Raw genomic sequence first — 144,179 nt, 5'->3', positions numbered from 1 at the left:
TCAGTTCTGTCTAATAGAACTTTTTGTCATGATGGGAATTTTCAACATCTATGTTGTTCAATTAGATAGCCACTAGGCACGTGTGTCTAATTAAATTAGTTAAAATTAAATAAAAGAAATAACTTCAGTTCCTCACTTGCACCAGCTACTTTTCCAGTACTCAAAACCCCAGGTAGCTAGTGGCTATGGTATTGGACAACACAGATTAGAACATTTCCATCACTGCAGAAAGTTCTATTGGACAGTGCTGCCCTAACTCATCAAAAACACTTTTAAAATATTCAGAAGCAGAGGTCCTACCATTGTTTATTATAAATGTTTTTCCATATTAAAATATTTCTTCACCAAGTATACATGTATTCACACACATGCACACACATTCTAAATTCTAAGAACATATTTGAAAATCACTTTTTATTTCACAAAGAGCTTTCCCATTCATGATATTACTTTATCTCCACAAGAATTTATGATCAGACAAGATTAATGTGTATTGGGTGATGTGCCTTGCAAAACAGATAATAGTATCTCATTTTACACTTGAGAAAACTAAGCCCCAGAAAGGTTAAGTGATTTGTCTATGTTGGAGAGCCAGAAGTTGGAGAGGTCAAGATTTAAGCAAAGGTTTTCCAACTCCAAATCCACGTCTCAGTTTCATAAGTCACAAATTCATACCATTCATTCATTTACTTATTTGTCAACATTTGTTAAGTACCTACTCCAAACCAGCCATTGTGCAGATTCTGGAATACCAAAATTAGTAAGACATGTTCCTATTTTAAAGGCACTCACAGTATAGCAGACAAGACTAATAAGTGAAACTAGCCGTTACAATCCCCAGTGACCTGAGCAACAGCAGAGGAAGACGGAGATGCTATAGGAACACAAAGAGAAGCTCCTTGGCTGCCGTAGTCAAGGGAGGAGGAGGAAATCAAAAGAAACTCTGGAGGAAACATCTAAGCTCAGGATGGAAGGAAGAGCAGGTGTTGGCTAGGGGAAGAGTGAAGAGTCCTGGAAAACAAAACAATACATTCCAGGGACTAGAAGCAGGAGCATGCAGGACAAATTCATCAAACTTGCAGGACAAAGTCAGATTTTTCTCATATGCTCTGATTTAATTTCTTTCCTTCATTCCCTCCAGTCTTCTCTTTCAGTTCCTAGTGTGTTTAATTCTTTTTCCTGATTCCTCCCAAATGCAATGGCTTTTCCCACTGTCTCCAGTTGCCTGACTCATGACCCCTCTATTATCTCTGCTGCCTTCACTCTTTTTAACCCTCGAGTTCTCAGTGTTGGCATAGCCTTCTGGCACTTTCTTTCCCATAATCTTTGCCAGCTTATCCAAAAAGCCTTTCCCAACAAATATACACACAAATATTTGTGCATGTGCATGATCATACTCCCCAGAGGGAATACATAGTGTGCTGCATGTTCTTGTAGATGTTGTTAGCTCAGTCAGCTATTATTTATTGAGTGCCCACTGTGTCCCAGGTACTCACTGTTCCATGCACAAAACAGCCTTCTTGGAGTATACTTTCCAATTGGGGAGCACACAATAAAGGAAGAAATAAATATAGAAAGTGAAAGGTTACAGATATCCATACACATCAGTACATAAATGAGATACCATACATGATTCTCTAAGTTGCTCTTTTTCATTCTACTATATATCAAGGGTACATTTACTCTTTAATACAGATCAATCTTTGTGATCTCTTTTGATCTCCAAGACGACCTTGAGCAGCCTGCAGAGGCAGCCTTTTCCTCCCTTTATTGTGCTTCTTTCTTGCAGAAGCTCAGTTCAGTTCAGTTCAGTTCAGTCGCTCAGTCGTGTCTGACTCTTTGCAACCCCATGAATCGCAGCACGCCGGGCCTCCCTGTCCATCACCAACTCCGGAGTCTACCCAAACCCATGTCCATCGAGTCAGTGATGCCATCCAGCCATCTCATCCTCCGTCGTCCCCTTCTCCTCCTACCCCCAATCCTTCCCAACATCGGATCTTTTCCAATGAGTCAACTCTTTGCATGAGGTGACCAAAGTATTGGAGTTTCAACTTCAACATTAGTCCTTCCAATGAACACCCAGGACTGATCTGCTTTAGGATGGACTGGTTGGATCTCCTAGCAGTCCAAGGGACTCTCAAGAGTCTTCTCCAACACCACAGTTCAAAACCATCAATTCTTCGGCGCTCAACTTTCTTCACAGTACAACTCTCACATCCATACATGATTACTGGAAAAAACATAGCCTTGACTAGACGGACTTTTGTTGGCAAAGTAATGTCTCTGCTTTTTAATATGCTATCTAGGTTGGTCATAAACTTCCTTCCAAGGAGTAAGCATCTTTTAATTTCATGGCTGCAATCACCATCAGCAGTGATTTTGGAGCAAAAAAAAAAATAAAGTCGACACTGTTTCCACTGTTTCCCCATCTATTTCCCATGAGGTGATGGGACCAGATGCTGTGATCTTAGTTTTCTGAATGTTGAGCTTTAAGCCAACTTTTTCACTCTCCTCTTTCACTTTCATCAAGAAGCTTTTTAGTCCTTCTTCACTTTCTGCCATAAGGGTGGTGTCATCTGCATATCTGAGGTTATTGATATTTCTCCCGGAAATCTTGATTCCAGCTTGTGCTTTTTCCATCCTAGCGTTTCTCATAATGTACTCTGCATATAAGTTAAATAAGCAGGGTGACAATATACAGCCTTGACGTACTCCTTTTCCTATTTGGAACCAGTCTGTTGTTCCATGTCCAGTTCTAACTGTTGCTTTCTGACCTGCATACAGGTTTCTCAAGAGGCAGATCAGGTGGTCTGGTATTCCCATCTCTTCCAGAATTTTCCACAGTTTATTGTGATCCACACAGTCAAAGGCTTTGGCATAGTCAATAAAGCAGAAATAGATGTTTTTCTGGAGCTCTCTTGCTTTTTCGATGATCCAGTGGATATTGGCAATTTGATCTCTGGTTCCTCTGCCTTTTCTAAAACCAGCTTGAACACCTGCAAGTTCATGGTTCACACATTGCTGAAGGCTGGCTTGGAGAATATTAAGCATTACTAGCGTGTGAGATGAGTGCAATTGTGTGGTAGTTTGAGCATTCTTTGGCATTGCCTTTCTTTGGGATTGGAATGAAAACTGACCTTTTCCAGTCCTGTGGCCACTGCTGAGTTTTCCAAATTTGTTGGCATATTGAGTGCAGCACTTTCACAGCATCATCTTTTAGGATTTGAAAGAGCTCAACTGGAATTCCATCACCTCCACTAGCTTTGTTTTTAGTGGTGCTTCCTAAGGCCCATTTGACTTCACATTCCAGGATGTCTGGCTCTAGGTGAGTGATCACACCATCATGATTTCCTGGGTCGTGAAGATCTTTTTTGTACAGTTCTTCTGTGTATTCTTGCTACCTCTTCTAAGTGCTATATAGGATTCCATGAATATTCTATAAATTCTATAGTCTGTGAATATACCACATTCTGTTCATCTGTTCTGTGGCTGATAGACATTTTGGCTGTTTCCAGCCTTTGCTACTGTAAATAATGCTGCATACATGTTTTTTTGTGGACATAGGATAAGATGAAATTATTGCTCCCAATACTTCATTCCCCACCAATAGGATAATACTACCACATCTTTGCCATGTAATCTTGCAGCATCTACCCCTCTGAACAGAGTATAATTCCCCCCCATTAATGTTGGACTTGGCCATATGAGTTATTTTGACCAATGGATTGTCAGCAAAAGTAATGGTATGAGAGATTCAAGATGAGGTCCTAAGTAACATGGGAAATGTGTACTCATCCCTCTTGAGGTTAGGCCATCTGCCATTAGAATACACCCAAGGTACCTTCTGGTCTGTAAAAGAGAAGACATGTGGAGCAGATCTGAACCCTATATATAGCCTCTGACAATAAATCCTGCTAATCTCAGCTGAGTCCAGCACTGGCCCCACCAATTATAGAGTTATGAGTGAGAAAACTATGTATTACCTGTTGTTAGCAACCGACTTTGGGGAATGGTTTTTATGCAACATTATTTCAGCAATAACTGACTAACACATCTTACTCTCTTCCCAATCCTTTATCCAAATTACCATTATATATCCCTACAGCATATACAACTTATCTGATATGCGACATGATTTCATAAGTACTCTATTCAATTATTCTTTACTTCCCTCTGTGTGGTAACTTCCATGATGAACATGAAAGTCCAAGGGACCGTCTTTTATAGTAGAATCATTAAGTATAGTTCCTAGTATGTGATAAGCACTCAGAGATGTTTCTTAAAATATTTTTGGTACATATAGTTTTTTCCTGGCACCAAGAAAATCATTTCCAATCAACATTGAGTATTATTTTATGGACAAAATGAATTCTCACTTTTTATTTTCTCTTCTCTACCTACTTTTGCTTCTATTTTCCATTACAATTTTTTTCTTTTTAAAATTTATGTATTTTTAATTAAATGGTAATTGCTTTACAGTATTGTGTTGGTTTCTGACAAATATCAACATGAATGAGCCATGGGTATACTCATGTCCCCTCCTTCTTGAACCTCCCTCTCACCTTTGTTCCCATCCCACCTCTATAACTTTAATCATCTCTTTTATATCCATTTTCTCTGGAGCCTCACAATAACCCAGTTTTATTCTCAATTAATAGATCATGATGAGAAAAGAAGTGACCTTCTCAAGGTCACACAGCTAGGAGGGAGAGAAGACCTCTTAGGTCTGACCATAGGCCCAGTATATTACCCAGCAAGAAGTGCCCTTGGTTATTTCTCACCTGAGTGTTTATGTGTGTTTTGGCTTTTCTGCTCTCCCAGGCAGTCCATCAGTCATTGGGGTCACAAATTTTTGCTTTGCCTGTTTTCTTTCTAATAAACTCTGATTTTGTTTCTGTATTACTGGGCAGCCAACATTATGAATCTTCTCCTATGTGACAGCAAAGGCTGATGCTGGTGTGTTTTCTGTTTTGCATACCTTTGCTTTAAACACACAGTTTTTTTCTTATATAGAATCTGGTGCTACTTCTGCTTTTCTTACTTTCAGATGTTTGTTTTCAATATGAAATAGTTTGTAAGGCTTATCTAGTTGACCAAATTATTCTATTTACCATAGCCTCTATAAACCATTTTTAATAACCTCTTCTACTCATCCATCAACTTCTTCTTTATGAGTACAGCTCTCCTTTAACATTTCTTTGCATTTAATATTCTTGGGTATGTTTTTACCAATAAAAAATTTGCCTTTTCCTTTCCCCTTCCCCTGACACTTCCTTTTCAAAGATTAATGTTCATAACATTTTGTGTCCCTGTGTATGAATTATTTCAAAAAATAGAAAACACCCCTCCATTCTGGGTATGTTACCTTTTGGTTACTTGTCTGAGAATTCAAGGGATTTACAACTCTTGAAAAAAGTTTAAATTGACAAAACTCTGGGTCGGTAGAGTGAGGATGATGAAGTCACTTTCCTCCTTCAATTAAACCTCTCTTTAGAATGAAATAAAAATTATATGTTGAATGCTAAGAGGGAAAGAAGTCAGTAAGATGGCAAAATATGGTAAAAAGCACTCGTTGGGACATTTCAAAATTTGTGTTATCAGAGGAGGAATAAACAGAAAAGGTAAATGTTTAATTTGGTAATATTTAAAGCAACGATATTAATTCCTACTGACCTATCTGGAGCTTTTATTCATGTATCCATTCAACATTTATTGATATTTTACTATGCATCAACAATTATCAAAATACCTAGCCTATAAGTTGGAATTCAATAAATATCCAATGCCCTGGATTGAATTCTTATGCAATGAGAATAGGGATAAATACTATAATGAAGATAGTATGGTCTCTTGAGCTTACAGTCTGGAGGATTAAGAAGAGGCTTAATATTCATCAGAGAATGTATTAGATACTGGAAAGTTTTAACTAATCTCCCATTTAATCCTAATAGCTCATACTCTAAGGATAAGAAAAGTAGAGACTAAAGTCACTTAGGGGTACACTGGGAGAAGTAGCAGTAAATTGAATCACCAATGACCTAAATAAATAGAAATTTGTTTTTCTCACATAACAGATAGGCAGGTGAATTTCTGGATACAATAGGTAAAAATATCAAGATTGACATTTCTATGGCTCTTTTGTTTTTTCTTTTCTTCCTTTAGTTTCATGGTTACAAGACACTTGTTGTATCTCTGCATATCAATCCATATTCAAGACATAAAAAGAAGAATGGTGCTATATATTTTGACAAGGAGAAAAATAGTGCTATATATTTCTGTCCTTTTTAATAGTAGAGATAAATCAGATTTAACATCATATTGTTTCCTATGTATTATTTCATTTAACTGTCTTCTCACTGGAATACATTTTTTTTTTTTATAAATTTATTTATTTTAGTTGGGGGCTAATTACTTTACAATATTGTAATAGTTTTTGCCATACATTGACATGAATCAGCCATGGGTTTACATGTGTTCCCCTTCCTGGACCCCCCACCCACCTCCCTCCCCATCCCATCCCTCTGGGTCATCCCATTGCCCCGGCCCTGAGCCCTTGTCTCATGCGTCGAACATGGAATGGTGTTCTGTTTCACATACGATAATATACATGTTTCAATGCTATTCTCCCAGAACGTCCCACCCTCACCTTCTCCCTCAGAGTCCATAAAATTGTTCCATGCATCTGTGTCTCTTATTCTGTCTCGCATATAGGGTTATCGTTACCATCTTTCAAATTCCATATATATGCATTAGTATACTGTATTGTTGTTTTTCTTTCTGGCTTACTTCACTCTGTATAATGGGCTCCAGTTTCATCCATCTCAGTAGAACCGATTCAAATGGAATACATTTTTTAAAAGTTCTTTTGGTAAGGACCTATGGTAGTAAAATTTCTGAGTCCTTATTGTCTGAAAATTTACTTATTTAATGTGCATACCTGAATTACAATTGAGCTAGGTATAAAAATAAGTTCAAAATTATTTTTCCATCATGGTTTTGAAGATATTTCTCCATTGTCTACTTGATTTAAATATTGCTAAGTAGAAGTCTGGTGTCACTCAAATTATCATTCCATTGTAGCTAATCTGCCTTTTGCAGCTGCTCTGTTGTTGTTCAGTCACTCAGTTGTGTCCTACTCTTTGTGACTCCATGGACTACAGCACGCCAAGCTTTCCTCTCCTTTACTATCTCCTAGAGTTTGTAATTGCTATCATTTTTATAATTCTTATTTTTATTGAAGTATAGTTGATCTACAATGTTTCAGGTGTACAGCAAAGTGATTCATTTATACATATGCACATATTTTTTTCAGACTATTTTCCATCAGAGGTTATTACAAGACTTTGAATATAGTTCCCTGTGCTATAGGTCCTTATTATTTATCTATTTTATACATAGTAGTTTGTGTCTGCTAATCCCAAAGTTTTAATTTGTCCCTCCCCTACTTGCTTTCCCCTTTGGTAACCATAAGTTTGTTTTCTATAACTTTTTTTGTTCTTGTTTTATAAATAAGTTCATTTATATCATATTTTAGATTCCATATATAAGTCATATCATATTCTATTTGTCTTTCTCTAACTTACTTCACTTGGTATGATATTTCTAGGTCCATCCATGTTGCTACAAATGACCTTATTTCACTATTTTTTTGTGGCTGAGGAATACTCCATATATATGTATTATGTATACACACACCACATCTTCTTAATTTAGCCATCTGTCAAACATCTAAGTTGTTTTCATGTCTTGGCTACCATAAATAGTGCTTCTATGAACATTAGGGTTCATGTATCTTTTCTCCAGATACATGCCCAGGAGTGGGATTACTGGATGATATAGTAGTTCTGTTTCCAGTTTTTTAAGAAAACTCCATATTGTTTTCCATAATGGCTTCACCAATCTACATTCCCATAAATAGGAGTGTTTATTTTTCTCCAGTATTTGTTATTTATAGACATTTTAATGATGGCCATTATGACCACTGTGAGTTGCTACCTGATTGTAGTTTTGATTTGTATTTCACTAATTAATTGTTATTTTTAAAATTTTCTGTTTTTTCTTAATGTTCTGAAGTTTTATACAAAGTCTCTAAGTATAGGTTATTTTTATTTATCCTGTTCTGCACTGGTGGTCTCTATAAATCTGAAAACTATGACCATCTCAGGTATTGGACATTTTCAGATACTGCCTGTCTTCCATTCTCATTTTCTCTTCCTGAAACTCTTATCACAATGCTTAGATTTATTCATCTATTTTCATTTTTTCTTTACTTTTTCCCATACTTTTATCAAAGAGTAAGTAAAGACATTCAGTTTAGTTAAAAACAAAGATGAAATTTACTTGAATAAGAGGAAGATAAAACATATACAGATGATTACCAGGGGGAAAAGAGTGATACAGTGTTTATAAAAGAAAAAATAAACCCAGTTTGAGGTAATGTTAATCTTATTTTTATGTCCTTGGTAGATGTTTGGCTAAAATTGTGTGCCCTGGAGCATATTAACATTGTGGTCAGGGAGACAGCTCAAGTTATATGGATTTTCCACAAAATATTGTGATCTCACCCATGGAATGTTTGTGGGATGCTCATCTCTGGGCAGTGGCTGCTGCTGTCCTTCTGATGGCTTCTCCACCTCAGTAAACCTGAGACTACACATTTCCCTCACTATTATTCTTTACTTTTTATCTCTTGTTCTTTTTGTATAACACTCTGGAATATTCCTCAGCTCAACGTTTTGGCTCACTGATTCACCCTTCAACTGGCTCAATGTGCTATTTAAACCATAAATCAAGGATTCTTTTCTCAATAGCTTTAAGTAGATAATTAGACACTCGTGTGACTGACCAGTTGTTGTTTGCTATCATGTAGGAGCTCAGCCTGGGCATAATCAGGGGATTTGGCTTCTCATCATGTGGGCCTCAACAATGGGGTGTAGGGGAGTAGCTCAGTTCCAAAGGCTAGTATCCTGAGAGATCCAGGGGGAAGCTGTATTACTTTTCATGATTTACCTTTGGCCATGGAAGTACCGTAACCACTTCTGCCATAGCTACAACCCTGCCTAAACTTAAGGGATGAGAACACAGATTCCATTCCTCAATGAGAACTATGTCCAAGTCATATTATAAGAAGGGAATCTGGAATGGGAGTTGTGATGGCAAATTCAGTTCAGTCACTCAGTCATGTCTGACTCTTTGTGACCCCATGGACTGCAGCACGCCAGGCTTCCCTGTTCATCACAAACTTCCGGAGCTTGCTCAAACTTATATCCATCGAGTTGGTCATACCATCCAACCATCTCATCCTGTTTTGCCCCCTTCTCCTCTTGCCTTCAATCTTTCCCAGCATAAGGTCTTTCCAATGAGTCAGTTCTTTGCATCAGGTGGCCAAAGTATTGGAGTTTCAGCTTCAGCATCAGTCCTTCCAATGAATATTCAAGACTAATTTCCTTTAGAATTGACTGGTTGGATCTTCTTACAGTCCAAGGGACTCTCAAGAGTCTTCTCCAACACCACAGTTCAAAAGCATCAATTCTTCGGTGTTCAGCTTTATTTATAGTCCAACTCTCACATCCATATATGACTACTGGAAAAACCATAGGTTTGACTAGACAGAACTTTGTTGGCAAAGTAATGTCTATGCTTTTTAATATGCTGTCTAGGTTGGTCATAGCTTTTCTTCCAAGGAGCAAGCGTCTTAATTTCCTGGCTGCAGTCACCATCTGCAGTGATTTTGGGCCCCCCCAAAATGAAGTCTCTCACTGTTTCCATTGTTTCCCCATCTAATTGCCATGAGGTGATGGGACCAGATGCCGTGATCTTAGTTTTCTGAATGTTGAGTTTTAAGCCAACTTTTTCACTCTCCTCTTTCACTTTCATCAACAAGCTTTTTAGTTCTTTGTTGTTTTCTGCCATAAGGGTGGTGTCATCTGCATATCTGAGATAATTGATATTTCTCCTGGCAAATTACGAAAAAACAATCTGTCACATTGTCTTTCCTTTTTGATGGTGACCTTGTTGAGTTACTGGTCAGTTTTGTTGTGGGTCACTTATACAGTCTGTCTTCTCTTAGTGGGGCAGTCTCATGACAATGGTGGATTCAGACTTACAGAGATGACGCTACAAGAGCCCAGAGACCACCTGAGCCCTTAGCAGCAGTATGGTGGCCTCAGCTTACTGCTCTGGTTCCTGTTCTGCTTTTTCTATCAAGGACTCCCCATTTTAAGTGCACAGACAGTCCCTTTGTTGTTTTATAGCTTGGCTGTGTATTTCCTATCATTTTGGTGATTTGGTGTATGAGGGGAAGATTTTAGCATTTCCTCAACCCATTATACTGAACATAATTTCCTCAGCCGGAATTTTTATTGTCCACATTTTACAGTTAAAGAATGTGAGGCTCAGAAAGGTTAAGTGACTTGCCTAAGCTTGAGCGGTTGAAACGAGTCTGACTCCAAAGTTACTATGCTCTACCTCACTTCACTTAAAAGTTCTTGTTCATGTCCAAAATATTACTGTAGATAAAGGAGACAGATTTCATCAACCATACATATAAATCTGTCCAACTCTCTTGTAATCAGACCTCATATATGAAGTATTTTAGTGTATCAGTAGGAATGGCTTATGAAACTTTGATAGCTTGAATCCAGCAGCTTCTTATCCCATGATTTCAAAAGATATCTCACCATTTTTGATAACAAATTCTTTACCAGGAAAAAATATATATGATTTTATAACTCATAATGGGCACATATTAGGTAGCAGAATCATACTTTCAGTATAATATTTTATAATAAATCTAAAATTGTGAGCTTAAAACAGAGCAATTAATTTCTTAACACTTCTTTTAATAATATTTCTAGTGACTCATAGAAACTGACTTCCTTCCCTCAAGCCTGTGAGTATATATCAACTCAGAATAACAAACCAGAAACAACCCCCAAGGCATTGAGCGGTCATGTTGTTGTTGTTGTTTAGTCTCTGGGTCATGTCTGACTCTTGTGCCCATGGACTGTAGCCATCCAGGTTCCTCTGTCCATGGGATTTCCCAGGCAAGAATACTAGAGTGGGTTGCTATTTTTTTCTCCAGGGGATCTTCCCAACCCAGAGATCAAATCTGTGTCTTCTGCATTGGCAGGTGGGTTCTTTACCACTGAGCCACCTGGGAAGCCCAGAGAGCTGCCTAGAAATAATCATCATAGCTGTTTTAGTATTATTGTCTTGGAAAAAGACATTTTGTTTAAATATAAATTATATATCAGTTTGCACTTGGACTCTTCAATGGGCTCTTCCCTTTCTCATTCTCTGGGTCATTTCTATTTCATTTTCTTGTCCCTTCTCACCATTTTTCAACTCAACATGAAAGTCTTGACTAAGCTCTCAATATGCTACATGTGGGAGCAGTGGTTCCCATATGTGGAACAGTATAACTACCAACAAAGGACAAGAAAAGTATCACACACAAAAATGTAAAGCCATGGGACTAACATGAGAGTTGATAGCTGTTTATTTTGCCAAGTATATTAAAGCAAAGAAAAAGAGAAGAAAGGCTACTATCTACTATCATTTCCAAAACAAAGACACACATACTTTTAAAGATTAAGAAAAATATAATCTCACACTTCAGATTTTCTTTTTTTCTTTTCCATTACTGTTTATCATGCGTTTGTGCTTAGTCATTTCAGTCGTCTGACTCTTTGTGACCCTACAGACTATAGCCCACCAGGCTCCTCTGTCAATGGGATTCTCTAGCAAGAATGCTCGAGTGGGTTGCCATGCCCTCCTGCAGGGGGTCTTCCTGACCCAGGGATCAAATCTGAGTCTCGTGTCTCCTGCATTGCAGGCGGATTTTTTACCACTGAGCTACCAGGGAAGCCCGTATTGTTTATCATAGGATATTGAATACAGTTCCCTGTCCTATACAATAGGATTTTGCTGTTTATTTATTCTATATTTAAGAGTTTGCATCTGCTAATCACAAGCTCGTAATCCAATCCTCCTGCTTGGCAACCACAAGTCTGTTCCTTGTATCTGTGAGCCTGCTTCTGTTTTGTACATAAGTTCCTTTGTGTCATATTTTAGATTCCACCTATTTCTCCTGGCAATCTTGATTCCTGCTTGTGCTTTATCCAACCCGGCATTTAGCATGATGTACTCTGCATATAAGTTAAATAAACAAGGTGACAATATACAGCCTTGACATACTCCTTTCCTAATTTGGAACCAGTCTGTTATTCCATGTCTGGTTCTAACTGTTGCTTCTTGACCTGCATACAGGTTTCTCAGAAGGCAGGTAAGGTGGTCTGGTATTCCAATCTCTTTAAGAGTTTTCCACAGTTTGTTGTGATCCACACAGGCAAAGGCTTTAGAATAGTAGATGAAACAGAAGAAGGTGTTTTTCTGGAACTTTCTTGCTTTTTCTATGATCTAACAGATGCTGGCAACTTGATCTCTGGTTCTTCCATCTTTTCTAAATCCAGCTTGCACACCTGGAAGTTCTCAGTTCACATACTGTTGAGGCATAGCTTGGAGGATTTTGAGCACAACCTTGCTAGCATGTGAAATGAATGCAATTGTGCAGTAGTTTGAACACTTTTTGGCATTGCCTTTCTTTGGGATTGGAATGAAAACTGACCTTTTCCAGTCCTGTGGCCACTGCTAAGTATAACCTAAATCAAATCCCTTATGATTATACAATGGAAGTGACAAATAGACTCAAGGGGTTAAATCTGATAGACAGAATCCCTGAGGAACTATAGATGGAGGCACACAACATTGTACAGGAGGCAGTGACCAAAACCATCCCCAAGAAAAAAGGACAAGGTAAAACCCTAGAAAAACAACCAAATTAAGTGGAGATAGGCAACCTTCCAGAAAAAGAATTCAGAATAATGATAGTGAAGATGATCCAGGATCTCAAAGAATGGAAGCAAAGATTGAGAAGATGCAAGAAATGTTTACCAAAGACCTAGAAGAACTAAAAAACAAACAAACAGATGAACAATATACTATGTACATACTAAGTCGCTTCAGTCATGTCTGACTCTGTGTGACCCTATGGTTCTGCAGCCTGCCAGGATCCACTGTCCATAGGGATTCTCCAGGCAAGAATACTAGAGTGGGTTGCTACGTCCTCCTCCAAGGGATCTTCCTGTCTCATAGATTGAACCCACATCTCTTCTGTCTCATGCATTGACATGTGGGTTCTTTACCACTAGCACCACCTGGGAAGCTAGAAGGAAACAATAGCAGAATAACTGAGGCAGAAGAATGGATAAGTGACCTGGAAGATAGAATGGTGAAAATCACTTTCTCACAACAAAATATAGAAAAAAGAATGAAAAAAAATGAAGACAGCCTAAGAGACCTCTGGAACAACATTAAACACACCAACATTCACATTATAGGAGTCTCAGAAGGAGAAGAGAAAGGATCTGAGAAAATATTTGAAGAAATAATAGCTGAAAACTTCTCTAACATGGAAAAGGAAATAGTCAACCAAGTTCAGGAAACACAAGAGTCCCAGGCAGGAAAAACCCAAGCAGGAACACACCAAGACACATAGTAATCAAAATGACAAAAATTAAAGACAGAGATAAAACCTTAAAAGCAACAAGGGAAAAATGACAATACACACGGGAACTCCCATCAGTCTATTAGCTAATTTTTCAACAGAAACTCTACAATCCAGAAAGGAATGGCATGATATATTTAAAGTGATGAAAGGGAAGAACCTACAACCAGGAATACTGTACCCAGCAAGAGTATCTTTCAGATTTGATGGAGAAATCAAAAACTTTCCAGACAAGCAAACATGAAGAGAATTTAGCACCATGAAACCAGCTTTACAACAAATATAAATGAAATTCTCTAGGCAGAAAACACAAGAGAAGGAAAAGACCTACACAAAATAAATCCAAAACAATTAAGAAAATGGTAGTAGGATCATACATAATTACCTTAACTGTAAATGGATTAAATGCACCAACCAAAAGATATGGACTGGCTGGGGGGTGAGAACATGTGCTTGTAGGCACTTCCGCTTACCAGATCACTCTACTTAACACCCCAAATTGTGTGTAATTATTTTACATTGTTAAGTTAATCATGTTTCCATTATTGCTTGTAACTTGAATTATCTTTTTTTCTTATCTGGCTATTGATTGTGAAAACTGATAAACAGCTTTTACTCTTGTGGAAAAAAAACTAAACGCGCTATATTTCAGGGCCATTCTTGCCTTCTGTTATGGCCCACACTCTGTGGCATGTGTTTCTTCCAAGGCCTCTTACTTTCTGAAATGGCTCACAATCTGTGGAGAGTGTTTCTCTCTAAATAAATCCACCTCTTACTATCAAAAAAAACAAAAAGAAAGTCTAGAGGAATAACTTCAGAGAGGGATGATTTATGAGATCAGTACCATCATTAGACCCAGGGTCTTCCCATCATACCATTCTCCATTTTCCCTGTGGGTTTCACCCCCAGGTTGACACCACAAAGGCTGTGGCCCTCCAGCCATCATGCTCAGACACATGTCAGAGAGGTAAGGAAGTTCATGTCTTCCTGTATTTCTCTCACAGGAAGGAAAGTGTCCTCAGAAGCCTCCTGGAAAAATTTCCCTCAAGTTTCATTGGCTTAAATATACACACATACCCACTCCTGGACCAATAATGAGCAGAGATTAAAATTAGACTAAAACAGATTAGGTGTCCTCTTGGAGCTGGAAGTGGAGTCAACTTCCCCTGGGTATTTGATTGCAAGGGAAGGGGTGGCTGCCTAGGGGAAAAATCAGGGTTCTGCTATGGAGAAGCAAGGAATAAGCATCAGGCAAGCAAAATAACAGTGCCTCCCATATCCTATTAAATAAATTTGTGGTTCATTAACCTGCATTTGAAAAACAAGAGTAAATAAATATGTGAGATACTATTATTTATTTATCTCCAAGAAAATAGATTTATGGATTCTGTGTTAAAATATTTTCACCTAGAAGTTCCAATAATATTCAACCAAATGTGGTTTCAACAACTGTAGTTTCCCTTGTGGCTCAGCTGGTAAAGAATCTGCCTGCAATGCAGGAGACCTGGGTTTGATCCCTGGGTTGGGAAGATCTCCTGGAGAAGGGAAAGGCTACTCACTCCAGTATTCTGACCTGGAGAATTCCATGGACTGTATAGTCCATGGGGTTGCAAAGAGTTGGACATGACTGAGCAACTTTCACTTCGCTTCACTTTTCTCATATAACAGAAATATCTTAAGTAGATCATTCCAGGCTTGGTTCAGGGGCTCACCACTGTGAGGACTCTGGATCAACTTTTCACTGATTTTCTTGACTTTTTCCTCATTGTCACAAGGTGGCTGCTGATGCTTCACATGCCTCATCTCCACAGGACAACAGAAAGGAAAAGAAAAGAGGTGAAGGGAGGAAATGGGAGGGGAGGAGGAAGACAGGGAGTGAAGGTTTTTCTCTTTAAAGGATTCTCTAAGTCTGAGGTTTCTGACTACAAACCCTGAGGCAAAGATTTATGTGCAAGTAGTTGGTTAGGGAATGTGATTCTCTCATAAAGAATGGGAGTTTAGGATATGAGCAGTGAAACAGAAATGAAGGGGAAGACAAGGCAGGATGACTACTGATGTGGCCACCACTGCGGGACATGTGCTCAAACTACTGGGACTTTCTGAGGAGGCTTATGAAATGCATCCTCATAAATGTCCATACAGGAGATGAAAGAGAAAAGGTGACCTCTGACCTCCCAGTGGTTGAGGTTTGCCTAATAGGCATTAAGTCACCCCACACCTCCAGATTATGCTGCAGAGAACAAGCTTCTTGTGGACTTTGAAGGTTATGGCATCAGAGAAGCCCCAGAACAGGAAATGAGAAGCACAGTGCCTGGGCCCAGGTGAGGTACCATCAAATCGCACCTGCACAGTCAGGCACTGGCTGGCACAAGGCTGGTCTCCTCAGCAGAAAGGCTGAGGGGATTTTTAAGTGATGCACCAGAGGTGTCCAATGCAGTTTCTCTTTTCAGTAGGGAGGAAAATCATTCAGAAGTTCTAAGCAGACACTCACTATGTGATATCTCATGGTCTCATTGTCCACAACTGGGTGTCATGCTCACCCATAAATGCATAGAAGGTTATGAGTGTATGCATTCTTAGCCTCTAGAAGAAAAGGTTGGCTTTGCCAGCAAGACACAAGAGGGTGGGATATGTATTTCTTGATTAGTGTAATGTATTCTCATGAATGCATTGAAATTCTGTGCTCAAGGAAAATAGAAAAGAGGAACACATTAGGGAAAAAAAAGGAAAGAGAGAAAGCTGCCAAGATGATATACCAGAAACCATTGACTGTGCCCCCAGCATCCCTTTTCCTTAGTAACAGAACATGTGGGATAGGACATGTATGCCCAAAACAAAGCCTGCAGTTCCCAGCTCCCTTAACATCCAGGATGGTGATGTGACTCAGGTTTGGACAACAAAACAGAACAGATGTAATGTGTGTAACTTCAGGGTGAGTCAAAAGGTTTTTTTGGAGCCATGGAGAGGAAAAGAAATAATGGAGAAATAACACTTTGTTCTGCTCCTATTTTGTTCCAAGCTGGGTCTGCTGCTTAGATGATATTTTATTTTTGATCCTCAAGTCAACCAGTAGAGAAGGCATTAGTATCTCTTGTATAGTTTAGGAAGAAGAAGCTTAGTACATTTGAAATTTACTGACACAGAATGAGTCATGTAGAAGCAACAAGGTTATTTCCCCCAGTAACTGCCCCTGTGTTTCAGTAGGTTTCCCTCTCCCTTCCTCTCTCAAAGGAGCCTGGAGGGGCTTTTCCCTCCCCAACCACTGCCATAGTGTGAGAGTCACCCACTTGGGGACCAACTACAAAGACCAAATGCCTCCTACCAAAAGATAGAGGATAGGGTGCTTATTTGCTGGAGGAGATTGTTCTACAACCGGACACAAAGTCAGACCCAGTGGGAGAAAGGTGCGGAGGAGGAAGAGTGGGTCAAGTGAGAAGTGTGGACAGGAAAGGGAAATTCACTCTGTCTGAGCAGGGATTGGTGGGTCTGCATCTCGAGACCCAGGGAGCTGGGAACAAGCTGAATCCTGCTCAGTGTCACCTACCCAAGGACACTGCCAGGTCCTTCATGACCCCACTGATCTACTGTCTACATAAAACCCACCATGTACTAGTCCCAACACCTTGGGGTGGCAGATGGCCAGGAGAAGAAAGGCTCTCCCCTAACCAAAGGGGACCAGGAAAAACCAACTGGTATTTCCCTATGAGCCAGGAGAGCAGTGGACACCTACCTGTGTTATGAAAGGTATCCAGCACCCTGGTGTGACATGTGGAGCATTAAGTTTGGTTTTAAAATAGAAATCTGGTAATTATGTGGATGAGATAAGTAAAGAAAAGTTCCCATCAGTTCAGGACCTTCTAGAACTAATGCCAAAAAAAAAAGATATCCTTTTCATCATAGGGGACTGGAATGCAAAAGTAGGAGGTCAAGAGAAACCTGGAGTAACAGGCAAGTTTGGCCTTGGAGTACAAAATGAAGCAAGGCAAAAGCTAACAAGTTTTGATAAGAGAACCCACTGGTCATAGCAAACACCCTGTTCCAACAGCAAAAGAGACGACTCTACACATGGACATCACCAGATAGTCAATACCAAAATCAGATTGATTATATTCTTTGCACCTCAAGAGGGAGAAGCTCTATACCATCAACAAAAACAAGACCAGGAGCTGACTGTGGCTCAGATCATGAACTCTTTATTGCAAAATTCAGACTTAAATTGAAGAAAATAGGGAAAACCACTAGGCCATTCAGGTATGACCTAAATCAAATCATTTGCGATTGCACAGTGGAGGTGACAAATAGATTCAAGGGATTAGATCTGGTAGACAGAGTGCCTGAAGAACTATGGACGGAGGTTTGTAACATTGTACAGGAGGCGGTGATCAACACCATATCCAAGAAAAAGAAATGCAAAATGGCAAAATGGTCATCTGAGGAGGCCTTACAAACAGCTGAGAAAAGAGAAGTGAAAAGCAAAGGAGAAAAGGAAAGATATTCCCATCCGAATGCAGAGTTCCAAAGAATAGCAAGGAGAGATAAGAAAGCCTTCCTCAGTGATCAATGCAAAGAAACAGAGGAAAATAGTAGAATGAGAAAGACTAGAGATCTCTTCAAGAAAATTAGAGATACCAAGGGAACATTTCATGCAAAAATGGGCACAATAAAGGCCAGAAACAGTATGGACCTAACAGAAGCAGAAGATATTAACAAGAGGTGGCAAGAATCTACAGAACTGTACAAAAAAAGATCTTCATGACCCAGATAACCATGATGATGTGATCACTCACCTACAGCCAGACATCCTGGAATGTGAAGTTAAGTAGGCCTTAGGAAGCATCACTAGGAATACAGCTAGTGGAAATGATGGAATTCCAGTTGAGCTATTTCAAATCCTAAAAGATGATGTTGTGAAAGTGCTGCACTCAATATGCCAACAAATTTGGAAAACTCAACAGTGGCTACAGGACTGGAAAATGTCAGTTTTCATTCCAATCCCAAAGAAAAACAATGCCAAAGAATATTCAAACTACCACACAATTGCACTCATCTCACACGCTAGCAAAGTAATGCTCAAAATTCTCCAAGCTAGGCTTCAACAGTACATGAACCATGAACTTCCAGATGTTCAAGCTGGATTTAGAAAAGGCAAAGGAACCAGAGATCAAATTGCCAACATCCACTGGATCATAGAAAAAGCAAGAGAATTCCACAAAAACATCTACTTCTGCTTCATCTACTACGCTAAAGCCTTGACTGTGTGGATCACAACAAACTGTGGAAAATTCTTAAAGAGATGGGAATACCAGACCACCTTACCTGTCAGTTCAGGCACAGAGTGACAAAAGCTTAAGATAGGAGAGGGAAAGGAGGCAGTAAGATCCCCTGGATGGGGAAATGGCCACTAAGAAGAAAGACTAAAATGGCCAGTAAGAAGAAAGACTCGGGACTTCCCTGGTGGTCCAGTGGTTAAGAATCCATCAATGCAGGGGATGTGGGTTCAACCCCTGGTCAGGGAAATAAGGTCCTACATAGAAAGTGAAAGAAAACAAAGTGAAGTCTCTTAGTCGTGTCCAACCCTGCAACCACATGAACTGTAGCCTACGAGGCTCCTCCGTCCATGGAATTTTCCAGGCAAGAGTACTGGACTGGGTTGCCATTTCCTTCCCCCGGGGATCTTCCCGACCCAGGGATTGAAACCAGGTCTCCCGCATTGCAGGGAGATGCTTTTTGAGCCACCAGGGAAGCCCAAGATCCTACATACCATGGAGCAACTAAGCCCAGAAGCTGCAACTACTGAGCCTGCTCACCACAACAAAAGATCCTGCATGAGTCAATGAAGACCATATGTGTCACAAATAAATAAATAAATATTTTAACAACAACAAAAAGAGAAAGACTAGACAAGGGTTGATGGGTAGCAGCATATGAAAGAAAAGAGAAAAGGAAGAGTTGGTAAGAGCCTCAATATTCCCACCCTTGGTGAATCATGCTACCACAGCCTGAAAGAAAGAAGGAAGAGGCTGAACAGTCAGCATGGAAGGAAAGATAATTTCTGTTTTGGACAGAAGGAAAAAGAGGCAATGTACAGACACCCTCATGGAAATGCCCACTAAGCATAGAGACAGGGTTAGAAGTTGGGGAAAAGGTCAGAGGAGAAGACAGATCTGAGTCTATTCCACAGACATCTGTTGCACTACTAGGTGTAGGTGTGCTCAGCAGCTAAGTCGTGTCCAATTTGCAACCCTATGGACTGCAGCCAGCCAGACTCCACTGTGCATGGGATTTTCCAGGCAAGAATACTGGAGTGAGTGGCCATTTCCTCTCCAGAGGATCTTTCCAAACCAGGGATCGAACCCAAGTCTCCTGCATCTCTTGCATTGACAGGTGGATTCTTTACCACTGATCCACCTGGCAAGCCCCTGAGCTATTAGGTCTAAGACCCTAAATTGTCCTTGGTACTAGGTTAACCAGACTCTTCTTGGCTGGAAGCTCATCTGAATTCAGGTAACAGGTTTTCAATATACAGCTGGCTTGTCGCAGAGAGAAAGTGAAAAGGGAGGAATCAAAAGGCTGAAGTCAGAGCTTGTGGCGCAGGTAAGTTTAAAGGATGGAGAGCAGCACCAACTGCTGCAAATGGTCAAGGGAAAACAGGGTTGAGTGAAGGTCATGCATTTGCCAGGATGAGGCTCTGGCCACCTTTTCTAGTTCCTTTTCGATAATTTGCAGGAGCAGAAAACAGAAAGCAGAGTGTTAAGAAGGAGAGGTGCAGTGAAGACACAGAGTCAAAGGCATAGGTTTTCCACTCTAGTTATCTAAAGCAGCACCTACTGTTCCAAGATCATTATAGGAAGAAATTCAGCATGGTTCACTTCAATTTCTCCTGGAGTTCCAAACCAAAGAAGATTTTGAAAAGGCAAAGAGGGACTCTAGGATGGTGCATTGAAAGAGCAGTAGAGTTGGCTTTGTCTTTTGCCCAAGAACAAGGGAGCCCATCTCTAGGCTGAAAGAATGACATCTTTGAAGAAGACATGTTAATATAAAGGACCCAGGCTTTATGGCAAGAGGAAAACAGGGAAATGATGCATTGGTGGAAGGAACTTTGAAGAAAAGGAAAGCATCTCTCCCTCTGAGACTTGAAGAAAAGGAAAAGATGAGAAAGAAACAGCCTAGTTTGGACATGGAGAGATGCTGAGAGACCTCACAGGTGAAATGGCTAGAGTTTGATGGATCTTTAGTGCAGCCTCATTGAAGGAAGTGTAATCAGAATGACAGATGAACAGAGGGACTGCTGGGCAGCCACAGGCAGCTGCACCAGGACTGGCAAAATCAGCACAATTATAGGACTCAGGATAGGAGCTGAGGGGCTACAATGTGTGTTAGGGAGGAGGTCTAGACCCCCAGTCATATTAGGGCTAACACATTTCCCAGCAGCCATAAAGGAGAGCAGTACCTACTGTTCCGAGATCATTACAGGGAAAAACTCAGTCCAGCTCATTCCTATTCCTCCCCAATTGCAAAACTGAGGGGTTATTTATACAGCAAGCAGATGCCAACCCATATAAATTGGTCAGTAAAACTAATCACAATTTTACTACATTAAAGTATGTGAAAATAGAGTGTGTAGCTGAACAGAAAATCCATAAAAAGAAGACTCAGATGTGCATACTAAAAGAGCTTCAGTTCCCACACATAAAAGCTTAGCAGTAGTTGTGTAAATTCAGCTAAGTCCAATTTTAAACAAAACCTGAGATGGTAAAGATGAGGGGCTTTGCTCTTACATAGGCAGCTTTTGACTGCACCAACAGAAAACCTAACCAGAAAGGACTTCAACGATAAAGGAAATGAATTCTCTCACACAACAAAAAGTTTCAAAGTTGTTTCTGTCAACTCAGTAGCTCTATGAAGTCATCAAGGAACCGAATTCTCCCCCTTTCATCACTCCTCATCTTCATCTTATTGATGCATTCTCTTCATTTAATTCTCCCTCATGATCTCAGTAAAATAGTGACATGAAGACAATGAGATCTCAAAACAGGAAAACTGGGATCACTTTCCCCTGGGCAACTCTTGTGAAGAGCAAGGAAAACTTACCCCAGAATCCCACACCACAGAAGACTCCTGCTGATTGGCCAAACGTGTATCACATGACCACTCTTCAACCAACCGCTGACAAGCAGATGGTGAGCCTATTATTAGTTTAATCAAGCAACCCCTAGGCACTGGATATTGAAAAAAATCAAGGTTATATTAACAAGAAAGAACAGGGGAAATGACTCTGGACTGGGCAATCAGCATTATCTGTCCTAGATGTGTTTGCAAGTCAGGGAATCACAATATGACATTCACACATGAGAAGGAAGTTCTGTGCCAGTCAATGGGACTACAAAAAACTTCAAGGTATCTGACCTACTTACCCAGCTCAAGTCTGGTTTCACATATTCAATAAACATTTCCTATGCTTAGACATCTTTAAACAAGTATTTCAGCAAGGCAGTCTGGTAGAGTAGGATTAGACAGACCTATGTACCAATCCTGGCCCCATGACTTGAATGTACATAAGGGACCTTGCCACACTATTCGAAGGTGGGTTCTTTTTCTTTTAATCTTGTATCTATTGTGGAGATTAATAAACAGAGAATCTCGATGTGTAGTAAGCAGTATGAAATACAAGGATTGAGATTATCTTCTAAATTATAATCCAAGGATTATAAATGGACTGCCCTGATTTATAGTAAAGACTAATCATTGCTAAAATTATCCTATGCAATTTAACTCGTGAACATAGGTTGATAAGGGAATCAATCCACGCTAGCATAGTAAGTACAAACCTAAAATATTTTTAGCAAAGAACTGCTGCAAGATATATTTGGTTAAAACCATAATACAGAGAAAAATAAGTCTCCATCAGCAGACTAGACATTCTGCTTTCAGATAAAAGTAAGAATTTATTGGGAATTTATTGAAATAAATGGTGCATTAGCAGAGACATGCAAATGCTTATTCAGAATAAATAAGGACAGTAAATAAGCACAATATAACTTCCAATTTCTTCCCATCTCCAACATTTCTATAACACTCTCATACTGAACTTCACAAAGTCTCACTTTTAAAAGAATGTGTTTTATTGAAGTATAGTTTATTCACAATATTGTGTTAATTTCTTCTGTACAGCAAAGTGTTTCAGTTATACATATTATATACATTGTTTTTCATATTCTTTTCCTTTGTGGCTTATCACAGGATATTGAATATAGTTCCCTGTTCTATACAGTAGGACTTTGTTGTTTATCCGTTCTATATATAATAGTTTGCATCTGCTAATCCCAAACTCCCAGTCCATCCCTACATCACCCCCTTCTTCCCCTTGGCAACCACAAGTCTGTTCTCTGTGTCTGTGAGTCTGTTTCATAGATATGTTCATTTGTGTCATATTTTAGATTCCACATAAAACTGACATCATATGGTGTTTGTGGTTCTATAAAGTCTCACTTTTAAGCCCTTACTCCTCATCTGCAACATGTACTGTTTTGCTTGCTCATCTGATAGCTTGCCAGCCCTCATTCTGGCATCCAATGACGTCAAAATCTGATCCATTTTACCTATTCACAGTTTGTACTGAGAACTTCATCTCATCTTTATACTGGTTGCAATGCACACATCTTTCCACCTGACTGCTGCCTTCCTCCCCTCAGCCTATATGATCTTCCTACCCTTTCATGAGAGTTGGACCATAAAGAAGGCTGAGCACTGAAGAGTTGATGCTTTCAAAGTGTGGTGCTAGAAAAGACTCTTGGGAGTGCCTTGGACAGCAGGGAGAACAAATCAGTCAATCCTAAAGGAAATCAACCCTGAATATTCTTTGGAAGGACTGATACTGAAGCTGATGCTCCAATACTTTAGCCACCTGATTGGAAGAACTGACTCATTGGAAAAGACCCTGAAGCTGGAAAAGATTGAGGGCAGGAGGAGAAGGGGGTGTCTGAGGATGAGATGGTTGGATGGCATCACCAACTCAATGAACATGAGTTTGAGCAAGCCCTGAGAGATGGTGAAGGACAGGGAAGCCTAGTGCACTGCACTGCATGGGGTCCCAAAGAGTGGGACATGACTTAGTGATGGAATGACAACTCTTTCATGAAGGAAGAGGGTCAGGGTTTCTGCTCAGGGAGCCTTCTGTGGAGATCTGGCCCTCAAGGATCCACACAGTCCTCCTCTGCCTTGTACCATGCTAAGGTTCAACTCAAGTTCATAGTGGGTCATCCTGAGGGGAGCTGGGACAGCAAGATGAGAGCTCTTGAATCAGACAACATCTGAGTTCAAATCTTGGATCTGCTGTTTACCAGCTCTGTGACTTCGGGCAAGTTCTGTCTAACTTTTTAAAGGACCTCAGTTTCCTCATCTTCAAAATGGGGATAATGTCAGGTTTCTCTGCCTGGTTTTATTGACTATTGAATAAATTAATGTATGTAAAGGGTTTTTGCATAGTACCTGGAACATGATATGAGTAAAGAAGAATATAATAATTATTGGCTGCTTCCTGCTGTAATTGTCTGCTCACAAAACACTTTCTGAGTCTATGTCTTGCCTCACTGGTTTGACTTAAATCCCTATGGATAATGACCACCAGGAAAAACGGATCTCCTCCTCTGCCGAACTCTTCCATCAGGTCCTTTGGCCCCTCACCACGTGGGAGGAGGTTTTGTGTCAACTGAAATTTCCTTTCTGCTACTAACTCACACTAGAATCAAAGATGCCAATTCTGGGACTTCTCTGATAGTACAGTAGATAGGAGTCCATCTGCCAAGGCAAGGGACTCATGTTCGATCCCAGAGCCCGCCCGGCCACAACTACTGAGCCAGTGTGCCTAGAGCCTGTGCTCCACAACAAGAGAAGCCACCATGAGAAGCCTGAGCACTGAACCTAGAGAGTAGCCTCTGCTCAGTGTAACTAGAGAAAGCCTGTGCGCAGCAATGAAGATCCAGTGCAGACAAATCAATAAATAAAAACAAAGCCAGGCCTGTCCTGGAGAGAGGTGTTCCCTTATATGTTTTGAGGGAAAGTTCCAATAAGAGTAGAGAAACGTGCTTGCAGAGGGCAGTACTGCCACAAGGGTGCATGAGGGCACCCGCCTCTGGAAGGCAGTGGAGAAAGAATGCCAAGAGGTAAGATGGGGGTGAGGTGGGGGGTGGAGGAGTGGGAGTCCATGGGGAAGAGGAACTATTCCAGCCTGGAGCCCTGGGACTTAAAGAGACCCATGCTGAAGACCGCCATTGTCCTGCCATGTCTTCAATCTGATGAAAACAGAAATATATTAGGAGAGTGAAGGAGAGGAATTTACCTATCAAGGAATCACTTAACAGTTTGCACATTTTGTTTAGAAATATGGAGATGCAAAGTGAGTCTGGAAGAATGGAGAAAGATTATCTCTGGAGAGAGGCTCTCTGGGGAACTGTAGGAAGAGTTTCATGGGACAAGAGACTTACCAGGCTTTTGTACTTCCTAACTTTTGAAACCACATGAATGTACTATTTTGGTAAAGTAAAATTTAAATAATAAAAAAAGGAAAAGATCAAATTGATCAGCATATTCTGAGTCAATGCTCCTCGTGAACTGGTTGCTAATGGACTTTTCACTTAGAGATATTTTCACATTTTATTTAAATATGGACATCAGGATCAGGACTAGTTAAAGAGCAGACCGAGTGAAGTGATATCATTTCAGAGGTGCCTCAAGTGGCTCCATCAGCATCAACACTCCCTCCAGTTTCCCCATCACAGTCACACCTATCCGGGTCCCCTCCTCTTCTAAAATCCTGCTCCAGAAAAGCCAAGTGCTGTTCACGGCCACCACTCAGTGTTTGTGGCTCCAGAGACAAAATCCAGTTCTGGGAGGTCCCAGAACTCCCCTTACTGCTCCCTACTAAATCAACCGTTCCTTCAAATCCTGAGCACACACATATTTGTATAATAAATTTCCACTGAGGCTTAAATATAATCTAGCTCCTCAAGTCCTTTATTGGCACCTTGATAATTAATGAGTGTTTCAGCTCACAGAAGCTGTTAGAAGTTAATAAGACACGGTTTGGGAAGGAGAATGATGAGGGTCAGAACAATGTTAACAAAACTGGAAGCAGGGGGAACTTCCCTGATAGTTCACTGGTTAAGAATTCACCTTGCAATGCAATGCATGGGTTCAATCCCTGGTTGAGGAACTAAGATCCCACATGCCATTGAGCAGCTAAGCCCATACAACTACTGAAGCCCATGAGCTGCAACTAAGATCTAATGCAGCCAAATAAATAAATAAAAATTTTAAAAAAAGTTAAAAGTGCAAGAGCCAACTTCATCAGGGCCAACTATACACTGACAGAGGGAAGTGGTAGAATTTAAAACAAAATGAGGTTCTCGGCACAGTTAAGACCAGAGCTAGCTGTGATTCTGTCCAGAAGAAACAGAATCAGTGACAGTAACTTAGAGCTATGGTATTTTACTGCCTACAAAGCTCTTCCCACTCTATTGTCCAGTTAGAGCACGTGAGAGCGTCGGGGGGTGTGTAATTTCCTTGGTCCTGTCTTGCCGCAGCAAAGATTTGAAATGGCAGACCAGTGTTACAGCTCTGTTTTCAGCTCAGTTTTATTCGGCAAGCAAAGAAAAGTACACTCTGGAGGCATGAGGGCGGGCTGATCCCAAAGGAGAAGCCTCAATTAGTCTTGGCTTCCTCCTTTTATCGGAGAAGGCAATGGCACCCCACTCCAGTACTCTTGCCTGGAGAATCCCGTGGACGGAGGAGCATGGTAGGCTACAGTCCATGGGGTCGCTGAGAGTCGGACACGACTGAGCGACTTCACTTTCACTTTTCCCTTTCATGCACTGGAGAAGGAAATGGCAACCCACTCCAGTATTCTTGCCTGGAGAATCCCAGGGATGGCGGAGCCTGGTGTGCTGCCGTCTATGGGGTCGCACAGGGTCAGGGTCGGACACGACTGAAGCGACTTAGCAGTAGCAGCCTCCTTTTATTCATTTGTCTCCTCCCGCGCTGAGCCTGCCCTATGCAAATTGGGCTAGCCAAGAAGTGGGTGTGTTTGTTTCACCTGAATCTCTCACTCTGGTCCACGGGTTTTCTTTTGTTCGATTTCCAAGGCTTTCCCCTTTCTTTGCCTTTAAGCCACCGCCATTTTGGACTCTTTTTTTCTACTCTCAACTACCTAACAAGAGGAAGCCTCTGGGACAGTCCCTGTGATTGCTTCTTTTGATATTCACACATGGTATAGTTGTCTCCCACAGTGGACCAAGCCTCTGTCTTGGTGCTTCTCAGATCATTTGCACAAAGGAATCAAGCTACCATCCATGCTGTGAGCTGTCTTTAGGGAAAGGCTCATGTGATGAGAAACTGAGGCCTGCCAACAGCCATACAAATGAGCCTGGAAGCAGATCCAACTCAGTTGAGCGTTCAGGTGACTGCAGCTCTCACAACATCTTGATCATACTCTCATGTAAGACTTTGGGTCAGAGCCACCGAACTAAGCTACTCCTGAATTTGCTACCCTCAGAAAGGAGATGAGATAATAAAAGTTTGCTGTTTTAAGCCACTAACTTTTGGAGTAATTTGTTACACTGAAGCCAAGAGAAGTCAAGTGATTTGCCCAAGTTCTCATAGTAATTAGAAGCGCTAGGTCTCAAATTCCATTTTTAGAGCTCTTTTTATACAACCATCAACTCGCTCCACAAGTATTTCAATGACTTTATTATTAAATAAAATATTAAGTGTTGCTGGTCTTCAGAACATGTAAAAATGATGCTTTAAAGAAACAAAAGGTACATGAAAATAAACGTGCTTAATGTAGTTCCTTCTGCAACTGCCTAGTGCCGTAGTATTCCCTGCTATTTATGTTGGGAACAGAGGCAGGTACCATAAAAAGAGGAAGTGTTATTCTGATCCCTGATTGGGGCTTGTTGCCAGAGTTTGGTCTTATCCTCTGCAGTGTATAATTTGTGATAAAATTGGCAAGAGAATGTATGCTCCAATAACTTGGCCAATTGCATTAGGCAAATACAGAGCCTTAAAGAGTATTATTTATGATAAGAGCTGACCAAGGATTTTTACATTAAAAGAATGGGATTCAGGAAGCCCTAATGCATGCGAAACACCTGAACACAATAAAACCCAAAGGAGAAGCAAACAATGTTGGCATTCTTTTGGCTTTTATTCTTAGAAACAAAATGTGTCTTTCTTGTTCTTTGTAGTCACTGGGATTTTTTTTTTTTTTTTAATCCTAAGAAACCTCACTTGCTTATATACTCCTATATTTCTCAGGCTCGGAGATTCAAGATATGTGGACTCAGTGTCTCCAGAAAGGGTCAATTCAGAGTCCTGAGGCTCTCCATGGGAAAAGAGAAGAACTTTACTTGGTGGGAAGTAGAAGAGTAAGTCAGGGAACCCGTCAGGCCAATAACATTTACAGAATGTCAGTGGACATGTTTTCTGAATCATGAATGACTGTGACCATCCCTTGGTTTATTCTTTGGCTTCCAGTGGGGAAAGGAGAGAGAAAAGGAGTCCAAAGTAATCAGCAAGGTGGCATTGTTCTTTAAGAGATGGTCAAGCGGCCGACTCCAGGGCCAAGAAAGGTCTGTCCATTTATGAAATTTCAGGACCATAATTGGAGGTGCGATTCTTCCATAAGCAGAGTGTCAGATAAAGAATAATTTTTGTGTGTGGTTGCTGGAATTGTTTTAAATCATTCTGATGGCTCTCATTCCAATGACTTCCCAGTACACTTAAAATAAAACCCAAACTCCTTATGGAATCTACAAGGGCCTGGGTGGTCTGGATTCTGCCAACATCATACAGCCTTTTCCCTATACTCACCGCAGAATCATGGCCAGGTTTCAGCCATATTGGCTCCTTAAATCCTTCCGGTACCCTCAGTTAAGTCTCTCTCCCAGGCAGTGGTATTTCCTGCTTCTCCTACTTTACTTGCCCCCTTCCCTCATAAGTCTTGTTCCTTCCTTCAGATCTCTGGGCACCCAGTGTAAAGGAGACCACCCTTCTTCCCTCGGACCCTGTCTCATCACCCTGATTCACTAGTGGCCACTTATCACTATTTGTTTAATGATAAAATAATATATTTTTTAATGAAATCAACTCCATATTTGTTTAATGATAAAATAATATAATCTGACTATTTATTGGGCATAGTCACATGCCAAGCACTGTTCTAAGGATTTTCCTCATAGTAACTCAATTAATCCTGAGAACAATTTGTTATACCCATTACAGTGAAGAAACCAGGACACAGACAGGTTAAGTACTTTGCCTGAAGTGATACAACCAGTTGGTGGTGGAGAAAACCACTCCGGGATTTGTTTCTTGATTTAAGTCTGTTCTCCCATTAGGCTGTAAGCACCAGGGGAGAAGGGCATTTGCAGGTTTTGTTCACTGCTGTATCCCAGAACGCAGCATAGTGCCTGACACATAGTAGGTCGTTCTTTAATGAATGAATAAGATTTCACAGACCTACCCCTACTCCCAACCCTTGCTCTTTCTGGGAGGTGTGTGCAGATGATATACAATCCTTTATTAACTTTCATCAAGTCGGTGAATCAAGTGATATCTGCTTCCAACAGACTCCAGGTACTCAAATTAAGGCAGTTCGAAGTATCAAAAAATCTCCTTACCTGGGCACCCTTGGAGTTTGAGATAGAAGTGTCCTCCGCCCATCCGAGCATGCTCTGCCAAACCGGGGTCAAACTGGCTGTTGCAGGCTCTGCAGGCGTCAGTCCTGAGACTCGGTTTTGTTTGGTTTCAAAACGTTTCTTGGTGGAAGCCACGCCCTCCTTGCCATCTTGGCTTGAGGGACGCTTAGAGTTTTCCAGAATTTCAAGACCTATGGGGGCTGGGCTGGGTTCTGAAGAGAAGACCCTAGAGCAGTAACCAAGAAATGTTTTAATAAGGTCCTTTCGGGCACTCTCTGAGAGATGGGATTTATGTCTCTGAATTTGAAAATACACAGAAAACGGGGCGGGGGGTAGGGAAAAGCGGGGGAGAGGGCGCAAATATTTTGTAAAATTTGTAATAAGAAAAAGTAAAAGCTTATGATTTAAATAAAAAGTGATTTATTTCCCAAGATTGACTTTTTCATCTGCAGTCGACTCTGGGGAGTGGGGCAGATTAGCGTTCCGGTAGCTGAACACTTAGAGCGTGCCTTGCGCTCACACTCCCTGCAGCAAGCTAGAGCCGGGGCTACGCAAAGGCTCCCCAAAACCTGCACCTGGAGCTTCCCTCAGTCCCTTTTGGGAATCCCAGAGGGGCCGCAGTGAGCCGACAGGGCCGGGGATCCCCCAACACCTTGGCGGTCCAGACGCGGGGACTCTGCTGGCCTCTTTGAAAACCTGCCGGGCGAGAGTCGTGTGACAAGTTCTCCTCTTCTCTTTCACTCCCCGAACCATCTTCTCCAAGCCAGAGTCTGTACATCGTCCTCTCGGCATTGGGCTGTCGCTCAGTCCAGGAGGCCTAGGAGAGGAAAACTTCTGTTTACTGGAGAGGAGGGGGTGAGGGCTAGCAGGCCTGCAGAACACTGAGGCCAAGCAGGTGGGTCTAGGCCTCGGAGTCGTGACTTTGGTGCTAGGTCTACTAGGCTGCATCTGGAGTCCTGTCCCCTCAGCACCAAGGCACGGAGAGGCCTGTTAGAAAAGTTTAAGGCTGAGCAGAAAGAAATTCTCCAGTGACTTCTTTGCGTTGGGCTGTGTGTGCACCCTGGACACTCAAAGATGAGTAACAAGAAGCCACCACCTTTGAGAAACTCGAAGTCTGATGGACTACACGGGCTGTGACAGGGCTCCATATGAGGCTGAGAAAGAGGGCATGAGATGGAGAAGGTGTGAGAGGGAAAACATAGAAAGGGGTTTTAGCCCAGGTTGGGAATCAAGGAAGGCTCCCTGGAGGAGGTGAAACCTTGAAATAGACCCGAGATAAGCAAAGGAGTTAGGCAAAAAACGAGATGGAACGCTCCCTAGAAAGGCACAGAGCCAAAGCTAGGAAGGCTGTTTTTGAACCTTGCTGGGGGGCCAGGGGAGAGGGGACAGGGCAAGAAGTGGATTGGGTTTTGACTGCTGAGGGCTCTCCTTCCTTTCACTCGAACGACGACGATTCTCAGAGCGAATCCGTGTTGCTCTGTGATCCAGACAACAGGCTTAGGCTGGCACGCGGCGTGCCTTGAGTAACTGCGCTGCGCAAAGACGCGCGTACTGAGGATGTGCGCGTGGATTCTCTAGGCAAAGGCGCAAGCAGAAAAGGCACCTCCCGGGGAAGTCTTCAGCCCTGGAGTGGCGTTCGACCTTCTGCCCGAGCTCCAGACTGCGGATAAAGCAGGAGGCGCGTTTAGGTGACCTCTGTCCCAAGACCTGTTCTGGTGGTGACCAAAATTGCTGGTTCTCCCAGGGGTCACCTCTCCAGGACGTCTAACCCGGGATCTAAGCCTAGCAGGGAGGCAGAGCTCAGAGGGACAAAGCAGCCAAGAGGGTAAAGGCATAGGCTGAGACAGCATCAGGCCAGGCCCACGGATCTGGGGAGCTCTTGCTCCAGGCCCAACGCTAAGAAGTCTTTAATAAACAGGTGGCCAACCAGCACTGTGCAAGGAGTGTACCACGCAGCGTTGTCCGCCTAGGAGACGCCGCGATGCCGAGTGGGGATCGTGTGCTCCTCGATCCTGAGTTCCCTAGCAGCGCGAAGTTCAAGTCTCAAGGCCAAGATGAGTAGCAGGATGCTGTCTCCTGCCAGAGTCAGTGCAGCGTGACCCAGACAGTCTGGGGCTTCGAATTCTGGGTAGTCAGTGGCGCCCTGCCCACAAATTGCCAGTCTGTCAGTGCACCCCCTTTGTAATAATCCGCTGCAGACTCTTGGATTTCGAGCTGAGCTCTGAGCTCAAGATGCTTAAAGAGTAACGCGGACAAGAGGAGGGGGTGGACATATGAGGACTGAAGGAGAGGGCGTGCCTGCCCCGAGTTGCCTCGGCGCAAAAGGACTGAGTTGGCCTGGAGGCTGGAAAGAGAGAAAAGATTTACCACGCGGTGGCAGATCCCCCCCTTAAGCAGTTTTCAAGGTGTTGGTTTGCATTAACAGAAACCTCTAGGTGTGGTTTTGGTGTCCCCTGAGTGTTTCGGAGTGAGATTTGGAGGGAACCGCTGGACTCGGTACCTCTCTGCAGATGGGAACGTTTCTGTTATCGTTTCTGTTATTCCTTTGCCAGACCTTCGAGATCGTCCAGTGGGACTCAAATGGCCTGGCCCCTGGACCTCGGATCCCTGGCGGACTCTGAGCACAGCGGTCAGTCCGCAGGCTGGTGCAATCTGAGTTGGAGTTGTCTGTCACTCCTGGAAGCCCTCCAGGAACTGGGCTGGAAAGGACTTCTACTTGCTGGTACCTCAAGCTCAATGAAACCTCTTGAAGAGAAAACAGGGGTAGAGGGCAGGGTGAACGCCAGGGCTGGGGCTGAGAGAAGTGTGAGGAATGTGCACCTGCTCGCGAGCCCACGCGGAGGTGGCGCTCCAGGCGCGAGGTATACGCTCAGAGAAGCCAGGTCTCAAGCCAGAGCCTACGTGATTCAAGAGCAGGCTTGAGAATCAGTACTCCAGTCCAGTTTATTCGTATGGCAGGTTTCGGTGGCTACAGTAGTCTAGTCGAGGGTCCCGCGTTTGGCTTAAGCATTATCTAATCCTCAGACGTGGTGCCACGTGCGGTGGGGGAAAAAAAAAAGCAAGGTTTCAAATTCTGCACACTAGCCATCACCGCTTCCCACTGGAGTCACTTTTGGCAAATCGCGTAGCTTTCCCAAACTCAGTTTCCTAGTCTGTAAAATGGGCATAGCGTCCATCTCTCCGAAGAGCGCGCCGAGGATGAAAAGCACCCTCATCTTTCTAATCGCAGAAGGAGAAGCAAAGCCTTCCCCTCAAACTTGACAAACTACAATTCTAAAGAAAGAACCTCTCTCTCCCTGCCTCCTCGTTCTCTGCTTACCTCCCCCACCCCCAACCGGCCTAAGTCCGCGGAGCCGCGCGCCTTTCTGCTCGGTCCTCCCGAGAGAGGCTAGTGCAAAAGCCAATAAGCCTGGAACACACGCAGGTCCTGCTGGGCCTGGGACAATGGTTTCCATTTAATAAATATTTCCCCCAAGGGCATTTCAAATCGGGCAGGCAATTATTCAAAGGAAACAGGCGCACAGTTTGGCTCCGCGGGTTATTTCGTCCTCTTTACCCGAAGAATGCTCATCTGACGCAAGAAACGAGTCTCCCTTTTCCCTGGATGGGAAGAGGCGCCCCGGGACAGACCGACCCTGGGTGTAGATACAGCCTGAGACTCCGCTCTAGGGTCTCTGCTGAAACAGCAGGGGGGAAAACCACTCGCCCGCCGCGCCGGCCGACCTTCAGATTGCAGTTTCCCCAGGTTTGGACAGATGTGGAGGGAAAGTTGGAGGTTTAAATACACTAAACAATAATAACATAAATAGGAATCGTGATGGAAATCCCATCCCTCGCCCCCTCCACAAAAGTGAAGAGCGGATCGCGGTGCTGCTCTTCGAGGCTCACCAACCAGGGTTTGAAAACTGCGCCGCCGGAGGCAAGGCCATCGGGCATCGGTTTGGAACGCACGGCTGAGCTCACCCGGGCGCCGAATCCCGGGGCAGGGTGGAGGCGGAGCCGCACCGGCGTCCCGTGAGAACGCCGCCAAAGGACCGCCCAGGGCACGGCACGAAAAGTTTATTTCGCTTTTTAACCTGAGTTTGATACATTCTTTTTCGCTTCCAAGGATCTTTGACGGGGCAGGGGCGAGGGGAGTGCTGTCTTTGCATTTCGTGGCGAGGCTGTCCTATTTATCAACACGCGCTCTCAGCTTGCTCCCTCTGCTGTCCCCTCCCCGGGTCTTTGTATTCGAAGACCTGTTTCTCCTTTGCACAACAGGGAAAGGAAATGGGCACGAAGAGTTTTATTTGTTGACACTGCCAGAAACAAGGTGGAATCCAAATCCGGCGTCCGGAGTCGGCCGCGGGGTTCTCTGGCTCTCTGGGTCTCTCGCTCACACCTCTCCCCGCCCCCAGCAGTCACGCTCCCTTTTTCCTAGGCGGGCGCGCTAGCAGGTGCGCCCCCTCGCCTTCTCTGCTGCTGATTGGCGCCCAGGTTGGGGAGTCGCCGCCCCGCGCTTATGTCAGAGTGCGTGCCGTCCGGGCCCACCTCGCCTTTGAACTTCGCCGCTTTTGGCTCGCGTTCACCAGCTTCCCCGCATTCTCAGCCAGGTGCTGCGCTAGGCGAGGCAGCTCCGGGAAAGCCACGGGCGGGGGGGAGGGAAGCCACGGCCGTAGACACAGGAGAGAAGAGGACCCGAGAAGGCGAAGGTGGAGAGGGGGAGAAGGAGGAGCTTCCTGCCCTCCCCGGCAAATTACCTGCCCACTTAATCCCAGAGACTCCTGTACTTGGGCCCCAGCCTCTGGCACCGACAGCCCCCCAGCTGGCCACCCTCTCCTCCCCCCACTCTTCCTGCCCCCGCTCGCCCCCCGGGGCCCGCCTGGGTGCCGAAACTGGCATGATCAGCTGAACTTTGCGGGGTTAGCGCTTCTCTCTGGCTTCCCCTCTGCGGTGCGGAGGCGAGGGGAGCGCAGAGCCCCGGCTCAGGACGGACAGACAGGCAGACCGACCACCGCGTCCAGGCTCGCCTGCCGAGCCGTTGCACTCCCCACCCCAACCCGCCTAGCCTCCGGGACCATGTCCAAACCTTCAGACCACATCAAGCGACCCATGAACGCCTTCATGGTATGGTCCCGAGGCCAGCGGCGCAAGATGGCCCAGGAAAACCCCAAGATGCACAACTCAGAGATCAGCAAACGCCTAGGCGCCGAGTGGAAGCTTCTGTCCGAGGCAGAGAAGCGGCCGTACATCGATGAGGCCAAGAGGCTACGCGCCCAGCATATGAAGGAGCACCCTGACTACAAGTACCGACCGCGGCGCAAGCCCAAGAACCTGCTGAAGAAGGACAGGTATGTCTTCCCCCTGCCCTACCTGGGCGACACGGACCCGCTCAAGGCGGCCGGCCTGCCCGTGGGGGCCTCCGACGGCCTCCTGAGCGCGCCCGAGAAAGCCCGGGCCTTCTTGCCACCCGCTTCGGCGCCCTACTCCCTGCTGGACCCCGCGCAGTTTAGCTCGAGCGCCATCCAGAAGATGGGTGAAGTGCCCCACACCTTGGCCACCGGCGCGCTGCCCTACGCGTCCACCCTGGGCTACCAGAACGGCGCTTTCGGCAGCCTCAGCTGCCCCAGCCAGCACACGCACACGCACCCGTCCCCCACCAACCCGGGCTACGTGGTGCCCTGTAACTGTACCGCCTGGTCTGCCTCCACCCTGCAGCCCCCCGTCGCCTACATCCTCTTCCCGGGCATGACCAAGACTGGCATAGATCCCTATTCGTCAGCCCACGCCACGGCCATGTAACCTCCATCCTGGCCTGCCAGACCTGGAGGGCGGCCTGGAAGCAGGGTCTGCACCCTGTCCTCTGCGCCTAGCCGGGGCCTGCATATGCCCCCTACCCTACCCCAGACGCTGCCTCTCTCTCTTGCACGGGAATGGTAGGGGCGTCCCCCCGGACCCAAGGCGCAGACAGGTGCCAGAAACTTGTGAACGGTTATGACAGCTATACAGCTGCCCCTACCGCGACAGTCCCAAAACGAACCTCCGACTGTGCCCTCTTTGGACAAAAAAAAAAAGTAGGCAGTTTTGCTTTATTTATGGCCCCTTCTCTTTCCTCTGATGGGCTTTGGACTCCAGAACTCCCAGATCCTGGTATTATATCTAGAATATGCATATTTTTTTCTTTTGCACCCTGAAGAAATAGCTGTCTCTTGTGTTTTTCCATCAGACACAACTAGGTGACATTTGCTCTTCATGTGTGGGGGGAAAGGCTTAAAAGTTTAAAACCACAGAAAGGAAAACATTTCTATTTAAAATCATGCTATGATAGTGTTTGCTTCTTTAAAAGGTAAAACAAAAGGACCCACATGGTTATTTACTTTGTATAAAGCAGTGCTCCTAGAGACCTAAGTTTACTTTTAGACAGAATGTCAGGTTATAAAGTCAGGAAGTAGAAAGTGAACAAAAATTAAAAAAAAAAATAAAAACATCCTCAATGGTCATAAATGTTTTGACAATGTCTTGGAAATGTACCTAGAAGGATTTCACCTCCTTACTCTGTTCATTTGTTGAACAAAGATGTTTTGAATAAAGACAATCTGTCATTGCAAAAAGTAATCTTTGCTGTGCCTAAAATCTGAAGTGGAGAGGCAAGGTCTTCGGGGAGCTGGGTGGCTAGGAGGCGGAGTGTACACAGAGGGACTCCAGCAGTGGCACTGGCAGCTGGCCTGTGTGGGCTGAGCCTGGTGGCCCTTGGGTAGGGTGCCTAGGGGCCCAGTGTCTAGGGTTTGTCCCTATCGTGCCCTCTGGATCCACTTTTTGCCTTTAGAGGCTGGACAAAGTTATCCGCTCCTGGGACTTCACTCCTTCCTTGCATTTTTCACAAAGTGGTCAGACCACTTGGAAGAGCAAATGAACTAAGACAAAGGCTGACCCAGACTTCTGAAATTTGAGTGCATTTTCTTCTTTTAAACCAACTCCAAAGGAATGGAGAGAAGCACCGAGTCTATAAGGAACCAGTTGCCCACAGAGCGCCATGTCCTGTGGTGGATGTTTAAGTTTAATGCCAGGGAAAGAGAAGTGGGATGTTTGTTTTTGTTTTTAATAAGTTGCCTGAAAGCGCTGTTGCTAGGTCTTCTGGTCAATACTGGTTTTTATGTTAAAATATAAAAGTCTAAGAAACATTGAAAAATGTGTGGTAATTTCCCACTCTTGACTGTGGGAGACTTTTTGCTAAGACCCTGCAGATGTAAAGGGAAAAGGCAGGTGATAGTGACACAGCTCCCACAAGGAATTTTTTTAAACATCATAAAAATTAAATAACTCATAGCCCTTTGTATTTATTAAGGAAGGAAAATGGCCTTTTTCTTACCCCTGGTGAGTGAATGTTAGTTTGAAGATTGCTCTGGTTTTCATAGGGAGAAAGGACCGTCTGATTCCTTCCAGAACAACTCTTTGGAACTTGTTCTCAAAATCGAAGGGTGTCCCCCTAATCCTTGTCTCCCCCCAGTCTCATCCCCACAGCCGAGCTCACCGGTATTTTTGAGGTCGGTTGCTTTTCTCGCTGGCTTTGGTAAGGTGCGGGGTCGAAGGGGGGTGGGGCGAAGAGGGGGAGAGGGGGACAGCCTAGCGGCTGGTCTGCTTTCTGCTGCTGTTGAGGGATTTGTGCCCTGCCTCGGTTGTTTCCAAAGAGTCGGTGGCTGCAAGTGCACTGAAACGTTGTCAACAGACCCCAAAGCCGAAAACCACGGATTAGCATATTGTCCTCAAAACAATTAGAAGTGTTTGAGGTGTTATTTGGAGCCTATTCATCTGAACCCCTTTGTCAAAGGGGGATTTTCATTATTAAAAAAAAAAAAGTTAGCAGTTGTCCATCTGGCTGAGCTGAATAGCAAAGTGATCCGTGTTGTATATGCTTTTCTCATTAAGAGCTCTTTTGAGACCGATGTTAGAATTAAATGGTATAACACAATTAACATACACGGGCGCTGAATAGGAGGGGACGCCTATAAATAATAGATAGATAAATAAATGAGCGATCAGGAGAAGGTAAACAAAGGCGGACTGGGGGACCGGGAGGGGGGGCGAGGGGGAGGCCGGGCGGGCTGCGCCACGCTTACTTAGCATCACAAAACCCTCTTACAAATCGAGACAATTAGGAAGTGACTTGCCTCTGGTGGCCGTCCGGTCTGGGGGCTCCGGGCGCTTAGGGAAAGCCCCTCCTCCCGCCCCCTAGGAAGCCCTGGAGGCCCAGGGCGGAGGCTTCGCGGTTTCGCTGTGATATAACCTCAACTGACAGTCCTGTCAACCGCTCTGATCTCCCTCATAGCTCAGTGTCCCTTAACATCTTCTAAGATGGAGCTTACAGGGGTCTGGGTGTCTCCCCGCAGAGCCCGGTGCATCAGCACCCTGGGTCCACAGAGAAACCCAGGCCGAGGAGGAACCCGGCGCACCGCCCCGCCGGCCGGCCCAGCCGACTTCCAGACGGGGTTAGGCTGGGAAGGGGCACCAGGTGGCTCCGAGTGTGGAAGGCTTCAGACGGCGGCAGTTGGAAAACTGAAAACCGGGTTCCCGACTGAGCCAGCCCTGGGGACTTGGAAGGGAGCTCCAGGAAACTGGGGTGAGCCGTGGCTCCGAGGCGCCAGTGCGCCGGCGGCTGGGTCGCCGAGGCTTCTTTCCAGCCAGCAGGGAGCAGGGGTCCCAGCGCAGGTCCTGGGACCTAAAGCCGCAGACCTAGCCCCGGCCGTTTCTGCCCATCACACCTCCTCTGCATCCCGGGCTGTTGGATATACACAGCTGTCTGCGCTCCTGGGCCCTGGCCCCAGCAGGGACCTGCCTGAGCTCGGCCTCCCGCGCCCCGCGGGCCGCCGAGCCTCCACCGAGATGCGCGGCCGGGACTCGCCCCAACAAATCGCCCAAATCCTCCCCGTCAAGCCGATGACGGGGCGATTACTGACTTTGAAGTCAGACGCAGACAAAAAGAAATCCCCTGGGGGTGGCGGAGTGGGGGTGGGGGAGTAGTCCCTGTCAAACCTGTTTGCTCACAACTGTCTCTTTCTTTCAAGAAAATCATTAAAGCAAACCTGTAGGGAGAGCAGTGCCCCGCCCGCCGGAGTCGAGGAGAGCCGCTTCTCCCGAGCGCGCGACGCGCAAAGAGCCACCAGGCGTTCTTTCGGCCAGACTGCTTGGTCGAGAGAATGAGCGCTCCCTCAGCGCGCCGGGCGCTGGAGACTCTGCAGGAGGCCACTCCATCGACCCCTGTGCGCCCGCCACCCGGGCCTCCTTCGGGCAGGCTCTGCAGGGCAGACCAGGGCCTCCCGCCTGCGGGTGCGATTGCTTCCAGGGAACAACCACAACAAAAAATGACCCAATAGAAGCTGTGCTTGCCCCTGCCTTTCCTCTACTGGGCTTTTTCTAGGAGCGCGGAAACCTGGCCAACAGGCCGCTCCGGAAGGCAGCGGGCGGCGCTGGCGCGGCAGAGACAGAGATGTTTGGCTGTTAGGTTTTCTTTCTTAAACCTTGGCAGCCGTTTGGCTCAAGGACACACTGGCCACATTCTCCTGGGAGATGCAGGATGGTTGGATCCCCTCCGCCCCTGGCTTCTCCTGGAGACCCTCAGCAGCTTTTCTTGTCCTTCCCCAGTTTTGGATCCTACTCCAAACACCTTTGATACCCTTCCAGTTTCTTATTTAAATCTCCTTAGAACTGCTAACTTCATTGATGGGAAAGATCTGCTACTTAAGAGTAAGACGTACTGAGGTGGTAGTGGCTGAGTTCTGAGACCCCTTAACATTTGCATTTTAAAACAGAATCTAGATAACCTCCAGGAATCTCTCCAGTCATCCAAAAAGGGGTGATATTTCAGACAGGGGAGGGCCTAGAGGACTTTCATTACATCACATCATCCAGAGAATCCTCTCTAGCGCGGGCAGCTTCTTTGGAGAGATCCCAGACTGCCAAGGCCCGGGAAACTTGGAGAGCGGTGGTGGCTCCAGGACTGCGCGGGAGGACTCGTTTTTGTTGTTTTTTTTTCCGGCTCCTCCCCAGCTCAGGCCTTGCCACCATTGTTCAAGCGGACAATGAATTTCAAGTCATTTGAATTTGAATATCCGGTAACTCACAAGATTCCTGTTAAGAACTCTAATCTCTTTACTGGGCTCACTGTACCTGTGTATAAGTATTAAAAGAGGAAGACAGAGGGAGAAGGGGCCCATTAGATTCGGGTTCAGGAGACGCTGGGGCCGGTGCTTCCCGCCTCCGCCGAGGGGCGCGCGCCCCTAAGGCGGTGGCCCTGCCCTGGCCTCGGAGACCTCGCAGACCCAGGAGCACTACTTGGGCTGATTTCTTTCTTGGCGCTATGGGATGAGACTTGTCCTGGAGCCAGAAACGCTAGCGCAGGGCCGCTGCAGAGTAATGAAGAAACAACGTTAAGTTGGGGGAGGGTGTGGGCCGCTAGAAATCCTGGGGGGTCCACACCAAACCCCAGACTTGCGGTCGCCTTGCCTGAATCTCGGCTCTGTGCGCGCCTGGTGGTGTCCGCCGTGGCACTGGGAGGGGACTGAAGGAGAAAAGAGGGAGCTTCGACACCCCCTTCTCGTCCAGCCCTCTGACCTGCGTCCAGCTGAGCGTCACTCGTGAACTCCTCGCCTGTCCCTGGGGCCTGGGTGTGACTTATGCTCTCGGAAAGCGGGAAGAGCCCCAGGCCCGGGACATTCTTGGGCAGTCTCCCTAGATTCTCCGCCCTCTTTGCTCGCATCTGTTCTCTGGGCATCCTCTCTGATCCCCCAAAGGCCCCAAGAGTTTGGTACAAGTTGGAAAAGGGAGCAAGTGCCTAGGCCGGATAGATACCGAAAGGAGTCCACGAGCTTCCTCTTTGCTGCCAAGTGGAGGAGTTGCGCTACTCTGGCAGCCGGTGGCCGTTTCCAAACTTTTACACTCTTGGGCTGGGAGGAGTAGCAGTGCATTCGGGATCCCCGCCTTCGAGACAGGCAGTGAAGGGACTTCGGAAAACCCTGTCGTCCTGCCGGTTTCCACTCCGCCTGGAACTGGGAGGAGAACCCACGGACGCTTGCGGGAAGATCCACCGCACTTGAGTGCGGGTCCTCCTTGCACCTCCAGGCCTCGGCGCCGCCCGCCGCTCCCTGCCTCTCCTGGGTGTTTCAGGGTCCGGCCGCACCTCGGAGCCCGCAGGCTCTGTGGGCGCTAATAGGCGGTAAGAAGGAGGGGAGGTGGGTGTGAGGCGCGTGCCGGGTGCCGCGGAAGAGCTGGCGCGGCGCACCCTCCTAGCTGGCGGAGGGCGGAGATCCCGGAGTCCCGAGTGCAGCTTAGCTGCTCCCGACTTCCCGCAGCCGGGCCAAGCCCCCGCGGGCTCTCCGGGCGCCCCGCCCGGGGACCGAGGGAGGTGGGAGAGGCGAGGGAGGGAGCTGGCGGCCGAGGCACACGCCTCCAGTCCGCTTTAGCCCGGCACCCCCCGTGGCGCGGCGAGTCAATGGGATTTGCACACTCGAGGTGTAACAGCATTACTGCATTAATTACCATTTCCATTTCACGTCCAGATTGTTTACTTATCTGCGGGAAACATATGTCGGGAGAAGTTCACATTCCGGATTCTGCTCCGCTGCCCAAGGTGCAATTCCAGGGAGGCGGCGAGGGGGAGGGGAGGGCTTCAGATTTTTTATTACACCCTCTAGCCTTATCTGCCGCTGTAAATTATGAGGATCCTCCATTGAGCGGCATATGGAGATTATATACTTTTTTGAATATCGTTTCCCAAAGCCTGCAGATTTTCACTTTGAAATGAAACAATCCTCCGCCGGCTCCCCCGGGGCCTGGAGACTGCTGCGCTCCTCTGCGCGACCCTTTTTGCTGGGCCAGGCTTGCACCCATGTCCCCAGCGCCGCGGCCAGCGCCTAGTGGAGCCCTGTTTCCAGAATCTGAAATAATTTCTCTAGGAAAACCCATTCGTACGAGGTGTTCGAGAACCCACGCGGCGCTCTGCTCTGTTTTCTGCACCTCAGCCCCTGACTTCTGCGTAGTTTGCAGTTTTTTCATTTTGGATACCCGGGTAGACGCGAGCCCATTTCTGCCCTCTTCCTACGCTGGGCGGCTCCAACCCCGAGGCGAGGGTCGAGGTGTCCACGCCCGCCCACTGCCGCCTCCCTTGCGCTCGAGCATTTCAAAGGTCCCCCAGAGCTTTGGTCTTGGGACAACCCCGGCTTGAGACCGCTTCTTGTGAACCCCGAACGGAAATCCTGCGTGGAAGGCAACTGCTTTCCAATCCCGGAAGAAGCAGGACGGACCAGAGCAGCGCAACCGAATCCCATCTTTCTTATCTCCCTGAGACTCCTTTCAGGCTGAGATCAGAGAGGGAGGGAAAAGGAAGAGAGAATCGTTGTTCTTCTTCTTTTTTTTAATTTAATATACCAAGCCACCCGTTCAGGTCATTTATATGCTTAATTTAGTGATAAAAGTCAGTAAGCACAATCACAGGATTCTCCCCTCTTTCAGTTTCTTTTGACCACATTTTTTTTTCACAGTAATTGGAAAACCAGTAAAACAAATACGCCCCTGATTTCCACCCCTTTCCTTGTTCAATGCTTTGCCTGCAATGCAATTATAAGAAATGTGCTTTTGTAATTTGTTTGCTTTTTCTTTAGAACGTAAGAGGGAAAATATACCTTTTATGCGATTATTTTTTATCTTGTTTGGGTTCGATTTGCAGGATTACACACACCCCGTTTATAGACATCCACTCTCAAAAACAAAATCAGAAATTACCTTGATTTTTATGATTCTAAATATCCCTTGGGAAGCCTATTGTGATATTGTAGCAGAAACAATTAAATGGACCAAAGCAATCCAATTAAGGGAGAGAAAAAATAAGCCGGTAGAATGTGGAAATAAACAGATTCTTTTCCACTAAGTATTGTTTTGGGATTTCTAATTTTTTCTTTGAGACTTCTAAGAAAATTGTGAGGTGTCACTTCTCCCTTCTGGGTCTATCTGTAATTGAATCTAGGTCACTATTCTAGAGCAAGAAAAGTCTGCTTCCCACTTTCCTACATCAGGCTGAAATTTGGGGAGGGACAAGGGTCTCGCAATTTCATTTAAAATGTAATGGTGGATGAACTGATAAGCAAATAGGGAAAAAGGAGTCTGCTTAAAAGAGAAAAAAAAGGGGGCATGGTTTTAATATGCTCCAGATGGGGGGAAAATGATTTACATGAGAGTTTATTTCCTCTTTGCTGATATGAAAGAATTACAGATACAAAACCCACTGATCTATAGAATAAAAAAAGAAAAGAAATGTTATTTTCCTGTAAAGGTGTCAGTTCATTTATATTCATTTAACCATCCATCCATCAATTCACTTTCTCACTCCTTGCACATTCTCTCTGGCTCTGTTAAATCTTCCCCCATAAATACACTTTGCTAGAATATGCAATGAAGTTTTCTTTCTTTAAAATAATGTGAGAGTGAGATAAAATAGGTAAAGATAGGTAAAGAGGGAAGCTTTTGTTATTGTTTTCAAATATCCCTGACAATTTAACATTATGATTTTAGGGCAAAATTTTAACCAGTCACCTTTCATTCTTGCTGCAGTTTGAGCCCGAAAGATTATATGCAGAGGATATGTGATTATTTTTTCATAAAATATTCATGCAGTAGAAAGACGTTTACCAGTTGAAAACCTTTGTGTAACATAGAAATGTACCAAAGGATGAATTCTTATGTAGAGTCAGATGTTGGGTCAATAATGCATTGCTTTATTAAAAGAGTTGTTATGGACATGAGCAAGTTCACATTTCCCTGAAGATTTCCTGGTTGGTTAAGTTATGAGCAGCACAGAATCTTCTGTGTTGAGGGTTGCAAGGTCTAAATACCTGTGTAGCAAAATTTGCATGTATCAAGAAAGAAATGAGAGGTGCTGTCATTTGGGGGTTTCCAAGGGGAGACAATTACTTAAGAATAGGTATTACTTTTCTTGAAATAAAAGATGATGATAGATACTTTTCACCCAAATAAAGGGGTAGTATAGTATCACTTCCGGTTTCAAGTCACCCAAATGGATGATTGGAGACCTAAGCAAGGACAAGATCAACTGTCAACATCTGATGATGGTTTTCACAGTTAAGAAAAACAGTAAATGCATTCCCATAGGAGAAGTTTCTCTACCCTGAAGTCTAATTCTTTCATTCTCCCCTCCCCTTTCTCATTCTGCCTCCTCCTGCTTATGTTTAGTTTTCCTTTTTAAAATGTGACCACTGCTGTCAGATCAGAAATTTCCTTCATAGGTCTTCATAAATTATCAGCATCATTTTTCATCATGCCGGTTTCTTCCCAGTCTCACATCCTTCTGCTATGGTAATACATTTACTTTCCCATCTAATTTTTAATCAAACAAACTGAATATGAGGCAAAAGGAATAACAGCTTGGCCAGAAGTTGAGATATCTCATGTGTGTTTCTTACCACAAACTCCATAGATTCACTTGAAGTGAGTGCTTATAAGTTAGCTGGATGAGATGACATCTTTAAGGCATTTAAAATGTTCTCTTTATCACTGTCTTTTACATCCTGGGTTTTCTGGACTGTTTGCAATAGTTATACCTAATAAGAAGGATCGATTTGCTTTGAATTCTCTTTGAGAAGGAAATAGACAAGAAAAAAAACTGAAGTCATCTGTAGCTGAACTTTGTCCAAATACACTCTTGGTTTACAATAAGCCATTTATATATGTATATAAATAAGCTACACTCTGAGTTAAAATGAGCACAAACAAGGTGTAAATACAAACAATTCACTATCTGCTGTTGTGACAGCTCTAGCTGTCTCTTGGGTTCAAATCCCCCTTGTTACCACTGGCTTGGTAAAACTCAAAGTGTATTACACAACTCACTGTAGCAGCCTTCACATCTAATTTGTTAGGTGGAGAGGATTGTCATCAGATGGAGGTCAATCTGCTGTCATATTAACAACCTTCACTCCCTTTGCAGATGGTCGAAGTTGCTCCAACAACTTAAAATGTGTTTTAAACAGTAATAAAATGTGTTTCTTGAAGACACGTTTTATAGTAAACAGGTAAAATGAGTGATCATGGCAGTAGGTTTGGATTTTTTATTTTAGGAAATTTCATCAGCAAATCTGAAACCACGTCTGTCATTAGTTCTCTCTATGTCCTAGTCCCATCCTTCTGCAGGTGGTCTCTTCTGGAGTTCTCCTGGCACACTAAGACTGCTGGCCCATTTGGGGGCTGCCTCTTGCTCTCCCATACCAACTCTCAGAGAACATCCTACAGGGGCATTTTATTCTTACCTTCTTTTTTTTTTTCTTCTTTTAACGGGAACAAAAATTTGGTTATCTCCACTGTCCACCTTTGTGCGATGTGATGGGCTTCTGAGTCATCAAACCCACTGAAAGAAGGAGCCCTCATCCCCTTAGGAGACAATCTGGAGGAAAACAGGTAAATTGGTTCAAGACAAACTGATACCAAAAAGAAAATTACCATTATAATTTCACTCTTCTTAGTTGGGGAGGGCTCAAAGGGATAAAGTTTGGAAAAAAGGGATAGGATAAAGTTTGGGAAAAAAAAAAAAAATCTTTGGATTGACACCAAAAGGGATTTGTATTAATTTCTGTCTTTTGGTCATCCTCTGGATATCCAAGCTGCATTCTTTAGTTAATAAGGTGGGGAAAGGCCTTGATCCATGAATGCACTTGTCAATCCCTATGGTTCAATTTCCTTACTTTCCTGAATGGGCAGCTAGACCCAGGGCAACCCAGAGCTCTTAAGTGACAGTTCCACAAAACTATCAGTAAAACAGGGTGGGAATGGAAAGATGGAGGGAGTGCCATACGACTGCCAATGAATCATCAAATTCCTACTAATGGGGTTCTGGGCACCTACTGATGGTATCATAGAGAAGGAAATTGCAGCCCACTCCAGTACTCTTGCCTGAAAAATCCAAGGACAGAGGAGCCTAGTGGGCTGTAGTCCATGGAGTTGTGAAAGAATCAGACATGACTTAGTGACTAAACAGCAAACAACAACAAACCGATGGTATCAATTCACTCTTACATTCTTTCCCTCAATGATGGCCAGAAGCATCAAAAGTTCTGACTGTCTTCCCAGAAGAAATCCCTGGTACTGAAAGACACAAACCAGGAGAATGATCAGACAAGCCTGGAAGACTCCCAGAGCCCACTGGGCAGCTGTTGCTCTGCATGGACACCAAAGTCTGAGCACCAAGCCTCTGATGGTTCATTTACCGAATTCCCTGGCTTAGATGCAGAAAAAGAAGTCACAAAACTTGTGTTTTACTCCAAGGGGCATTGACTGTGCCTGGATTGGTGGGTAGAACAGTCCACTGGATTCAAATGGGTAAGATTTTTATCTCTTGAAATCAGTGATTTAAAGGAAAGCCAGCATCGTCGACTGTTTAGGTACCATCACAGGTAGAGAATTAAAAGATATTATTTTTTTCTCTTCCAGTAAAATGTGTTTTAGAGATATGTTTTGATTGATTATATTTCTTTCCAGGACTCTGAAGATCTGTCTTCATCTTCCCTGGGGAGAGGTACTCTGCAATAAGGGAGAACCACAGTGGTTTATTAGATAGGTGTTAACTGTGCACTCTGCGCAAAGAAGCACGTGAGGTGCCTTAGATATTCCATGTTGTTAAATTCTTCCTAGAGCACTGGGAGGTAAGTACTGCTATAACCCCTGCTTCTCACAGGAGAAAACTGAGGCTCAGAGACATTCACAACTCACCCAAGGGCTTACGGCCCTCACAATAGAATAGTTACACCAGTGCTCACTGTCTCTTCACTACCACTATCTATAAAATCAAGGACTCACTGGAGATGGGTAAAAGAAGGGGCCAAGAACCCACAGAATTCATACCTGGGATGAAACCAAGGAAGAGGGAAAATGTAGAGTTTCGGGGTAAGGTGAAGGAGCTGCAAAGTTTTCGCTCTCTCAGGTGGATAAGGAGATGCAGAATTGAAATGGATCCACATCTCCTGCCACTATGGATGGAGTCCTCTCACTAGCTGGGCCACACACTGCTTCAGCCTTCTTGGCCCGAGTTTCACTATCTAATTCTAAGTTTTGCTGACACACACATAGCCAGGGACCGGGACATCACCAAGCTAATCACGAATCATCACAGAGCAGGCTGCTCTGTTAGCTCAGTGGTAAAGAATCCGCCTGCCAATGCAGGAGACATGAGTTCGATTCCAGGGTTGGGAAGATCCCCTGGAGAAGAAAATGGCAACACTCCCGTATTCTTGCCTGGAGAATCCCATGGACAGAGGAGCCTGGCAGTCCATGGGGCTGCAAAGAGTTGGACATGACTTCCAAGACTGAACAAGAGCAAGGCATAGACACAAATTCCCTGAAGAACAGACAGTTGAGTCCTAGGCCCTTCCAGATGCTCCATTTCATGATGTTAATGAAATGGAGGTAGAGCAGAGGCGGGCCAAGGCAACAATTAAAGAGGAAGCTGCCTGTGCCAGGGAGCTTAGCAATCGAAGCTATAGTGTGTAGGCAAGGGGAAGAAGAAATGTTTCCCCCAGTTCTGTTTTGCAGTCACCTGCTTCTAATCAGGTTTAGTTAGAAGCTGCTACCCTTCTCCTGCCCCTGAATTCCTCAGCCAGATTCTTGAAATCTGCCCAGCCTGTGTCTTTGCCTTAAGGTGGGAACACTGACTTTTGCTTGTTCATCCTGTATTGAGTGCTTGCATATCAATCATGGTATACCAAGGATTTTGCATTTCCTTGCTAAGAATAGTTTGCATTTGTCATGTCTTTGTAGGAAGATCAAAGCATGGCATAAACAAAAAGTTACTTATCACAATATTTATGTTTAAGGCAATTTGGGGACATTCCAAAGCCTCTTAGTTGCCCAGTCCCTGCTTTGGTGTGATGTTACAGAACTGCTTGGAAACAGGCTCATTGACTCCTTCCTTTTCTAGCTTTAGAATCGCATCCCTGATCAGCATACAGATGATTCCTAAGTCACATAAAAGAAATGAATGTATGAAGTCAAAGAAGGGAGTCCATTAGAGCTGAGGAGGAGAAACCTATGGGCAAGATGTGATAATTTTATGAACATTTAAAAGGAGATTTGAAATGCTATTGGCCTTACCAAGACTTTTATTTGTGAAGTGCTCTGGGTGACATGATCACTTGTGCAAATTACAATTTGAGACCGAAGGACCTCAAACCAGCGACTGGGTGCGTGGGGCAGGTTTCTCAGTAACATTGATGGGAATCCCTTCCAACGTTGAATGGAAGCTAGGAGGGTAGAGCAGAGGGGGACCAACACAGCAATTAAAAGAGGAAGCTGCCTGCTGGTCCTGGTCTGTGCTTTGATAAGGGGCAGAAGGTGAAGGCTGGCTTCTTTCTAGTATCATCCTTCACAATTTTGGTCATATCCATCTGCAATTTTAGTAACCTCATATATTTTTCTTTCACTTAACTCATTCTTTCATTTTACTCTCATCCTATACAATAATTACATGAATCATGAAGTTTTTTGTGGCAGGGTGTTTTTTTTTTTTAAGATTAATTGTAATTAAAAATACCCCCTGTAAAACAATCATGCTATCTCAAGACAGCATGGGCAAACTTGGAGAAACACTGTTCTAAAGTGTTCACTTCATCACGGAGGGAAATGAAAGATCAGAGGGGTAAAGTACTTTCTCCAAAGTCACACAGCCTGACAATAGGGAAGGGCAGTCTATAGCCCAGGTCTTTTGGACCTTGGCCCAGCACACTTTCCTTCTGTTTCTCTCATTTTTCTCAGAGGCTAAAAGAAAGCATTAGACAGTTAGCACTTTCTTTTGGGGGAGGAGGGTATGAAGATTCTCCCGGTTCTCTTATAAATTTTAAGCTCTGTCTTGGTAGTACATGTGTGCTCAGTCACTTCAGTCATGTCTGATTCTTTGCAACCCTATGGACTGTAGCCTGCCAGGCTCCTTTGTCCATGGGATTTTCCAGGCAAGAATACTGGAGTGGGTTGCCATGCCTTCTTCCAGGAGACCTTCCTGACCCAAAGATAGAACCTAAGTCTCCTGCGTCTCCTGCTTTGCAGGTGGATTCTCTACCACTGAGCCATCAGGGAAATCCTTCTTGGTAGTACTAAACCTTATTTCCTTATTCCGAATGTCTTCAGCCTACTGATTATATTGTATAAAACATAACACAGGGGCTTCCCTGGTGGTCCAGTGGTTAAGAATCCGCCTGCCAGTGCAAGGGACATGAGTTCTATCCATGGTCCGGGAAGACCCCACATGCTGCAAAGCAACAAAGCCCCTGTCTAAAACAAGAGAAGCCATGACAACAGGAAGCCCAAGCACCACAACTACTGAGCCTGTGCTGTAGAGTCCTTGCTCCATAACAAAGGAAGCCACGGCAACAGAAAGCCCAAGCACCACAGCAAGAGAGTAGCCCTCACTCGCCACAACTAGAGAAAGCCCTCGAGCAGCAACGAAGACCCAGCGCAAGACAAAAAAATAAATATAAATAAATAAATCTTAACAACATCAAAAAGCCTAACACATTTCCCTGGGAATTGAGGGAAAGGTGAGAGCAGTCTATGGGAAGGAGGGATCTGAATGGGCTTTGAGAGCCAGGAGCTGCCCTAGGAAGGTCAGTTGGACAGGAGATGGTGGGAAGGAAGAGGGAAGGCCACTAACCACAAGCAGTCCGCTGGTGGCAGCCACCAATGTCTCTGTGCCACAGACAGACCCAGCGAGCTGGGAAGTACAGTCTCCTCCGTCATCAGCTGGGGTCCCATGGCTGTGTACCATCCCACCCAACATCCCCCAGGTACTTGTTTTCACTTGGATCACCTGGTGGCCCAAGGGGACTGAATTCTTCATCTGTGCCCTTGCAGTGTCTGTGGCTGTTTTCAAAATGAGGTGGCCCTTTTTTAAAATAACATTTTTTTTTAAAAAAAAATTATAACTTGGGCTCTTTACTTTCATTTTATTTTATTTTTCTGGCATACTGCATGGCTTGTGGGAACTTAGTTCCCCAACCAGAAATTGAACCTGGGCCGTAGTCAGCAGTGAGAGTGTGGAGTCCTAACCACTGGACTTCCAGAGAATTCCCGAGGTGGCCTTGTATTTGTCACTCCCAGCACAGATTTCTAAGCAGCCTTCAGTGAGAGTTAAAAAAAGAAGAAGAAAAAACCCAGGGATGCCGTTTAGCGCCATAAAAAAAATAAAGAGTTCCCAACAAATCGAGTATTTTGTCACAGACCAATAGTGGTTTTCTTTGTTTGTTAAAGGGTCTGAAGTCTTCTCACAAACTACTTTTTTCCTTTGGTCACAGCTCTCACTCTTGCACTAATGAAATCAATCCTGAATATTCATTAGAAGGACTGATGCTGAAGCTGAAGCTCCAATACTTGGCCACATGATGTGAAGAGCCGACTCATTAGATAAGACCCTGATGCTGGGAAAGATTGAGGGCAGGAGGAGAGGGGGTGACAAAGGACGAGATGGTTGGATGACATTACTGACTCAATGGACATGAGTTTGAGCAAGCTCTGGGAAATGGTGAAGGATAGGGAAACCTGGCATGCTGCAGTCCATGGGGTCTCAAATAGTCAGACATGACTGAGCGGCTGAACGCCAACACAACTTTCACACAGAACTACTCTGTATCTTACACCTCCTGCGGGCTCAGCTGCAGTAAGGAATGTGTGTAACTCTTCCCAGCTTACCTGCCTTCCCCTGCAGTCAATTCCCAACACCTTGTCTGTAGCTATTATCTCTGTCTCTCTCTCTCTCTTTTTTTTTGTATTATCTCTATTTTACAGAAGAAACTGGAGCTTTGAGAAGTTAAATGACTTTGCCTGCGGCCACAAAGACACTAGGAAGAGGCCCTGAAAACTCAGCTCTTTTCCCTCCCACCTTGGGTCCCGGCTCTCACCCCGTCAGCCATCTTGACCTGCATCTGTTGTGTCTCTATCCTTTCTTGAGGCAACACACACTTTCTCCAGAGTCCTTGGGGCCTTCATCAGTCAGTCACTTCTGAATCGATAACTAACTCCTTAGGACTCTTCTGCCTTAGGTTTGTTTTGTCTTTTGTGTCTTTTTCAGGCATCAGATTATCGTTTTGGTTGATCATTCGAATGTGGAGTGAGATCCTCAAGTCTTGAATTCTGTGGACCTTCCCTGATGGTTCAGTGATTAAGACTTCATGCTCCCAACACAGGGGTTACAGGTTTGATCCCTGGTTGGGGAACTAAGATCCCGAGTGTTGCACAGACACAGCCAAAAAATAGACTTAAATCCTAGCTCTGCTGCTTGCTAGCTGTATGACTTTCTGGGCCTCACTTTACTTATCTGCGTAATGGACATAGAAACAGTTCTAATGTCATGAGAGTGTTTTGAGGGTTGAAAGACAATATGGTTGTAAAGAACTTATTAGTATGAAGCCACACATTTAATAAGTATTAGCTATTTTTTGGATTTACTACATATTCTCTTTCACTTAAAAGACATTATTTTTTCCATGTATTTTTTATGATGATGAGAATATCAGCTTAGTATCTGTTCTGTCCATCTCTTCAGAGTGGTGTCATACTTTTTCTTCAAATGACTCAAAGAGAATCTCCAGCCTTTTTCCATTTCCCATGTAGCTACAGTTTGCCCATCGTTATATAGGTTATTTCTTTTCTTCATAGCACAATTGAGGGTAGACACACAGTTCAGGATGTTTTCATGGACAAATCTTTTTTGTTCTCTTCTTGTTATATTGAAAAGAAAAAAAAAAATCTCTCCTGTTACAGAAACACTGGGCTTGTTGGTAGTCAGGAGCTGGAAAGGTCAGGGGGATATCAAGCAGTTTTTCAGCTCCCGAGTCAGAGAACACATCCCTCTCCCATTCTTAGTTCCAGCATCTCCTTGCCTTCTGTCCTCATCCTAGTCCTCTTAGGTAACTGCATCCCCGAAGGGCCCGCTGCTCCTTCTGTTCTCTCTGAGGTGCTTCCCAGAGCAGCTCCCCTGGTAACCTGATTCCTCTTTCCCCACTGAAGTCAGTCTCCCAGTCCCTCTCCCTCTTTCTCCTACCCTGGCTTGCCCCTCTGCCTTTCCTTCTACACCTTTAACCATCCAACATAGTCATGGAGTGCTAGTCACATTCAAGCACTTTTGGGCATGAAGGAATCAGAGGGGGACAAGGCCAACCCTTGGAGGCTACTGTCTTCCCTTTAGTGATGGGAGTGAGTGTAATCTCTGCTCTGAAATTACTTGTACTTTTATTTATTTTTTTTTTAGCTCTGTCTACTTACTACTTGCTTACTACTTACTTTTTTGCTACTTACTACCTCTATAACTAGTGACTACTTACTATACCTCTCAGGGTGGGTTCATTCATCAGTGAAAGGAGGGATTAAAATAGCAATCCCAGTGCCTGGCCACAGATGTGTTATCAGGATTAAATGAGACAACCTGCAAGGTGCCCAGGCTGGTGCCTGACACATATTCAATGCCCAGGAAATGTCATGACTCTCATGTATTATTATTGAACTCTATCTACATTGCAGAAACCAATGGGGTGTACCACTTTATTAATCCAGATTTTTTCTACTCTTTTTTCCTTTCCCACAATATTTAAGTAGAAAAGCTACTTAAAAATGTATATATATATATATATATATATATATATATATAAAATTTTAGCCTGCACAGTTCAGCATGCAGAATCTTAGTTGCCCAGCCAGGGGTTGAATCCATGCCCCCTTGCAGTGGAAGTGCAGGGTCTTAATCACTGGACTGCCAGAGAAGTTCCAAGCTCTGTATATTTTTAAGTCAATTATCTAGTCATTATTTCTGTACACTCTAGATTCATTTGATAATCTCTCCAAGTTTCTGCGGTGTTATGTTATGTCATGTTTTGTTCAGTTGTGTCTGACTCTTTGCAGTCCCAAAGACTGTAACCCGCCAGGCTTCTCTGTCCATGGAATTCTCCAGGCAAGAATACTGGAGTAGGTAGTCATTCCCTTCTCCAGGGGATCTTCCCAACCCAGGGATTGAACCCGGGTCTCCTGCACTGTAGGCAGATTCCTTACCACCTGAGCCACCAGGGAAGCCATGTTGCTGTACAAACCCAGTGAAATACCAGAATAATAAACAGGAGAGGGGTGGGTCCACATTCTCAGGGTCAACAGATGTTTCAACCCGGATTGTTGGGGGGGGAAGAGTATATAAGAAATGACTGAATTCTAAAGCCATGGTCTATGTGTACTTAGGGTCCTAGAAGTTCAGAACTGAGAGAAATCTCTGAGAGCTTTGAAATCACCCTCACATTTTTGTATAAAAAAAAAAGTCAAGGACCAGGGAGGAAGGCCAAGGTCCCATGGTCAAGGTCACACACAGAGGTCATGGCAGAGCAAGGACTTTTGATATTTCCCCTTATGTGAGTTCCCCTTCATTATGTGGCCAGGATAATAGATGAAAAAATGAAAATTTAGTCCGTTGCTTGTATATGGAGGAATGGCCCAGGGGGTTCTGTGGACAAGCAGATGTAACCCCTTATGATCATGAGTAGTCTTGCTACTGACTGCTCAGACTACTAACTACTAGGACTTCCCTGGTGGTCCAGTGGTTAAGATTCTGCACTCTCAATGCAGGGGACCTGGGTTTGACCCCTGGTCAGAGAACTAGATCCCATGTGCTGTAACTACAACCCAACACAGCCCCCCAAAATAAAAAATACTGACTCCCTGCCTCTTGGACTGCTTTGTGCCAGGCACTGTGTGCATCTCTCATTTCATCCTCACTCCACTCTTGAGGGTAAATGTTATTCTGACCTGAGCACACTGATGCTCAAGGAGGCTAAACATGCCCATGGTCCTAGTGGACCCAGGTTGGTACTAAAATCTGCGCATCTTCAAAGAACTTGTTGTTTTCCCCTGTGTCATGCAGATACTTTGTGCTCAGAACAGAGTCCTTGAGAAAGTGACAGAGAGGTCAAGTGTGTGAAGGAAGAGTTCCAGAGGGAGAGGACAAAGAGGATCTGGAGAACCCATTCAAAAAGCTCTCCTGGAAGAAGTAAGTCTGTAAAGAATTGAATGAACGAACACGTGCTGGAGGGAGGGAGGTAACAATAACAAGACATGTCTTGTCTATCAGTGGGTTTTCTTATATTCTATTTTTTGTGTCAAATAATAATCATCAAGTTTGCTGTCTTTATTTATAAGTTTTAAGACCATAAAATAAGGCAAGACTGGCTTTTTCTCTCAGCATAATTTCTTTTATTTATATGATATTCTCAAACAGACAAAAGTATAGTTGCTAAGAGTCAAGGGTGGGAGGAGAAGATGTGGATGACAAAGTGGCATGGGACATTTTTGCCTGGAGGACTGTTCTGTGTCCTGAGGGTAGAAGTGGTCACACCTGCTTATACACTGTTAATATGCATAGAGGTGTACCTCCAAAAAAGCAATTGTACTGTATTTTCCAACTGATGAAAAAGCAAAATGTTATAAAATAAGGCACAGAAACTCACTGATGAGCACTTAGGTTCCGTTCACTAGGAACAAAGGGATCTAGTTAAATTAGCCCACCCTTTGGTCTGACATTCAAGGCCCCTCAGTGTCCAGTCCAGTGCCCAGCTGACAGCTGACCTCCCTACAGTTCCAGCTGAGGGCCAGGGGCCAGTTCCATCCAAGTGCAGCCATCAGCTCTTCCATGGCCCCATTCTTCCATCTGAGACTGGAGGAACCGGCAGAAGGGGTGAGGGAGGATCATTTTCAGGCAGGAAATGCACCTCTTGCTCACAATGTATAGTTTTTACAAGAAGCCCTTGTCACCACAGAGTATGCATGACATTTCCCCTAAACCTATTCTCTTCTGAAATTAAACACAGGTAAAGAGATTCTCTAAAACAGGATGCGACTCTAAAGTAGCATTAAACCCTCATGCAACTATATAATAGCCACTGATACCATTTACTGAGTGCCTCCTCAGGGAATCAGGAATTTTCTCTGCATTGTCTGATTTATTCCTCACCATCAGCCTTCAAGGGAAGAGAACCATTGCTCACACAAGGTCACAAGGCTGGGCCCTGGCAGACCTGGGCTTTTCATCTTGGTCTCTGCCCCCAGGAGCTGGTGTGCTTGCTCTGAGTTCCAATGGGGCTACCCCAGTCCTACCTTGCAGTCAGCCCTGGCCCACCCCTCCTCTTGCCCCTCCTCCTCGGTTCCCACCACTGGCAACCCCACTTCCCACTCTGCCTTGCTAGTCTCTCCCTACCCTCAATCTGTCCCTACTCTCACGCCTCCCTTTAAGAGATTTGTCCTTACTTTGAATCCATCTGTTCCCAGCTCTCCATCCTTCCCTGTTGTGCTCTGAGAACCAGTAGCTTGGAAACAGGGAAGAAACACACCAAGTTGGAAGAAGATGAGTGCGTAGTACTTACTCCATGTGGTTCTCCACACTTGTCTTTACAGACCTTGTTATAAAGAGTGGGCAAGATTTATAGGCTGTTGACTGGGAATCAGAAACTATTATTCTGTCTCTCTTTCTTTATACATAGATATGAATGTTGGAGAGAACCACAGCCTTATCTCATCCAAGCTCTAGGGACTGCAGAAAATCTTGTCGGGGGACCTAGGAATCTAGTGGTGTAGATACTTGGTACATAAAGTGGGTGCATCTGCATCAACAGGGATCTTGTTAGCAATGCAGATTCTCAGGCCCCTGCCCAGACTTGCTGAACCAGAAACTCTGAAGGTAGAGCCCAGCAATCTGGGTTTCAACAAGGCCTCAAGCTGATTCTGCAGTAACATGTTTTTGAGATCTACAGATGGAAACTAGTGCTTCTAACACCTTTATGTGCATAAAAATTACCTGAATATAGGGTTGCCAGATTTAGCAAATATTTTTTATTTTATAGGTACATTTATGAGACATACTTATACTAAAGAAAAAAACAAAAACTTTTCCTTGTTTATCTGAGATGGAAATGTAATTGCCTATCTTGTATTTTATCTGGCAGTTGTGCCTGAGGATCTGTTCCAAGTCCAGCTTCTGATTCAGTGGTTCTGAGGTGAAACCTGAGATTTGGCATTTCTAACAAACTCCCGGGTGAGGCCAGAGCTGCCAAACCATGCTGACAGCAAGGACCTAGAGCTACTTGTTAAATGCAGATTCCTGGACCTTCCCCCAGCTTAACTGATTCAGAACATCCAAGGAAGACATTGATTTGGACTATTGTGATGGAGAGGCCTTGTGTTCTGAGTCACAAACATTCCATCTACAAACTTTGGGGGAGTCGTTCTGTAAGTTCAGGTCTTAACCTTTACATGTAACTCCATACATACAATAGTTAGTGGAGGTGAGCCAAGAATGGGGGGCTCTGCTGAAAGACAGGAGAGGAAGGGAGGCTTGCAGAGGTAAATGGAGAACTCACCAAGGGAGTGGAAGACCCAGGAAACTGGAGATCTGGTGCATCTGTAATGGAGGGAGCAAAACTCAGGGCTTCTGGCCTCCCAGGCTTACCAGAAACAATCAGATCTTATCAAAGTGGACCATACTTGTGGGTACATTTATTGAACCCTTTTGCATTAAGAACTCTATTTGTTTTGTTCAGTCACTCGTGTCTGACTCTGCGACCCCATGGAGAGCAGCACGCCAGGCTTCCCTGTCCTTCACTACCTCCCAGAGTTTGCTCAAACTCATATCCATTGAGTCAATGATGCCATTCAACCATCTCATCCTCTGTCACCCCCTTCTCCTCCTGCCCTCAATCTTTCCCAGCACCAGGGTCTTTTCCAATAAGTTGCTTCTTTGCAACAAGTAGCCAAAGAATTGGAGCTTCAGCTTCAGCATATGAACTCTATGGATTTTATCTTATTTCAGTTTATTCTCAAACAATGTTTAAAGTTTGAAATTCTTCCTCTCATTTAGTAGATGAAGAGCCCAAGGGAGCTAGCCCAAGATCATACAGCTGTTAGGTCCTAGAGTCAGGATTGGAATACAGGTCTGTGCCCAGAGTGCTCTCCACTGCACGTGTCACTCCGGATTCTTATATTCATGGAAGGTGCTGAAGCACAGTGGTGGCTCCAGGAGCAACTAGCCACTGCCCTCCACAACTGCAGCCACAGGCCCTTTTCTCATGGCATCTGCCTTCAGTCCCCTCCCAGCTGGGCCTCTCCACACCATCAGATGACACCCCAGAGCATCACCCACACAAACCCAGCCTGCTTCGTGACTCATCCACTGGCTTGTTTCTCCCCAGGAGCATGGCCTGCATGGTGGAAGCTTCTCGAGAGCCCTGACCCCTCCACTTCATTAGACCCATTAGCCTCTTCTTCTTGCTGTTGTGGGATTAGTCATATATTTATTCTTGATGCTCTTTTGTTTCCTTTGATCTTCCAGAACAGCCTCTTCAATTTAAGTTTCTACCTGGACATGATGAAATTCCAGGCGTGTTCTCAACTCCATCCCAGGTTTCAAAGTGTATTAGTTTGAAGAATTTCTCTCCACCCAAGGAAATGATATTGGTCTGAGCCAGGCTGAAAGAGTCAGAGGTCTCAGTCTCACCACCATGGATGAGACATCAGAATTTCAAACTCATAATCTTATTGATTCCTCGTCCTTTTGATCTTTCTGTACTTGTCATGAGAGTTGAGTTTGTGTAATGTGGAGGGGTGGCTGATTGGCTCCGGTTTGATTATGACCTATTTGTGTCATTTAATTAATAAGAGGAGCAGCCAACTGACAGACCACTTAAGGACATCCTGGCAACTCTTGCTATTCCAAAGCCCAGGCAATCATTTGGGTTTTAGAAAAGTGACTGAATCAGATCATCAGCTTGGGATTCATCTTGTTTTGCCTTTAAGCAAGCTCTAGCTGTCCTCTGTAGAGTCCACCAGTGAACAGAATAACCAAGAAACACGTGGCTCTTTTCAAGGACAGGAAAGGGAAAGAAAAGTCCTATTTCTCCAGTATTTAGGTTGTACCAGGCACTTAACTCATTTAATCCTCTCAATAGCTTTAGGTTGTACATCTTTAGTTAGTTCAGTTCAGTTGCTTAGTCGTGTCCAACTATTTGAGACCCCACAGGCTGCAGCATGCCAGGCTTTCCTGTCCATCACCAACTCCTGGAGCTTACTCAAACTCATGTCCATCGAGTTGGTTATGCCATCCAACCAGCTCATCCTCTGTCATCCCCTTCTCCTCCCGCCTTCAATCTTTCACAGCATCAGGCTCTTTTCCAATTAGTCAGTTCTTCTCATCAGGTAGCCAAAGTATTGAAATTTCAGCTTCAATATCAGTCCTTCTAATGAATATTCAGGACTGATTTCCTTTAGGATGGACTAGTTGGATCTCCTAGCAGTCCAAGGGACTCTCAAGAGTCTTCTCCAACACCACAGTTCAAAAGTATCAATTCTTTGGCACTCAGCTTTCTTTATAGTCCAACTCTCACATCCATACATGACTACTGGAAAAACCATAGCTTTGACTTGATGGACCTTTGTTGGCAAAGTAATGTCTCTGCTTTTAATATGCTGTCTAGGTTGGTCATAGCTTTTCTTCTTAAGAGCAAGTGTCTTAATTTCATGGCTGCAGTCACCATCTGCAGTGATTTTGGGCCCCCCCAAAATGAAGTCTCTCACTGTTTCCATTGTTTCCCCATCTAATTGCCATGAGGTGATGGGACCAGATGCTGTGATCTTAGTTTTCTGAATGTTGAGTTTTAAGCCAACTTTTTCACTCTCCTCTTTCACTTTCATCAAGAGGCTCTTTAGTTCTTCTTCGCTTTCTGCCATAAGAGTGGTGTCATCTGCGTATCTGAGGTTATTGATATTTCTCCCGGCAATCTTGATTCCAATTTGTGCTTCATCCAGCCCAGCGTTTCTCATGATGTACTCTGCATACAGATTAAATAAGCAGAGTGACAATATACAGCCTTGATGTACTCCTTTCTTGATTTGGAACCAGTCTGTTGTTCCATGTCCAGTTCTAACTGTTGCTTCTTGACCTGCATTCAGATTTCTCAGGAGGCAGGTCAGATGATCTAGTATTCCCATCTCTTGAAGAATTTTCCAGAGTTTGCTGTGATCCACACAGTCAAAGGCTTTGGCCTAGCCAATAAAGCAGAAGTAGATGTTTTTCTGGAACTCTCTTGCTTTTTCGATGATCCAGCGGATGTTGGCAATTTGATCTCTGTTTCCTCCACCTTCTCTAAAACCAGCTTGAACATCTGGAAGTTCATGGTTCACATACTGTTGAAGCCTGACTTGGAGAATTTTGAGCATTACTTTGCTTGTGTGTGAGATGAGTGCAATTGTGTGGTAGTTTAAACTTTCTGTGGCTTTGCCTTTCTTTGGGATTGGAACGAAAACTGACCTTTTCCAGTCCTGTGGCCACTGCTGAGTTCTCCAAATTTTCTGGCATATTGAGTGCAGCACTTTCACAGCATCACCTTTTAGGATTTGAAACAGCTCAACTGGAATTCCATCACCTCCACTAGCTTGGTTTATAGTGATGATTCCTAAGGCCCACTTGACTTCACATTCCAGGATGTCTGGCTCTAGGTGAGTGATCATACCATCGTGATTATCTGGGTCATTAAGAGCTTTCTTGTATAGTTCTTTGTATTCTTGCCACCTCTTCTTAATATCTTCTGCTTCTGTTAGATCCATACCATTTCTGTCCTTTATTGTGCCCATCTGTGCATGAAATGTTCCCTTGGTATCTCTAATTTTTTTGAAGAGATCTCTAGTCTTCCCCATTCTATTGTTTTCCTCTATTTCTTTGCATTGATCACTGAGGAAGGCTTTCTTATCTCTCCTTGCTATTCTTTGGAACTCTGCATTCTAATGGGTATATCTTTCCTTTTCTCCTTTGCCTTTCACGTCTTTTCTTTTCTCAGCTATTTGTAAGGCCTCCTCGGACAACTATTTTGCTGTTTTGCATTTCTTTTTCTTGGGGATGGTCTTGATCACTGCCTCCTGTACAGTGTTACGAACCTCCGTCCATAGTTCTCCAGACACTGTCTATCAGATCTAATCCCTTGAATCTATTTGTCACTTCCACTGTATAATCGTAAGGGATTTGATTTAGGTCATACCTGAATGTTCTAGTGATTTTCCCTATTTTCTTCAATTTAAGTCTGAATTTGGCAATAAGGAGTTCATGATCTGAGCCACAGTCAGCTCCCGGTCTTGTTTTTGCTGACTGTATAGAGCTTCTCCATCTTTGGCCTACTAGCAAAAGATAGTAGATCTTACTATCCCCATTTTATAGATTACAGAATCTAGCCCCAGAGGTTAAGAAACATGCTCCAATTTCAAACAGCCAGAAAATGACAAGCCTGGGATAAGAACTCAAGTCTGTCTGATTTCAAAATCATTGTGTTTTCATGCTGAGTAGATTGGAGAACTTCTTCATTTAGCCCAAAAAGTAAGAAAACTTGTTTTTTTGAATCATTTCTGTGTTTTTTAATGAGTAGAATATGTGTTATTTAAAGTACTGAGGCTCTTACTCGACCGGATATCAATACTCACCAAATGCTCTGCTAGTCAGCGGGAAATACAGGAAATGTATCAGGAAGTGTGGATCAGTGGAATAATACAGGGTTCTGAGAAATAGCCCAAGATATCATTGGGGGAAGTGATAGACTATTTGATAAATCATATGGGGGCCACTGACTTTTCAGATTAGATATAAAGTTAAGTTCTTATCTCATACTCTACATAAAAACTAACTCCAAGCAGCATATATATTTAAAAAGTAAAGCAAGAAAAAATATATAGGAGAATATCTTTGTAATCTTAAGGTAAGGAAAACACAAAAAATAGAAATAATAATGGGAAATATTGATAAATGGGGCTGCCATACATTTTAAATTTTTTGTAGAACTTTTTTTGTAGGCTCCACTTAAAAAGTTGAAAGATGAGAAGCAGGCTGAGAGAAGATAATGACAAGACATGTAACAGTCCATATTAGTACTGAGAATGTTTTTAAAAGCACAAATCAATACCTCTAAAACAGACATCTTAGTAAATAAATGAGCAAAGATTATAGAGCAAGAATTTCACAAAAGAGAAATGCATACCCCTTACCACCCAGAATAAACAAACAAATGAAAAGATGTCCAACTTCACAGGGAAATAACAAAAATAATACACTTGTATATGCGAGACAGAATAAGAGACACAGATGCATGGAACAATTTTATGGACTCTGAGGGAGAAGGTGAGGGTGGGACGTTCTGGGAGAATGGCATTGAGACATGTGTATTGTCGTATGTGAAACAGAGCACCATTCCATGTTCGATGCATGTGACAAGGGCTCAGGGCCGGGGCAATGGGATGATCCAGAAGGATGGGATGGGGAGGGAGGTGGGTGGGGGGTCCGGGAAGGGGAACACATATAAACCCATGGCTGATTCATGTCAATGTATGGCAAAAACTATTACAATATTGTAAAGTAATTAGCCCCCAACTAAAATAAATAAATTTATAAAAAATAAAAATAAAAAAAAAATAAAGTAATATTTCATAATTTATTAACTATAAGTGAGAAAATGAGCCAGTAGAAACTGTCACCTACTACTGGTATTTGTTTAAATTTGTATGGCAATTATGGGATGTATTTGGGTAATTTCAGATTAAACTGGACAGTGAGCATGGCCACTCAGAAACCCACTTTGAGACAATTTCCTGGAGCATGTTTCAGGCAGATAGATGCAGGATCAGCTCCATGGGCATGTGTAGTCCCACAGTGCTCTGTCCTTGGGAGGGCCCTGTGCTTGGTTTCATGTTCTGCTTTCACCATCTTGAAATTCTTGACAGTTTTGAACTTGCGGTTTTAACTGAAGTTCTGTGGGATGCTGGAGTGTGTTCTGAGCAGAGGAGGTGGGTGTAATATACATGCTTCCCTGTTTCTTACTAGCATTCAGGTTGTCCCCTGAGCACAGCATTCTAGTGGAACTATGATGTGGGAAAGTTTAGCGGGGCCCAGAGTGAGAATAAGGTTAAGCATATGATGTCAACAACAGAGTAATCATGAAGCTGGCATCCCCAAGAGGCCACAGTTCCCTTGAACCAGAACTTGCTTCAAATGCAGAAAGAAGACCTCACCAACCAGGGACCTCTGTCTTAGCCTTTCTCACTCACATTACTTCCCTGTATCAACCAACAACTTACCCTGAAAATGATGACACAGAAGGAAAGGGAAAGACAGAACACCTCAATTCCTTTTGCTCTCATTGCTTCCTTACTCATCAATAAGTCAAAGGCAGAGTGTGGGTAGAAGGTGCTGGAGTCATAAAAAAAATGAAAACACTTCTATTAATTTTATGCAGCGTTTCTACTTTTTCTGGTACAAATGATACATACCTATACAGGAGCTGCAAGATAAAAGTTGTAGGGTTTCAGTGATTCCCTATAAGTGTAAAATATGCTTACATTTGCATTTAAAACTGGCATTGCATAATATACTATATACCACTGAAAGGTAAAATTCTTGATAATAATCTACATTTCTCATCTTTATTAGAGCAGTATTAGGATGGCAAATTTAAAAAGTGTGTTACAAGTTGAGAGAAAGAGAGATCATGGAAGAAAAGAAAAGTTTTTATATTTAGTTCCTCTAACAGCACTTTCCCCCTATGTTTTCAGTAGCAGACAGGGGCCAGTCCTACAGCTCCATTTTGCACTAGCCAGCCCTGTGTAGTTGCACATGGGAACATGAACAGGCATGTCCATTTAAGCAAAATTGTACAGGTGAAAAAATGGAAACAATTCAAAGTCCAGGAATAAATAATGGGATAGATTATGGCATAGTCAATAGGATGGAATAAATACATTGACCAAATCTGTGGGTACATAGTGAAGATAAAAAACAAGGCTAAAAAAAGAAAAAGAAATGCTAATATATAAGTATACCATAAACTTTAAATAACAAAGTTATTTAAAATATTTTTTAAAGGCTGAGAAAAAATAAAACTGGAGGGCATTACACAAGTATGCAATTATGCATCTATTTAATTGTATAAAATACCCACAAAATTGATTACCTATGGATACATCTTTATGTATATATAGAAACATTGACCAGGCACACACCAAGTTCATGATAGTGACTTTATTTAGGAAGAGAGAGAGAGAAAGAATGGGGTCAGGAAGAGGATGATGAAAGAGTTTATTTTAAATCTTTTATTTCTTAAAAAAACAAAAGTTTATTACATTGAATGCTGCATACATGGGTTTGATATGCTGTTCTCAGTGATTTCCATATTTGTTTAATTTTTAAAAAATCTTCCTAAGTTCAGTTAGATAGACCAGCTATGTCTCCTACCATCAGTTCAGTTCAGTTCAGTTCAGTTCAGTCACTCAGTTGTGTCCGACTCTTTGTGACCCCATGAACCACTGCAAGCCAGGCCTCTCTGTCCATCACCAACTCCCTGAGTCTACCCAAACCCATGTCCATCGAGTCAGTGATGCCATCCAGCCATCTCATCCTCTGTCGTCCCCTTCTCCTCCTGCCCTCAATCTTTCCCAGCATCAGAGTCTTTTCAAATGAGTCAGCTCTTCGCATCAGGTGGCCAAAGTATTGGAGTTTCAACTTCAACATCAGTCCTTCCAGTGAACACCCAGGACTGATCTCCTTTAGGATGGACTGGTTGGATCTCCTTGCTGTCCAAGGGACTCTCAAGAGTCTTCTCTAACACCACAGTTCAAAAGCATCAATTCTTTGGCTCTCAGTTTTCTTTATAGTCCAACTCGCACATCCATACAACACCACTGGAAAAACCATAGCCTTGACTAGACGGACCTTTGGTGGCAAAGTAATGTCTCTGCTTTTAATATGCTGTCTAGATTGGTCATAACTTTCCTTCCAAGGGGTAAGCGTCTTTTAATTTCATGACTGCAATCACCATCTCCTACCATCCCTTCATGCCAAAAGCAATCTCCAAAGAAGAAAAAGAAAATACAGTGAGACCACAGAGCCACCCCTGCCCCCTTGTGTGTTTCTTTTAACAAGATGCTAAAACATGGTTCTATCTATTTGGCAACATGGAAGACATGGCAGTGAGGCCTGGAGTAAATCTCTTCAGGGTTTGTGAGCAGAAGTTGTGCACAGACCATTAGCGAATCATCTGGTTGGCAAAGGAAGACACATTATGCATCTGATTTCCAGAGTGATGCTGGTTTTTTTCTCTCTTGAGTCAAGCTCTTTTTTTTTTTTTAATGTACATGACTTTTACATACTGCATTTGCTACTAAGAAGTCAGACCCTTTGGAATCATCCATTGCCGTCTGGAGGATGGTCACATTCTTGGCCTTGGACCAGACCAGAACGCAGTGGTGATAACATGATGCACACAGCCTCTCAGCCTCTGCTCCCATATGGAGCTGGAACAGTTCTTTAAGCTCTGAAGGCTTGAGTTCCAATTCATTCACTGTAGGCATAATATAAGATGGAAATTACTTTGGTTGCAGAGGCATGATGTAGTCCATTCATGTAGAAAACCATTGCAATAAAGTGAAAAGAAAGTTAATTTAGGAAAGTGATGCTTGGTTTGGGTTTTGTTTTAAATGTCCTTCCTTTCCAGACATTGACTTCATTGCTGGCAACTTAGTTGCTGTTTGAAGTCTGGCCCTCTGGAAACAACATGGTACTGACAACGGACCCTGGAAGGTGATCTGTTCAAGTTCAGCCCAACATTCTTCTGTCTTGCGGCCCCATCTCTCACCTCCATTGCACCCCTTCATCCACTCTCCCATGAGCAAATCACACACAGGTGAGTAACAGGGGCCTTCCATGTCACTTTTAATTGACATAGCACTTAGTTCACAGCCTGCACCTCTACTATTTTTTCTACTGAAACCTCAAAACTTGACTTCAAAAGATGAAACGTGGCCAGCATCTAAAGGACAATTCAGAATGGCAGTGTCTCTTACATAGAAAGTGGAAAGAAAAATAAAATATTCTACAAAAAATTAGATGGCATTTAAAATTATTTTCACTAATTCACCAGTAAGCCCCTTTTCATCCAAGTTGGTTACCAAAATGGAATTAACCCTTTCCAGATAATTTATGATACCTACCCTAACTTACACTGGAAATAATTCACAAAACAGTGAAGGTTTTTCTCCCTGACATCTGTAGACAGCCACAATGGACTCGAACTGACTCCCACTAACTGTTCATTAAGGGTGCAGGGGGTGTGGCCAACAGCAGAACCATGAGTAAATAAATTTGTGGGAGTCTTTTGTGTTTCAAGGTGAAAAACATACTGAAAGGGACCTGCTGAATCAGGGGACCTTCTGAGTCAGGGGATCTTCTGTCTTGTGCTTTGACGCTGATGGCCATGAGGTTGGGATCCTGGAACTTTATCAGTTTATATTATACTGTACCTGCACAAAAATCAATATACAATTAGCTATCGATTAATTTAGACTCCTGAAGAGAACAGACAACAAAAAATCTTTCCCAGAGAACTTTCAACCCTATCCACAAATCAGTAATATTAATCTTTGGAATATGTGGTGTGATTTTTATTTCTACCAATTTGTCTCCCTAACTGAGTATGATTTAGACTTCTCTGACTATTTGTTTGCAGTTGGTGTAGATAGTGAGAGGAGAGAGATGGGCAGATGGTTTGAGGAGAGTGGTCAGTTGTGGAGAAATCAAATTTCACACTATATAATCCCCACCAAAGGTTGAGAATCTGCAGACTGGATGCTGATTTGTAATAAGAAAAAAGTTGTTCCTTTGTCTGTTTATAACATCTTTTCTTCCACTAAATCAGATCTGTGTCCTGTAAGGGGAGAAAATGAAGGGTGGGAAGCAGTTGTGATTTGTTTCCATTTTGCAGATTGCACTCAGCAATACAGGAGAGTTCTCCTAGACCATGAGAGTCCATGAGACCACATGGCCTATTGCTTGGAAGCTGAGTCCAGTGCCACAAACATCCTAACACCATGCTCCTTCTGCAGCAAAGCAAAAGTCTACTGACTGAGCACACAGCTGCTGATGACAGGACTCGCTCTAGAGACGCAGGAGCACTAAATGTTTGCTGCCCCTGTGAACACACTGGGTACTGTTTGGAGAGAAGCCCCATTGCTCCAGTTGGAATAGCCCTGGCCTTGTAGAACAGGGACCATGCTCCTTGTCCTATTTCAAATCATTGCTATTCCCAACACCTCCTGAAATTAGCATTTTTAAATATTACTAAATAGTGTTTATATTTACTTTAATATTGCTTAAAACTTCATCTAGTAGTTAGGTATACCTTAATCTAATTACTATCTTACGTAGTGTTTGACGTTTAATTTTTTCCAGTTTTTCAGAATTACAGACAATGCTTTTTTCATACTGAAGAAAAAAAGAAAAAGAGTCTCTTGGACAGCACGGAGATGAAACCAGTCAATCTTAAAGGAAATCAGTACTGAATATTCATTGGAAGGACTGATGCTGAAGCTGAAGCTCCAATACTTTGACCAACTGATGCAAAGAGACAGCTCATTGGAAAAGACTCTGATGCAGGGAAAGATTGAGGGCAGAAGGAGAAGGGGGTGAATGAGGATGAGATGGTTGGATGGTATTACTAACTCGATGGACATGAGTTTGAGCAAGCTCTAGGAGATGGTGAAGAACAGGGAAGCCTGGTGTGCTGCAGTTCGTGGGATTGCAAAGAGTTGGACATGACTTAGCAACTAAACAACAACAGATAATTCTACAAAGAATATTTTTGCTTATGGCTTTTTTTTCTATTGAATTATATTTTCAGAATTCTTCTCATATGTGTTATTACTAGGTTAAAGTCTAGAATCACTTTAAGTTCCTTTGCATTTTGCTTTCTGAAAAGGATATTCCAATGTACACTGCCAGTAATGAGTACAGTCATTTTAAATTTTGACTACCTTTATATAATACATTTATTAAAAAGTGCTTTTCTTATTTTTCATTTTGATCTTCTCAAAGTTCTAGCCCTAGACTTCAGGGCTACACCATAATACTATTTGAACTAACTAACCCTCTGCTGTTCTCATGTGGATTCAAACCCTTGGCAAAGGAAGACAGTGCTGGTTTTCTCCACTGACCTATCCCACTTATGCAAATGGACCTCAAATTCTCCCTTCCTAAGATAAAAGGATATTATCTTCTTCTGGAAAATAGAATCAGTATGGTCTGATTTGGGCTTCCCTGTTAGCTCAGACTGTAAAGAATCTGTCTGCAGTGCGGGAGATCCAGGTTTGATCCCTGGGTTGGGAAGGCCCCCTGGAGAAGAGGATGGGTACACACTCCAGTATTCTTGCCTGGAGAATTCCATGGACAGAGGAGGCTGGTGGGCTACAGGGCATGGGGTCGCAGAGTCAGACATGACTAAGCAACTAACACTTTATTCATGGTCTGATTTCGGGTTACTGAAAATGATCTTCCTGTTAACAAGTCCTTATGCTCTAGTGGTACCCAAGAGTAGGAAGGCTGGAAGAGAATAAAGGAGGGATTCAAAGGCAACAAGGACAGTCTGACCTTTTAAAATAAATTTCCAATATAGTGGAGTGAGAGGTGGGAGGGAGGATCAGGAGGGAGGGGACATGCATGTACCTATGGCTGATTCATGTTGATGTATGGCAGAAACCAACTGTAGAGCAGTTATCCTCCAACTATAAATAAATAAATTTAATTAAAAAATAAATTTCCAGTATAACACAGAAGCATATGCACATACTTGCATACACACCCCTGAGCCTTCCAAATGTTGAAACATTACCTCCAGATGGGTTTGCCCTGAAATTTTTTTCTTAGGAAAAAGCCCTGATGCCAGTTTGTTTTCTTGGCAGATGATAAAAGGAGAAGCCATGAGAAAACTTAATTTGAAATCAAAAGAGCCAGTAAGTTTCACTAGCCTCTTTCTGAAAAAGTAACCAGCACTTACATGTATAAAATTATTACAGTATGTAGTACTGCTATAAACACAGTTCTTGAACTGGAAGCGGACCCGAATTTTCACTCCCTAAGCTTTCTACATTCCCTGTGCAGCCCTCTTCTCTCTTTTGCTCCGTGTTCCTTGGGTTTTCACCAGCATCCACAATGTTCCCTTGCTTTGGGCTCTGCAGCAGTTACCCTACCGGTTAATGAGATTGCATTAACGTCCCAGGGCAATGGTGCCATCTTGTGAACACTTGGAATGCTGCAGTTTCATCCCAAAGTAAAGTTGCATTTTCCCAACTACAGGCACAAATGAGACTTTGTCTTTTTACTGCTTTTAGGTCTAGGCTGAGAGGGGTCCCATATGGCTGAAGATGTCAAGAGGGGAAGGGATAGACAATCTATAATGTCTGTTGATCGTGTCTCTTGAGATCTTGAATAAACCTTGGGAACTTGTATGAGAGTTGTTGCAATACTATTTACAAGATGCACCATTAATTTATTAGATCTGATCGAAAAGCTTTTCCCATAGCACAGTAATATGGCAACATTGTACTACAAGTGAGTTGGCATGCTGTGTGACTTGATTTACTCTTGTAAAATAATTACTTTACTGGACATATGGTCTTCAATCAGAATCAATTCTGTGATTTAATTTTTTTAAATATGAGAAATATTTTCATTTCAGAAACTCACCAACTTTGTGACCCTTGTGAAATTGTATGTTTCAGTTGAAATATAAGACACAGGACTTTAATAATGATTTTTAAAACCCTAAAAGTATTCGGAGAAATGTTTGAGTCAGCACAGAATTTATATAATTTATCAAATATGTTAATAATAAAATTTTTGTGATAAAACTATTTCCTTAAAGAAAGCATAAACTTTCCCTTTGATGAACCTCTTTCTTGTACAGTTTAACTAAAGGCCAGAATGCCTGCAAGTATCCTTTGGAAAGAAGAAACTGGTATTCTTCTAAGCTACTCCTAAAAAAGGTATTTGTTCAACTGAAATGTGTTGTCCGCCCAGTGTTGTTACTATCAGAAAATAATCTCTGATTCTGTCTTCTTGGTGCAGATTTTCCATCAGTAAAATTCAATTTTGAAATGCAAATAAACTCTTCTTTATACAAGCTTGTAAAAATGGCAAAACAGCCCACAAGAAAAGTAATTGTTACATAATTAGGTATCTAAACAGGAAGGCTATCCTGATGTTTTAATTTTGCTTTATTGCAATGATGTATACTGAATAATAAGGCAGGATGGGACAAGGTGATAAATTAGGGGAGAAAATAGCTAATAGCACCAAATGGGGCTGCCCCTGGACCCAGAGCCTGGCAGAAAACAGAATTGACTTCCAGGGAATCACCATGGGGCCTAAGGAAAATAAACACAACTTTACTCAGAAAGCCCTCTTTACTCACTGGTTAAATTATTAATAAATAACCAGAATCCAACAAAGTGTCATTGCAAGCCAGAATTGCTTTTGGAAGAAAAATGTGAAAATGAGGATTTATGAAGAAAATCCTGCGGTCAATACAAATTCAGTCCAATTCCTTCAACCTTCTTCATTTTTCTTACAGAACTCTACTTCTTGTTAATGTTTGTAATAAGCATCCTGTGGCACTGTCGATTCCCAAATCATCAAAGAAAGATCAAGTTACAGATCTTCCTCAACTTACGATAGGGTTATGTCCTGATAAACCCATTGTAAGTTGAAGATATTATAAGTGGAAAATGCATGTAATACACCTAACCTAGCAAACTTCATAGCCTTGCCTACCTTAAAATGCCCAGAACACTTACATCAGCCTACAGCTGGGCAAAATCCTCTAACACAAAGCCTCCTTTATAATAAAGTGTGGATTATCACATATAATTTATTGAATTCTATACTGAAAATGAAAGAATGGCAGTAAGGGTACAAAATGGTTGTACTAGTTGTTCACCCTCACAATCACATGGCCGACTGGGACCTGTAGCTGTGATCGTACGGCATATCACTAGCCCTGAAAAAGAGTAAAATTCAAAATCTGAATCACAATCTCTACTGAATGTGTTTTTCTTTCACACCATCATAAAGTTGATAAACGGTAAGTTGAATCATTGTAAGTCAGGGGCCCTCTGTAATGTTTCACGATGCTACTTACTAGACAACAGAGTGGGCTCACGTGTTACAGAAGGATTGATAAAGGTGGAAATTACAAGGGTTATGTGATCCACCTCAATGAATCAGAAATTTCAATTAACAGAACCCTGGTTCTGATAATATTCCATTATGATAATGGTGGAAAAGAAAAAGAGGAGGAAAGGAAGAGAAGAAGGAGGAAGAAGAGAAGGAATTTGAACTTTTCAGCAGCTAATAAGGAACACACTTTTCTTTGGTTCTTTCAAGGTACCCAGCTTGGGGCTAACTATGTAAAAGGTATGCATCAGATACACTTGTTTGGGTAAATTTCTCCTCTCAATACCTGGGGTGGAGGGAATGAATGGAATTTACTCCCTAAAAATGAAGTCTCTTGAGTCAGAAATCAAGCAAGCTTTCAAAGAAAATATGTGCTTATATCAACAAGATATAGGCATCAGCTTGAGGGTTTCCTACTAGTCAAAGTTGGGGCAATTTACACATCACAAGCATGATAACTGTAAATTGAATATATGAAAACCTATCAGTCTACAATGATACTTCAAAGAAAAAAGGCCAAAAGAAGTGCTTTGTCACCATCCTTGAAGACTATTATATCAATTTCTTAATTGTAAAATTTGTAATTAATGGGAAAGAATTAGGTATTATCTTGCCTTTCAAGTGCAATCTGTATTCTAGCATAGCCATCCCAGCTGATGAAAGAACATTTTACTTTATAGTAAAGTCTTAGCTAATAATAGATGGACTTACAGAATTAGAAAATCACTACTTTGCAATCCCTATTAAGAGAAATGATTCTGGCATGGACCATTAAAAGATGCTAAAATCTGAAGGGAGTAGATGTGGATGTTAATTCACCTCATAGATTAAAGGGGGGAAGCATCAGTTTACACAGGAGGGGTCAGTGCTCTACGTGGGCATCAGTGGTGGGCAGCCAGAGAGCATGCACCTTCTTGCCCGAAGTATTTATGTTTAGTATAATCAAGCCTTTAGTTCTAACTTCGAGTTTACAAGAAGATAGAAGATAGTGTCTACAGGAGCAAGTAAAACAGTATTACAAGGGATCAAAAGTCCATAAGGTAGTACATTCTAAAGAACAGCTGGTCTGGTCTCAGCAAATTACTGTTAAGGAAAACAAAAGGGAAGGAGGTTGCTCTAATGTGTGGTCCTTGATTAGGATCTGATTTGAAAAAAACATTTTGGGAACAGTTGGGGAATTTTTCACACAGACTAGGTATTACATGATGTTAAGGTATTATTGTCAATTTTGTTAGCTGTGAAAGCAGAATTGTGGTGATGTAGGAAAATATTCCCAAATTTCATCACTGGAAACAGCTATTGTTAATGCAGATGAATTTCATTTCAGGCATTATTTAGTGAGGAAGAGAGAAAGAGTATGAGAAATACTTCTATAAAGATAAAAATAATGGCACCATATACACATTACTATATATGAAATAGATAACCAACAAAGACCCACTATATAGTATAGGAAACTATACTCATAATTTTGTAATAATCCATAGAGGAAAGGAATCTGAAAAAGAATATATACATATGTATTTGAATCACTTTGCTGCACACTTGAAACAAACACAATATTGTGAATTAATCATACTTCAATTAAAAATGCAAGAAATCATTGGTATATACTAATTTTAAGAAAAAATATTACATTGAAATTTAATTGAATTTCAAGAAAAAAGAGAAACCAAAATGAAACTGAGGAAATGCCTAAACTTTAGCTAAATGCTTCTTCACTATAAGAGATTTCCTGAAATACAGCCCTAGGATTAAGAACAAAAGTTAAGAAGAAATTTTGTTTGTTTTTTAAGTAAATTATGGTGAATCCACACACTTAATGGTTTATCATAGAATTGTTGAAATAATGCTGTCAAATATTATTTAAAGACAAATACTTGCCATAAATGCTTTTGCATTTCCTATCATTTTTTTTGTATTATTTTATCTTTTAAATTTATTTTTATTGAAGTATAGTTGCTAAACAACATCATGCAAGTTACAGGCATACAATACAGTGATTCACAATTTTTAAAGGTTATACTCCATGAATATTTATTATAAAATATTGGCTATACAGTATTCACCGTGTTGTACAATATATCCTTGTAGCTTCAGTTCAGATCAGTTCAGTCGCTCAATTGTGTCCAACTCTTTGCGACCCCATGGACTGCAGCACACCAGGCCTCCCTGTCCATCAACAACTCCTTGAGTTTACTCAAACTCATGTCCATTGAGTCGGTGATGCCATCCAATCATCTCATCCTCTGTTGTCCCCTTTTCCTCCCGCCTTCAATGTTTATACCTAATATTTTGTACCTCTTACTCCCTTACCTCTATATTGCCCCTCCCTTCTTCCCTCTCTTCACTGGTAACCACTAGTTTGTTCTCTATATCTGTGATTTAGTTCTTTATTTTAAGAATATTAATTTTTTTTTATATGGAACCATAAAAGACCCAGAATTGCCAGAGCAATCCAGTGGAAAAAGAACAAGGCAGGAGGCATAACCCTTCCAGACATCAGACAACACTACAAAGCTACACTAATCAAAACAGCATGATACTGGCACAAAAATGAGACATAGGAATCAATGCGACAGAATAAAGGTAAACATCATTCCTGTCATTGTGGAACTAGTATATCTTCCTAAAGAGACCTGAACATTGATTGTTTTTATCAGACTAAATTAGACTATTTCAAAGTACAATATTTCCCATAATAAGAGAGAAGGGAAGTAGCTATTGATTGTCTCAACTTGAGGTATATATATAAATTTAAATTAAATTAAAATAAACAAAAATTTTTAAAAATATATAAATTTTTAGTTCTTTATTTAGTTCACCTCTTGATTGGCTGGCTTTTATCAAGACATTTTTACAAAGCTCATGAATGCCTCAAAACACTTACAGTTAAAGCAAAAGAGAGTGGAAAATTATGTATTTCTAATTAGAAAAAAAATTCACAGGATTTCATGCTAGAGAGCATTTGTACAGTTGCACAGAAAGGAATTTCTTTTCAGCTTGACCACAAAGGATGCAGGAACTCAGAGCAAATGGTTTTAAGAGCCCCAGGGCAAGGATTTCCAGGAGTGACATTTGACCTTGATCAGTACTAGCCCTAAGGCTTGAGAGATCAAAAGCATCTAAGCCTCAACTTCCCCATCTGGAAAATGTAAACATTATCTATTTGTTGTTGTTGTTGTTCAGTCACTAAGTTGAGTCCAAGTTTTTGTGACCCCTTTGTCCTCCGCTATTTCCCAGAGTTTGCTCAAATTCATATATATTGAGTTGGTGATGCTATGTAATCATCTTATCCTCTGCTGCTCCCTTCTCCTTTTGCCTTCAATCTTGCCCAGCATAAGGGTCTTTTCCAGTGAGTCAGCTCTCTGCATCAGGTGTCCAAAGTATTCAAGCTTCAGCTTCAGCAACAGTCCTTCTAATGAATATTCAGGGTTGATTTCCTTTAGGATTGACTGGTTTGATCTCCCTGCAGTCCAAGGAAATCTGAAGAGTTTTCTCCAACATCACAGTCTGAAAGCCTCATTTCTTTGGCACTCATCCTTCTTTATGGTCCAACTCTCATATCTGTACATGACTACTGGAAAAACCATAGCTCTGACTATATAGACTTCTGTCTGCAAAGTGGTGTCTCTGCTTACTCATGTGTGTCAGTCACTCCAGTCATGTCTGACTCTGTGCAACCCCATGAACTGTGGCCTGCCAGGCTCCTCTGTCCATGGGATTCTCCAGGCAAAAGAATCCCATGGATAGAGGTAGGTATGCTTACTCATACCTATCTTAAGAAGCAACTGAAAGAGTTAAAGGAGAAAAATCTGTATAAAATGCCAGGACAGTGCCTAACATACAGTTAACTATAAACACTAGATTATATGACATTCACTGGCACATAGCTCAGTAAGTGCTAGTTATCATTCATAATTGAGATTCCTAGGAGGGTAACTTTGATGTTTTCTGATGACGTTAGAAGGAAGTCAAATTAGAGGTGAGGGGTTATTATGCGTTGCCTTCAAGATTTCTAAGGCAAAGTTGGCCAGAGTTCTAGAGTTTTTAATGCACCATGGGCAGACACCAAGATGAAGTTAAAGCATTTGAAGAATTCACTTGAAAAGTCTCATTCAAGTCTTAAAGAACAATATATCAAGCCAAGTTGTGACTGATACTAAGTAGTATGATTAAGCATTAGTACCTAATCATAACTTGAGATTTCCATTTTTTCAAGTCTTACGGTAATGGGCTTCTGAACCACATTTCGATGCTTCTCTATTCTTATAAAATAAAACTAAGAAATGTGATTAAATTGTTAAATAACTATATTTCTTGGAATATAGTCTATCTTTGGGAGATTAAGTAACAAAATAGTTTCCTTTTGAGGTTTTCAGTCTGGCTACCAATTAGCAAAGTGAACATTGCTCAGAATTATCTCATGGTCCAAGGTTGTTGTCTTGTGGCATCAACATTTATTGAACCACCTGACTTCTTCCAAAGCATTTGAGAAACTACATTAAGAGAGAAACAACACTGGTATAGACATGGCTATTTTTTCTTACTATAATAAGCTTCACTCTCAGTGAATCTCTTCCTTTATTCTTTCTTTCCACAAATATTTATTGAGCACCTGCTATGTGTCAGGCACTGATGAATATGATGTTGAACAAAACACATGTGGTTCTTCAATTCATGTAGAGTTGTAGTTTATTATTCAAGACAATATGCAGATTAATGTAAAATTACAACTGCAATAAATGGTTTGAAGAAAAGGTACCTGGTATTTTGAGAGCTGGTAAAAGGGTGATGGAGTTTTGAAAGAGGAGCCAGGGAAGGCATCCTTGAGGAAGTGACATTTTTAGCTCAGGTTTAAAAGAGAAGAGTATGCTATTGAGGGAGGTGGGGTATGTGGGGACAGAATCTTAAACAAAGGGAATAGTAAGAGTCGAGTCCCTGTAGCATGAGAAATTATATCAATACTGGGAAGTGAAGGAAGACAAGAAGGGTTAGTGAATAAGGTGCTGGAGAAGGTGTGGTTTGAAACAAGGCTGGCGAGGTAGGCAAGAGGCATACCTCAGATGGCAGTGCAAGGAGAAACATCAGAGGATTTTAAGCAGGGGCTTGATCTAGCTCGATTAAATTTGCACCTCAATAAGTTCACTTGAAGTAGGGGGAATAAGAAAGGTAAGAAACAGTGGCAGCTTGGGGTATGGTAGTAGTGATAGAGACGGAGAAAATTGGTTAGATTCAAGAGATATTTAGGAGATAAATTGATGAGTCAGTAACATAATGATGAGTTAGTTAAGGAGGGTGAGCAAAAGGGAGCCATAAGAAAGGGAACCAGAGATCTCCTAGGCTCCTGGTTGTGAGATTGGATGGATGGTGTTGAAACCTCTCACTAGAAAAGGGAACAGGGGAAAAGGAAAAGGCTTAGGGGAAGGAGTGAGAAATCAAGATTGAGTTTAGATAAGAGGTTTCAAGCCCTTTTAAATATCCAAAAACACATCCAGAACATAATTCAGTTCAGTTCAGTCGCTCAGTCATGTCCGACTCTCTGCGACCCCATGAATTGCAGCACGCCAGGCCTCTCTGTCCATCACCAACTCCCGGAGTCCACCCAAACCCATGTCCATCGAGTCGGTGATGCCATCCAACCATCTCATCCTCTGTCGTCCCCTTCTCCTCCCGCCCCCAATCCTTCCCAGCATTAGGGTCTTTTCCAATGAGTCAACCCTTCGCATGAGGTGGCCAAAGTATTGGAGTTTCAGCTTCAACATCAGACCTTCCAATGAACACCCAGGATTGATCTCTTTTAGGATGGATTGATTGGATCTCCTTGCAGTCCAAGGGACTCTCAAGAGTCTTCTCCAACACCACAGTTCAAAAGCATCAATTCTTCGGCGCTCAGCTTTCTTCACCGTCCAAATCTCACATCCATACATGACCACTGGAAAAACCATAGCCTTGACTAGATGGACTTTTGTTGGCAAAGTAATGTCTCTGCTTTTAAATATGCTATCTAGGTTGGCCATAACCTTCCTTCCAAGGAGTAAGCGTCTTTTAATTTCATGGCTGCAATCACCATCAGCAGTGATTTTGGAGCCCCCAAAAATAAAGTCTGACACTGTTTCCACTGCTTCCCCATCTATTTCCCATAAAGTGATGGGACCAGATGCCATGATCTTAGTTTTCTGAACGTTGAGCTTTAAGCCAACTTTTTCACTCTCCTCTTTCACCTTCATCAAGAGGCTCTTTAGTTCTTCTTCACTTTCTGCCATAAGGGTGGTGTCGTCCGCATATCTGAGGTTATTAATATTTCTCCTGGCAATCTTGATTCCACCTTGTGTTTCTTCCAGCCCAGCGTTTCTCATGATGTACTCTTCATACAAGTTAAATAAGCAGGGTGACAATATACAGCCTTGACATACTCCTTTTCCTATCTGGAACCAGTCTGTTGTTCCATGTCCAGTTCTAACTGTTGCTTCCTGACCTGCATACAGGTTTCTCAAGAGACAGGTCAGATGGTCTGGTATTCCCATCTCTTTCAGAATTTTCCACAGTTTATTGTGATCCACACAGTCAAAGGCTTTGGCATAGTCAATAAAGCAGAAATAGATGTTTTTCTGGAACTCTCTTGCTTTTTCGATGATCCAGCGGATGTTTGCAATTTGATCTCTGGTTCCTCTGCCTTTTCTAAAACCAGCTTGAACATCTGGAAGTTCACGGTTCATGTATTGCTGAAGCCTGGCTTGGAGAATTTTGAGCATTACTTTACTAGCATGTGAGATGAGTGCAATTGTGTGGTAGTTTGAGCATTCTTTGGCATTGCCTTTCTTTGGGATTGGAACGAAGACTGACCTCTTCCAGTCCTGTGGCCACTGCTGAGTTTTCCATATTTGCTGGCATATCGAGTGCAGCACTTTCACAGCATCACCTTTGAGGATTTGAAATAGCTCAACTGGAATTTCATCACCTCCACTAGCTTTGTTCGTAGTGATGCTTTCTAAGGCCCACTTGACTTCACATTCCAGGATGTCTGGCTCTAGGTGAGTGATCACACCATCATGATTATCTGGGTCATGAAGATCTTTTTTGTACAGTTCTTCTGTGTATTCTTGCCACGTCTTCTTAATATCTTCTACTTCTGTTAGGTCCATACCATTTCTGTCCTTTATCGAGCCTATCTTTGCATGAAATGTTCCCTTGGTGTCTCTAATTTTCTTGAAGTGATCTCTAGTCTTTCCCATTCTGTTGTTTTCCTCTATTTCTTTGCATTGATCGCTGAGAAAGGCTTTCTTATCTCTCCTTGCTATTCTTTGGAACTCTGCATTCAGATGGGAATATCTTTCCTTTTTCTCCTTTGCTTTTCGCTTCTCTTCTCTTCCCAGCTATCTGTAAGGCCTCCTCAGACAGCCATTTTGCCTTTTTGCATTTCTTTTCCATGGGGATTTTCTTGATCCCTGTCTCCTGTACAATGTCACGAACCTCTATCCATAGTTCATCAGGCACTGTCTATCAGGTCTAGTCCCTTAAATCTATTTGTCACTTCCACTGTATACTCATAAGGGATTTGCTCTAGGTCATACCTGAATGGTCTAGTGGTTTTCCCTACTTTCTTCAATTTAAGTCTGAATTTGGCAACAAGGAGTTCATGATCTGAGCCACAGTCCGCTCCCGGTCTTGTTTTTGCTGACTGTATAGAGCTTCTCCATCTTTGGCCAGAACATAGTAGGCTCTCAAAAAATATTCACTGATTTAACCAAGGAGACAACAGTAAAAAGGAAGATGAATGCATGAGCCTGGATCCCAAAGAATGGGTGTGGCTGGTGAGATATAAGTATATGATTTGATGCCTTCTAGGTAGTTATTGAAGGTGTGAATGTAGAAGAAAGTTTAGAATGATATACAATAGGAAGAAAAGAGCACTGAGGACTTAATGGAATTCCAAATTTTATTGTTTGGACAAGAGATGAAATCCGCCAAGTGGACAGAAAAGGAATGGACATTTGGATGAAAGCAAGAGAGTGAGGTGTGATGGAGACCAGGTGAAAGATGTGTTTCAAGAAAGGAAATCAATACATATTAGCACTTGAGAAAATGGGTGATTAATGAGTTTAATGAAGAAATTGTTTGCAAAGGAGTAAGCAATGTTAAGGTACCAACAAGGGATACCGAAGCAGCCCAGGGCCAGCAACAGGTTGGTCTAACCTATGGGTCAGAGAGAACGGGGGTTACCTGAACCCAGAAGAACTGTGGCTGTCAGAGGGTTCTGCCCAACAACTGCTCAACTGGAGCTTGGTGGAGGAAAAGGCAGGGGAAGAAATACCCTGACCTTTCTCTCCTCTCTGCATCTAATCTCCCGCCTGGACTTTCAGTGGCCAAACCTGTTAGTTAGAAGGTACTGGAGCCTGTTGCTGTAATGCTTAGAAGTCAGCACCCTGGGGTAGGGTGAAAAGATGAAGCGCAGATCTGAAGTGGCAAATAGAAAAAGTCTAAGAAGGAAGCAGGGAGAGGATGTTGCTGACAGGGCAAATAAGATGAGGGCTGAAACACATCCCCTGGGAGATGGAGGTCCTAGGTGATCCCCAAGGGAGAAGTGGTGGAGAGATGCTGGGCCAGTCAGAATGGAGTGGGCAGAGGTGTGAATGGCAGGTGAGGAAATGAAGGCATTTTATCACTTTTGGCTGAGAATGGGGAAGAGAAGAAGGGAGAAATGGAGAGGGGGTAATATGTGAATGAGAGAAACAGTGAGGATCATATTTCAAAGAGGGCCATTGATGTGCTCCCTGCCACTTCCACCTGCTCTCTGCTCAGTGAATATCCCCTCATGCCCTGAGGGACTTTCCCTTTCCCCCTTCAACCCAGTTAGACAAGAATCATATATTGCCTTGGGACAAGAGTTCACTCCGAAACCAGATAGACAATGGCGGCAAATTATGGCTCTTAAGTTCAAAAATTACTTGTCAGTGTGTAAGATAGGAAGGCCCAGAGGCATCCTTGAAGAACCAGTTTCTCCTCCCCACCTCCTCCTGTGGCTGAAATAAAAGACTCTCTGAGCTGCTTTACCCACACTCAGCCTTCGCACCTTGGGCTGTGTCTGACAGGCCCTTCTTTAGTTTGGAAGAAAAGCTATGACAAATCTAAGCAGCATATCAAAAAGCAGAGAGATCACTTTGCCCACAAAGGTCTGTCTAGTCAAAGCTATGGTTTTTCCAGTAGTAAAGTATGGATGTGACAGTTGGACTATAAAGAAAGCTGAGTGCCGAAGAATTGATGCTTTTGAACTGTGGTGCTGGAGAAGACTCTTGAGAGTCCCTTGGACTGCAAGGAGATCAAACCAGTCAATCCTAAAGGAAATCAACCCTGAATATTCATTGGAAGGACTGATGCTGAAACTGAAGCTCCAATACTTTGGCCACGTGATGTGAAGAACTGACTCATTGGAAAAGACCCTGATGGTGGGAAAGATTGAAGGCAGGAGGAGAAGGGAATTACAGAAGATGAGATGATTGGATGGCATCACCAACCCTATGGACGTGAGTTTGAGCAATCTCTGGGAGTTGGTGATGGGCAGGGAAGCCTGGCATGCTGCAGTCCATGGGGTTGCAAAGAGTCAGACATGACTGAACTGAACTGAACTGAGCCTTCAGTTTGGAGAAATAAGATTACAGAGGACTCATACCCAGGTGGCGCTAGTGGTAAAGAATCCGCCTGCCCATGCAAGAGATGTGAGAGACGCTGTTTCGATCCCGGTTGGGAAGATCCCGAGGAGTAGGAAATGGCAACCCACTTCAGTATTCTTGCTTGGAAAATTCCATAGACAGAGGAGCCTGACAGGCTACAGTCCATGGGTCTGCAAAGAGTTGAACATGACTGAGTGACTGAGCACACAGCACATACATGCCTTATGCCAAGGTAAGACTCTTAGGCTAGTCCCCTATGCCATCCTGGTGCAGAAGCTATGCAGTGGAAGGATTTCAATCATCCCAGGAAACATCACCCTACCTGGTTATAATAATGACATTAGACTAGCTGGACCCCTGCTAAGTGGATTTTAGAAGTAGTAAGAACCCTAAATTCTTCAGTATCTTTGATTATCTATGTGGTCCTCAGGACCAACTGTAGAAACAAGGACTATGGAAACTATGCTCTTAATTGTTTCTATTATGCGCTATGAATTGTTTCTCCTCCTTCAATCCCCATGACTATCATATATGAGGATTATTGCTAGTGACTAATATTTTAGGTTTCAGGAGGGAGTATGAACAAATTGATGTCACTCAACAATAATATGGTACCTGATGAGACTTTGAGTGGTTCCTGCGTGAGACACATGAACTTTTCACCTAAAGGAAGGCTAAGAGTGATGCTGTGGGTCAAAATGGTGGGTTGTATAAAATATCTTCTATTTATTCTTCCAGATCTATTATTGTCCTTCCTCCACTCTTGTGGGAGACTGAATAATGTCCCCCAGAGATATCCAGTTCACCATTTCTGAAACCCATGAATGCCTTATTTGGCAAAAGGAGCTTTGCTGATGCAATGAAGTTAAGGATTTTGAGATGGGAAGATCCCAGTGGACCCTAAATGCAATTTAAACGTCTTTGTACAAAGGAGATAGAAGGCATAGGACACAGAAGAGAAGAAGGCCAAAGGAAACAAGCACAGTCAGAGGGAAAAGATGTATATCACTGGTTTTGAAGATGAACTAAGAGTCCATGAGCCAAGGAATACAGCTCTTGACTCTGGAAAAAGCAAACAAACTGATTATCTTGTAGGGCCTCTGGAAGGAGTGGATCTCTCAGTTCAGTCAGTCAGTTCAGTCTCTCAGTTGTGTCCGACTCCTTGCAACCCCATGGACTGGGGTCAGTACTTGTGACCCCATGGACTGGAAGCAGCACACCACGCTTTCCTGTCCAATACCAACTCCCGGAGCTTTCTCAAACTCTTGTCCATTGAGTTAGTGATGTCATCATGTCCATCAAGTTGACTCATGTCCATTGAGTTGACTCATGTCCGTCGAGTCAATGAGGGGGTAGGGAGGAGGTTCTTCAAGGATGCCTCTGATTAGTGGATCTCTGCTAACACCTTAATTTTAGCCCTGTAAGACTCATTTTTAACTTCCCACAAAACTACAAGAGAATAATTTCTGTTGGTTAAGAACCAAGCTTGCGATAATCTGTTGCAATAGGTATAGGAAACTAATACAGTCCTATTTTCTGCCTTTAAGATGCTGATCTGCATGGACTATACAAAGTTTCCTTTGCCTCTGACTTCTGGTTCAGTTTGGCACAACTGGCTACTCTAGTATAAAAGGGCATGAGGATATTCAGGTACAACAGGGAGAAAATGTTTTGGTAGATTCATCCAAGATTGAGGCTTTGTCCTTGTTAGTAGAGTGGTGAGGATCACCACATGTCACATGGGAGACGATGGTTCGATTCCCCAGTGAGGAGGTAACACACCTTTTCATTCTTCCTCAATAGCTCAGTGGGTAAAGGATCCACCTGCAATGCAGGAGACACAGGAGACTTGGGTTTGATCCCTTGATTGGGAAGATTCCCTGGAGAAGGAAATGGCAACTCACTCCAATATTCTTGCCTGGAGAATTCCATGGACAGAGAGCCTGGTGAGCTACAGTCCATGGGGTTGCAAAGAGCCAAACACGACTAAGTGACTAAAACAACAATATAGCAGGATGAGGGATGTGTTGGAGTTGGCTTATACCAGCTCACAAGGGGGAAGTCTGTGCATCTCTTTCCAGCCCCATGTTCAGTGGCATCATGCTGATAGCCTGAAATCAGCCAGCAATGGTGGGGAAACTTACCCAAGGAAATCAGCAATGCTACAAATCAGCTCCTCACTTAAACTGCTTGCATTTACCAGCGCTCTACTGAATAGGTTCAATGAAAAGAGAAAGAGATTTAAAAGATTATATTAGGAAGAGAATTACTAAAATTTAAATTTCTAAATTTACTAAAATTTTTAAAACATAGAGGCTGATGGGATTAGAGGAATGTAGAAACTAATGAACTGGGTGAGTCATAAGGTTCAAGACCAAGGTAGTGAGAGTAGTGAAAAGGTCACCTGTCATTCATAGTTCAAAAACTGGCAAAACAAAGTACAGTTTAGAGACACCAACTGTGTTTAAAAAAAAAAAAAAAAGAAAGGCAAAGGATTGATTTAAAAAAAACCCAAACCTTCAGGTGTTGTTACCTCTAGTGATCTGGAGCGGCAGATGAAGTTGGGAAAGGCTCATGTAGGGCTCCTGAGGTACTGATGATGCTGTATTTCTTAACTGGTGAGCACACAGGTGTTCACTTTGTTATTCTTTAAACTTATAGATATTTTTAAAAACTTTTTGGTAGGGAGGGTATACCTCAGTTCCGTGTTCCTAAAATTGATTGATGATGGTTTCAGGCTAGTATACAGATTCATGAGTCTTGTTTGAGAAGGATGCCAAGGAATGGTTAATAAATTGGGCTCTCAAACACTATTTGTCTGCACCTAATGTATCTGGAGAATCCCAGGGACAGGGAAGCCTGGTGGGCCACCATCTGTGGGGTCGCACAGAGTCGGACACGACTGAAGCGACTTAGCAGCAGCAGCAATGTATCTTGAGGGCTTCCCCAGTGGCTCAGTGGTGAAGAATCATGTGGAATGCAGGAGACCCAGGTGTGATCCCTGGTTGGGAAGATCCCTGGGAAGAAAACATGGCAACCCACTCCAATATTCTTGCCTGGAGAATCCCATGGACAGAGGAGCTACAGTTCATAGGGTCACAAAGAGTCGAATGTGACTGAAGCGACTGTTAACACACGCATGAAATGTATCTTGGAATGCATTTTTAAGGTTAACTTAATATAAGTTCTTTCTGGACTTATTTCTCCACTGATCTCCAGTAGCATGTTGGGCACCTACCGACCTGGGGAGTTCATCTTTCAGTGTCCTATCTTTTTGCCTTTTCATACTGTTTGTGGAGTTCTCAAGGCAAGAATACTGAAGTGGTTTGCCATTCCCTTCTCCAGTGGATCACATTCTGTCAGACGTCTCCACCATGACCCATCAGTCTTGGGTGGCCCCACATGGCATGGCTTAGTTTCACTGAGTTAGACAGCACTGTGGTCCATGTGATCAGATTGGCTAGTTGTCTGTGATTATGTTTCAGTCTGTCTGCCCTCTGATGCCCTCTCTCAGTGCCTACCATCTTACTTGGGTTTCTCTTACCTTGGATGTGGGGTATCTCTTCACGGCTGCTCCAGCAAAGTGCAGCCGCTGCTTCTTACCTTGGACGTGGGGTAGCTCCTCTCGGCTGCTGCCTCTGACCTTGGACGTGGGGTAGCTCCTCTCAGCTGCTCCTGTGCCGTTGTAGCTGCCGCTCCTGTGCCATCACCAGACGACCTGATCTGCCTCTTGAGAAACCTGTATGCAGGTCAGGAAGCAACAGTTAGAACTGGACACAGAATAACAGACTGGTTCCAAATAGGAAAAGGAGTACATTAAGGCTGTATATTGTCACCCTGCTTATTTAACTTATATGCAGAGTACATCATGAGAAATGCTGGGCTGGAGGAAGCACAAGCTGGAATCAAGATTGCCGGGAGAAATATCAATAACCTCAGATATGCAGATGACAGCACCCTTATGGCAGAAAGCGAAGAAGAACAAAAGAGCCTCTTGATGAAAGTGAAAGAGGAGAGTGAAAAAGTTGGCTTAAAGCTCAACATTTAGAAAACTAAGATCATGGCATCTGGTCCCATCACTTCATGGCAAATAGATGGGAAAACAGTGGAAACAGTGGCTGACTTTATTTTTGGGGCTCCAAAATCACTACAGATGGTGATTGCAGCCATGAAATTAAAAGATGCTTACTCCTTGGAAGGAAAGTTATGACCAACCTAGATAGCATATTACAAAGCAGAGACTTTACTTTGTCAACAAAGGTCCATCTAGTCAAGGCTATGATTTTTCCAGTGGTCATGTATGGCTGTGAGAGTTGGACTATAAAGAAAGCTGAGCGCCGAAGCATTGATGCTTTTGAACTGTGGTGTTGGAAAAGACTTGAGAGTCCCTTGGACTGCAAGAAGATCCAACCAGTCCATCCTAAAGGAGATCAGTCCTGGGTGTACATTGGAAAGACTGATGTTGAAGCTGAAACTCCAATACTTTGGCCACCTGATGCGAAGAGCTGACTCATTGGAAAAGACCCTGATGCTGGGAAAGATTGAAGGCAGGAGGAGAAGGGGATGACAGAGGATGATTGTTGATGGCATCACCGACTCAATGGACATGGGTTTGGGTTGACTCCGGGAGTTGGTGATGGACAGGGAGGCCTGGCATGCTGCGATTCACGGGGTCGCAAAGAGTCGGACATGACTGAGCGACTGATCTGAACTGAATATAAGTTGTATAAACAGATTGAACCTTCTTTTTTTCTTCTGTGCTATAGAGTAGGTTCTCATTAGTTATCTATTTTATACATAGTAATGTGTATATGTCAATACCAATTTCCCAATTTATCCCACCCCCCCTTCCCCACTTGGTGTCCATACAAATACTGTTTGACTCCACTTATATGAGATACCTAGAAAAGCCAAATTCACAGAGTCAGAAAGTACATTGGTAGATGTTAGAGGTTGAGGGGTGGGGGTGAAGTGGGATTTGGTGTTTAATGGAGACAGGGTTTCAGTTTAGGAAGGTGAAAAATATGGGAGATGGAAGATGGTGAGATTTGTACAAGGTGAATCTGTACTCTGTGCCACTGAACTGTACAGATAAAAATACTTAAAATAGTATTTTTATCTTAAAATTCTGTGACTTTTATCACAATTAAAAAAAACAAAACATAAAGAACAACTTGGGCTTTAGAGTCAACTCAAGGTCCAAACTGGAATTTTCCAATATTAGTTTCATGACATTGTACAAAGTATTTTTTATTTTATAAACATTTTTTAAATACAATAGACCCTTGAGCAACATGGGAGTTAGGAACACTGACCCCCTGAGCAGTTCAAAGTCTGTGTATAATTTTATAGTCTGGGACTTCCCTGGTGGTACAGTGGATAAGAACCCGCCTGCACTGGCTGGCAACACAGATTCGACCCCTGGTTCGGGAAGAACCTACAGGCCTCAGAGCAACTTAGCTCATGAGCCTACTGAGCTTACTGAGCCTACAGCTCAGTAAGCCTGCAGCGTACTGAGCCTGTGTTCTAGAGCTCATGAACTGCAACTCTTGAAACTCAAACACTGCAACTACTGAAACTTGAGTGCTGCAACTACTGAAACCTCCACGCCTAGAGCCTGTGCTCCACAAGAGAAGCCATGCACAAGAATGAGAAGCCCATGCATTGTAGCAAAGAATAGCCCACTGCACCCACACTACTCACCACAACTAGAGAGAGCCCTCATGTGGCAATGAAGACCCAACTCAGCCAAAGAAAACCATAAAACTTTATAGTCTGCTCTGTACCTGCTATTCTGCATCCTCAGACTCAACCAAATCAAGATCATGCAGCACTGTAGATTTAGTAATGAAAAATATCGGAGTGCAAGTGAACCTGTGCAGTTCAAACCCATGTGTTCAAGGGTCAACTGTATCTATCATATCCAAGACATTAGTCTATGTACTGAGGAGACACTGATTCAGAAGACAGATGAGCCAGATCGAGTTTTTTGTTGTTATGCATCTTACACATTAGCTTCTCTGAACCTTAGTTCTTATTGAGGATGGTAATTTGTGAATGTTGAATAAAGAGTTAATTACATAGCGACTGGCAAAGGGTAAATGCCAGTGTAAATGCTCCACCAATGGTGCTTACTTTTCCAATTAATATGTATGAGAAGCAAAATAATCCTTCATCTGCCTGGCAACACTGGGAACTAAGATGTTCCAGGTAAGTGAATTTTTAAAAATTTAATCCCGCATAGTCTAGTATTTTTAAAAACTGAGATCTAACATACATATAGTAAGTGAACAAATCTTAATGTCTCAATAATTTTTATAGGAGTATACACCCACATGATTCCACTTAGATCAAAGACAGAGAACATTTCCAGAAATGCCCCACAGACATGTCTAAAACTTTTTTATTTTAGACATTTTTATGGCTAAACTTCTGAAAACTCTGACATGCTTTTTTGTCTTCAGGAAGGGAGAACTAGAAACATAACTACATCTTGCTGGTGGTGATTGCCAAGAGGTGATATAATTTTGCTGTCTCCTTTTCTTCCTTTTTCTTCTGTATCTCTTTTAGATACACAAATATAACATGAGATTGGATATGTTTATGTCTGTTTTTTGTTGAACTTTCCATCTCTTTCCTACTCAACATCAGGCCTTTTTCTTAAAGGTCCACACTTTCTTAATGTACATTGTTTTTCATGTGTTGCAGAACTGATAACAATATGTGTGTGTGCTCAGTCATGTCCAACTCTTCGCAACACCATGGACTGTAGCCTGCCAGGCTCCTCTGTCCATGGGATTCTCTAGGCAAGAATACTGGAGTGGGTTGCCATTTCCTATTCAAAGGGATCTTCCCAAACCTGGGATCAAAGCTGAATCTCTTGCATCTCCTGCATTGGTGGGTAGATTCTTTATCACTGCACCACCTAGGAAGCTCTAATAACAATATGTTAAACAAGAATTAGGTTGGCACTAAAGAAAAAGACCAGTGAAGGATTTTTTGGTGACAGGACTCTCAGACAGCTATGTCAGGGGTTGAAAGGGACTTTGTTTGTTTTTGAAAATTTTTTTTTCTCATCCATGAGTTCCACATACCGTGGATCTGAAGTAGACTGTTCTCACTTATTGATTTATTTGTCCTTGTAGCATCATCTCAAGAGTAGGAGTCATTTGATTCCTTCTTACAGATGAAGAATGAGGCTTGATGCATTACAGGCTGGTCCCACAACAGGGCAGCATTCTTAACCCAAGGTCTTTTTTCCCCCAGCTGAGCATTAGATGGTTCAGAAATATCTCTTTTCACTTTTTTTAGGAACCAAGTAAATGTGAGAGTTGACAATTATCTGAACAGCTTGCTAATCCCAGCAATTATTTCCTTAGTGTGAACTGTGGTCCAGCAGAGAGACAGCAGGTGACTGCTTGATCTTGATTCACTTCCTTCTTCCTAGTCATGGATAATTTTAGACTTCAGATCACATTAGGGAATGAATGACTAGAGTGAGAGGGATGGAGTATGTATGCAGCAGAAATTCACGGGTGAGGGCCAACTGCCCACATGGGACCTCCATTTGGAGATTTGGCCCTTCAGATTCATTTGATGCTTCAACAGAAACTGAATGAATAACACTATTGAGACTAGACCTTTGAAAGTGTGTAGCTCTCACATTCATTCATCGACAGCTTGCTATGGGCTGGGCACTTGCACGGAGCTGCAGGGAACTCCTAAGACACCTGAACCAACCTGCCTGCCACCTCAGAATGAACGGACTTTCTTGGCTTGGTTTCATTTCTCTTCTCTCAGAGACCCATCATCTCCATGCAGTGTGGACCCAGCTTAATCTTGGCTTGGAAATAAGCTCATTTTTCTCCCCATTTATGGAGAGGATTCTCCACAAGAGGGAGGCGGCGTGGCTTGGTGGGCCGTGGGGGAAAGATCATTGCACTGCCTGAGATGGCTTTTCTCCCCTCTGCAGGCTCCGAGAGTCCCGCCTGGACTCCAGAGTCCCATTGAGAGCATGACAGCAATGTTTATGTGCAATTCTAATGCGGGTTTTAGCAGCATAAGTGCTTTTTAATGCATAGCATTACAGTGAGTGGGCCCTATTCTCTCAGCCTCTGAATAGCTGTCTAGAGAGGCGTAATTCCCAGCTCTGCCTCCAAGCACAGTTATTTACAAGCTCAGTTACACGTTCACATCAGGTGGTGTGAAAGCCAGGATGGAGATGGGCTGAGTTTAAAGCAATTTGGCAAGGCTTTATTCTCGGTATAATCACTCAGGTTCCTCAGCTGCCCCGGACCAGAGCTTTCTGTTCACATATGTCAGAGGGAGCCTGGGAATTGAGGAACCAGCTGCAGAAGTAGAGCTTCTTTCTACTGGTCCTGTCCCTCTGGGGTGCCCCCATCAACAGCTAAATTGTCCTTTAATGCTGCATTAAATTAAGTTTCCCGACCTAAATCTGTTCACCCCTTCCTTCCTCCACAGCACCCACCCTGTCCCAAGTTCTGCATCAGTGTCCAAACTAAGTTCCTGCCCCACTCTTGCCTCCCCTTTCCAATTCTTGCCCCAATCCAGCCTTCATCCAACGCCCAGACTGATTTTTTTAAGTGTAAATCATATCCCATCACTACTCTGCTGAAAACTCTCAGTGCTTCTCCTTCAAATCCAGAATATAATTTACCTTATACACCTCATTGCATGCTCCCTCTCTCTTGCTCAATCCAGTCACACTGACCTCTTGGCTATCAAGTTTATTCTGACCTCAGGGCCTTTGCAGATTCTGTTACCACTGCCTTTCCCATGACTGCCTCTTCATTGCTCAAGTGCGAGCTCAAACTTCACTTCTTTAAAGAGGCCATCCCTGACTACACAGTCTAAATAATCATGCCTCCTCCTAGTTACTCTCTAGCCCATCATCCTTTATTTTCCTCAAAGCACTCAACATTAGAGGAAATAATCTTATTTTTCATTACCTATGTGCTTTTTTATGTACCCAACTAGAATATATTATAAAATCTATGAGAGCAGGTACCTTGAACATCATTACCATCCTGGCCCCAGCACATAGTAGGTGTTCCATAAGCAGTTGTTGAAAGAATGAACTTTCTCAACAGAGTATTAATAGATGCTGCTTTGGTGTTAGTGCTATTACTGTCACTAATGTGAGGCTGTAGCTACTGTCTTATGTATATTCATCTTAGAACAAATGAAATATTGTCAGTGTGATTTGTTTTTCTTTCATTTTCCCCTTTAAAATGTTATTTGTTTATATTAAATCAAAATTTTACATGTTCAAAGTTTAAAATATCAACTAGTTCTCTAAGGTAAGTTATTTTGAAAAAATAAAACAAAATAGCAAGCCCCTTCTCACTCCTCTTTTTCCACTTTCTCACAGGCCACCACTTTCTCTCCTTTTAGTTGACTATCTTAGGATTTACCTCTATGTTTCTAAATAAGATATTTGTATTGTATTGCTAACTCTGTTTTAGACATCATTTATTGATTTCCCTCTCTCAAAGAGGAGGACAGGGAACTTAAAGAGATGGAGACTTTGATCTCTTTCCGACTTTCTAGTCAACCATACACATGTACCCTTCTCATCCATGAACCTCCTACTAGAGTTAACTTTAGTTTTGGTTTGATTGGTATTCTGTGTTGACATTATCATAACTATTTAAGCATTAATACAGCTAAGTCATATAATAAAATATGAATATTTTTCCTTTCCCACACAACCTCTGGTCATCAAGTATGCACCTGTTCAAGATCCATTTGTCTTCACAGGAACTTTTACCAAAGAACTGGAGGTTCCTTCTTCAACTTCAGAATTGTGACTCAACTTGGAGAGTCTTTCTTTGGAAAACAGAAACAGAAAACTATGTTTAAGTCAGTTTCCTATTCATTCATCATTCAAATCAATGAAACTTAATAAACTGAGTGTATTCTTTTGAAAATGCATCTAACTGGCCATTCCTGTATCCATACCATGACATGGTACCCATACCATGACATCATCACACAGTATCCCTCTCTCGGGAACCTGAGGCTGTTGACAGATGGGCAGCTGCCAGCTGCCCATCAAGACCTGTAGCTTCCATTGCACAGCTTCACGGATGATTCCAGGTTTGACTAATGTGTGTTCTTCAGTAGGAGGCTCTGGGGCATATATGTCTTAGAAGCAGGGCCATTTGGTCATTCAGTTCCCACCAGCTTTAAACAAAACATACTCTAGAATAACTCTTTGCCCATCCCTTATGTTATGGACAGAATTGTGTCCACCCTCAAATTTGTACACTGGAACCCCAACCCTCAGGGTAACTGTATCTGGAGATAAGGCCTTTAAACAGCTAATTAAAGTTAAGTGAGGTATAGAGGTGGCACCCTAATCCAAAGAACTGGAAACCTTAAAAGAAGATGAAGAGGCACCAGAGATGCCTAAACAGAGAGAAAAGGCCATGTGCAGACACAGAGAAGATGGTCATCAGCCAACCAAGGAGAGAGGTCTCAGAAGAAAGCAAATCCACCTTGATCTTAAACTTCTAGCCTCCAAAACTGTGTGAAAATTCCCGGTTATTTAAGCTGCCTAGTCTATGGTATTTTGTCATGGTAGCTCAAGCTAACTGATATACCTCATAATGCCCATGGTATTTTGGAGCCAAGAAGGGCTCACTCTAACAGAATGGAGAGTCTATTCCTGCCTAACTTAACTCAGCCACGTTCTTGCTTTCATTCTACTCACCTGCAACTTCTTGGATTGCCCCAAGCCCTTTGGGGCCACACTGGGTATATGCACATACAGGGTGAAATTTAAAATCCCTTTGTTACTGACCTACATGCTACTCACCTGCTTTCTCTACAAAGGTGAAAGTATTTCACTTTTAAGATTCATTTTGATTCCTAAGGATTTACATGCTGAGTTACTTGAAGTTGAAGGAAGTTAGAATTTGTGTGGACTGCATGCCTCCACCCAGCTTGGGATTTACAACACTCTGAAGGCTTTCACGGTCTTTGTAAAGTTTTAAAACTGTTAAATTTTAACTTTATCAACTCAGGTTGTAGACTGATAGAGACACCCTTATAATGAGCAATGAATTTTCTTCTGGAAATGGACAGAAGCTCATTTCTGCTGGGTGCAGTTTCATCTTCTTTTCTAAGGAAGTCATTTTTCATTTGTCATAGGATTTGAAATTTTTTTAAATTGTCTACTGTTGTATAGCGTAGCTGTCTTAATCACAAATAAATTGGCTTCTAAATGCTATTTACATATTGTCTCTCTCGTCCCTCAGTTTGAATTGATTTTTAGTATTTGCTTTATTTTTACCAGAGTAACACATGCACATGTTTTTGGTTTTTTTAACTGTATTTTTAAAAGAGGGAAAGCAGTAGTCCTTTATCTTAGTCCTTCCCATTCTATTTCTGCTCCCCAGAGGCCAGCATTTTAAACTTTTTTGAGCTATTTTTTCTCCTGGCCATTTATACAGTGCCGGATAATGTGCTTCTACTACTATTTCTTGATTTATCCACTGTTGACCTTACCTATCGACTATGGTGTTAAGAAGAATGGATTTTTACTTCTGTTAACCTGTCCCCTCCTCATCTCTCTACATCTCCTAATATAGTTATTTCACTATTTTTGTTAAATCCATAATGGACAGTTTACATCATATTACACAGTAAATGTGTCCTCAGTAAAGCAAGGGATACTGTCCTTGCTTTAGTTTCTCTATTTACAGTTTCCTCTATTTATAGTTTCTTGTTTTGTCTGGAGCATCTAACTGCCTTTCTATTTTCTTGCTGTCTGTCTGGTACCAACATAACCTAATGATGTCCAAATGCTTCAACATATCAGGCATTGTATTGAGTCTTCTTTTTCCTGAAGGCCCCTTACCGCTACCCGTCTCTTCAAACTTCACAACTGTTCTCTTGTTCAGCTGCACTGAGCTCTCCTGGACTCCTCTGCCAGGCTGTTCCGGGTTAACTGTACCACATCCAGTTACTTCTTCCGTCTCTACTATTCATACCAAGTTCTGCTCAAGCACATCTTAAGACAAAGAGTTCTCTACATCTTTACAGCTCTGAAAATGTGTTTATTTTCTCCTCATATTTGATTAATAGTTTGGCTGAATGTAGATTTCTAGGTTGAAAATTATTTTCCCTCACAATTTTGAAAACACTGCCCAACTGTCTTCACTATTGAGAAGTTTGATGCCATTCTGATTCTCATTCAGTTGTAGATGTTCCTTTTCTTTCTGCTCTTCTAGGTGCTTTAGAATTGTCTTTTATCATTGGGGCCCTGAAATAATAGACCTTGATGTAAGCCATTTTTAAATTCACAATTTGGGGCACTTGGTGGCAGTTTGAATGACTCTATACTTTCATTCTTCAGCTCTGAAACATTTCCTTGTGCATGTGTGTGTTTTAATATTTATTTATTCATTTGGTTGTGTGGGGTCCTAGTTGAGTCATGCAAGGCCTAGAGCACATGAGTACATGGGGCTTAGTTGCCCCAAGACATGTGGGATTTTAGTTCCCAGACCAGAGATGAAACCTGTGTCCCCTACATTGCAAGGCAGAGTCTCAACCACTGTACCACCAAGGAAGTCCCATTCCTTGTGTTTTAAAAAATAGCTTTCTTACCTCCATTCTCTCTGGGTTCCCTTTTAGAACAACTTTGGATTAAATGTTGGGCCTTCTGGATTAGATCCTCCATATTTCTTATTTTCAAGTTTCACTGTCTTCCTCCTCTCCTTTCCAAGCAATATTCTCTGTTTTATCTTGTAGCATCTATTTAGTTTTCAATTTTGGCACTAATGTTTTTAATTTCCAGGAGTTCGTTCTTACCCTTTTCAGTTCAGTTCAGTTCAGTTCAGTTGCTCAGTCGTGTCTGACTCCTTGCGACCCCATGAATTGCAGCACATCAGGCCTCCCTGTCCATCACCAACTCCCAGATTTTACCCAAACCCATGTCCATCGAGTCGGTGATGCCATCCAACCATCTCATCCTCTGTCGTCCCCTTCTCCTCCTGCCCCCAATCCTTCCCAGCATTAGGGTCTTTTCCAATGAGTCAACTCTTCGCGTGAGGTGGCCAAAGTACTGGAGTTTCAGCTTCAACATCAGTCCTTCTAATGAACACCCAGGACTGATCTCCTTTAGGATGGACTGGTTGGATCTTCTTGCAGTCCAAAGGACTCTCAAGAGTCTTCTCCAACACCACAGTTCAAAAGCATCAATTCTTCGGCACTCAGCTTTCTTCACCGTCCAACTCTCACATCCATACATGACCGCTGGAAAAATCATAGCCTTGACTAGATGGACCTTTGCTGGCAAAGTAATGTCTCTGCTTTTAAATATGCTATCTAGGTTGGTCATGACCTTCCTTCCAAGGAGTAAGCGTATTTTAATTTCATCACTCACCATCAGCATCAGTGATGCTGCACTCACCATCAGCAGTGATTTTGGAGCCCCAAAAAATAAAGTCTGACACTGTTTCCACTGTTTCCCCATCTATTTGCCATGAAGTGATGGGACCAGATGCCATGATCTTTTTTTCTGAATGTTGAGCTTTAAGCCAACTTTTTCACTCTCCTCTTTCACTTTCATCAAGAGGCCCCTTAGTTCTTCTTTGCTTTCTGCCATAAGGGTGGTGTCATCTGCATATCTGAGGTTATTGATATTTCTCCCGGCAATCTTGATTTCAGCTTGTGTTTCTTCCAGCCCAGCGTTTCTCATGATGTACTCTGCATACAAGTTAAATAAGCATGGTGACAATATACAGCCTTGACATACTCCTTTTCCTATTTGGAATCAGTCTGTTGTTCCATATCCAGTTCTAACTGTTGCTTCCTGACCTGCATACAGGTTTTTCAAGAGACAGATCAGATGGTCTGGTAGTCCTATCTCTTTCCTTTATTTATGGTCATCTTCCTCCATTTTTTTAAGACTAACAGTTGGAATACTAATCTAGATAACAAATTGTTTTGTGGGTTTTTTTTAAGTTTTAATTTTATTTCTCAATTCTGTGAGCTATCCCTTTTGCTCAGATTTAGTCTTCTTTTTGGATACATTAGCTCATTTTTTTCTTTTTTTCCTGCTATAAGTCATCTTCAAATGCCTGATGACTCTTCATTGTTTTTTCATGCTTATGTGGTAGTCAAAGGAGAATTGGAAGCTGAGGGTCACTAGTGCAGGGCTTGCCAGTTGGTGGGCTCTGCTTCTGGCTAAACAGACTGGGTTGCTGGGGCACCTCTAAGTGTCATTGCATACATAAGGGTCATCAACAGAGAAAACGCTTCTCTTCACATTAGGGTAGACACTTAATTACTGACATTCTGCAACTGAGGTGATGCGTGGTGGGTGACTGGGGTTGACTAGTTTGTGCTCATCTTTGGGATTAATTCCTTTCTTTCATCCTATGCCTTACCCCATGCATGACACCTCCAGCAAATCAGTTCTCTCTGTCCAATGCACACTTCAGGCTGTGTATTCTCTATTTACCTTCCAACATCTAAAAATGTATTGAAATCCCTTAGATTTAGTGGAGTCTATGGAAGCAGAACATATAATTCTCTACCTTTAATCAAAAGACAGCTTGAGTAATTGTTTTAAAAACACATAGTAATTGTACAATTCCATTTATATAAAATAGCCGGAATAGGTAGACAAATTATAGAGAAGAAAAGAAGGTTAGTGGCTGCCAGGGGCTGGGAGGAGGGCAAAATGGAGAGTGACTGCTTAATGAGTATAGGGCTTTTTGGGGTGATGGAAAGTTCTGGATCCAGATAGTGGTGATGGTTACATAGCACTGTGAATGCAACTAATGCCACTAAATTATGCCCTTTAAAATTGCCAAAATGGAAATTTTATGCTATGTGTGTTTTATCACAGTCAAAAAATACGTAGTAAAAAATATGTAGTGACCATAAAGATCTTACAAAAGTTTTTCACAAAGAGTATATTCAAACTATGCTCCCATAGAATCCTGGTGTTCTGTGATCAATGCTGACATGGAAACTAAACAATAAATATCAGCCTTCCTCATTCATTTTTGGAAAAATCAATTCATGAGTAGAATATTCTCAATTTGCATTTTCTTCCTACACATTTTCCTTCAACTTCTGACACCTAATGATTCTTATCTGTCCTGAAGATAAAAGATGTCTTATAAAAGGTGTTTTCTTAGTTACCACAAGAAGAGATTATATATTAATATAATTATTTCACATTAAAAACATTATTATCTCTTACTGTTCTACAAAGAGCCATCCCTTAATTTACTCTTTTTCATTTGCTAGGAAAACAAAATATTCAACTGTTAGAAAAATGAGTAAATAAAATAGCTACTTCATATGAAGAGTTACTGTAAAGCTATGAAGTACTTCATTAGCTGCATCAGAAAATGCAATAGCATTTTAGCTACTGTAGCCTTTGGTGCTTGAAAGAAATGGGTTCACAGAGCTGAAAGTGATAGTTCACTGAACAAAAGTAGTCAGGCTTCCCTGACCTCATCACCCTATGTATCCTGGGATGAGGACCCTCTGGCCATGGTGAGAGGCTAACTCTCCTTTCTGGTGCCCCCTCTGACCAGTGCTGTCTTTAGGTTACCCACACTCTGGATTAAAACCAGTTACTGTTGACTTGGATCACTTAGTATGTTAAGAATTTTACATAGACTGTCTTTTTGAATCATTACAACATTATTGTTTCACTTCTACAGATGAGAAATCTGAGGCGTAGAAAAGTTGAGTAAATAGCCCAAAGCTCTATGGATACTCAGTAGCAGAGTCTGAAGGCAAACCCAGGCAGCTTGGCTCTAAAGTCTAGACTTGTAGCCATTATGTAATATCTCCTCCTATGCAAATTAGAATTCTCCCGTTTCAGGCCCTCTGGTCACTTTACAGTTAACAAATGCTTAAAAAACAAACAAACAAAAACCTCTAGAGGAGTAGTTGTCAGAAGACTTCAGTTTCCCTTGTAATGTCAGATCTGACATGAAGTTGGCATTAAAAATAAAATTGTGAAAAAGACTATAATAATTAGAATTTTATATTCAATGTCATTTAAAATCAACCTGGCCCCTGGAGTATAACTTTAGCTGATGACTAGTGGTAAAGCTATCACATTACCAAAAAAATTACTATAATTTCTTCAGTGATGTTTAAAGTATGGGAGACATGATACAGTATATTATAAAATTTAATTGAACTTGATAAATATTTAAAAGCTTCCCTTGAGGTTTCTTAATCTATAACTATAGATTTGACGGTACAGGCTCAAAATCTTTTGTGACTGATAGAATGGTAAATTTAAGGAAAGTTTGGAAGTCTCAGCTAAAATGGATTAGGTCCTAGACCCTAAAAAGAAATACAGTATCCCCTCTCACCTGATGCTGACCTGTTTATGGCACTCCTGGCCACCCCAATCAGCTGCAGTAGCCCTGCGCCTTCTGAGTTACACACACATACACACACACACACGCAGAGTCACTCACTCCCTCAAACACATGTACCAGGCTGTTATATAGCTCCTGTTCTCCAAACACAATTTTCCCTAAACTTGAAGCTCCACCCCTTTCTTCACCCCTGACATGTACATTTATTTCAAGAATGTGCTTCCAAACTCTTTTCATAAGGGAATTAGAAATATACTCATAAAAATCCACCTAAGATTGTACAGAAAGAAAACATAGACTAATCAGTCTATCAATAACGATATACAAATCCTAAATTAAATATTAACAAATACAACGTAGTAATTCTTTAAATGAACAGTCCATGGAAAAGTAGAATTCATTCATGAATGCAAAGAGGGTTCAATATTAGAAAATCTTTTCCTATGATGTGTTATATCAGTAGGTCAAATTAGGGAAAACAGAGTGATCATCGGGATAGATATAAAAGAAGGCATTTGGTAAAATCCAATATGTATTACAACAAAAATTCTTAGTAAAATATAAATAGAAATTTTAACTTGATTAGTTTTCAGATATATTTGCATGTATGTATATAGAAGTGTGTACATATACATGCATACTGATATAAATGTGCATACATGAACACATACATAAAACATGCTTAATGTCAGGGCACTGGAAGCTTCCCATTGGAAAAGATAGAGTATCACTATCTTTAGCTTCTATGATTGTATTATGGAAAACCCAAGAGAATCACCTGAGAAGTGTTAGAAAGAACAGGAGAATTTAGTAAGGTAAATGGCTGTGAAGTTGATATTAAAAAATAGTTTGTTTGTATTCAAGTAATAAAGTTAGAAAGTATATTAAAATGAAAATGCTCCATTCAGTATCACAACCAAAATTATCCTTTTATTTCCATTCCCCACAAAAGGAGTAAACTTTGAAATGAATGTAAACAGCCAAGATGAGGAAAAATGTTTACTTACATCTGAAGAAAAAGAACACAAAATATTTTAATACATAGAAAGGAATGCCTTCCTATTGAATGGGAATATTAATGAATGCAGTTCATTATTCCTAAGTGAATCTTTACATTCTGTGTCGTCTTAATCAAAATACCTACAGCATTTTTTATTCAGCAAAATCATATTTAAATTTATATATAAAATTAAATAAGTAAGAATGGCCAGTAAGTCTCTGAAAAGGAAGAGTAATAAGAGGGGACAAACTCAACCACATATTAAGCCCATATAATCAAGTTACAGTAATTTAAACTCACATAGGATTAGATAGAATATTTAATGGAACAGAGGAGAGAACTGAAAAAAAAAAACCTAATATGTGTGGGAGTTTTGTACATGATACAAGTAGCATTTCAAATAAGCAAGAAAAAAGATGGATTATTTAATAACCAGTGTTGGGACAACTGGCTAGCCATTTGGGAAAAAATAAAATCTCATCTCTATTTCACTCCTTACATTAACTTGAATTCCAGATGGAGCAAAGATTTAAACATTAAAAAGATAAAACCATAAAAGCAATGGAAGGAAATTTTTTGTAAAGGGAAGACCTTTCTAAGCATGGCACAAAACCCATAAGCCATAATGGAAAAGATTAATAAAGTTGACTATATACATTTTAAAGCCTGTAAATTTAGCAATAGCTAATAAAATTAAAAAAGAACATACACTTTGACTGAGCAATTACATTTCTAGGAATTTCTCCTCCAGCTATACTCAAATATGTGGAGAAAAAAGAGAAAGAAAGAAAGAGAACTATATGTGTAAGGATGTTCATTGTAAGGTCATTTACAATAGAAAGAAACCTTGCAGGAACCTGAACACCCATCATCAACAGACTAATTAAGTAAAATATAGTACAACCATAGGGTGAACCACATGTAGCCATTAAAAGGAACACAGTAAGTCTATAAGTGCTATAACAGAAAACAATCTCAAATGCCATTAATTGAAAAAAAAAAGATGCCAATCACAAAAGGGGTCATTATATACATTCATTATAACAGGAGCATTTGTAGTACTTTGCATTAAATAATTTACAAAAACCTTTAATCCACTGTCCATTAATTTTATCTCCTTTCTCCCCAGATTAAGCCCCTTTCTCTACCAACTTTTTCCTCTCAGCAGTGGCTTATGTTCCAGAGCAGTGTTCTCAGCCTTTTTGATCGGATGGCACAGAGAGATGGTGGTGTGTATGGCACACCAAGAAAACTAGATGAGGTTGCTTCTGTCATAAGTCCCCTGTGATGGGGGAGCTCCAGGGTCCTGGAAGGAGGAAAGCAACTAGCAACAACTGTACATACCTGTAGCTCATTCCCAGTGGTACACGTTGTAGGAGCATTTCCTGGCAATGGGAGACTTGGCTTGCAGAGAAGGGTTGACCTTGCAAAAAGGAGAAAGAGAAATCTGATCCCTGCACATTCTCAAGCAGGGAGACAGGAAAGCTGAAGGGTGCAATCTGAGGGCTTGTGCTTGGCTAAGCAGGTTCTGATCCTTGGGAGGAGATGCCACATCATCCCCTTTCAGAGACTGCAGACAGGTTGACACACATGCAGGCTTCTAGGTTTTGACTGAAGATGAGTATCCTCTGACAAAGTGAGAACTGGACAGATGAGGTGGGCTTACTGGCTGTGCCGCTTTCTAGCAGTGTGACCTTGGAAAAGTTACTTCACATCTCTAGGCAAGTAACCACATCTGTAAAATCAGGTTCATAGCTATCTTGAGGGATTTGGGAGAAGGAAACAAATCTGTGTATTCAAGCATAGCATCCCCTTTTATTTTTATACCAATCCTGCCTCCAAGGCAATACTTAGAAGTAGTTATATCAAATTTCATGGGTGGTAAGAAGGTTCCTTAATCCCTCCAAATCCCCTCGCATGTCCACATGATCACTGATGCCCAAAAGTTCTTTAATCCACAGAAAAGTCTTCTCTCTCTTCAACTACCCTCCCCCCATCCCTCTCCTTCAGCCTCCCTCCTCTCCTCCTCCATCTAATTACAGGGATAGAGTATAATATGCAAATGTACAGGGGGAGGAGCAACACATAGAACCCCATCACTGTAAGTTCAATACTAACGCATATATATATGGAATTTAGAAAGATGGTAACGATGACCCTATATGCAAGACAGCAAAAGAGACACAGATGTAAAGAACAATCTTTTGGACTCTGTGGGAGAAGGTGAGGGTGGGATGATTTGAGAGAATAGCACTGAAACATGTATATTATCATATGTGAAACAGATCGCCAGCCCAGGTTCGATACATGAGACAGGGTGCTCAGGGCTGGTGCACTGGGACGACCCTGAGGGATGGGATGGGCAGGGAGGTGGGAGGGGGGTTCAGGAAGGAAAACACATGTACACCCATGGCTAATTCATGTCAATGTATGGCAAAAACCACTACAATATTGTAAAGTAATTAGCCCCCAATTAAAATAAATAAATTAATTTTAAAATAAATAAATAAAAAAGAGTCAACGCACAACATGACAGAGGATGACTTTGCAATGTTTTCTGGTTTTGTTAAAGCAAAATATGCCTCATGGGTCCTCAGGTTGAACATAACATCCAGAAGGCAATAGCAGCCTTTAGTAAAGAAATTCAAAACAAGGCCCCAGGAACTTAACAGCTCAAGTCGTGGAGAAAAGCTAAGTCTCAGGACCTAGAACCCAACATGGTTTACTCTCTCTCCTGTGAGCCAGGGGACTCTCCAGGGCCACTGTCCTGCGTGGAGGAACCCAGCTATCCGTCTGTTTCCATCAGATGCTCAGCCATCTCAATGCAAGACCTCCACTTCTCTTAATAGACCATTGACCAGAACAAGACACATGGTGTAGTTAACTCTTGGTGGGTCAGGGAGGCAGAAATGCCTGGAATTGCTGAAAGGAAAAGAAAACCAGACAGAACACAGTACTGATGGTATTGATGAGGGACTTGCTGTCTTTCCAGTTCCAACAGAGTCCAGCTCTGTTGAATCTCATTGGGCCCAGGAGTGCGGACGGGGCTTTGGGCTGAGGGGCATCCATGAGGACAATCTCCTTCATTAAACGTCTACATAGTGACTCCTCTGTCCAGGGCTCCTCCATAGGCAGATAGATATGAAGGAACACAGCCCTGCCTTTGGGGAGCTCACACTCCAGAAGCAATGTTAAGTTTAAGTCCTAGGTCCTGGTTTATCATTTAAGTAGCAAAACATGTTTCTGATCAGCCCCAGGTTCTTGCAACTACCATTTCCTGGTGTGATCCGAGGAAGCTTACCTCAAACCAGGACATTGAGCTGCATTTACCATGACAATAATTAGCATCAATTGCTCAGCACCAGGCTCAAGAGCACAAGCCCATTTACTGTTTTAGCCCCAGTGGTGCCTCCCTAAGTTCGGCTACTGCAACAGCCAGGTGAGAATGAAATTTCATCAGTGGGAAAAGCCAGTTAGAGCAACCGTTCAGCCTTACACAGATCTCATGACTGAACTGGCTGAAACTCTAGTCTGTGTTTGCCAGTGGTTCTCAGCATGTGGTCCCTAGAGCAGCAGCATCACCTGGACACTGGTAAGACATGCACAATCTCAGGCCCCACATTTGACCCACATATTTAGAAACTAGGGGGTGGGATTCAACCATGTGTGTTTTAACAAGCCCTCAAGGTGATTCTTGTGCATAAGGTGGAGACCCAGTGGTGTACGGGGTTGAGAAACCACTGAGAAGCAAGCTTGAGCCTGGAAGCTAGCTTTTCATGTTGGAAGAGCCCATCACACAGCCTTGGGAAGCAGGTCGAGTTATTGGTCCTTGAGGTTATATTCTGTTTGTATCATTTGAAGAGATTGCCAAGACAGCATATCCTAGTGGTTTGCATTCCTAGGTGCAGATTAGAATCACATAAGAGCTTTTTGAACATGGGCCCAACCTCAGAGATTCTGATTCAGAGAGTCTGGGCTGGGACCCAGACCTGCACAATTTGTTAAAAGCATCCCCTTGTGTGTGCCTGTTAAGTCACTCAGTCACGTCTGACTCTTTGCCAGGCTCCTCTATCCGTGGAATTCTCCAGGCAAGAATACTAGAGTGAATGCTGTGCCCTCCTCCAGGGGATCTTCTTGACTTAGGGATCGAATCCATATCTCTTATGTTTCCTGCATTGGCAGGCAAGTTCTTTACCACCAGTGCCACCTGTGAATCCTAGTCTGTGCAGCCAACTTGAGGACCATTGATTTAAAAGAGTGGGGTTGAGAAATGGGGGTGATAAGTCCCCTGGCTCATCCCACCCTGGGTTTTGGCTCTTATGATTTTGAAAAGGGAGACTTACTTGGACATAGGCCCGACTATACTTTGGGGCAGAAATGTGGAACCTGTTTAATTCCCATGAAAGTCTCTCTACCTAACTTCCCAAACATCCATGGTAGAGCCTCACACTAAAGACTGTAGATAGTCTGATCCTCCCTCCCCTTGCCCCCAAATTCCCACCCCCACCATAAAGCCTAACATAATATTACTGCTTTGCATGGGGCTAGCATTCAGGCTTTCTCCTATCTGGGTAGGACAAATTTCTTAAAGATGGGAAGAAACATCAAATTAATATTAATATCAAATCAATCCCCCTCAATAAGAATCACTCTGGTGTGACAGGTTCCATCATCAGCCCATGCCATCTCCCAATTCAACATATTAATGCTGCACTGACCTTCCTAACCCTATCTGTGTGATCAGCCAGGTACCATGAATAATAAAACAGATGTAGGACCAGACATAGTCTCCCTTCCTCCACCTGGGACTGGGTTTTGGACCAGGCTGCTGTAGCCTGTCACTTCCCAGCAAGTTTGGTGCATTTTGGATTTTCTACTGGGTCAGAAGCAGAAGCCACCAGGCTTTCCAGGGAAACCTAGTTACATCATCATTAGATATTTTCTTGTCCTTCACCAAAAAAAGAAAGAAAGAATCAGACCAAACCCCTTGAAGGCAGTGAGCACTCTACTTGATAATGAAGAGTATTGCTTAATGCTTTCCCTATCAGTAAATGGCCTTAGTGACTATTACACTATTTTCAGCAATCTGACCCCTCTCTTGCTTTCTCTGTTACCGCATTGAAGACTAAGGGATTCCTTAGAGAATACACCTTGAGAAAACCAGGCGTTCCCCTTGACTCACCTGTGGGAAATAACAGTCTTCTGTCAAATCTTCCTGTGTGATGGGGCAAGTTATCTAACTTTTCTGCATGTCAGTTTTCTCATCTGTAAAATGGGGATACTATTGGGAGCCCAACTCAGTTTGTCATGTAAGTTGTTGCCCAATAAATAGCTGCTGGATGAAAGAAAGAACTAGGAATAAGGGGAAGCAATGCCAGCTATCATCCAGAACCACAGGACAGTCTTGCACAGCTGGGGGTTGGGTAGAGGCTAGACAGTTCACCCAGTCCTTTATTTCGGACCACACCTTCCCATGATGTGGGCCATGATGCCTGATGATATGGCTCCTCTTCCTGGCTTTTCCTTATCTTTTTTTACAGTGTCCAATGCCAGAGTCCCACTGGTGCCCAGGAAGGAGGAGCTTTGGTTCTCCTCCCCCAGGTTGGGCACAAGCTATGGCCTCAGACCAAGGCTGTCCCTGGCCTCCTGAGCTCTCTGACTCATGATGGATGCTCACTTCATTCCAGGCCTCTTTCTCCCTCAAACCTCTCCTCTCTCTTGGGAACACCTAGGTCCTCCCATGCCTTTTGTTTTGGGGAAAGTTTTCAGATCCACATTTCTTGAGAGTTGTTAGTATTAACAGATACATTTGGTTTTGAGAAAGACATTGAAGTTAAAGTTACGTCTTTAGGAGCCTCTTAGTAGTCAAATGCAATCAACTATCATCATCATAATAATAGCACTTTTAACTGTTCTATGAACTCTTTGTCAGATTAACTCATTTATTCCTTATACCAACTATGTGTGGCAGGGAGTATCACTGACATTACACAGATGAGGAAACCAAGGCACTGAGATGCTGCATAATTTGCTCAAGTTTAGACAACTAGTAAGTCATAGTTCTGGCTTATAAATCCAAACAATTTGTGACTTTAACCACTATGCTATGCCTCCTAATGTGCTCCTGCATATTCTCTGTCCCTGCGTAATTTGAACCGTTAATGATGACAAGGAAGCTTATCAACATATCCAATCTGTTGGGAACAATGATGGTAGATAGAATGAGGAGGCTGAAAATGCTCAAATTCCACACCTTGTTATTTTTCAGACTCTCTGAAAATTGGTTTCTAGTAACATGTATCATGGTGGAAAGACCATAAACTTTGGATTCACAGAGATCAAGATGTGTTGTTTCTGGTATGAGTTCTGTTTATTATGTCCTGGGGCAAGTCATTTATGCTCTCTAGCCTCAGTTTCCTCATCTTTAAATTGGGGATAATAACTCATTAGCTGCCTGTCCAACAATTTGCCTTTTAGCTCTTCTCTATCCTGGCAAAGCTGTAAATCTAAAAATAACATTATTTTCAGCTTCTGATGCCAGATGAGTACAGGTTAGTCTCTGCCAATGGGAGACACTGGAGGGAGAGTAAAAGCCACAGGAAAAGAGTCACTTTTCTGCTTCTGACTCTGAAAGTGGGAGCAGAAGGACAGCAGTAATTGCTATGGAAGCCCCAGAGGGTAATTATGGGTCATTGCAATAAGGGGAATGATTACTTGTAACAGCAGCATAGGGTGATGGTGGGAATGATGACCATAAGACAATGGGTGGGATATCTGTTTCTGACTTTCCTGGAGACACTGCAGAAAGAACATGACAAACTTAGGTTTTTAATCTCTCAACTTCAGGTCTCATCACAGAACCAGAGAGATTCTGTGATGGCACTAAAGGAATCTTTTATCTTTTCAGCCACAGGTCTGATGTTGTTGTTCTGTCACTCGTCATGACTGACTCTTTGCGACCCCACGGACTGTAGCATACCAGGCTTCCATGTCCTGCACCATCTCCCAGAGCTTGCTCAAACTCTTATCCATTGAGTTGGTGATGCCATCCAATCATCTCATCCTCTATCATCCCCTTCTCTTTCTGCCCTCTATCTTTCCCAGCATCAGGGTCGTCCAGTGACTTGGCTCTTCACATCAGGTGGCCAAAGTGTTGGAGCTTCAGCTTCAGCATCATTCCTTCCAATGAATATTCAGGGTTGATTTCCCTTAGGATTGATTGGTTTGATCTTCTTGCAGTCCAAGGGACTCTCAAGAGTCTTCTCCAACACCACAGTTTGAAAGCATCATTCTTTGGTGCTCAGCCTTCTTTATGGTACAGTTCTCACATCCATCCATGACTACTGGAAAAACCATAGCTTTGACTATGCCATCTAACATCATACCAAAATTATCTTATTGGAGAATTACAATGTAATTTGAATTCATGAACTCACCAGATATTTTATGTGAGACTTTGAGGATTGAATGAACTGGTGGAACCCTGAGAACTGGAAGAGGATCATTTGAATGAATTCAGACAGATTTGTTGTTGTTGTTGTTCAGTTGCTCAGTTGCGTCTGACTCTTTGCGACCCCATAGACTGTAGCATGACAGGCTTCCCTGTCCTTCACCATCTCCTAGAGTTTGCTCTAACTCATGTCCATTGAGTAGGTGATGCCATCCAACCATCTCATCCTCTGTCATCCCTTTCTCCTCCTGCCCTCAATTTTCCCAGCATCGGGGTCTTTTCCAATGAGTCAGCTCTTTACATCAGGTGGCCAAAGTATTGGAGCTTCAGCTTCAGCATCAGTCCTTCCAATGAATATACAGGGTTAATTTCCTTTAGGGTTGACTGGTTGAATCTCCTTGCTCTCCAAGGGACTCTCAAGAGTCTTCTCTCCAGCACCACAGTTTGAAAGCATCAGGACTTTGGTGCTCAGCTTTCTTTATGACCCAACTCTCACATCCATACATGACTACTGGAAAAACCATAGCTTTGACTAGATGGACCTTTGTCAGCAAAGTGATGTCTCTACTTTTTTAATATGCTGTCTAGGTTTGTCACAGCTTTTCTTCCAAGGAGCAAGTATCTTTTAATTTCATGGCTGAAGTCACCATCTGCAGTTATTTTGGAGCCCAAGAAAATGAAGTCTGTCACTGTTTCCATTTTTTCCATATTGATTTGCCATGAAGTGATGGGACCAGATGCCATGATCTTAGTTTTTTGATCAAATTTGAGAAACTCTTGATCCTCCAAGTCTTCTTGTCAGTCCTTCCTCCTACAGCTGAGAAGACTAGTCTTCTTTTGCAAGAAGATGTTATTAATAACCTTACCAAAGGCAGTTTCCTTACAAAAGCATGCATATTCCTCTTAAGATTTACTCTCTCCATCTTTAATGGCCTCCAGACTCAGACCCACTGGTATCAGATTCTAGCAATTCTAGAGCTAAAATCTTAAAAGTCTGACCTTAGAGGATACAGCTTTGTACACCTAAATAATTAAAGTTTTTTTCACTTACATTGGCAAAACCCTATATACATGGAAATGGACTGTAAGGCTGTAAGACCAAGGAAGATGAACAAAATATTGAGTTGGGCCGATTTGAGATATATACCAGAGATGCATACTTGGACTTCATATATCTCCATTTAGGAAGAGGGTAAAAGTATGTTGATTTGTATAAGGGCTGGTTGCATTGTATTAAGTTGAAGCATATTGTTGAAAGTTTAAAAGTGCAAAAAAGTATATATAGATGCTTTAGTAGCCAGAGGGGTGAACTGTTCCAGATATTTATCTTTGGCTCTCAGCCCCACACTTGTTCTTTTATACTCTTCTATATATAGAAGACCAGAATCTTGAAGACTACATTTCCCAAACTCCCTTGCCAGATGACTTCTGGTAAAGTCCACCAAAGATTGGAAGTCAGATGAAAGAAAAAACTATTTTTCTACTTCTGGATCTAGCAATCTAGCAATGATCATATTGGGACTATAGCCTCATGTGAGTGACCAGATTCATGAAACAGTGATGAGTGTTACAACAACAGGTTGTAGCAATAGCAGCAACAACAGGTCTCTGCAATAGTGACAATGGTTACTACAGCTGAGGCAGTTGCTGTAGCAGTGGTGCAGGGAGGGGCATTCAAGCTTTGTGCTCAGCAGTAACAGCACTGGTTCTATCCTTCATACAAGTTCAGCCATAGAGCTTTGTCAGCCTCAGTAGTGAGCCCATACCAATGGGCTCTGAGTAGCATCAATTTCCTTTTTGTTCCTCCAGATCTTACAACTTTTGTAAACAATCTTCTGTATTAAATTCTCTCTGTCTGAAATAACTAGGTGGATTTCTGCTTTACTGACTGGACACTGACTGACACAGAGGAATCTTATCTTCTTCCTCATATGGTTGTTGTGAATGTTAAAGAGGATAAACATGATAAACACAAAAAGTGCTCAGTTTAGCATCCAACACTAAGAAAGTGTTTAAAAATTACTCTACAACCTCATATTCATTTATTCAACCAAATGTTGGCTAAGCAGAAACTTTATGCTTGGAGATTTTGCTGTTTGAATCCAGCTGAGCACAGAGAAGAGAGAAGAAAGCCATGCTCAAGAAGTCTTTAAGATAAAGAAGAAGAATAACAGGTATTAAGTTATTATATTGCAAATCCAAATCCATCCTGCTATATGCTGTTCTGTGATGCTGGTCCTGGATCTCTGGAAAGCACAACTTTTCTTTGCCTTAAATGAATGATTCCTGTTAGGTTCTATGAATAGGAGCTGGAAGAGAGAGACTGGAAGGCAGGCAGGAGATGGGACTGGATCCTTCCTTCTTGCTTGCTGACTCCTATCAGGATGCCCCAGCAATGGATCTTCACTCCAGGAGCAACACTTCCAGTTTCCAGGTTCTTCCCTCATTCCCAGAAATAGTCTCATTGCATTCCTGCAGAAGTATCAGCACTGTCTAGGCAGTGCCCCCTCCTGAGAAGGAAAAAAGTCTCAGTTCCATGATGCTCCTACAAATTTCTAGTGTCCAAAATCACTTCAACCTCTGCCACTTCATTTTCCTAGCCTTTGGGATATGTGGCTTCTTAGTGCAGTGTTCCTTTGATTGCCTTTCGAGTCTTCCAATAACTATTTAACCAGTTCCCCTCTATTACAATAACTACTATAGTTTTGTTTTTCTAACTGGACCCTTATTGACACAAGAGATGAGTAATGTCTAGATGGAGAGTTGAGGAATAAATATTGACCCAGAGCCATGCAGTGCTAATAATTTGGGTTCTCCATAGCAGTTGGGGAAGTTGGGTCTAAACTCTTTGCTTCTAAAAGCATGTGTTGGTAATTTTAGTGGAAGACAGCTACTTACAGACCCTAGGGAACTAACAAAGAAATGAAAAGCTAAAAAATGTAATTTCAAACTAAGACCCTGTTACTTTTAAGTAATATTTATATAATTATTGCATAGTTATTATATTATCATGCTTTTTATAATAATAAGTGCATTATCATGAGCAACATTGTATCAGGTACTTTCACTGTATAACAAACCACCCCAAATCCTAGAGCTTAAAACAACAATTTATTTCATTCATGATTCTGTGGGCTGATAACTTGTGCTGGGCTCAGTTATATGGGTTTTCTGGTCTTAGCTGGACTCACTCATTTGCCTGCAGTTGGTTACCAGTCAAACAGTATGAAGTGAACTCCAGAATCCATGAGGCAAAGACTTACAACTCCTTTCCATTAGCTGTAGGTCTCCAAACAGAGCAAATAGGATTCATTAAAAATGACTGATCTCTATACCACAGAGGAGACAGCAACAAGAAGAAAGATGTTCAGGAGAAATTTTCTGACCTTCCTCAAGCCTTTCTAGAACACTTTTCTCTTCATCCTCAATTCCTTATTCCTGGGTTCTTCATAGCCTTTTATGGAAGGTTCTTTTCTGACTTTTTATATGCAGGGCTTTGTGACTTTTCCCCTCTACATCTCTTTCCCCCACATTTACAGTCATTCTCCTAAATCTTTTTTTAACCCCTACTCTGACCCTAGGACTGTCTCTTCCTTCTCCCTTCCCTTCCTTTCCTCTCCCCAGGATCCTCCTCCATGCTTCCTGCTTCCTATGCTATTTGTTATCAAAAAGGCCCTGAATTGCTTTGAAAGGTGACTGTGGTGCTTATGTGAGGTGTATTTGCATGAAAGGAAGGAAAGAAAAACTAGACAAAAAATAACCTGTTTTAACAGTTTTTCCTACTCCTGGAAATCCCTAGAAAATTTCCTATATCTAAGCCCTTACTGGGGCTCAGGGAAAACTCTGCCTTTTGTTGTCATTGCTGTCATTTTAATTTTTTCTCAGTTAATTTTGTTGCAGGTAGAGCAACAGTAAATTTCTGTACAGTGTTTTGCTACAAATGCTCAATATTTTAAATACATGATAGGTTAGATAAGCTTGGGGTTTCCTTGATTGCTCAGACAGAGATCCAGGTTCAATCCCTGGGCTGGGAAGATCCCTTGGAGAAGGAAATGGCAACCCAATCCAGGATTCTTGCCTGAAGAATCCCATGGACAGAGGAGCCTGGCGGGCTATAGCTCATGGGGTCGCAAAGAGTTGGACAAAACTGAGCGACTAACACTTTAGGTAAACTTTGTGGATTCTAACAACATTTCTAATGCACTTTCTACACAAGAATATTTGTTGATTTCCAAACTGATTTACAAAACTTTTCTTGAAGACAACTAGTTAAAAGTTGAGAATGTCTGTGTCTTACGCTAGATTCCCAAGAAACAAAGTCTGAGGTAAGAATTTATGTTGAAGGTGTTCCTGGAAGGGCCTGAGAGTGGACTCTTGTCTAACACTTAGAAATGAATTGTCCAAGGAGATACATATACTGACAAAATGAAAGACTTTATTGCAAATGGGTACTTGATCAGAGAACTGTAGGGTGAGGGAACCCAGAAGAGCTGCTCTGCCATGTGGTTCACAATCTCAGGTTTTAAGGTAACAGGGTTAGCTTTCTGGGTTGTCTCTGGCCAGTCATCTTGCTTGTGCACATATTTGGTCTGACTCAGGGTCCTTCCTGGCAGTGCTCACATGTTTCAGCCAAGATAAATTCCAGCGTGAGGGTTTCTGGGAGGTTGGCAAGACATATTATGGGCTGGTGTCTCCTCCCTCCTTTTGGTCCCTCCCAAATTCCCCCGGTTAGATTTTGGCAATAGCATCAAGTTCCTTATTGGGACCTACTGTTTTGAGACAACTCATGCAAACAAATATTTTCATGCCTGACCAAGGCAGGCAGTTTCAATCAATGATTTGCTAACAAAGAGATTCATTAGAATGTGTTATCAGAGAAATCAGGAAGGGAATGAGGAAGGTGAACCAAGAAAAAGATGGAGAGGAAGCACAGGTGTCACCCTTCAGTCAAGGGCTATGCTCAAGGGGCTGAATATCCTCTGGCATGTAGGGTTCCCTGTGGCCTCGGGCAAAACGAGTTTTAAGTAGCCAGAGGAAAGCCCTCATACAAAGAAGCACTAGTTCCAGCTGTTGGGGATGAAAGCATCCAAGGAACCAGACATGGGAGAATGGTAAAGGACTTGAGGAGATATTAGTGAAGAACTGATCATGAATGCTGCCTTCCTGCATTATGGACTTTTGTTAGTGTTTCATAGATGTTTGCCCTTGTTTCTGGAATGAATATGACTTCATGGATATAATCTTTTTAAGAAAACAAGATTACCTTTTCTCCTTGGTGTCCAGTGTGTTCTTCAGCCTTAACATTTCTTTCTCTTCTGTTTTCCTTCTTTTTCTCATTACATTTTTATAAAAAAATAAAATAATAGTTAACATTTATGGAGTACTTAATATGGTCAGGTACTTGTTTATTTTCATTTGTGGTGTGCTTGGTATGATCCAGATATTTAATTTAATTAATACTATAATTAATAATGAATAATAATTATTTACATTTAACAATGCCAATAATTATTAAATAATTAATAATGAATTCATTAATTCATTTCATTTAATGCTCATAAAAGTCCCCCTGAGATGAATAATACTGTTATCCTCACTTTTAATTAGAAGGTTGTACACAGATTAAATAACAGGCCAATAAGTGAATGTGGATCTATCTGCCTTTTTCTTCCTTTCCCCTCTGCTTGTCACCCTCTCCTACATACACACACAGTTATTTTAATACCCATTCATTATAATAGGATTCATTTGTAGATATCAAGTCCCAGTGAGTTTATCAAGGAGGGAGTAAGCCTCCTTGGTTAAAATAACACTGTGCAGTAGGACAGAAAATAAGCTGTCATGGCAAACTAGCCGTCTTTTACTTTCACAACATACAAAGGAGCCACCTTTGAGCCCGCTGGAAGTTGCCAGAGGCTTTAACAGAAGTCAGGTGTCAGTGAGTTTCACCCGCTGCTCACCTGAACCCCACGGAGCCCCCAAATGTGGGGCGAGATCCTCCCTCTGGTCATTCCCCAGGCCCCTCTCGATGGTCCAGTCAACTCAGATATTTGTCCAGAAAGTGAAGATGTTTAGTTTGCCATGACATCTTATTTTCTGTTTCACTGCACAATGCTATTTTCAGCAGGGCAACCAAGCTCTCAGATAAACTTTGAGAACATTTGAGCCAGCTTGACAGTGAAAAGATTCAGTGCATTCCGAGTTTTATATATTTATTTATTTCACTTTATTCCATGTTTAGTATGACTGAGTAACCAGTTCAATAAAAAAAAAAAAAAAGTGGGGTGGGAAGCCACTGTGGATTGTATAATAAAGCAGCCCTGGTTACTGCAGACTATATCCTAACAGGTCCAATATTCCTTTCAAAGTACAGATTCTAAACATAGATTAAGCATGATGGGCAGCTGATAGTTCATCCTAATTCACATTATGGCTCTGAATAGGAACAAGCAAGGGTGTCCCTCTTCAGATAGTCAGAAGACGCATGCCTCCAAGGACTGCCTTAACTAGGCAATGCAGAAGCAACAGAAAAAAAACTCTCAGTAAGGGCTCAATCCTCCCTGGCACAAGAACAAAGACATTAAAATCTGCAACCAGCCTCCCCCAGTCTTAGGTATGACCACCGGAGCTAACAATATTTCCAGCAGGGGGCCAGGAGTCAAAGCAAGGCCACCTCATCACCTGCTGTAGGTAGTCCCCTTCAGTATCTCCCATTTTCTGGTTTATTGGGTTGGCCAAAAAGTTCTTTAGTGTTTTTCTGTATGATGTTATGTAAAAACCCGAATAAACTTTAAGGGCAACCCAATAGTTTTCAGAGAGCTTTTTTTGCACTTCCTATTTCATTGAGTAGAGATTGAATTTGAATTTTATTTATCAACCTGTTTGGCAGTCTGGGGTTGAGGTAATGTAGAATTAAAAACCTGAGAATTGGAAGGGGCTTGGAAAGTCATTGAGCATGATTCCCATTCAATGTGAAAATTCTTCTCTTGAATACAAAAAATGGTGGTGGTCTCACTACCTTATATTTCTGTCTATGAAATTGTTGACCAGTATTTTCCTGTGTACACAGGTTCTATCCCTGAGTCAGAAAGATCCCCTGGAGGAGGGCATGGCAACCCATTCCAGTATTCTTGCCTAGAGAATCCCATAGACAGAGGAGCCTGATGGATATGGTCCACAGGGTCACAAAGAGTTGGACATGACTGAAGCGACTTAGCACACACACATAAGGAATAGATCATGTCATTTTGGAGTTGGTAAGTTTAACAGATAGTATCACAAGTGTTAAGTGGGTAAAACTGTAAGAAGCCATATTTAAGACAAAGACAATTCAAATAAAATCACACAGCCAGAAACTACTCAGGAAAATATGTGCATGTGCCGCCGGGCAACTAAGCCCATGTGCCACAATTACTAAATCCAGATGTGATTACACCAGCAGCAGTACATTTTAATAAATGCCAATGTGGAGGTATATGTAGATATGAGGTAGCATAGGGGTAATTGATTAACTCTTCCAGGGTAGGGATGGAGGGAGAGAGAAGTAATGAATGTACTAAATAATCCAAGTACAGAAGAATGACTTAGAGTTGGCCAGGGTGCAAGAGGGAGAAGAGTCCTTAGATGTGTGTGGTGGGAAATAAGCCCCCAAAAATCAGGCAGGGCCAGATTGCAGGGTTCCTATGAGCCCTGCTCAGGAGTTGAGTTTTATTCCCTAGGTAACAGAGCCACAGAAGGATTTTCAGAAGGGGAATGATTTCTTTAAATTGACACTTTCACCAGTTCACATAGTCTTCAAGCATCTCATCCATTCTCCATCAGCATGGACAGCCTTGGGCAAACTCCTCAAATCATATTGCTTCTATTTTCCCTCTTTCAAAAATCATTTCACAATCATTGTAAACAAATTCAGGCATTACAGTGGTTTATGGAGATAAATATGAAAGAGGTTTTTTTACCTTTTCTTGTGACTCATTCTCTTTCAGAGACGATTTGATGAGCATCCTTCCAGTCTTTATTTATTATATGTACGTGTCTTCATTTATTATAGATAGACACATATCTGTGTCTACCTATACAAGATTTTTGAATATCTAAATGAAATCATATCATGTGACTTGCTTTTTCATGTGGCAGTATTCTTGGAAACCTTTCCATACCAATTCATACAGACATCCCTCTTTTGACATCAGTATAATATTCTATACTATAGCTGTACCACAATTAATTTAGTCAGGCCTTGTAGACATTTAAGTTGTTGCCAATATTTTCTATTAAAAACTATAAAATAATGAATATTTTGTGCAATTTTTATATATACTTTGCAGCTAAGGAAACTGAAGTTTAGACAGCTTAAATAAAGAATTTAAGTCATATAGACAGGACATTGCAAACATGGTGGGAACCTAAATTGGATGATCCCCAAGTTCAAAATCTTCATCTTTGCACTGTATGAACTCTTCATGAAAACATCTTGAACTGCAGGTTTATAGATTTTATCAGATTTAGAAAAAATTTTTATTCCTTATTTCTTCAACTATTTTTATGTCCCCCTTAACTTTTTCCTTTTCTGGCACTCTAATTCCACACATATCAACCAGGCCACTTACTTTTGACCCACAATTTACTATGCTGAGTCTTTTTTTTCCAAAATTTTTTCTCTCTCTATTTGATTTTGAATACTTTGTATTGCTATATCTTCAAGTTTATATTTAATGATGAAAACCTTTCTGGGTCTCTTTATCTTTTTCTTCCTTTGGCTGTGCCACATAGTTTCCAGGATCTTGGTTCCCCTCATCCCACACTACACCCTGGCCACCCCAACTTAGATGTCAAATTGGTCACTTTAATCAGTACAAGCAAAGTCATGGAAATAACTTCAGATTCCTATTATAATCAAACTTAGGCCCAAGTTTGGAACCAGAGATCAAATTGTCAAAAGCTAGAGAATTCCAGAAAAATATCTACTTCTGCTTCATTGACTACGCCAAAGCCTTTGACTGTGTAGATCACAACAAACTGTGGAAAATTCTTTAAGAGATGGGAATACCAGACCACCTTACCTGCCTCCTGAGAAATCTGCATGCAGGTCAAGAAGCAACAGTTAGAACTGGGCATGGACTAATGGACTGGTTCCAAATTGGGAAAGGAGTACATCAAGGCTGTATATGTCACCCTGCTTATTTAACTTATATGCAGAGTATATCATGAGAAATGCTGGGCTGGATGAAGCACCAAGCTGGAATCAAGATTGCTGGGAGAAATATCAATAACTTCAGATGTGCAGATGACACCACCCTTATGGCAGAAAGCAAAGAGGAACTAAAGAGCCTCTTGATAAAAGTTAGAGAGGAGAGTGAAAAAGCTGGCTTAAAACTCAATATTCAAAAAACTAAGATCATGGCTCCCAATCCCATCACTTCATAGCAAATAGATGCGGAAACAATGGAAACAGTGACAGACTTTATTTTCTTGGGCTCCAAAATCACTGTGGATGGTGACTGCAGCCATGAAACTAAAAGACCCTTGCTCCTCGGAAGAAAAGCAATGACAAACCTAGACAGCGTATTAAAAAGTAGAGACATTACTTTGCTGACAAAGGTCCATATAGTCAAAGCTATGGTTTTTCCAGTAGTCCTGTGCAGATGCAAGAGTTGGACAGTAAAAAAGGCTAAGCGCCAAAGAATTGATGCCTTCAAACTGTGATGCTGGAGAAGACTCTTGAGAGTCCTTTGGACTGCAAAAAGATCAAACCAGTCAATCCTAAAGTAAGTCAATCCTGAATATTCATTGGAAGGACTGATACTGAAGCTGAAACTCCAACACTTGGCCACCTGATGTGAAGAGCTGATTCATTGGAAAAGACCCTGATGCTGGAAAAAACTGAAGGCAGGAGTAGAAGGGGATGAGAGGATGAGATGATTGGATGCCAAGAGTTTGCGTGACCTCCAGGAGATGGTGAAGGACAGGGAAGCCTGGCATGCTGCAGTCCATGGGGTCACAAAGAGTTGGACATGACTGAGCAACTGAACAGCAACAACAACAAGGCCCAAATATTCTGATCCTCCAGGAGGGATGAACTCTCTAACCCCACAGCCAGCTCACACCTGCCTGTGCCAGCCACCAAGCAGACCATTAATGAGCACAACTCTTCAATTCATGGTGCCCAATAGGATTCAAAGTAAGGAATTATGTGGGGTTCTGACACAAAGCTGTGGTTCTCAGCCCTGACTGCAAAGCAGCATCCCCTGGAGAACTCTAAGAAATTCAGTCCCCCATGAGGACCAGCCACAGCAGAGTGTCTGAGGTAGGACCCAAGACTTCACTGAGTTCTTTGGTGAGTCCAGTATGCAGCCAGGATTCAGAAATTGACACATAACTTTTAAAGCCTTCCCTGAAAGAGTCAGGCAATGTGGGATGGGACCAGAGGATTTTCTTTTTAATAAGCACTGCAGGAATCATTTTTTCATTCAACAAGTTTGGGGATATTGCTTTAAAGGACCAGAGATAAAACCATTATGTGTCATGGCCTCTGAGTTACTGTACTTGGAATTCTATGTTCTTGGTCATGAGTCACTGTATCTTTTCAAAGTCCTTTTAATAAAGAAAAGTCAAAGACCTTTGAACTTGCTGCATTAGTTCAGTTCAGTTCAGTTCAGTTGCTCAGTCGTTTCCAACTCTTTGTGATCCCGTGGACTGCAGCATGCCAGGCTTCCATGTGCACCACCAACTCCCAGAGCTTGCTCAAACTCATGTCCATTGAGTTCGTGATGCCATCCAACCATCTTGCCCTCTGTTGTCCCCTTCTCCTCCTGCCTTCAGTCTCACCCAGCATCAGGGTCTTTTCCAGTGAGTCTGTTCTTTGCATCAGGTAGCCAAAGTATTGGAGCTTCAGCTTCAGCATCAATCCTTCCAATGAATATTCAGGACTGATTTCCTTTAGGAGTGACTGGTTTGATCTCCTTGCAGTCCAAGAGACTCTCAAGAGTCTTCTCCAACACCACAGTTCAAAAGCATCAATTCTTTGGTGCTCAGCTTTCCTTTTTAAAAAAATTATTTATTTTAATTGGAGTCTAATTACTTTACAATATTGTGGTGGTTTTTGCCATACATTGGCATGAATCAGCCACAGGTGTTCATGTGTCCCTGATCCTGAACTCCCCCTCACACCCCCCTCTGGGTTGTCCCAGTGCACACCGGCTTTGAGTGCCCTGTTTCATGCATTGAACTTGGACTGGTGATCTATTTCATATATGGTAATACACATGTTTCAATGCTATTCTCTCAAATCATCCCATCCTTGCCTTCTCCTACAGAGTCCAAAACTGTGTTCTTTATATCTGTGTCTGTTTTACTGTCTCACATATAGGGTCATCATTACCATCTTTCTAAATTCCATATATATGCATTAATACACTGCATGGATGTTTTTCCTTTATTTATTTATTTATTTTAATTGGAGGCTAATTACTTTACAATATTGTAGTGGTTATTGCCATACATTGACATGAATCAGCCATGGGTGTACATGTGTCCCCCATCCTGAATCTCCCTCACACCTGCTTCCCCATCCCATCCCTCATGGTCATCCCAGTGCACCAGCCCTGAGCACCCTGTCTCATGCATTGAACCTGGACCAGCGATCTATTTCACATATGATAATATACATATTTCAATGCTATTCTCTCAAACCATCCCACCCTTGCCTTCTCCCACAGAGTCCAAAAGTCTATTCTTCACGTCTATGTCTCTTTTGCTATCTCGCATATAGGGTCGTCATTACCATCTTTCTAAATTCCATATATATGCATTAATACACTGTATTGATGTTTTTCTTTCTGACTTACTTCACTCTGTTTTATCTACCTCATTAGAACTGATTCAAATGCCTTCTTTTTAATATCTGAGTATTCCATTGTGTATATATACCACAGCTTTTTTATGCATTTGTCTGCCGATGGACATTTAAGTTGCTTCCATATCCTGGCTATTGTAAACAGTGCAGCGATTAACATCAGGGTACATGTGTCTCTTTCAATTCTGGTTTCCCAGCAGTGGGATTGCTGGGTCGTATGTCAGTTCTATTTCCAGTTTTTTAAGGAATATCCACACTGTTCTCCATAGTGGCTGTACTAGTTTGCATTCCCACCATCAGTGTAAGAGGGTTCCATTTTCTCCACACCCTCTCCACCATTTATTGCTTCTAGACTTTTGGATAGCAGCCATTCTGACGGGCGTGAGATGGTACCTCATTGTGGTTTTGATTTGCATTTCTCTGATAATGAGTGATGTTGAGCATCTTTTCATGTGTTTGTTAGGCATCTGTATGTCTTCTTTGGAGAAATGTCTGTTTAGTTCTTTGGCCCATTTTTTTGATTGGGTCGTTTATTTTTCTGGTATTAGGCTACATGAGCTGCTTGTATATTTTTGAGATTAATTCTTTGTCAGTTGCTTCATTTACTATTATTTTCTCCCATGCTGAAGGCTGTCTTTTCACCTTGCTTATAGTTTCCTTCAATGTGCAAAAGCTAAGTTTAATTAGGTCCCATTTGTTTATTTTTGCTTCTATTTCCATTACTCTGGGAGGTGGGTCATAGAGGATCTTGCTGTGATTTATGTCAGAAAGTGTTTTGCCCTATTATAAAACTCTAGGAGTTTTATAATCTGGATTTAGATGGATTTATATCTTTAATCCATTTTGAGTTTATTTTTGTGTATGGTGTTAGAAAGGGTTCTAGTTTCATTCTTTTATAAGTGGTTGACCAGTTTCCCCAGCACCACTTGTTAAAGAGATTGTCTTTTCTCCATTGTATATTTTTGCCTCTTTTGTCAAAGATAAGGTTTCCATAGCTATGTGGATTTATCTCTGGGCTTCCTATTTTGTTCCGTTGATCTTTATTTCTGTCTTTGTGCCAGTATCATACTGTCTTGATGACTGTAACTTTGTAGTGTAGTCTGAAGTCAGGCAGGGTGATTCCTCCAGTTCCATTCTTCTTTCTCAAGATTGTTTTGGCTATTCAAGGTTTTTTGTATTTCCATACAAATTGTGAAATTATTTGTTCAAGTTCTGTGAAAAATACCATTGGTAGCTTGATAGGGACTGCATCGAATCTATAGATTTCTTTGAGTAATATACTCATTTTCACTATATTGATTCTTCTGATTCATGAACATGGTATATTTCTCTATCTATTTGTGTCATCTTTGATTTCTTTCATCACTGTTTTATAGTTTCTATATATAGGTCTTTTGTTTCTTTAGGTAGATTTATTCCTAATTATTTTATTCTTTTCGTCACGGTGGTGAGTGGGATTGTTTCCTTAATTTCTCCTTCTGTTTTCTCATTGTTAGTGTATAGGAATGCAAGGGATTTCTGTGTGTTAATTTTATATCCTGCAACAACTTTACTATATTCATTGATTAGCTCTAGTAATTTTCTGGTAGAGGGTTTTCTATGTAGATGATCATGTCATCTGCAAACAGTGAGAGTTTACTTCTTCTTTTCCAATCTGGATTCCTTTTATTTCTTATTCTTCTTTGATTGCTGTGGCTAAAACTTCCAAAACTATGTTAAATAGTAGTGGTGAGAGTGGGCACCCTTGTCTTGTTCCTGACTTTAGGGGAAATGCTTTCAACTTTTCACCATTGAGGATAATGTTTGCTGTGGGTTTACCATGTATGGTTTTATTATGAAGAGGTATGTTCTTTCTATGCCTGCTTTCTGGAGAGTTTTTTTTTTTTTTTATCATAAATGGGTGTTAAATTTTGTCAAAGGCTTTATCTGCATCTATTGAGATAGTCATATGGTTTTTATCTTTCAGTTTGTTAATGTGGAGCATCCCATTGCTGCTGCTGCTGCTAAGTCGTTTCAGTCGTGTCCAACTCTATGCTACCCTAGGGACAGCAGCCCACCAGGCTCCTCTGTCCACAGGATTCTCTAGGCAAGAATACTGGAGTGGGTTGCCACTTCCTTCTCCAGTATCACATTGATTGATTTCTAAATATTGAAGAATCCTTGCATCCCTGGGATAAAGCCCACTTGGTCATGATGTATGATCTTTTTAATATACTGTTGAATTCTGTTTGCTAGAATTTTGTTGAGGATTTTTGCATCTATGTTCATCAGTGATATTGGCCTATAGATTTCTTTTTTTGGTGGCATCTTTGTTTAGTTTTGGTATTAGGGTGATAGTGGCCTCATAGGATGAGTTTTGGAGTTTACCTTCCTCTGCAATTTTCTGGAAGAGTTTGAGTAGGATAGGTGTCAGATCTTCGTTAAATTTTGGTAGAATTCGCCTTTGAAGCCATCTGGTCCTGGGCTTTAGTTTGAAGATTTTTTATTACAGTTTCAATTTCCGTGTTTGTGATGGGTCTGCTAAGATTTTCTATTTCTTCCTGGTTCAGTTTTGGAAGGTTATACTTTTCTAAGAATTCGTCCATTTCTTCCAAGATGTCCATTTCATTGGCATATAGTTGCTGATAGTAGCCTCTTATGATCCTTTGTATTTCTCTGTTGTCTGCTGTGGTTTCTCCATTTTCATTTCTAATTTTGTTGCTCTGATTCTTCTTTTCCTTGATGAGTCTGGCTAATGGTTTGTCTATTTTATTTATCTTCTCAAAGAACCAGCTTTTACTTTTGTTGGTTTTTGCTATAGTCTCCTTTGTTTCTTTTTCATTTATTTCTGCCCTAATTTTTATGATTTCTTTCCTTCTACTAACCCTGGGGTTCTTCATTTCTTCTTTTTCTAGTTGCTTTAGGTGTAGAGTTAGGTTATTTGATTTTTCTCTTGTTTCTTGAGGTAAACTTATATTGCTATGTACCTTCCCCTTAGCACTGTTTTTACTGAATCCCATATGTTTTGGGTTGTCATGTTTTCATTTTCTTTTGTTTCTATGCATATTTTGATTTCCTTTTTTATTTCTTCCATGATTTGTTGGTTATTCAGAAGGATATTTTTGTATTTTTAATAGTTTTTTTTCCCTGTATTTGACATCTAATCTTACTGCATTGTGATCAGAAAAGATGCTTGGAATGATATCAACTTTTTTGAATTTACTAAGACTAGATTTATGGCCCAGGATGTGATCTATCCTTGAGAAGGTTCCTTGTGCACTTGAGAAAAAGGTGAAATTCATTATTTTGTGATGAAATGTCCTATAGATATCAATGAGGTCTGCCTGGTCCATTGTATCATATAAAGGTTATGTTTCCTTGCTAATTTTCTGTTTAGTTGATTTATCCATAGGTGTGAGTGGGATATTAAAGTCTCCCGCTATTATTGTGTTACTGCAAATTTCCCCTTTCATACTTGTTAGCATTCACCTTACATATTGAGGTGCTCCTATGTTGGGTTCATATATATTTATAATTGTTGTATCTTCTTCTTGGATTGATCCTTTGATCATTATGTAGTGTCCTCCTTTGTCTCTTTTCATGAACTTTATTTCAAAGTTTATTTTATCTGATATGAGTATTGCTACTCCTGCTTTCTTTTGGTCTCTATTTGCATGAAATATCTTTTTCCAGCCCTTCACTTTCAGTCTGTATGTATCTCTTGGTTTGAGATGGCTCTCTTGTAGACAGCATATGTAGACAGCACATATAGGGGTCTTGTTTTTTGTCCATCCAGCCAGTCTTTGTCTTTTGGTTGGGGCATTCAGCCCATGTACATTTAAGGTAATTATTGATAAGTATGATTTTGTTGTCATTTACTTTGTTGTTTTGGGATTGAGTTTATAAGCCTTTTCTGTGTTTCCTGTCTAGAGAAGATCCTTTAGCATTTGTTGAAGAGCTGGTTTGGTGGTGCTGAATTCTCTCAGCTTTTGTTTTTCTGTAAAGCTTTTGATTTTTCCTTCATATTTGAATGAGATCCTTGCCGGGTATAGTAATCTGGGTTGTAGGTTTTTCTCTTTCATCACTTTAAGTATGTCCTGCTCTTCCCTTCCGGCCTGAAGAGTTTCTATTGAAAGATCAGCTGTTATCTTTATGGGGATCCCCTTGTGTGTTATTTGTGTTGCTTTTCCCTTGCTGCTTTTAATATTTGCTCTTTGTGTTTGATCTTCATTAGTTTGATTAATATGGAGTATTTATTTATTGTTAGTTTGGGATGTTTTGGCTTGGGTTTATTCCGTTTGGGACTCTGGATTTCTTTGACTTGGGTGACTATTTCCTTCCCTATTTTAGAGAAGTTTTCAACTATTATTTCCTCAAGTGTTTTCTCATGCCCTTTCTTTTTTTGTCTTCTTCTTCTGGGACTCCTATGATTGAAATGTTGGGGTGTTTAACATTGTCCCAGAGGTCTCTGAGGTTGTCCTCATTTATTTTAATTCTTTTTTCCCCTCTGGTTAATTTATTTCCACCATTCTATCTTCCACCTCACTTATCCTATCTTCTGCCTCTGTTACTGTACTGTTGGTTCCCTCCAGAGTGCTTTTGATCTCAGTTATTGCATTATTCATTATTGATTAACTCTTCTTTATTTTTTCTAGTCCTTGTTAAACTTTTCTTGCCTCTTCTCAATCCTTGTCTTTAGTCTGTTTATCTGTAACTCCATTTTGTTTTCAAGATTTTGGATCATCTTTACTAGCATTATTCTGAATTCTTTTTCGGGTAGGCTCCCTATCTCCTCCTCTTTTGTTTGGTTTGGTAGGCTTTTATCATGTTCCTTTATCTGGTGAATATTTCTCTGCCTTTTCATTTTATTTAGATTGCTGTGTTTAGGGTGCCCTTTCTGTAGGCTGGAAGTTTGTGGCTCCTCTTTATTGTGTAGCCTTCTCCCTATGGGTGAGGTTGAACTAGTGGCTTGTCAAGGTTTCCTGGTTAGGAGAGCTTGTGTCTGTGTTCCGGTGGGTGGAGCTGGATCTATTCTCTCTGAAGTGCAATGAAGTGTCTAGTAGTGAGTTTTGGGGTGTCTATGGGTTTGGCATGGCTTTGGGCAGCCTGTCTTTTAATGATCAGGGCTGTATTCCTGCTTTGCTGGAGAATTAGCATGGTATATCTTGCTCTGGAACTTGTTAGTTCTTGGGTGGAGCTTGGTTTCAGTGTAGCTAATGGAGGCTTTTGGATGAGCTCTTGTCTATTAATGTTCCCTGGAATCAGGAGTTCTCTGATGTTCTCAAGTTTTGGATTTAAGCCTCCTGCTTCTGGCTTTCAGTCTTATTCTTACAGTGGCCTCAAGTCTTCTCCATCCATACAGCACAGGTGATAAAACATCTACATTAATGGTGAAACAATGCTCCACAGTGAGGGACACCCAGACACCCAGAGAGGTTCACAGAGTTACATGGAGAAGAGAAGAGTGAAGAGGGAGATAGAGGTGACAAGGAGGAGGGATAAGAGGGGGAGTCAAAAGGGGAGAGAGCAGTCTAGCCAGTAATCAGTTCCCTATGTGCTCTCCACAGTCTGGAACACCCAGAGAGGTTCACGGAGTTACATAGAAAAGAGAAGATGGAGGAGGGAGATAGAGGTGACCAGGAGGAGAATAGGGGGAATCAAAAGGGGAGAGACCAATCTAGCCAGTAATCAGTTACCTAAGTGATCTCCACAGCCCGAAACACCCAGAGAGATTCACAGAGTTAAGTAGAGAAGAGAAGGGGGAGGGAGGAGATAGAAGTGACCTGGGGGAGTAAAGGGAGAGTCAAAAGGGGAGAGAGCAATCGAGCCAGTAATCACACCCCTAAGTGAAAATGGATACTGAAGATTAGATTCTTAAAGGTACAAAATTTATGACAAATACCAAAAAACAAAGATTAAAAATCTAGAGTAGAGGTTAGACTCTCAAAAATACAATGTTAAAAATACAAAACAACATCAAATCACAAAAATTATAAAATATGTATATATATGAATTTTGCTTTAAAAATAGGGTCTTTTTTTTTGCAAGATAATAGTAGGTTATAAAAATGAAAATTAAATAAATAATAAAGAACTTACATTTTTAAAAAATCAAAAAATAATAATAGTAAAAATATATCTAGGAATTTCTCTGGAGCTGTTGAGGGCAATATGGGCTCAGTTCAGTTTCAGATAGTTCCTTGTTCCAGCTTATACTTGCTCTCTAGGTCTATAGGCCCCCTCCAATGCTTAATCAATGTTAACTACAGGGTTTTAATCTGTTGCACCTATCACTTCCAGAGTGGTTCCCTCTTCTTTGTTTAATTTGGCTTCCTCTGTTTACAAGTCTCTTCAGTGTCTAATTTCCACCCTGACACAAGGGGGCAAAAGTGGTCATTTATTTAGGCTCACTTGTTCAGTTGTGTTGTGGAGAGGGAGGAACACAGCAAATAAATATCTCTGGCATGTGTGGGGAGTGCTCACAATGTATGGACCATGCTCGTGGCGTGTGCTTTCCAGGTCTACACTGCTCAGGCTCCAGGGTGCTCTGCAGGGGCATCATCCAAAGTGGGCCCTGTGTTTTGTGCACTTTCCAGGTCTAAGCCACTCAGGTTCAGGTTCTCAGATACTCTACAAGGGTACAAACTCGGTTGGGCAGGCATTTTGTGCACTTCCCAGGTCCAAGCAGCTCAGGCAACCAAGTGCTTGGCAAGCACACTGTCCCAGGTGGGCCATGTGCCTTAATCTCCCCAGTCCCCATAGCTTGGTTTCCCGGGTGCACCGCACACCATCTCAGGTGTGCCGCGTGTCTCCTCTGGGGAGCTGATCTCTCACTGTGACCCTCCTGGCAGATGTCAACCGTCCAGGATCCCAGGAAGACTTGGTTAGCAACTGGGAGCCTGTTCACAGTTTGGGGAGGATGCCATCTCTGGGGCTGAGATTGCCCCTCACCTTCCGGCTCTGGCTGTCACACACCTGCCTCTCTGCCTCCAGTGAGGGGAGGGGCCTGTACACAGCCTGCTAGCTCTCCTTTGGTATTCGTGTAATCCTTTGTTCTGTGAGCGGACCAGGCTGTGCGTTAGGTTAGAGCATTTCGCAGGAAAGTTCTCTCTCTTTTCTTTCCTCTCTCTGGCTATCCCACAGTTTGGGTTGCTATCTCACATTAGCTCCCTCAGATTGTCCTCAGGGCATCCAGGCCTGGTCCTAAGCATGCAGCCTGCGCCTCCCTGTCCGGTCCCTGTTCACTGGTGGCAGACGCGAGTGTCTGGGTTACTTCTCCACTGGCAATTGTGGATAGGTGCGTATTCTGTGGGGTTTTTTTCCCCCTCCCAGTTGTATTGTCCTCTGAGATTCCAAAACTCCCCACAGACCTGCTGGTGAGAGGGTTTCCTACTGTTTGGAAACTTCTCCTTCACGACTCCCTCCCCAGGACGGGTCTCTGTCCCTAACTCTTTTGTCCCTCTTTTTGTCTGTTATATTTTGTCCTACCTCCTTTTGAAGAGAATGGCCTGCCTTTCTGGGTGCCTGGTGTCCTCTGCCAGAGTTCAGAAGTTGTTTTGTGAAAGTTGCTCAGCATTCAAATGATCTTCTGATGAATTTGTGGGGAAGAGAGTGGTCTCCCCATCCTATTCCTCCGCCATCTTGCAACTGTCCCTTGTGCTCAGCTTTCTTTATGGTCCAACTCTCACATCCATAAATGACTACTGGTAAAACCACAGCTTTAACTAGATGGACCTTTGCTGGCAAAGTAATGTCTCTGCTTTTTAATATGCTATCTGCTGCTGCTGCTAAGTCGCTTCAGTCATGTCCGACTCTGTGTGACCCCATAGATGGCAGCCCACCAGGCTCCCCCGTCCCTGGGATTCTCCAGGCAAGAACACTGGAGTGGGTTGCCATTTCCTTCTCCAATGCATGAAAGTGAAAATTGAAAGTGAAGTCATTCAGTCGTGTCCGACTCTTCGTGACCCCATGGACTGCAGCCTACCAGGCTCCTCCGTCCATGGGATTCTACAGGCAAGAGTACTGGAGTGGGGAATATGCTATCTAGGTTGGTCATAACTTTTCTTCCAAGGATCAAGCGTCTTTCAATTTCATGGCTGCAGTCATCATCTGCAGTGATTATGGAGCTCAAGAAAATAAAGTCTGTCACTGTTTCCCCATCTGTTTGCCATGAAGTGATGGGACTAGATGCCATGATCTTAGTTTTCTGAATGTTGAGTTTTAAGCCAATTTTTTCACTCTCCTCTTTCAGTTTCATCAAGAGGTTCTTTAGTTCCTCTTTCCTTACTGCCATAAGGGTGGTGTCCTCTGCATATCTGAGGTTATTGATATTTCTCCTGGCAATCTTGATTCCAGCTTGTGCTTCATCCAGTCCAGCATTTCTCATGATGTGCTCTGCATATAAGTTAAATAAGCAGGGTAACAATATACAGCCTTGATGTACTCCTTTCCCAATTTGGATCCATTGTTCCATGTTCAGTTCTTACTGTTGCTTCTTGACCTGCATACAGATTTCTCAGGAGACAGGTAAGATGATCTGGTATTCCCATCTCATAAAGAGTTTTCCACAGTTTGTTGTGATCCACACAATCAAAGGCTTAGGTGAAGTCAATGAAGCAGAAGTAGATGTTTTTCTGAAGCTCTCTTGCTTTTTCTATGATCCAGTGGATGTTGGCAATTTGATCTCTGGTTCCTCTGCCTTTTCTAAATCCAGCTTGAACATCTTAAGTTCTTGGTACTGTTGAAACCTCACTTGAAGAATTTTGAGCATTACTTTGCTAGCATGTGAGATGAATGAAATTGTGCAGTAGTTTGAATATTCTTTGGCTTTGCCTTTCTTTGGGATTGTAATGAAAACTGAATTTTTCCAGTCTTGTGGCCACTGCTGAGTTTTCCAAAGCTGCTGGCATATTGAGTGCAGCATTTTCACAGCATCATCTTTTAGGGTTTGAAATAGCTCAACTGGAATTCCATCACCTCCACTAGCTTTGTTCATAGTGATGCTTGCAAGGCCCACTTGACTTTGTACTACAGAATGTCTGGTTCTAGGTGAGTGATCACACCTTCGTACTTATCTGGGTCATGAAGTTTTTTTGTATAGTTCTTCTGTGCATTCTTGCCACCTCTTCTTAATGTCTTCTCTTCTGTTATGTCCATACCATTTCTGTCTTTTATTGTGCCCATCTTTGCATGAACTATTCCTTTAGTATGTCAAATTTTCTTGAAGAGATCTCTAGTCTTTCCCATTCTATTGTTTTCCTCTATTTCTTTGCATTGAGCACTAAGGAAGGCTTTTTTTTTTTTTAATCTCTCCTTCCTATCCTTTGAACTCTGCATTCAGATGGGTTTATCTTTCTTTTTTTCCTTTGCCTTTAGCTTCTCTCCTTTTCTCAGCTATTTGTAAGGCCTCCTCAGACCACCATTTTGCCTTTCTTTTTCTTGTGGATGGTCTTGATCACTGCCTCCTGTACAATGTCATGAACCTCCATCCATCATTCTTCAGCCAATTTGTCTTTCAGATCTAATCCCTTGAATCTGTTTGCCACTTCCACTGTATAATCGAAAGGGATTTGATTTAGGTCATACCTGAATGGTCTAGTGGTTTTCCCTACTTTTTTCAATTAAGTCTGAATTTGGCAATAAGGAATTCATGATCTGAGCCACGGTCAGCTCCCGATCTTGTTTTTTCTGACTGTATAGAGCTTCTTCATCTTCGGCTGCAAAGAATATAATTGATATGAAATCTGTATCGACCATCTTGTGCTGTCCATGTGTAGAGTCTTCTATTGTGTTGTTGGAAGAGGGTGTTTGCTATGACCAGTGCGTTCTCTTGGCACAACTCTGCTAGCCTTTGCCCTGCTTCATTTTGTACTCCAAGACCAAACTTGCCTGTCACTCCAGGTGTGTCTTGATTTCCTACTTTTGCATTCCAGTACCCTATGATGAAAAGGACATCTTTTTCTGGTTTTAGTTCTAGAAGGTCTTATAGGTCATTGTAGAACCGTTTAACTTCAGCTTCTTCAGCATTAGTGGTTGGAAATAGACTTGTATTACTGTGATATTTAATAGTTTGCTTTGTAAATGATCAGAGATCATTCTGTCATTTTTGAGATTGCACCCAAGTACGGCAGTTTGGACTTTTTTGTTGACTATGAGGGCTACTCCATTTCTTCTAAGGGATTCTTGTCCACAGTAGTAGATATAATGGTCATCTGAATTAAATTCACCCATTCCAGGACATTTTAGTTCACTGATTTTTAAAGTGCCAATGTTCACTCTTGCCATCTCCTCTTTGACCACTTCCAATTTACCTTGATTCATGGACCTAACATTTCAGGTTCCTATGCAATATTGTTCTTTACAGCATCAGACTTTCCTTCCATCACCAGTCACATCCACACCTGGGCATTGTTTTCACTTTGGCTCCATCTCTTCATTCTTTCTGGAGGTATTTCTCCCCTCTTCTCCAGTGTGGGGAGTTCATCTTTCAGTGTCCTATCTTTTTGCTTTTTCATACTGTTCATGGGGCTCTCAAGGCAAGAATACTGAAGTGGTTTGCCATTCTCTTCTACAGTGGACCACATTTTGTCAGAACTCTCCACCATGACCCGTCGGTCTTGGGTGGCCCTATATGGCATGGGTCATAGTTTCATTGAGTTAGACAAGGCTGTGTTCCATGTAATCAGTTTGATTAGTTTTCTGTGACTGTGGTTTTCATTCTGTCTGCCCTCTGATGGACAATGATAAGAGGCTTGTGTAAGCTTCCTGGTGGGAGAGACTGACTGTGGGGAAACTGGATCTTGTTCTGATGGGCTGGGCCATGCTCAATAAATCTTTAATCCAATTTTCTGTTGATGGGCAGGGCTGTGTTCTGTCCCTGCTGTTTGGCCTGAGGCCAAACTATGGTAGGGATAATGACAGTAATGGTGACCTCCTTCAAAAGGACTTGTGTGCACACTGTTGTATTCCATGCCCCTGACACCGCAGCAGGCCACTGTCAATGCACGCCTCCACCAGAGACTCCTGGATACACACAGGCAAGTCTAGCTCAGTCTCATGTGGGGACACTGCTCCTTTCTCCTGGCTCCTGGTGCATAGAAGGTTTTGTTTGTGCTCTCCAAGAGTCTGTGTCCCCAGTCTTGTGGAAGTTCTGTAATCAAATCCCACTGGCCAACAAAGTCAAATTCCCTGGGGTTTCTCAATGTCTTTGCCAGATCCCCAGGTTGTGAAATCTGCTTTTAGGCCTAGAACTTTCTTAACAGTGTGAGAATTTCTTTGGTATAATTGTTCTGCAGTTTGTGGGTTGTCTGCTCTGCAGCTCTATGGTGGGGCTAACATTAACCTCCTCCAAGAGGGCTTATGCCACACGTTGCATGTCCCAGGTCTGCTGCAGCCAAAGCCCCTGACCCCACTGCAGGCCACTGCTGACCCGAGCCTCCACAGGAGACACTCAAAGGCAGGTCTGGCTCAGTCTCTTTGGAGTCTTTGGGTCCTGGTGCACACAAGGCTTTGTTTGAGCCCTCAGAGCATTTCTGGCAGGTATGGGGTTTGATTCTAAACATGATTTTGCCCCTCCTACCATCTTGTTGGGACTTCTCCTTTGCCCTTGGACATGGGGTACCTTTTTTGGTGGTATCCAACATACTCCTGTTGATGATTGTTCAGCAACTATTTGCAATTTTGGAGTTCTCATAAGAGAAGATGAGCACATGTCCTTCTACTCCGCCGTCTTGTTGTACGCATCTTGACACATTAGAGTAGAATTTAAAAGAAACTTGGTTATAGGGACATGTTTTAACTAACTGGACTGTAACAACCAGCCACTCTCCCACATTGCCCAACAACCCCTGAGGGAGAATGTACTTTCCTTGCTAAGATTCCCTTGGTTGATGCCTAGAGTCCAGCTACAAAATCTCTCCCAAGCAGATACCCACTTTTAGGGGCAAATGCTTACTATTTCCCTATTTCCATAGGCAGACCATTTTTAGATCTTTGGACAGCTCTGGATAATAGCCCTCTAGATAATAATAATTAGATGGCAACATCTAATTTTTCCTCCTTTTGAAGATGGGAGAAACTGTTATCAACATACAATGTCCAAGCAACGTGGCCCTTCTTTTGTCTCTAAGATGGTAGAAAATTGTTCGGCAATGTGTTAGGGTTGCCCTGACCAAATACCACAGACTGGGTGGCTTAAATAACAGAAATCTATTTGCTTACGGTTCTGGAGGCTGAAAGTTGGCAGGTTTGGTTTCTCCTAGGGACATCTCTTTTGCTTGCAGATGGCTGCCTTCCAGCTGTGTCCTCACCTGGCCTTTCCTCTGTGCAAGGACATCCCTAATATCTCCTCTTATATGAACATCAGTCGTATTGGATTAGGACCCCACCCATAGCACCTAACCTCAATCGCCTCCTTACAGTCCAAATACAGTCCAACTGGGTTTTTGGGCTTCAACATGTGAATTGGTCAGGGAGTGTACAACGCAGTCCATAATAGGACTTCCTTCCGTAGATTCTCTTAGTGCTGGGCAATACACATGTGAGACAGAAGAACTGCACCGATGTAGAGTAACTGACAGTCCACCTACTTGCTTCAAGCCTCAGAGTTTGGGAACACTTTGGGTCTGCTCTCTCCTTGCAGAGTTTTAATTCTTATTTCCTGCCCATAAGTCTTACTGTGTCCTCAGTCACTTCAATCATGTCCAACTCTTTGCAACCTTATGGACTGTAGCCCATCTCCAGGCAAGAACACTGGAGTGGGTTGCCATGCACTCCTCCAGGGAAGCTTCCTGACCTGGGAATCGAACCCCTGTCTCCTGCATTGCAAGTGGATTCTTTATCCACCTGGGAAGCCCAAGTCTTACTACACTCATCCAAATATGCTTACAGTGTTCTTGAGGATCCCATTGAGACCCATCTTCAGTTTAAAACAAACAGGATAGGAATATACTATGAAGTCATTAACAAACAGGTCCTCAGTTTCTAAGTGGAATGTTACTAATCTAATTTTGGTAACCTAAATCTCTTTTATTTTCCTGCTTATTTCCCTATTTCCTTCAAACTTTTTTTCTTTCAGAATTGTGTTCCTGAAAATGAGCATTTTGTGAATCAATAATTACTCTTGGTGTGCTTAGATATAATTCTTCCAGAAACTAATAGTGTTTGTTTGTTGTTGTTATTCGTTATTAGTTTGTCGTTTGGGGGTGAAAAGTTTAAACACATGCGTTTTGTTTTAGGTTTTCAGGTTGTTTGCCTAATGAAAGCAATACATATCTGAGAAATATTTGTAACAGCTAAGCAGGTCAGTGTAAAATGCTCAAACAAAACAGAAAGTCACTGTATCTGAGATAAGCAAATGTTGATGCAGCCAAAAACTAAAATGAAAGAAATTTATGAAAATGAGGGAAACTGTTTCAGGTGACATTCAAACTGGAAACTGTTCTCTTTCCACCAAAAAGCCCACATGGTCTTACTACACAGCTCTAAGAAGGCATTTCAGATACACACAGGTAGAAGCTAAACTGACAGTCATGCTCCCCGGATTCAGAGGATTTAGGCTGTAACATTCAGTAGGATAAGAACATGCACAGAGGGACTGGGAATTCCCAGAAATTACTACATCAGCCCTTAGACCAAGAAGTCACTCGGCACTGATCAGATGAGACAGACAATACAGGAGGCAGGAGCAAGGTGACTGCTGAGGCAAGACCAACTGGGACAATGATGGAACTGGGAGCGCCAAACATATCACCACACACACACACTCAAAAGTGTGATGGGGTGGGGGTGGGGGGATAACACTGGAGAATCCAGTAATCCATCATTATGTACATACACAACCCAGGTGAGTGGGCACGTGTCAGGCTGATTGTTCAGAAACCGCGTCTTGTTTATTTCACTCTGCCCTCACAGGCCTTCCTGAGTTTTTAGTAAGAATACTTGCATGGGGAGGACCCTTCCAAAGGCTGCTGAAGAGAAGGATCTGATGGAAAGCAGGGTGAGGAGATGTCAATTAACTATTGCTTTAAAATCCAGGGTCCAGAATGCAAATAATGGGGATGAAAGCTTTTTGCAGAAACAGACCAAATAAGGGTGGTTTTCGGGGAGTTGGACAGCTTTATACAGATCCCAAAATACAATGTTTCAACCATCAAAAGTCTCCCTGACTATCCACCCTTTCTCTCTTCCTCCTTACTTGGTCCCTTTCCCTTCTTCCCCAAATCAATTTCTCATTCAGTAAATTCTTACAAGCACTAGGCTAGTCAGGATGAGCATCAAATGCATTTTCCCTGCGGACTGGGGTATGAATGAGCTTACGGTCTGCAGCCAGCCATCTCTGCCCAGGTGTTTTCACAGACCACAGGGCTCTGGGCCTGAGAAGGGGTAATTACTGCAGCCAGAGAAGGAGAGGGGAAGGTTCCAAGGTGGCTTCACAGAGGACAAATTATACATTCAGCCCAAAGCTCTTTCATTCAAAAGGTAAATCAGAGTTACCTGAGGTCACCCCATGCAAAGTCCTCCTTGAAAGACACCTCTCACGTCTCAGATATCAAATGATCTTCCTGCAGATTTATCAAAGCAGTAGGGATTAGCAGAGCCGGCCACCCTTCAGTTCTGCTCCCCTTTTCTCTCCACATCTTTGTTTGTCTAAATAGTTGTTTTAGTGAGTGAGAAGAAAGAATGAGAGGTAATTAGTGTTTCTTGTAATATTTCATGTTTAGTTTTGTAATCCTTCTGTCAGGTTTATTTTCATGTTAAGCAAAGGAAGTCCCACTGGAATATTATAATCTCGTCTTAGTGTTAGCAGAAAGCCATGGTGTTTAAATTAATAAAGAATTTCTCAAAGAAATGAAGGCTTTCCTTGAGAGCACCAGTTTAAAGAACATGTCATTTTTCAGAGCTTGCCTTGCCCCACAGTGTCTTGTTTCTGGTTTTGTTTTGATTTTTGTTTGTTTTTTTTTCAGTTTGGTTTGGTTTGGTTTTTTGCTCCACAATGTTTAGGGCTGGAGATGAGCACCTTTCTGAAATGCCAGGTAGGGGGTTTAGGTTTGAATTGTAAGACTACATCTGCACCCCAGTATACTGCACCCACAGGACCTTATACTTGCCTGCAGGACCCCCTGGGTCACTGTAGTTGCCTCCTGATCTGCCTCCTGTCTCTTACATTGCCTGTGGCTACCAGCGCTTGAAGTATTGAGGGCTATTGAGACCTCATTGCTCCAAACTCCCTGAAGCCCACAACTGGTGACTAGGTCCTAGGCCCTGACTCCTCAATCTTCCCCTTCGCACACTCACTCCAGGCAAATTATAGCTTGACCCCAAATCCATCTTGCATTTTCCTATCTGCTTGCCTTTCCCTCCACCCACACCACCTCTGCAAGGCCAGAACTGCATCTCCTTCAGCCGGGGGCTGCCTCCTTCACAAAGTTTCCTCCACTCCTCCCAGCTGCAAGTGTTCTCTCTTACCCCGTGCATCCCATGAACTCCATCTCTGTCTGCCTAGAGCACTGTTCAATTTTTGCTTTGTATTATAGATTTCTAATTTCCTAAATAATACATATAGTCTCCTTTGAGAAACTGGAACACTACAGATAAAACTTAAGGCCTCTTCACCTTCACCCTCAATCCCAAACTCACCACTCTGATGAGTTTGATGTGTTTCCCTTGGCACAGTGGTAAAGAATCTGCCTGCAATGCAGGAGACTTGGGTTCAATCCCTGGGTCAGGAAAATCCCCTAAAGAAGGAAATGGCTACCCACTCCAGTATTCTTACCTGGGAAATCTCATGGACAGAGGACACAACTGAGTGACTGACACTTTCACTTTATATCTACATTTACATATCTATATAGATATAGACATAAGTATTAAATATCTGGCATAGATATGTATATCTATATATGTACCTTATATAGATTGTAAACATACAGTTTATATGCTTACATATAAACATACATAGATATATTTATGTATGGTTACATGTAAACATATTTAATTCTACAACTTGCTTTTCACATAGCATTGTTTTTTGAGATCTGCCCTTGTACTTATTATAAATTAAGAGACTGGCTTTTCATTATTCTGTGGGATTTCATCTTAGGACAACACTTCACACTTTCTTTTAGCTGGTCCTCTATTGGTGGACATTCTGTCCCCTCTGTCTGGGATAGCTCCAGCCAGATGGCCCGGCTAACTCACCTCCAGGTGTTGCCTCCACTGTCAAGTCTTTTCTGACATTGCCACCTTCCCCTCACCTCTCGTCCTGAACTAAGCATCTCTGCCCTCTTGGGTCACCACCCCTTCAGTTTCTGGTGCCGAGAAGACCGGCACCCAGATTTTTCTCCCTTTGTCAGGTGCTTCCTTGAAAGCCCTGGCACTTGATCACCAAAGTGCTAGACGTTCGGCTTCTACCCTGCACGCTGATCAGTGTGTTCACCTTGCAACACAATCTCTCTCTTACTTTCCAAGGAACCAAGGTGCTGACTTTTAAAATAACAACACGTTGAACAGTTGGTACACACTTCCGTGTTTTCATGAGAGCTCCTTAAGGGTGGTCATCTATCGATGTGTCTTGGGAACTTGGCACAGAGCATGACACATGGTAGGTCCTCAGTAAATAGATGTTGAACCAGTGTATATTTCTCACACATGACTGCAAGTTCCTTGAAGTCAAGATTTGAATCTGAGTCATTTGACACTCTCTCAAATGTCTTTTTCTTTTAAACTTTTAATTTTTTATTGAAGTATAGCCAATTAACAATGTTGCGATAGTTTCAAGTGAACAGGAAAGGGACTCAGCCATACATATACACGCATCAATTCTCCCCCAAACTCCCCTCCTGTCCAGGCTGCCACATAACACTGAGCAGAGTTCCATGTGCTATATGGTAGGTCTTTGTTAATTATCCATTTTAAATAGAGCAGTGTGTACATGTCCATCCCGAACTCTCTATGTGGCACTTTACCCATATATCCTCAGTAAATATTAAAGGAGTGACAAGACAGTAAGTCAATCTGGTCATTTCAAACAAAGAACCACTCTCTTCAGAGAAATGGGTAGAAGAGAACTGGAGAAGAGAACCTGGTTACACTTTGGTGTGCTGCTGCTGCTGCTGCTAAATCGTTTCAGTCGTGTCCAACTCTGTGCGACCCCATAGACGGCAGCCCACCAGGCTCCCCCGTCCCTGGGATTCTCCAGGCAAGAATACTGGAGTGGGTTGCCATTTCCTTCTCCAGTGCATGAAAGGGTAAAGTGAAAGTGAAGTCACTCAGTTGTGTCTGACTCTTCGCACCAGGCCAAAAAAAAAGGAATTTTTTTTTTTTTTCAGGGAAGAAGAAGATGGAAAGATGAGCTGCTGACCCTCCCTGCACAGTGACGGAAGGATGCTGGAAGAGGCTGTGCCCATTCTGGGCTCCAAATATCACAAGGTTCTGAGCCTGGGCTGGTGTGTCTCTCAATGTTGGGAGCCTCTCTTCCTGAAAGGAAGAGACCAGGAGCTCTAGGCCAGTAGTACAGTTTATGAAGACACTTAATAAGAGAGTAGGTGGCTTGAGGTTCTGTTGGTCTGTCTTGTGTCAGCAGAGTCTCACAGTGGTTGTGAGGAGCTCCTTGGACATTTCCATCAGCCCTGCCTTGGCCTTGGCCACCCTATCCTGCTCCAGGGTCTCCAGCGATCAGCCCTGGCTCTCAGAAAACCTCTTCTACATTTCAGGGGGGCAAGTTATAGCTCTTAGAAGAGCTTTCTGGAAAGAGCCCTAAAGGGCCCTGATGAGTTTTCTTTACCAGGTTCCTATGAGCCTGGTCTCCAGAGTGGTCCAGCATCAAACCTTCTCCTCACAACATTTAGAAGGTAACCCCCTGCTTAAAATCTTCAGTGACACCCCTCAACCTTCCCCCACTCCCATGTCTCCAGGATAAAATTCTAACTCAAGCTGTCCCTGCACTGGTTCCTGCCTCAACTGGCCACACTGCCTCATGCTGTCTACACTTAAGCAAACCTAGCCTCACAGAGCTCCTTGGATGCATCAGGTTCACTCTTGACTCAGAGCTTTTGTGCATGCAGTTCTTTCTGCCTGGATCACTCTTCACCTACACTCCACATGGCCTCAAGCCTCTCTTCTCAAGTCTCACCCCTTCTTGAAAACCTCCCTGGTTGGGTTTGGTCACCTCCCTATATGATTCTACATACCCAGGACATCCCCGTTGGAGCCTGATGAGTGTTACTGCTAGTTTAATAGTGCACCATAAGCTCTCTAGGGCTAGAGTCCATATCTGCCTGTATCATTTTGGCATCCCCGGTGCCTAGCACAGTGCCAACACAGAATAAGTGTTCACTAAACAGTGAAGACAAAAATGAAAGACAGCCTTCCCTGCCCCCATCCTACAGTGCCTCCAGGGGCGAGTCCCTCCTTGAAGTCTTTTGTTGGTTAAAAATCCCCGGGGCTTTCTGATTTAGAGTCTTTCCCTTGAGGGCTGCACTATGTTTTAAGAAAATGCCTATTCCCAGCTGCACAGTTTAGGTACATAAAATTTGCGTATTGCAATAAATACTTGGCCTCATGAATTTCTAGCCTGTTAAATAACAGAACTTAAAATGCTAGGTAAGCATGTAAAAGAAGATAGCATCATAAATACCAGAAAATTACAGGTTGGTGATTTTTTTTTTTCCCTTTGATCTTGGAACTTTCTACCAGATGAAAGAGTGATTGCCTCAGAGAGAGTCTGGAGTAGAGTTTTTTCCTTGCCTGGCTTGCTACTGACCAGTTTGGAGCAAGGAGGCAAGCACCCACTTTGGCAGATGCCAGCTAGGGCTTGCTGCTGACCAGTTTGGAGCAAGGAAGCAAGTACCCACTTTGGCAGACGCCAGCTAGGGTGATGGATTCCCAGTTCACAACAAATCTCCCTTCTCTAGGAATGTTCCCAAACAAAGCGGTGGGCAATCAGTGACTATATCTACTGTGTGAGAGGAACTGGTTAAAGGAGAGATCCCTGACCCAAGCAGGGCCAGCCGATCTTTCTTCTGGAATTTGAAACTTGAATAATTTTATGTACCCAGTGGCTATGATACTGACCAAGGTTCTTGGCTTTCCTTAGTTAATAGGAACTGACTAGAGGTCAGACAAGAAATTCAGGCAAGGCTTTATTGGGGTTACAGCACCAGCTGCAGGAGGAAGTGAAAAAAAGTAACAAGTTACCTTGCTTGCTCCCCAAGGGTGGGAGGGCAACCTTGTCCCTTACATGAGGTGAGGGTAGGAGTGTATCCAGAGGCCTGGATGAAGGGGTCACTTAGGTGGTTTGCCCACCCCTTTGGTAGTGTTAGGTGCAGGGGGCATGTGCAGTCCCTCCTTTTGCTCCCAATACCCATTTTTTGCTCCTGACTCTTCAGAAAGGGCACTTGGGTTTTTTTGTCTTTTTGTATCTTTTGGTCCAGAATTTGCCAAACTTCACATGGACACAGTTTTTTTTTTAAGTCTCATATAGTTTCTTTGTATTTTGCAGCTCAAGGAGAGGTGTGTCCAGGTGCAAGCTTCGCAGCACTGCAGCAAAGAGTCCCAGGTCCCAGGCCTGTCTCAGCTGGAGTATGGGAGTGGAGTTAGCGTAAAGGCAGCCCCTAGAAAGGTGATTCCCAGAGCTGCTGTTGAGGTCTCCTCAAGTCCTTGCCTTGGCTCTTGCCCTTCCTGAGATCTGAATTCGTTTTCTCCTTGATTCTGTGAGCCACTCAGGATCCTTTTAATCCAATATCTTTTTGGACACACTCATGTATCCATAAACTCATCTACCTATTCCAGGCTAAAGGTAGAATTTCACTGCTCCAACATTCTCTTATTTTCCAAAGAGAGCTGAGCCTGACCTGGAGATGGTGGTGTGCAGCTAGATGGGTCAGGGACCACCTGTCACACAAGGTTTCCTGGTCCCTGTGAAACTGTTTACCTCAGATTGGGACTCAAACTCAGCCAAAACCCATTTTGGGACTTAAACCCACATGGCTGGGACTCAAACCCAGCCAAAACCCTGCTTGGGACATGAACCCACATGGCTGGGATGTGAACCCATGTGGCTGGGACTTGAACCTAGCCAAAACCCACAGTACCTGGTTTCAGGACTTAATGAAGCTCAGGTTCTTGATGTTTCATTGCAGAAAGAATTCAGTGAGAGACAAAGTGATAGGTAAGAAGTGGATTTATTCAGAGACAGAGAGAAGCACACTCCACAGACAGAGTGTGAGACATCACAGAGGGCAAATGCAGTGGCAAAATTTGGTGTGGTTGGTTTTGATAGGCTGGGTAATTTCATATGCTAAGGAGTGGGAGGATTATTCCAGCTATTTTGGGAAAGGGGTGGAGATTTCCAGGATTTGGGCCACCACCCACTCCTTGGTCTTTTAACAGTGCCTTGGAACTGTCATGGCACCTCTGGGTGTGTCATTTCACTTGTTGATTGAGGATCAAGGTCTAGTCTTATCTGTCATCTTGGTCCCATTTGATTCTAATCGGTTTATGTTGTGTCCTTGGGCTATGTCATCCTTTCAAAAGTTGTGCCCTGCCCCCTTCCTTCCTGTTACATCTGGGCAAGATGAGGAAGCAACAGGGGCTTGGCTACCTAGAGTTCAATGGGAAGGCTTATTCTTCTAAAGAAATAACATTTGACTTGCCTTTCTGATGACTATTTGATTCTAAAAGTAGGGAGAACAATGAAGGTAATTACTATGTTGAGTCTGCCAATCAGCATGGGAGGAAAAACCCCCCAGTGTGAGGAGATGCCCCATCACGTCAATCATGTGAACTGAAGCAGTGCCCCAGACTTTAGGAAATAAAACAGCTGAATGTTCTGAGGAAAGATAGCCGTGCCTGTAGAGCTGTGCTTTGCAAGGAAATATGGCTCAAGAGGCTTTTAAAAAAATGAAATTCTAACTATAAAATCACAAATAGCCACAGAGAGGAAGAAAAAGGCACGATAACTAGAGAAGCAGGGTGGTTTCAGAGGGAACCCCCTGATAAGCTCAGATTTTAAATATGAAAGAACATGGTCCCCACCCTCAAGGATATCACAGTCTGGTGGAGCAGATAAAACTCTTGCCCTAATACTTCAAACCCAAAGGGGAAAGTGCTGAGAACCCTGGGAGAGGGACAAGCCACTGGCTACTGAGAGTGGGAGGTGACGGCAGCATCTTCCAGCTAAAGGAACAATATCCATCCTGGCTATTATTTGTTTCATATAGCCTAGGGCAGTGTCCCCATCATATTCTTTATTCTCTGTTTAGGGACATAAAGTAAGTACTGGATAACTAGTCTACTGCCTGAGTAGTTGACTCATCATTACACTGGAGATTTCTAGCATTAACAGAGCCTTAAGGCATTTATTTATTGCCTGCTAATGAAAGGTACCTGGTGAACATTACCTCCATTCCATCCTTCCACTGTATTTCTGGGTAAGCTGTATTCTTCCCACTTTACAGATAAGAGAACTATCCTTTGGAAGAGAGAAGATGACCTGCCCAAGATGGAGCTAACTCCATCCTAAATGAAGTCAGGATTCAAGGCAGACACAGAAGTCTCCTGGTTCTGCTCTCTGTTTCTTGGGAGTTGTTGCAGAATACCCGCTCCAACTCCTCATTTTACTTTGCAGCCAGGGAAACAGCCCCGCAGCCTAGCTGATTCAGAAAGTTCTTCAGTCCACAGGGGCACAAAGGAAGAGCCAATACTGAAACTTCAGCTGCCTCCTCTGAGGAAAGAGGCATTATTGAAATGCTGGTTTGAAACTCAGTCTTGGTAGGACTGAGGCAAGCGTGACTAGCCAGGCATCTGTTTCACCTGGCTAGTTTACCCTTCTGGTTTACCTGGCCCTCAATCTGCTCATCAGAAAAGACCATTTTTCACCCTCATGTGTTTTTTCTACCACTGTTTGTCATCTGTTTCCACCCATCATCTGTGACTATTGTTTTTTAATTAGACTCTGAAGTCCTTGAGATCAGCAATTCTAACAGAGTTCCTCAATATGTGTTTGTTACATAGGATTCTTTCTGTTTTGAAAAGATGCAAGATACTTTTTAATTAGTACCCAGGAAAAGGGCTCATTTTGTAAAAGCTTCTGAATGTCATAACAGATGCATCTGGACCTCACTATTTACTCTAACCCCATCTTGGAAGAACCTACAATCTATTTCTTGCTTAGGGTTTTCCATTTGTCTTTCTCTGGTTTAGTCCATTACACAAAAATCTCCCTGACAAAGCTTTCTTGTCAATTTGATATGAGATTCTTCCCACAAATGCAGAAAACATAAAAACTCCAAATAAAAGATTGCAAAATTATTCTTTGTTCTGCCAACTGATGAATACTTTTAAAATGTGGCATACTGACAAAAAAGAATATTTGGCCATAAAAAAAATGAAGTACTGACTCATGCTATGGCATGATGAACCTTGAAAACATTATGCTAAGTGAAAGAAATCAAACACAAAAGCCTATAGTTTAAGATACTTTTTCTTTTTCCACACAGCACGTGAGATCTTGATTCCCACTTCTTCTTTTTCCACATGCTATGTGGGATCTTGGTTCCCTGACCAGCAATCGAACCGATGCCCCCTGGATTGGAAGCGTGGACTCTTAACCACTGGACCATCAGGGATGTCCCTATGATATCTTTTATTTGAAATGTCCGGAATTGGCAAATCTTTACAGACAGAAAGTAGATTAATGGTTACCTTGAGTTGCAGGGGGAGGGCCTGGGTGGGTCATAACTGAAGAATTCAGGGTTTCCTTTGTAGATGATGAAAATATTCTAAAATTTATTGTAGTGATAATCACGTAACTCCATGAATATACTAAAAATAATTGAACTGTATACTTTTAGTAGGTGAATGGTGTGGTATGTGAATTACATCTCAATAAAAGCTGTTACCAAAAAAATATTTTTTTTAACTTACTTCTGTTTCACTAACTGAATTTGTTTCCCGTAACAGTCTTGTCCCTCAGACCAAGTCTAACAGAAAAAGCTTGGCAAAAAACTAGGCCCTGCCCAATTCTGCAACCCCAACTTCAGCTCACACGGGAAGAGTTGCCTTTGTTTTACTGGGTTTAGTAACACGAATTGTTTTCTGTCTTCACCTGGAAAGACAGGCAGCAAGGCAGACTGTACCACTTAGGGAGTGCTAGGCCCCTTCATGAAAAGCCAGGTTCCACTAGCGACTCAGGAGGGATGGAAAGGGCCCTTGGTTAAGCCTAAGATTGGACAGAGAAGAGAGATGAAAAATTAGGAGATCAAATCTGCCACCCACAGGCCTTGAAAACACCCAGATAAAATTAATCTCACTGTCCTGGTGTCCCTTGTTGCTTCTTTCTTTATTAAAAGAGACTTTCTTTCATGTGGTGGTAACTTAAAACGCGACTTAACAAAGTAATTGCCACTTCTGTCTTTACATTTTGATTTTTGTCCTATACTACAAAAGACAGCTGAGTTTGCCCTCACATTATAAATTCGGGGCTTGTTATTGATGAATTACTCCAGCTGTGAGCGTGTAGATGTGTGTGTGTGTGTGTGTGTGTGTGTGTGTGTGTGTTGGGGGGGGTTGTTTTAAATACAGATCACATTTCACTAATTCTGCCCACTTCCTGGAAGCGCTCTGTTATGTGGTCATAGCGATCAAGCGCCAAAAAGGTTTGCCGCCGGATACTTGTTGGACAGCAGCATTCAGGCAAGGAGGGGAGAGGTGGTCGGATTCAAATAACATGAATAATAAAGCTTCGAAGCTGGGAGGGCGGCATGCAGAGCTGATGCATAATTCATCGGGCAAATTAATCAACTCCCCTTTCCTATGCCCATTGCAATTACTGGGAACACGCGGAGTCATCAGCTTTTTCTCCCTCCCTCCGCCCCTTTCCCAGCCCCGGCAGCGCCTGGAGAAGCCTCTGGACCGCTCCGGGTGAGTCCCGGCCGCCGCCGACGTGCATCCTGGGCAGAGCGGACCTTCGAACGCCGATCCCTCTGCCTCCGCGAGACCGGGTTTTCTCCCACTGATGCAGAGCTGGGAGAAGCAGGGGCAGGGTTTTGGTGTGCAGCAGAGCAGCGAGTGGGGACAATTAGTTTTCTTCATGCTTGGCTGAGCCTTAGTGTAGGGACGACCGGCTTAGAGGCAGATCGCAGATAATAGAAGCTTCATTTCCAACTGACCCTCCGAGCAGCGTACCCAGCCCTGGAGGAAGGAACAATGCCGACCCCCAAGCTGAATGCCGAAGGCTCCAGCCAAACAAGGGGGCAAAAACAAAAGCAATAGACCCAGCTTTGCCTTGAAATGGTTTCTCTAGTCCACACCAAAAGAAAAAAGAAAAAGGTTCCATTGAGGACAGAAAATAAAGTCTGGTAATGAAACATACATTGCTCACACAGCAATAAGCAAACACACACACTCTTGCACTGGGGCCATTGTGTGGACAAGTTCCTTTTGACCTGGGATGCGTCTCTGATAGGAAAAAAAAAAGTGCCTCAAATAGAAAAGCCCCCACTATGTAACCTTCTAGCTGTAGTATGAGTCACAACAAAGGATCCATGATGTGAGTGAATTGAGATTAACCAGGCATAACAGGAGAAGCGAACACAAAAGTTTTCACACAGAGGGAGGAAATGAAGCACCCCTAACATCGATGCCTTTAACCTTCTTTTCAAGTTATCAGTTACTGTGTAACAAGCCACCCCAAGTCTCAATAGCTTCAGGCAACATCCTGTTCATCATATTTGGTTCATGTTCTGGGGTCCAAGTTTCAGGCAGGGCTTGGTTGGATAATTCATTGGCTCCAGGTAGTATCAACTGAGGTCACTTGATGGTATTTAGCTAGCATCTGGGCAGAGCTGCAGGGTCCCAGATGGCTTTACTTCTTGATCTCCTGTCTAAGAAGGGAAGACTGGGCCTGGCTGAAACTATGGACCAGAGGACCAACCAGGAGCCTTTCCAGCACCAGGGTGGTAGCTCAGGGCCCCCAGAGACAGGGAGTGCAAGTTGCCAGTTTCTTCCTCAAAGCCTGGGTTTGGACTGGCATAGCATCACTTCCACTATATATATGTATATGATTAACCATATTCTAAGGGGCTTCCCTAGTGGCTCAGTCGGTAAAAAAGTCCTCCTGCACTGTAGGAGACATGAGTTCAGTCCCTGGATTGGGAAGATCCACCTGGAGAAGTGAATGGCAACCCACTCCAGTATTCTTGCCTGGAGAATCCCATGGACTGAGGAGCCTGGTGGGCTTCAGTCCATAGGGTCGCAAAGAGTTGGACATGGCTGAAGCAGCTGAGAATGTGTGCAAGCATATTCTATTGGTCAAAGCTGTCATAGAGCTTCCAGAGGAGTGACATAGATCTCACTACTCAACTGAAGGAGTATAAATGAATGTGCATGTAGTCATGATGGGTAGCAGAAAAATTTAGGTTATCTCAGTATGCTGTGTGGCATCTGGGAACAATGAAAGAAACAAAGAGAATCACCCTTTCATTTACTGCCCAACAACTCCAGTTACAAGTTTCTGGAAAGGTAGGCCTAGGTGAAGCTCAGAGGGGGTATAGCATGTGTGTGGGGTAGGAGAAGAGGGCTCCAAATCAACTTCCCTCATCTCCAATTCAAGTGTTTTTTTCTTCTTTCAGATTTGCCTTAAACTCATGGTCAACTTTCTCTAGTTTTGTACCTGAACCATCGTCATTTTGTGATGGCTGCAGGCTCTAAAGTATTTCTTCAATGAATGAACAATTCTAACTCGGCTTTTTTTTTTTAATTTAATTTAATCTTTTTAAAATTTTTATTGGAGTATAGTTGATTTACAAAGTTGTGTTAGTCACAAAGAACTCTACTCAATACCCTGTAATGATCTAACTAGACTTCTTGAGGGCAGAAATTCATCTTAAACTTCTTTGTATTCATCAGGATCTGTGCAGTGCAAGGACAGTGCACACATTGACCTTACAGTTTTGTGTTTCTTTTTTTTCAGTTGATTATGACTCCTCCATCTGGACATATGTTATTGAAAGGAAATTTCACTACAAGGTAGTTTGTCTTCTATAGCCTTGTTTTGCCCACTCGTTCTTTCTGGGTATTTTCCTTCCACTTTATGGAATGGTGCTATGATTTGATGTGTGTCTCCCTAAAATTCACATGCTGAAGCACTAACTCCCCAGCATGATGATCTTAGGAGGTAGGAACTTTGGAAGGTGATTAGTTCATGAGAGTGGAAACCTCATGGTTGGGATTAGTGCCCTTATAAAAAAAAAAAATAGACCCCAGAGAGCCTCCTTGCCCCTACTGCCATGTGAGGACACAGACAGAAGTTGAGTATCTGTAGGAAGCAGGTCTTCATCAGATACTGAATCTGCCAGAATCTTGATCTTGGACTTCCCAGCCTCTAGAACTATGAGAAATAAATTTCTGCTATTTGTAAGTCAACTAGTCTATTGGAGAAGGAAATGGCAACCCACTCCAGTATTCTTGCCTGGAGAATCCCAGGGACGGGGGAAGCCTGGTGGGCTGCGCAAAGAGTCGGACACAACTGAAGCGACTTAGCAGCAGCAGCAGCAGTCTGTTGGTATCTTGTTAGAGCAGCCCAAATGGACTAAGACAGATGGCTTTCTCTTCTAACTCTATGGTTTACACTTTGAGGAAAAAGTTCAAAGTCTCCTGTTCACAAGACTTGGTTTCATGGGACATCTTGGGGTTTCTAGGCCCCGCTCGGTTATGGGATGCTGGGCGGGGACTCGAATGACACAGCTGCAGGGGAATGACTTGCAGTAGAGTTAAGAGAGTCACCCCTTTTGTTAGTGCTTCGCATCTGTCAAATGCCAATTCAGACTTCCATCAGTGGGCACAATTTAAAAGGATCTGTGTTAGGGAAATTTGTTATCCATGCATTTTCAATGAGAGCCAATTCTATTAACTCCTCTGGAGCCCCATGCATTATGGCTGGGCTTTCAGGAGCGAGCTTTGAATAAACTTTTCAGTGATTTCACAACACCTCCATTATGGCTGTTCCATTATGAAGCAGATGAACATTTTCTTGAACAATTAGACAAGGTTGTGTTGAATAAAGAGTGAGGTTTGCCTGAGATCACGGAAACCTATCTGCTTAGGTGATTCATTTTCTTCCAACAAGGCAGCCTACAATAAGCTTTTCTTCTGGAGCCTTGTCTAGCTTCCCATTTCAATTAGTGACAATGACTGGAGAATAAGAGGAATATCTTCTTCATGTCCTTGTGCTGCAAACAAGGCTGGCCAATGATGAACAATGAGGGCGGGGAGGGGACGCAGAGTGGGGGCAGAGGCGCAGCTGCAAGAAAACCAGCCTGCTTTCCCAGAGAGACTCCACAGTGCTGGGGTGGGGTCCTCCACAGGAATCAGGTGGCAGAGCTAAGACGGGGAAGAAAACCTTTCGGTTGGGGTGTTGTCCAGCATGGAAGCATGTCACCACAAGCAGAGAAGCAGGCACAACATGACCCTAAGCATCACTGCTTCACTCCATAACTGAAGCCAGTCGTATCCTTGACACTGGCCCCTGAAATTTGGGGTAAATTGAACTGTCACACCGTCCACAAGTCATTTGTACATGTATGTTTCTTGACACAGTTCTGTCCTGTTGCTATTTTGTACATGGTGAGTTTCATCACTTCCTGCCACCAGGCTTGTCAACCGATCATTCTCTGAGAGATGATGTCAGTGTGAGAGAAATCCAGTATCACAAATTCATTCATTCATTTATTCATTCTCCCACTTCCTGGGCACATATCATCTACCTTGATTTCCAGGTATGCCAAATACTCGGTCATGAACTAGAGGGGTGAACTTTCTACCTTTTTGTGTCTGCTCTCTCCTCCAGCCCATTTCTCTTGCCCTCCATCCCTACATACAGTTCACTTTTGGCAAATACTGACAGTTTGCCTCTCCATTCCAGACCCTGGTTTTAGGTACCTGCAACACAACAGTGATCAGAGCACAGCTCCAGGGTTAATTTCCTTGGGCCACTGTGACAAAGGACCACAGACTGGGGGGTGTGGGGTGCTTAAAACAACAGAAATTCATTCTCTCACAGGTCTGGAGGCTGAGAAGTCCAAGATCAAGGTGTCAGCAGGGCCACACTCTCTCCAAAATCCCTAGGTGAGGACCCTTCCTTGTCTCTTCCCAGTTTCTGTGATTTGCTGGCAATCCTTGATGTTCCTGGACTTGTAACTGCATCATTCCACTCTCTGCCTCTGTCATCATTGGGAGTTCCCCAGTATCTCTTCAAATCATCTTCCTCTGTGTGTCTGTCTCTGTGGCTCCTCTTATCAGGACACCAGTCACATAGGATTAAGGATCCCCCCTTGCATGCATGCTCAGTCATGTCTGACTCTTTTGTGACCCCCATGGACTGTATCCCTCCAGGCTACCCTGTCCATGGGATTTCCCAGGCAAGACTACTGGAGTGGGTTGCCATTTCCTCCTCCAGGGGATCTCCCCAAACCAGGGATGGACCTCCATGTCTCCTGCATTGGCAGGCAG

General features: G+C 42.5%; 1 protein-coding gene across 1 annotated transcript; it reads left to right on the top strand.

Moving 5' to 3' along the window:
• Positions 1-34,320: 34,320 nt before the first annotated feature.
• SOX14 (SRY-box transcription factor 14) lies at positions 34,321-35,043 on the top strand. Its single transcript, XM_081542708.1, has one exon. The coding sequence runs from the start codon at positions 34,321-34,323 to the stop codon at positions 35,041-35,043; it is 723 nt and encodes a 240-aa protein (XP_081398834.1).
• Positions 35,044-144,179: the final 109,136 nt, after the last annotated feature.

Source organism: Giraffa tippelskirchi, chromosome 2, assembly GCF_054371585.1.
Source record: "Giraffa tippelskirchi isolate mGirTip1 chromosome 2, T2T-mGirTip1v1.2.pri, whole genome shotgun sequence".
Lineage (NCBI taxonomy): Eukaryota > Metazoa > Chordata > Mammalia > Artiodactyla > Giraffidae > Giraffa > Giraffa tippelskirchi.
Note: the sequence above shows the minus strand (reverse complement) of the source record. Positions and strands in the feature narration are given on the sequence as shown.

Coding starts and splice junctions, on each gene's coding strand:
- SOX14 (XM_081542708.1), top strand. CDS start 34,321: ATGTCCAAACCTTCAGACCACATCAAGCGACCCATGAACGCCTTCATG.